Genomic DNA, 121,896 nt, shown 5'->3' on the forward strand with positions numbered 1-121,896 from the left:
GAAAAACAATGATTAATTTTTTATATAAAAATACAGTAAAGTACTAGTAGGGTTAAGAAAAATCATTTTCTAAAATAAGATACTTGCTCTTCTCTTTCTTTCTTTCCGACAAGCATCAAAACCAAAAACCAAACCTGCGGTTAAAACTTATACCTCCTCTGCAACTAAAACAGAGAGAAACAGAGGATCTTTGTCTATATAAGCACAAGTCAAGCAACAAGGGAACATTTCAAAATTCAAACAAATCTCTAAGGATGATAGAACGAAGCTCCGTCGAGGAAAGAGAGGGTGGCCGTACAATTCTTGTCGGCGTGAAGCTAGACGCGCCGAGCAGAGAGTTACTCACATGGGCTTTGGTTAAAGTAGCTGAGCCTGGTGATACTGTGATCGCTCTTCATATCCTTACCAACGGTAAATAAACTTTTTTTTCTCTCTCTTACAGACATAAAAGCCCTGATCTTTTTATATGTTCTGTAATTAAAAAAAAAGGTTTCGTTTCTTTATTTTTTTGTGTGTAGAGATTGTTAAGAACTCTTCGCTTCTCTCTTTGGTGAAAACATTCGACTCTGTTCTCGACGTTTACGAAGGCTTCTGCAACTTAAAACAGGTAAAAAAATTCTGAAAACTCTTTTTGATCCTTTTTTGAAAATGTTGAAAGTTTTGTCCTTTTTCTTTGTTAGGTGGATCTGAAGCTGAAGCTGTGCCGTGGCGACTCTGCTCGGAAGATCATAGCTAGAGAAGCGAGATCGTTGTGTGCTTGGAAAGTTTTAGTTGGGGTTTCGAGAACTCACCATAAGATTCGATCATCAGCTTCTGTGGCTAAGTACTTGGCTAAGAAGCTGCCAAAGGAGTGTTGGGTTCATGCTGTGAACAATGGTAAAGTTGTGTTTCAAAGAGAAGGTTCTCCTCCCTCATTGGCCATGAACAATTCTCAAGGTTTGACCTTTTTTCTTGAATTTATTTTTTATTGTTTAGGTTAAATAGTTAACTATATCTTAGTAGTATTAGTATATTTAATTAATTTAATTTAATTTAACACTTCGATTTTTCGGTTCGATTTATTTTGATAAAATCTTGAACCAAATAGTTTACAGATATATTTTGGTTTGTTATGGATCTTTTTATCCACTCCAGTGTTTAGTGCTTTAAATTGGGTTTTGGTTGTTTGTCATAGGGAAGGAAGATGTTAGGAGGAACACTTTGTTGAATGTGCTTCAGAGATCTGTTACATTGAGCACACCTACCAGAGTTGTCAGCCATTTTGAGGAGGAGGCTTCCAAGGAAGATCAATCTTGTGGCCAGAGTTTGCAGCAGGCCTTGGAAGCTGCTCGTTTGGAGAGTTGTTCAGTTTGTGGTTCTGATTCTCTGTCTCCAAATGGTACAAAAGCTTCACATATCAATGATGAGTGCCACAAAGCTAAGGAGATTGTGCCTGTGAAAGGTCTAGAGGAATTGGTTAGGAAACAAGCTGAACCTATACCAGGTTGGCCTTTGCTTCGTCGTGCTTTATCTTCACCAGGACAACCCATTACTACTCATAAACAGATACCAGTAGCTCAATGGGCTTTAAAGCTTCCTCCAAGGAACAATAAGCAAATTAGTTATGACCCTTCTCATGGTACTAACTCTATCACCACTCCTGACACTAGTCCAAGAAAGCTCCCTCAGGAGCTAGAGAGACTTTACCAGAGATTTTCTTCTACTTGCCAGTTTTTCAAATACAAGGAACTTGTTTCAGTGACATCAGACTTCTCTGCTGGTTTGTTCTTGATGACATGTTCACACTTCTTGAAAATCTTGAAGCCTCTTGTTATGTAACTAAGAAAAAAAGCATTGTGGTTTCAGATAACTTCATAGGCAGAGGAGGCAGCAGCAAGGTTTATAGAGGCTGTTTGTCAAATGGAAGAGAGGTTGCTGTGAAGATCCTCAAGCAAACAGAAGATGTCTTGAATGATTTCGTCGCGGAGATCGAGATTATCACAACTCTACTCCATAAGAACATTATCTCCCTATTAGGCTTTTGCTTTGAAGACAAGAACCTATTGCTTGTATACAATTATCTCTCAAGAGGAAGCCTAGAAGAGAATCTTCATGGTAACAAGAAAGATCTGCTTGCATTCCAGTGGAGAGAGAGGTACAAAGTGGCTGTGGGAGTAGCTGAGGCGTTAGACTATCTGCACAACAGTGCTTCACAACCCGTCATACACAGAGATGTCAAGTCATCAAACATACTGTTGTCTGATGATTTTGAGCCTCAGCTTTCTGATTTTGGGCTTGCGAGGTGGGCGTCTATATCTACAACTCACATAGTCTGCTCAGACGTTGCAGGAACCTTTGGGTATGGAAGAGTCCTGTTCTTTTTTTCAGCTGATGTTTCTTGAAAGTTCTTGGCTAATCTTGTTTTTTTCTTTGTTTGATGCAGCTACTTGGCTCCAGAGTACTTCATGTATGGTAAGGTGAATGATAAGATAGATGTGTATGCATTCGGCGTTGTTCTACTCGAGCTGCTCTCTGGAAGAAGACCTATTAGCAGTGGATGTCCAAAGGGACAAGAGAGTCTTGTCATGTGGGTATGTGTTTTGCATTTGCTGCATAATAGTATGTTCTCTGCTGCTCTTGTTGAAACAAGAATGTGTGTAATGGTCATGTACAGGCCAAACCAATTCTAGAAGATGGGAAGTACTCTCAGTTGTTAGACCCGAGTTTGCAGATTAACAACAATGGTGATCAAATGCAGAGGATGGTGTTAGCTGCTACTCTCTGTATTCGACGTAGCCCTCAAGCTAGACCGAAGATGAGCAGTGTAAGTCATGTTCTTTTTAATCTAATCATAGTACCTATATGCAGTTGTCTTAACGAGTATGGAATGATTCAGGTCTTAAAGCTGCTAAAAGGCGATGAAGACACGCTCAAGTGGGCAATGCAACAATTGAGTAGTAGCTCCTCAGATGAAGCAGAGATGCTTGAGGATGAGCAAAACCAAAGATCTGACTTGCAGTTACACCTCAACCTTGCGCTTCTTGATGTTGAAGATGACTCTGTCTCCATGGGTAGCTTCGAGCAAGGCGTTGTCTCTGTGGAAGAGTATCTTAAAGGCAGGACAAGCCGTTCTTCAAGCTTTGACTAAACCCCCCCCCCCAAAGTTTTACTGAAACTATGTATTATATGTGAGACTGGTGGTGGGATTTGTAGGGTTCTTTCTTTTTAGCCCTCATACCTCACCTGGTTTAGGATTGTGATTGTAGTTTTCAATTGTTGTTTTCACAATTTTTCATTCTTTTGAAGTTTGTTTTTGTGTAAACTTGTGGTAATAAAATAAAAGAGAAAATAGTATCAACAAAGTATTACATATCTTTTCTTTAGACCACTACACTGCAATTAAAGACTTTTAAAATGATAATTAGAGTGGTTTGGAGTCTTAAAACTACTACTACCTAAAAGATAAATAGATAATTGCAATAGTCTTTGAGTTCAGTGAAGAAGACTTAGTGTTGGTGCTGCCTTACTTGATGATGCATACAATGTCTCTGCATTCTCTCATCACACGTGCTTCGTGCAGCCATGGTTTGAATGCACCTTCAAGAACTATGTTCTGCAACAGGATGCAAAATCATACAAGACATTAATACATGAGTTTCATGACACCAATGCACACAGAGACTTGCACATGTTGTATCCAAAAAGATTAGTCCATGCAACAGAAAGCTGTACCTCCAAGTAAAAGAAAAAGCCGCGCAATAGGTTCAAAGCTCTAGATTCATCCTTAGCGTGACGAGAACTACGAAACACACGCTTGAAGTCTGCATATAATCAAACAAAAAAGGCAAAACTGAAAGAGATTGACAAAGATTCATACATACACACCATTCCTTAGCCAGTAGTAATCAAGATTATATTTTACCAGGATACCGGTCAAGATAGGAAGGGCCTAACTGGTGATCAACGTTATATTCAATCTCTCTTCCATCTCGTAGTTGCCTAGACCGAGTCAGATGTTTCTTATGTGATACCTCAAGAAAGCGTTGCTTGAACTCGTTTTTATCATAGGGCTGTCTGAGAATCTCCAGTAGCTTCTTGCTAAAGGTAGAGTTGAACATATCTTCAAGCTCAATACGGTCTTCAAGATCCTTTAGAAAAAAAAATGTCAATAAATCAAGAATGAGAAAGGACATAGAAAGTAAAGAGAGGTTTTCACATACAATCACTTTGCCGTCTTTGTTTGCTTCAAATGGGGAAGGGCCTCCATCAGAAAACGGACAGTTGCTGACTGCAATAATATCAGGATCTGATAAAGGTACTGAGGCTTTCTCAGGCTTCAGTTCAATGACAGTAACAGAGTTTCTCAGATACGCTAGGAAATAGTCATAGCTTTTATCCATTAAGTTCTTGTGAGCTTTGAAGCTGTGAAGCAAGCTGTCTTTCACATGACTTGTAGACTTTGGTTTAGCCTTGTCCTTGTACACTTCTTTCTTTTGTTTGGTGTCTTCTTTGTTAACCCAGTTCTGATCAGTCTTGAGTCTTTTTGAAGCTCTGAAAATCTCATGAGGCTTTGCCTTTCTCCTTTCACTATAACTCTCTTCATTCTCCATCTTGCTGGCTTTGAAATCGATCTTGGTCACACAACCCTTCTTCCCTTGTGGAGCATCTTTGGTGGTGTTAACCACTGGGATGATCTTCTCAGCCTTCAGTCTCTTTGAAGCTCTGAACATTGCATTACTTTCGTTGAGTGTCTTTGGCTTCCTTCCTCGTCTAGTAACTTCTTTCTCTTGATTTGTCTCTTTGACATCACTTGTATGCTCTACTTTGATAGTCTTCTTGTGCAGAAAGACTTCTTTCTCTTTCTTGGTGTCTTTGCCACCATAAGTTCTATGCTCTAACTTGATAGTGCTCTTGGTGGACATATCAGTCTTCTTCTTTCTCTGTAGAGGGGCTTCTTTCTTTTGTTGGATGTCTTTGCTTCTATGCTCTGCTTTGATAGGAATCTTAGTCATAGCAATCTTCCTTCCTCTTAGAACAACATCTTTCCTGAAGACAGTTGACTTATGATCTTCTTTACGAGTCCCACTCTCCAACTTCTTTGAAACGAAAGGAGGAGGCTCTGATCTTATTCTCCTTCCTCTACGCTTCACTTCCTTATCAGTAGTGTACGTAATACGCAGTGGAGAAGCCTCCCTCTCAAGCAAATGAGGATGGTGGTGATTGCTTTCCTTAAAGATCGTCAAGTACTTCATATAGTCTAGATCATACTCCACATCATCAGCGCAAACAATCTGCATATTACTTCTAGCGTCGAGTGGCTTGGGTGGTGAATCCACTTCACCGCCACGAAGAGCCAGCATTCTACCGAGATCTATTAGTTTCCTCTTCACAGCTGTCCTGCCCAGCTTAGAGCTGTTCGGTTTCCTCATCCTGAAAAACAAGCATTGACAACAACAACATAAGAAAAAAAACATGAAACTGATCAGACTCAAACACATCAAACATAAGATAACTAATAAAAAACAGCATACAACAAGTGTTTCACCACACCATAATGTGTAAAGAAAATGAAAAATTTCTAATTTTTTTTTTTTGTAATTCTAGTAGATGAAAGTAAGGTAAACACTAATATAGTAAATCTGAGGCTAGAAACTAATCACAAAGCTCAATTACTTAACCTAATGGTACAACATTGAGCCCAAAACCTCAAGAACAGCACACAATTAATGATGCTTCGCCACACCAAAAGGTGTCAAGAGAATGAGAAAGTTTTAACCTTTTTTGTAATTCTAGCTGATGAAAGCAAAGCTATTACACAAACACAGTTCCCAAGAGAAATTACTATTTTAAGAAACCAAAGACCGAAACTTTCTTTATTGCAAAACAATTTGTGAGCTCTTTCAGAGTGAAATCAAGACACTTTCGGGTGATTAAAGACCAATTCAAAGATGGGTAATGCTTAGAATCGAAAGATAAGCTAAGCTCACAAAAACCCTAGAAGTGAAATTCGTAATCTGTAAGAACAAACAAAGACCCACTCTTGTATGACATCTAAACAAACAGAAATTAGCTTACTTTACTTAAGAATCAAAATGGTGTGGATTTGGTCTCTTCTTCGCCTGGATTCGTCTTCGCTCACTGTAAATGCATGATTCGAAAAAACTCAGAGCCGTTCCGTTCCTTCTGACTCTAAACTATACTTACGCGCTATTTTTGTGTTAAGTACCCTATATGGGCCGATATAGTGGCTTTAAAACATAAGGCCCAATAAAGGTTTTATCTCACAGTCTATCAATATAAGTCCATAATATTTTAATGATTTTATACTATTGAATTTATTTATCTAAGTTTTAAACTGATAAATATGAATAAAACACATGAAAAAAATTATAATTATTCTATTGGTAAATTTATTTTTATCTGATACTATATAAATGTAAATTGCTAGTTTTCACTTGATTTTATTTCTATACAAGTACATATTTTGTGGGGACGAGTTCACCACTGAAAGGCATGTGGTTATGTACGAGATCTCTAAAGTCAGCAAGTCAAAAGAATACATAACTGAGAGTTGTACACTTAGATCATCAAACCATTGCTTCGAAAGGGAAATGTGCTTGTCATGAAAGCTGAGTCGCACGTTTTATGTTTCCGGCTATCTAGAGCTTGACTGTTAGGCTGTAAACATTGTTCCCATAAGTGGACTGAGCACCTTGCCAGTTATATATGAGACTCTCACCAAGATTGCGGGCTTGTAGCTAGGGACTATACGCGACTAAAAACTTATATATATATGTGTATGTATACAAAGTGTATAATATACTCCCTCTGTTTTTTAAAGATCCATGTTTTAGGAAAAAAAATTGTTTTAAAAAGATACTTCCTCTGTTTTTTAAAGATGTATGTTTTGGTGTTTTCACACATATTAAGAAAATACATTAACTATACATCATTTTTAGAAATTATCAAATTCCAATGCATTTTAACCAATAGTCTTTCAATAAATTCAATTAATTTTATTGAAATTTGCAATTTTTGTATAGGAAACATAAAAAATACATCTTTGTGAAACAATTTATTTTCCTAAAACATCTATCTTTAAAAAACAGAGGGAATACATTTTTTACTTTTTCAATGTATTATTTAATGAAAATCTGTTAACTTCGAGAAAATTAATTGTGTTTATTGGATTTTTATTGGTTAAATATTATGGAAAATTGTTATTCACAAAAATCAATGCATTTTTAATGTGATTTCTTAATACTCCCTCTGTTTTTTATTGTAGGTATTTTTGGCAAAAATAGTTTGTTTCACAATGTAAGTAGTTTACATATTTCAATGTAACTTTTCATTTATTGGATATTGTATGACCAATGAAATAATGCTAGGTTTTTAATAATTGGTTGAATTGATTGATTAAATAATTTTGTTTTAAAAAATAACAACTCCTAAATATTTGTGATTTTAACCAAAACTACTTACAATTAAAAACAGAGGGAGTATATGTGAAAAGTAATGTATCTTTAAAAAACAGAAGGAGTATATATTAGGTGTATCATTGAATAAGTAGTGCAATAATTCCTAAATATTAAATATGGCATCACCATATACTCTTCTGGGAAATCTTCATTTTGGAATGATAAATCTATCTTATTAAAACAGAAACATTCTGTTGGACCTAACATTTATTTTGTAAGTTTTTAAATTAAATACACATTTATACTTTATAGTTAAACCTACATTAAATCACTAATGTTACTTTCTTTATACTACTATCCATGTTTCCAAACAATATACATATTTCTTTGTACTACTATCAATGTTTTCAAACAATATATTTTTATACTACTATCAATGTTTCCAGACAATACAATAATTAATCTTAGTTATTTTATATCTATCATTTTCTCTTTAGAATTTTGTAGAAACATCATAATTTCATAAATTGCAAAATAATGAACTTTAAAATTTGGATTATAAGATTACAAATTATGAAACTATTACAATTTAAATCCAATTAGATTACATATCGGTCATCCATCAGTTCAATCGGTTAGTCTCGAGGTTTAGTGATTTTTTTTTTAATATGAATATTTTAAAAACCAAAATTGAATTGTCAGATCTCCAGATTAACGGGTATAATTACAATCGGGTTGAATTTAAAAACACTGATTTAAATGCAAAAATATTTTAAATACACACTCTTTAAAAATAACCAAAATATTTGTTAATTTATTAGTGAATTTTTTTATCGTAAAATATTCCGCGCTTCCAAAGCGCGGATCAAAATCTAGTGGTTGTTGAAAAGGGCTATCATCGCAATAGGGCTGGAATATAAAATTAGAGAGATGAAAGTTTAAGACTTGTCGCCAACCTTTTGATATATAATTTTGGAATTTTGGAATTACGAAATCGCCTTCTTTGATCTTCTAATAATATATTCGATTATATTCACATTAGTTTCCTGGTCTCTATCAACTTTCCATCGTTTCATATTTTATTCCAACATCATATATTGGCACTGCCATGGATTATTACTTTTACTATTTCTTACATTTCGTGTTGAAACGTATACCTATAGTTAGATATACACTATAACTCATTTAACGTTCGAAATATGTTGTGCATCCAAATATAGTATTCTTGGTTTCCCTAGTATATATCCAAATCAGTCTTATAAATTATCTCATTGAAATATCAGTTGTCCGGAAGGAAATCCGATAATTAATAACAGCAATGAAATGCATAGGAATCATGTGTTATCTGTATATGCATGAATGTAGCAATGAAATAACTTGCTATATAAAGTGTATATTCTGTAATGAAAAAATAATATTAATCACCACTCTTTATATAGTAAAATGAGTTGAGCAATGTATTTACTATGACCTAACGTACACGTTTGTAAAAATAAAATTTACCATTACTGAAAATTGAAGTGTGAGCAAAGAATAGTCTGATTTAAGTTTTTGCTCGAATACAAAAGATTAGTTTTTTTTCCCAGAAATTTAGTTAATCAACAGGTCCGGTTACATGTGACTAACGTGGAGATACAAAGATTAGTAGTATTAAATATATTTACAATAACTTAACTTGGTTTGAGCATGGATCACTCCTTGCTACGTGATGTCTAAGCGAAGAACACGTGCTTCCTCTGACTTTTAATTGATTGGCTGATGAGTTTTGGAAGAAGAGTAACGTAGCTTCATCAAGCTACATTGAAGAAGATAAATAGGCTCCAACATGCTACTTGTGATATACTTCATCAGCTTAAAGGATGCATGCAAGCTTATCATCAAGTCAATAGAAGTTCTGAGCCGACACAGTGATAAATAAACAGCTTGTCCCACATGTTACTTGTAGTCATAGTATTAGCTAAACGAAATATTATATTGCAAGATAATGATATATGTTTCACCCTATCACATAGGCCAAAATATATATATGGTGCTTTACTACATAAACAGACACATTTAGTCATAAAGTTAAATATTTAACAATGGAACTTTTACTCCCACATCCTTCAAACTCATCTCCTCTGACTGTTCTCGGTTTCTTAGACCGAGCAGCCTCCGTTTACGGCGACTCTCCTTCCCTCGTCCACGCGACCACCACCCATACTTGGTCTGAAACCCACTCTAGATGTCTTCGTGTCGCTTCGACTCTTTCTTCATCCTCCCTCGGAATCAACCGTGGCCAAGTTGTCTCCGTTATTGGTCACAACGTCCCTTCTGTCTACGAGCTTCAGTTCGCTGTTCCAATGTCTGGCGCGGTCCTCAACAACATCAACCCTCGTTTGGACGCTCATGCACTCTCTGTTGTTCTGCGCCACAGTGAATCCAAGCTCGTTTTCGTTGACCATCAGTCGAGTTCTTTAGTCCTTGAAGCTGTCTCGTTCTTGCCCAAGAATGAGAAACCTCGTCTTGTCCTCCTCCAAGATGACAGCAACACGTAAGGCCGGTTCGGGGTACAACCTGAACAATCGGTTCGGTCCCAAATTATTTTAAAAGCTACATAGATCACATGCTCCAAATTATTAATATTTTTTAGTGTTTTAAAAATCTTTTTATACAGATAACATGTCTAGGAGGTAAATCTAATATAAACGAAATGATTTTTAAGAACAATTTTTTTCTAGTAGTATAGACATTCCAAAAATCAGTGTAGATACCCGCAAAATCAATAATTTTCTATAAAATGTCTAATTACTTTCTTGAACATTGATATATTTTATTAAGATTAATCCTTTATTTTAAACAACTATATATTAAGATTAATCCAAAAATGATGATAAACACCTTAAATTTCAGATCGGACATTGCCAACATGTCAACCTCTTCGTCCGCTGACGTGGATTTTCTCGACACATACGAAGGTGTTATGGAGAGAGGAGACTCGGAGTTCAAGTGGGTCCGTCCTAACAACGAGTGGAACCCAATGGTGCTTAACTACACCTCGGGAACGACGTCGTCTCCCAAGGGTGTGGTACTTAGCCATAGAGCAGTTTTCATGAGCACGGTTAACTCTTTGCTCTACTGGTCTATGCCTAACCGACCAGTCTACCTATGGACACTACCGATGTTCCACGCCAACGGTTGGGGCTACACATGGGCCACAGCCGCTGTGGGGGCCACAAACATATGTGTCAGAAGAGTAGACGCTCCCACCATTTTCGAGTTGATAGACAAACACCAAGTGACTCACATGTGCGCCGCGCCGATGGTTCTCAACATGTTGACTAACTATCCAGCTCGGAAGCAGCTTAACCGACCGGTCCAGGTTATGACAGCCGGAGCTCCTCCTCCGGCCACGGTCATCTCCAGCGCCGAGAATCTAGGTTTTAATGTGAGTCACGGTTACGGGCTGACGGAAACTGGCGGTCTAGTTGTCACGTGCGCGTGGAAGCCCGAGTGGGACGGGCTAGGACAAGACGAGAGAGCAAAGCTCAAGTCAAGGCAAGGGATCAGAACCGCGGTGTTCGCGGAAGCTGACGTGCTGGACACGCTAACGGGAAAGAGCGTGAAGCGCGACGGAGTCACTGTGGGAGAGATCGTCTTCAGAGGCGGTTCAGTCATGTTGGGATACTACAAAGACCCGGAAGGCACCGCGGGGTGTATGAGAGGAGACGGATGGTTCTACACTGGAGACATTGGTGTGATGCACCCGGACGGTTACTTGGAAGTCAAGGATAGGTCAAAGGATGTGATCATATGCGGAGGAGAGAACATCAGCAGCACGGAAGTTGAGACGGTTTTGTACACGAACCAGGCGGTTAAGGAAGCGGCTGTGGTGGCTAAACCGGACAAGATGTGGGGAGAGACTCCGTGTGCGTTTGTGAGCTTGAAGTGTGGTGATGATGGTGGGGCTGTTACTGAGAGAGAGATAAGGGAGTTTTGTAAGAAGAAGCTACCGAAGTATATGGTTCCAAGGAATGTGGTTTTCATGGAGGAGCTTCCGAAGACTTCTACCGGAAAGATTCAGAAGTTTCTTCTTAGACAAATGGCTAAGTCTTTGCCTTGATTGAACTACACAATCTTAAGTACACTGTATGGTTTACCTAAAGTAGAAGTCTCTGGTTCATTAGTTTGTCTCTATTTTCTTGTCGCCAATCATTAAATGTTTGTCCGGTTCTTAGTACCTACTCTCTCTTTTTTACAAAAAGACCAAAAATAATTCTGCATTTCCAAAATAATTTAACATATGTTATAAACCATTGGATGGACGGCCATAACCGAACCGTACCGGACAGTACCGGGCGGACGTACCGGACATACAATACCGAACCGGACCAGACGCATGAGAAAGAAATGAAGACTTAGACTTTACCATATTTATGTTTTGTATTAGGATAATACTATTTCCATGTATTTACTATTTCCTATTGGAAATAGGATCTTTCCATTTATCTATTCCTGGTAACATGTATATATATAGATGCCTATTGGCACATCAATAATAAGAAGAAATACAAGTTTTACAACACGTTATCAGCACGAGAGCTCTGAGAAAACCCTGAGTGAATTTCGAAACCCTTTTTCCCAGCAACCACCATAAACCCTAGAAATCAGACGAAACTTCAAAACACCGTATCTCCTCAACCCGACGGATCCAGACGACGAGCCACCTATCAAATTCAAGATCTCGACGAGACGAATCCAACGCCGTCGACCTCATCGCAATCCGATACCGGACGCGTTCTCACGAGCTATTACAAGAAGCGCCGTCAACTTGATTCAAAACCCTAATTCGGACGCAACTTCGAATCGACGTATCTCTCAAACCATAAGGAGTTAGCCGACGTTACTTATATCAAATTGAAGCTCTCGACGAGAAGAATCCATCACCGGAAACCTCGTCTCAATCCGACTTCAGACGCGTTCTCCACCTCCGTTTCAATCCGCGTTGACAATTTCCTTTTTACTAAAGGAAACCCTAGCTGTCTTTCCATTCTCATCCGACCAGCACACATATTGACCATCCGACGAATTGATCAGCACCCGATAAGCCACCAGACGATCCGACAGTTCATCCAACAGCCGGTAGAGGTTCCGGACGATTCGATCAGCCCGTTCCTTGCTCGCGATAGATGTTCAAGCCGTTCGCGGTTTTCTCTCCTCTCTCTAGGTGGTCCAGTTTCAGATTCTCTCCAATCTAAAGGTAAATAAAATCTGAAACACCCTTTGGAACCATATCAAAACGAATTTGGTTGTTTGTTAAAGGATTGAACATTAAAATTTGATGAACCTAAAAACCTAGGACAATTGAATCCCTAAATAAATTTGAGGAATTAGGATTTGGTTTAGTTCTCCCGTTAAGTTGCTAGATCAAACGGTCATTAGGTTGTTAGAAGCACAAATATTCCTTATTCAATAAGAGATTGATTAAATCAATTAAAACCAAAACACTAAGTGTTCTTGGATCTCGAAAACCTTATGATCTGAATGATCAATCGGAGCCAATAGAAATCGATCACCCCTTAAACCCATCTTGGTCGATTTCACAAACTATAAATTCTATAAACTGAAATCTGAATTATTTTATTGATTGCTTGATTGATTGATTTGTTGAAATTTCCTTTCTGCTAAAATGGAAAATTTCATTTTCTGAAAAAAATAGAAAGTTTCATTTTCTGAAAAAAATAGAAAGTTTCCTTTTCTGAAAAAATAGAAAGTTTCCTTTTATAAAAAATTTCCTTTTCTGAAAAGTTTTCAGCTTATGTTAAATTGCATATTCCATACTGAATTTGAAATAGGAATATTGCTAGAATGCTCACCATTGATCATTGATTGCTTAAAGGGATATTTCATGTTGATTGATTAATACTTGTTAGAAAATTTTGTTTTGGTTGGTGTGAACCATTGATATATTGAGTGATAAAATTTCTAAAAGTATTTTCATGTTTGATTGATTATTTGAATGCATGAATTCTAAGAATTGATTGATTGATTGATATGATTCAGATGTCAACCTTGGATTATGATACCCTAGAAATTTCTGGAGAAAATTATCTAGGATGGGCAATGAATATCTCATATATACTATGGACAGAGGGTCTTGGGAAATGTATCATCAAGGATGATCATGGAACCAAGAACGAAATGGCATTAACAGTAATGAGCCATCATCTCATTGAGGAACTGAGAAATCAGTACCGAGATATAGAGAGCCCCCGATGCCTCTGGACAGAATTAATGTCCAGATACACTAAGGTGTTATTACCAAAGATAAGGCATGAGTGGATGAGCCTCAGATTCCGGGACTATGGGTCCGTGGAAGAATATAATTATACCTTGTCCGAAATAGCTCATAACCTGATATTATGTGGTGAAAAAAAAAGTTAACAGATGAGGAATTATTTGAAAAGACATTCTCTACAGCAGATCCAAGAGATCTATTTTTACATCATAGAGAGAAATGTTTCACCACATACAATGATCTGTTTTCATACTTATTACAAAGAGAGTGGATGAATCAAATAAAGAATGAGATGAGTGGTTATGAAGCAGATTGTGATGAAAGAGATAATAAATCCGAGGAAGCCACATCCAAAGTGACAGTTGGAGTGGCCGGCTTGACCATAGGCTAAAAGGCCATTTGACATCCTGAAATTTTGCTTTGTTTGTTTGTTTTACTTTAAATCTTATTATGTTATATGATTTGGTGTTTTTATGAAAACCCTTATTGAATGATTTTTATTTATCTTAGAATTACAAAGCATAAAAATATCCACGAAAAATAAAAATAAAATTCTCCCAATAAATCTTGTTCTAGAAGGATAGTTAGACCACATCCAAGGCATTGCCTGAAGGGCATTATATACACCCAATTTCGTGGCCCATTGAGTACTAACAATAAATGGTTTCCATATAGAAACAATGGGCAAAAGAGAACAAAAGGTTCCTACATATTATGAAAGAAAAATCGCCTAAGGCCTTATAAGAAAGTGGTCAAGACTATACCTATATACTCTACTGATTAATACTATGCTAAGATCAGTATGATGAGAGGCAAAAGAGCCATGGTAATCAGTTGGTTAACCATACGAAATTACACTTAATGGCATGACCGGATTAGCCATCCGGATCGATCCAAACTTGATGCATATAATTGAAAGGCACAAAAGAGTTATCCCATAGAATCTCACGTTGTGAAACATGTACACAAGGGAAGCTCATGAGGCTTAACTGTCCCAAGTATCATGAAATGGCATAATGGTTTATAGCATGTTCATGAGGGGGAGAATACACACCCGTGTGGTACATGACCATACTATAAAAACATGAACATGATCCGTGGGACATGGTCTATGACCATGGTAAATTAATACAAAGACAAGCCACGTCCATCATGATAAACCATCCGGTCGAGACCGGGATGGATGGACAGGACGTGGACGCGGTCAACAAAGTTCATACGACCGTACCACGGACGATGAAACCGACCGGGTCGAGAACAGAACCATGGACAATCATTTGGCCGATTTCCTATAATACAAAGGCCACGACCTAATGCTTGGGAACACACTGATATACATGTGTAAAGACAATATGCATCAGGCCATATAAGTGAGCATAGATATTCCCATCTCAGATTGAATACGGGTCACGACCAGACATATGAAATCTTAAAGAGATTTAACCACCACATTCATATGTGCTTTCTAAGATAGAAACTGAGATAAGAATTGGGAATATATGTTGGATAGGAGTATGACTTTCTCCCACGAATTTATATGAAACCTTGAGCCAAATATGGGTGATAAGATTAAATGGCCAGGTTCACGGATTGCATGAGTAATCCGACTGTCCAACATCAAAAGTGAGAAAGCTATAAGCTGGATAAAGAGTAAGAGATTGGTATTAACCATCATTGTCTTGGCAAGATCCTCGGACTAGAAATATAATCTAAGACGTCCAAAGAATGTGATCAAATAATGCAAAAGCTAGCAGAACTAGATGCCAGACACATTGACCCGAAAGGAAAGAAAATAATGACTAAATGTCATACCAGCTTATGCACCACGAAATTTGATGTCCTAAGAGACACAATCAAGTTGCTACAGAGTCTATACAAGATAGACCAAAGTGTTCCATAAGATAAAGGAACCTCGGATAGAAAGAAATGAATAGGTGCACAGAATGATATAAATCCGAGTTCAAAAGGGAACCAGTCCGGACATGGAGATAAGGCTGGTCAGCTAACCATCTAAGGTACCAGACCATGTAGTTTGGGACGCCAAACTGCAAGGAAATAAAGGTCCTAGATAATGAAATCTCAAATCGATTTGGACATGTCTGGAACACAATGGAACCATACATAAGAGTGTTAACACCACTGATGTATTTACATATAAGAGAACTCATAAAAGAAAGTAGCACTTGAGTATAAGATATAATGCGAGGATCATAAACCCAAGAGAGTACTCACAAAGAATAAAATGGACGTGGGGTTTAAAGTAAAGAAAGATGGACGTATTGGCCATAAAACGCCATCAAGTGATAAAACCAGTGAATGGGTCATGTGAGGACAGTAAACCGTGAGATAAGGACATGGTCACGTGGTCTAAGACGTGCATGTACCTATTTACAGCATTTGAACATAGCTGATTACACAAGGTTACTCACAGAGACCGAAAAACAGTTTATAAAGAGATATACTCCTATGTGGTGGATGCTACTACTCAGATTCGAAATTGACAAAGGTCTGGTCATAAGTAAGAGATAAAAACGTAGTAAGCAAGCATATGGATCACTGGATCAAATATTATAAAGGTACCACAAAGATGAGAAAAGAAATTCTCAATGAACAGCATTGTTCCTAAGCTGTTCATGGACTGAGTCATTAAGCAGCTGTATAAGTAAAGGATCTGTCTAAGAACAATCCAATTCAGTCCATACATACTTATAAGAAGTACAAAATCCCTTGTGTTTGGAACCAGCCTAAAGAGAGGTTGATACAGTTTATTTCTAGATCTCAAAAGATCAGCTATCATGTAGCAGTCCATAGGCACGCCTAGCAAAGGTCCATACGAACTAAGGACATGGGACTGCATATACAGATATAGCCGTATGAGAGAAGTACCAATCACCATGTGATTGGTCGTGGTCTATGACCCAATGGTCTACGGCAAAGGCTTGATAGCAACACACCAACAACATCTTAGACATCCATCAAAGGTTGTGTGTGTGTATAAACAAGATTGATTCTTAAGACTATGTATATAAGGACTGCAATAACTCATAGCAGAGACCATAGTCGTGGGTATGTGTATGAGATCAGCACGCCCTAAGTAAGATATAAGATGGTCACAGCAAAAAGCGAAGAGAACCATTATGGTTCACGCCAAAGACCATACCAAATCAAAGACTATGTCCGGCTTCTTTCCGGCCGAATCATCCATGAGAGATGACTAATTTTGTTAACCCAAAACGTGGTATGACTTTTGAGGTATCAACTATCAGTATGGATAGTACATATGGCAAGAAAGATTGATTGCCAAGAATAAGGTCCGATGAGTGTACTTGGTTATAGAACCAAAGTCTAATGAGTATGTAAAACTCATTGTAGTAATGATCACTGATCAAGTCATGATCTAAGACACTCATGAGAAAATTATGGACGTGTATAGACAAGGTCTATGACACAATATGGATCGACCAGTTCAGTACATTTTCGATAGTACTTAAGAGAAATATCTCACTGTCCATAAACGACCAGGTCATACTATAGGACGATCCATAAACACTTATGGATGAGATCCGACCAAGTAAAGTGGTTAGTAGTCTAAGAGACATACGTTTTTGGTCAAGGACCATAATGGTCGACCATATTATAAGTTGGACGACATAAGGCACAGTACGTCCAAGTGTTCTTCTGCGAAATTCTAAGAGAAAGAAACACAGACACTCCAAGCTCACTGAATCAATATTTACAAGTCCTTACACGGACATCTTCAGTGATGCATTCATCAGGGGGAGTAGTGTGTGTTGTACTCTTTTTCCTTCACCAAGGTTTTGTCCCATTGGGTTTTCCTGGTAAGGTTTTAATGAGGCAACATGAAGCACACTATGAACTCTGAAACGGTTATGGCGTCCAAGGGGGAGTGTTATAAACCATTGGATGGACGGCCATAACCGAACCGTACCGGACAGTACCGGGCGGACGTACCGGACATACAATACCGAACCGGACCAGACGCATGAGGAAGAAATGAAGACTTAGACTTTACCATATTTATGTTTTGTATTAGGATAATACTATTTCCATGTATTTCCTATTTCCTATTGGAAATAGGATCTTTCCATTTATCTATTCCTGGTAACATGTATATATATAGATGCCTATTGGCACATCAATAATAAGAAGAAATACAAGTTTTACAACAACATAAATATTTTTTTTCTGTCTTCCAGATAACCAATTAATTTGTATATAAATCATTTTATTAATTTAGTATACATTGAATACAGATATACTATTATTTTTACAATTTTTTAATTTGCGTAAAATATATCAAAACACACTCTTTAAAAATGGAGTATTTGCAATTCAGGTTGACTAAAATTCAGTTTCAGCTATAATTTTTATTAATAAGAAAACATATGATTGGATCTAGTCACAAAACATAACATGAGTTGTACACGAATTTTATCATGACACAATTTTCTTTTATTATTCTTTGTGCAAGGATTTGTCATTATGAAATACTGTTGTATAAAGAGTAAGAGAAAACAAGTTAGTAGCAAAGCTGTTGTTACCTCTGTGTGTAGTAACCACAAGAAGATTAGCATCATCTCATAAAAAAAATCTACAACTTCTCTCTGTGTTAGGTGGCTCTGTTAACTTCGCATTCTACTCCACAACCCAGAGACTCTAGACTGGTGATGTCTCTTCCTGCTCCCTCCAAAACCGCTGTCACTCACACTCCCACCTTCATAAAGCTTCTCATGAACCTCTGAGAACTCTTTCGTCCATGTACTCATCGGAATCACATACGAATCATCCTTGGTTGTTCTCTTCTTCTTCTCCTGCTCAAATCTTTTCACGTTTTCAGATATCTGATGGAACGTTCTGTTCACTTTAGCTATCCCTCTTTCGACAGGCTCCACCACGTGAGAAACAGTGAACCTCATGTCATCAGCAATGATCTCCCCGCTCCCCATCACCACATCACGCACGCTCTGCGGGAAACTCAACCGCTTATCACTCTCATCACGCCTACCGTACCTCATCCTAGTCGTTCTCTCGCTGTCTTTAACCTCCTCCGGGTCAGGAGGCGTGTCTATAGAGGCGTAATCCGACATCACCGCCACGTTACGCACGCATCTCTCCCCACGCTTGTAAGGCGCCGCTGGAAAGACGTAGAGATGAACCACAGCAGCAACACCCATCTCAATGCAGATGATGTAGTCTTGTATTCTCGTCTTTAGCTCCTTTGCTAACGACCCTTTGAACAGTCCCATGGAGAAGAGGAACGCAACGATGATACCTTGCCACCAGGTGAGGAATACAATAGACTTGAAGGTTAAGAACTTGGCCAATGGTTTGATTGGTGCTAGCTTATCTTTGATGACACCGTAGAACTGTACAAGGCAGTACAACGCCCATGTCTGACTGAAGTTCAAGACTACAGCTAGATATGGATACCCGTAGTTCCATTGGAACTTTCCTTCTCCGTAAACTCCACAGGCTTCAAGGATCATTGCTAATAGAGCACAGATCAGTTTCAGTATCATCTGAAAGTAGAATTTTAGAGTCAGTTGAGTAAATAGTCGTACCAAAAATCTATGATTAGTAAACATACATATTGAACGATGCCAATTTTGACAGCGTGATAGAACTGAGGACCAAGATTCCAATCTTTTAGGAAGATGTTCATTGGGAAAGGATGCTCCACAACTCCATAAGTACATGTGCCTTCGAGAAGAGGAGTGGTCTGGGTGATAACTGTTTGTTGTTCCATGAATTCAATCGTACGTTCTTCTCCATCTGCAGATAAAAAAAAAAAAATACTATTAAAATAAAGCTAATCCCTTTGTGTGAATTATATTGATGGTTATATGTGAAGAAGCAATTAGTAGTACCAAGGCAAGCAATCAAATATCTCTCAAAGCAGTAGAGAGCAAAAGCTTCATAACAATCACGAATCACCTCGCAGTTGAAAGCTGCTTCTGAATTCAACAAAGACAGAAACTGACGCGAAGAAAAATCATAAGAAAACTAGAAATTACCAAAATAAGAAATTAACGTTATATATCAATCATACCGATTCGAGGGCATAAACAGGGACCATGAGAATAAGTCCAATAAGAAACTTCTGCTCCTGTAATTAAAAAAAAAAAGCTTTCAATTGTATACTGTTCCAAGTATCATTAAGAGCACATGAAAGATGGAGTAACGAACGAACCTCAGGCTGATTGTAAGAAGCAAGGTGTTCAAAGATGAGATACATAGGGAGGAGGATGGCAACAAGGACGAAAACACTGGCACTCAAGATTGGCCAAGTGAAGGTGTTCTCAGCATCAGCAACAATGAGGTCAGGAAGCCACATTAACCGGAATCTACTAGAGGACTCTCCCATGGAGAGGATAAAGAAGAGAGAGCAGAGGATTCCCCTCCACTCCATTTAAAAACAAAACAGTGAAAAGCAATCAAGCAAAGTGATCCTCTGCTCCTGTGTTGGATTCAGGAAGACCTGCATTATGAGTAAACAAGATTTGGGTTACAATCAAAATCAAATCTTTAGCAACTGTTATATATATTATATACCAAAAACCCCCAAACTCACTCATCCTTTCTTCTTCAAGCTAATGACGATACTCGATTTTGATTTTGAATAGAGAAAAGTTGATAAAGCATTACGAGTAAGGAGACGAGAATTGAATTGGGTTACGATCAAAATCGAAACTTTGGGAATCAACAGCCCAGATAATATAAAATCAAACGCAAAAACCCTAAAATCACAGCAGACCTAATAAAGACGATTCGGCATGCGACAAAAGGAGCTTCGGATCGGATCAGTTACGTTGTTTCAAACGGAGAAACAGAGAGTCACGGTGGGTGGGGTTCGAGGTGGGTCGTATCCAAGAAAAGATTTGAGACTTTTTTCTTTTAATTTAATTTCTGATTTTGCGCGTTCGTTGTGGGAAGAGGAAGGGAAACTTAACCAGTTTTTTTTTTCCTTCTGATTTTGCTGATGTGTTACTTTCAACATCTATTTAGATTATCTGACGTGTCGCATTCTCATTTATATACTTCTTTTGATTTTTTTAAACAAACAAACAACAACAGAAAGTTCTACCTTAGAAAAAAAAATTCATTGATTCTTTTGAATTTTAAAAGAGTAACAAGTTCTGAAAAGTATATAGTACCAACAATTTTATTTATTTTTCAACATGTTTTTGATTGGACATACTTAGTATATTATTACAGTTTCACTAAGTACTTTATTAAATGGAATTATTAAAAAGGAATAAATAAATTAAGAGAAATTACTAAAAAAATTCTACCACGTTCCTAATATCATTTTTATGTTTACCTTAACTATGTTTATCATTATTTTTAAAAAGGGTAAATAACAGTTATAATTCTATAGTTAACTAATCTAGACTTATAATTTATAATTAAGAGGTGAGGTTTATGATCGACCCTAACAAGTAACAACAAATAACATATTACTAGATTTTGACTCGCCCGACCGGGCGGATACTTATTTTCTGTTTTTAATTTTTTTGCTTATATTAAATGATAAATTTGTAATATTTACACATAAATCCAGATTGAAAATTAATTTTTGCAGTTATAATAAAATTAAAATTAATAGCTTAATAAAATATTCTAATATAAAATTTAAATTTCTTAATTAAAATAATATAGAAATGCGTCATATTTTTTTCCAATTCCAAAATTTTAGCATTCCAAATAAAATAAATTTATAAATACATAAACTATATAAAAAAATTTGGAACTATAATTTCTATCAAAATAAATTTGTTAAAGAAAAATAATTTAGCGCTGTTGTTGTTTATTTCTAGAGTTTGATCCGTGACTGTATAAATATTTTCTTTCATTTTATTTTTTTTATTTGTATTAATGGTATAATATACATATATATATATATATGTAAATTAAAATGTATTACATAATTATTAATAGAACATTTTAAAACATAACAATTTTATTTATTACGTTGAATAATTATATTTTGTGATTTTGATCGTCTATTATATCATAATGTATCATATAAATAAAACCAATATTCATAACTAATTAGACTGATATTATGAAACATTATACTAATAATATATGAATAAATTATTTTATATTTTATTTATATGTTATATAAATTGATTATGATGTGTGATTTTTTATTTTATTATTTATACTAATAAATATTAAAAAACATTTAATATGTTAAAACGAAGTATATTGGGAAATCTATTTTTGTAAAGATATGATTAACAAAATCTATTATTTCAATTAAGAAAATACATTAAATGCTCAAATCTATTATTTAAATTGGAAAAAGACAAACATACTTAAATATAGGTTCAATAAAGACAACTATAATTAAGGAAAATATATTTATAAATCAGAAAAACAACTATAATTAATGAAAATTAATTTATTACTTCAGTGACATTCTAATGTAAATAACTTTAAAATTTAGGGACATTTCCAAAGTGTACTTCTATTTTAATAATATAGATATGATACAAATACAAGTATCGTTTTGCACGCCGCTTGAAAGGATTAATTTGAGTATCGCTTTGTTCATTTACCCATGTAATTGTTTTTTTTTTGTCAACTTGCCATTATATTGAAGCCCAAAGATAATTCAAGAGTACAAATACTTGACTACCATACACGTGTTACAAATATTACATCAAAAACTACACGCGTAAAAAAAAAAAAAAAAAAAAAAAAAAAAAAAAAAACTACACGCGTAAGATAATCATGAAAGTTCGTACACGTGTTGAAGGAAAGACATGCATCTTGGACAACTTGCTCCGACAGTTTCTCTTGGCCATCTTCACCGGCGATTTCATCATCTACAATCACCGTCGTAGCTTTTATCTTTTTTCATCAACACCTTTAATGGTTAATTTGTACTTCTGAAATTATCACTTCCGCCATAACCATGCTCTTGAATGGAGACTCTTACAAAACTCCAATGATTATAACTGGGAAAGCTCAATCGACTGTTGATGAGATCCTTTATTGGACCATCTTCAAACTTGTAGATGCCAATTCTTCTGAACCTCTCGCAAGTCAATCAAAGTAGATCCAAAAAACTCTTACATCCTTTCCATCTGAGAAACTAAACTCCTTTGATACTAAACGGAGCAAAATTTAATCTCATAGGAAAAGAAGCTTGAGGATGATTGGAGAAGAAGGGAACTCCAAAACAAGTCACACGGGATAAATAATTATTTTCGGAAGGGGCAACTATGAACTATAATCAAACGAAATCAAAGAAAAAAGAAGATATGAAGAACTGCTTCGATCTCGTTTGAAACACAAACACATCAAAAGATCGCCACCGCGAAGATAAGATCGCCAACGGGAAAGAAAGGATTCGCCAAGCGAAGTATATACATCAAAAAACAAAAAGAAAATGGTAACCGGCGGTGATAACCACCGGCCACCGAACACGGAGATTGATTTGTGAAGTTTCTAGTGAGATGTCAGAGAGAATAGAGAGAGAAAAATCAACTAACGTGTATCTTGACCCATGTAGTTGTTATCACAAAGTTTTCTCGAATAAAAGTCTAAAACGAATTTTGTTATATATTGCTACTTGTAGTAAGTTTTAGTTTATTTTACATATGGTGCCATAAAACCGAAGCCTGAACATGTTTTTCTTAAGTTTTGTGTTATTATAATTGTCAACTAAGTTTAAAAAATTTACAAAATATGTAGTTCGCTATTTCTTTAACTTTTATCTTATATGTATCATACAAAAATATATATTACAAACAAATTTGTATCGAAAATTATTTGTACTAATCAAAACATATAAGATATTCGTAAATATCTAAATATCCACAAATATCTAAATATTTTTCAGATATCTATTTTTCCGAATATCCGTATTTCTCTGAAACAAAACAAATCGAAAAATTAAATATCCGTAACATACAAACTAAATCACAAATACCTTTAAAAACTCGGATATCCGATCCGTGTTCATCCCTTGTGTTACGTTTCTACTATCTAGCTTAGATCAATTCAGGTCATGTTTTCCGTTGAAATCAGAGTCTACTAATTGTGATTTATAAATAATTAAGATCATATAATTGAATACTGAAGTATACTATCTAGTTAGGACTCACAAAAGCTAGCATGGAATGTACGTAATATCACAACTGTGTTAAGGCTTGGTGATTTTAGCGCAGCAAGGAATGGATGCATGCTGTTGGATTTTCATAAAATGGCAGTTCACATATTTTTATTTTTTAATATTTATTTTATAAGAGTTTCAAAAAAAAAATATATTTATTTTATAATATAAAAAGAAAAATAAGAAGAATGACTTCATTATGTAATTGATGGCAGCATGGAAACCCTAATCTTACGCACGAGGCACGGGCCTTTAATAACTAGGTTTCATAAAAATTGCCTATCTATACAAATATATTTATTAGAGAGAAAACCCTGAGATTCTTTTATTTCTATTAGTTGTGCGGCGTCCGAAAGAAAGAATGATGATGAAGAAGAGGATATGCGACCTTCCACCGAAACTGGTCGGGGAGAAGATACTGAGCAAGGTTCCGATAACATCTGTGGGAGAAGTGCGATCCACTTGCAAACTATGGGACCGTTTAACCAGAGATTGGATTGTGGGTAAGGAAGAAGCGGCAAAGGCAAGGCGGCAGCATCAGTTTTTGGGGTTCGTTACGGTGGATTTCAAGGTTTGTTCATTGAGATTCCGCAAGGAAGAAGAAGAAGATGTTGATCTATCTATAAAGCAGGTAGGTTACTTAACCAATACGAGGTTAGGGAAGTTTTTCATTGCGAGGGGTTATTGCTATGCGTCCTCAAGGACGACAAGTCGAAGCTCTTGGCGTGGAACCCTTATTTGGGGCAAACAAGGTCGATCAGTCCCAGACCGGGGGATGATTTCAACGATCTAGACACTTATCTCTTTGGTTACGACATGAACCATAACCACAAGATCTTGAGGTTTCACGGTTTAGTGTTTGAGATGTATGAATTAAGCTCTAATTCATGGAGGGTTCTTGATGTCAAACTCCACGACAGCTGGATGGTAAAATACGGAGGTCACCTCATCGTGTCTTTGAAGGGAAATGCTTATTTTCGGGCTGTGGAGATTACGACGGATGATGTTGAGAACGATGTTATCCTACGTTTTGATTTTACAACCGAGACGTTTGGACTACAACCTCTGCTTCTTCCGTTTCTCGCTTCGTGTGGTGAAGCTGTGACCCTCTCATCCGTTAGAGACCAAAAGCTAGCCCTGCTACATCAGATAGGTCATGAAAGAATTGAGGCGTTGGAGATTTGGATCACGACTAAGATTGACGATGAGGCTGTGACCTGGAGCAAGTTCATGAACGTGGATATGAGACCTCTAATTGGTGATCGTTACGTCCGGTTTGACGAGTACTTTGCGAGCTTCTTCATCATTGGCTCCGACAAGGAGGAGGAAGAGAAAGTCGCTGTGGTATTCGATATGGATGGGTATGAGTTCTGTTTTGAACTTGTCAGGACCGATCATTACCACACTGCTTTTATCATCGGAGACGGAGAGGAGGGATACTATAAAACTGTGAATCTTGGACTAGCTCCTAATCTCTGGAAACCCGATCCTCTCCATAGAGGAGGATATGTTCCTAGTGATTATCGGCCTCAGGTTTATGATCCCCCATTTGTCTGCTCATCTTCTTATCTCCCAAGTTTGGTGCAACTCAACAACCAACCCCGCAAAAGGAAAGAAAGAGATTGAATAATACTAGAGGATTCATTCGTTTTCTTTGCAAAAATGGTCAAACATCGTTTAAGTTTTAATAACTTAGGATTTTAAGTTCCATTTGGCTATTATTTTTAAGATTGGCTTTTAAATATATCAGCTTTTTATTAATTTGTTTTTCCAGCTTCTTTGCTTTTCTCTTATCTCTCTATAAACACATCTGCATTGGTTTTGAGTTTCTATATATTCTCTCCACGATCCAAGTACCTGTTATATGCGAACCTTCAATAGTACACATGTAAAACTTGTACGTTGGGAAGGTAGTTAGTGGCAATAGTTAAGCTTTAAGACTAGTTAAGGTTTACCAAACTCTAACATGTGTCAACTGTTTTACTTCCTCGCCAGTCCAAAACAGTTTTATACTTAACAGACCAGACCATCTTGTCACTAGCTATCTTCATGATTTATTGAGTTCAAGAATCTATAAACCGGATGCTTCTTTCGGGTTCTTACATTAGTTAACGACCAACAACAAGGAATCAATGCATGCTGTTGGATTTTCATAAAATGGCAGTTCACATTTTTATTTTTTTAATATTTATTTTATAATATAAAAAGAAAAATAAGAAGAATGACTTCATTACGTAATTGATGGCAGCATGGAAACCCTAATCTTACGCACGAGGCACATCTTATGAAAAATACATAATAATTGCCTATCTATGTAAATATATTTATTAGAGAGAAAGCCCTAGATTCTTTCTACTGTTGAAAAGCCTGGAAGGGATATGATGAAGAGGATATGCGACCTCCCACCGGAACTGGTAGGGGCGAAGATACTGAGCAAGGTTCCGATAACATCTCTGGGACAAGTGCGATCTACTTGCAAACTATGGGACCGTTTAACCAGAGACTGGATTGTGGGTAAAGAAGCGGCGGCAAGGCAGCAGCAGCATCAGTTTTTGGGGTTCATTACGGTGGATTTCAAGGTTTGTTCATTGAGATTCCGCAAGGAAGAAGAAGATGTTGATCTATCTATAAAGGAGGTAGGTTTACTTAACCAGTTCGAGATTAGTAAAGTTTTTCATTGCGACGGGTTATTGGTATGCGTCCTCAAGGAAGACAGATCGAAGCTCTTGGCGTGGAACCCTTATTTGGGGCAAACAAGGTCCATCAGTCCCAGACCGGGGGATGATTTCAACGAACTAGACACTTATCTCTTTGGTTACGACATGAACCGTAACCACAAGATGTTGAGGTTTTACAGTGAGTTTGAGATGTACGAATTTAGCTCTAATTCATGGAGGGTTCTTGAGGGGGTCACACTCCCCGACAGCTTGATATTAAAATTCGGAGGTCACCGCTACGTGTCTTTGAAGGGAAATGCTTATTTTCTGGCTCAGGAGATTACGACTGATGATGTTCTTAGAGATGTTATCCTACGTTTTGATTTTACAACGGAGACGTTTGGACTAGAACCTCTGCTTGTTCCGTTTCTCGCTTTGTGTGATGAAGCTGTGACCCTCTCATCGGTTAGAGACCAAAAGCTAGCCCTGCTACATCAGAAAGGTCAAAGAATGATTGAGGTCTTGGAGATTTGGATTTCGTCTAAGATTGATCAGCCAAATGCTGCTGCTGTGACCTGGAGCAAGTTCATGAACGTTAATATGAGACCTCTGATTGGTGATCGTTACGTCCGGTTTCACGATGAGTTTGCGAGCTTCTTCATCATTGGCGACGACGAGGAGGAAGAGCAAGAGAAAGTCGCTGTGGTATTCGATATGGAGGGGTATGAGTTCTGTTTTGAACTTGTCAGGACCGATCATTACCACACTGCTTTTATCATCGGAGACGGCGACGAGGGATACTATAAAACTATGAATCTTGGACAAGCTCCTAATCTCTGGAAACCCGATCCTCTCCATAGAGGAGGATATGTTCCTAGTGATTATCGGCCTCAGTGGTATGATCCCCCACTTGTGTCCTCATCTTCTTATCTCCCAAGTTTGGTGCAACTCAACAACCAACCCCGCAAAAGGAAAGAAAGAGATTGAACAATACTAGAGGATTCGTTCGTTTTCTTTGCAAAAATAGTCAATCATCGTTTAAGTTTTAATAACTAAGGATTTTAAGTTCCATTTCGCTATTATTTTTTCAGATTGGCTTTTAAATATATCAGCTTTTTATTTAATCGTTTTCCAACTTCTTTGCTTTTCTCTATAAACACATTTGCATTGGTTTTGAGTTTCTATATATTCTCTCCACGATCCAAGTGCCTGTTATATGCGAACCTTCACATACTTAACAGACCAGACCATCTTGTCACTAGCTATCTTCATGATTTATCGAGTTCAAGAATCTATAAACCGGATGCTTCTTGCGGGTTCTTACATTAGTTAACGACCAACAACAATGTGTTCCGGTTCTATTTAAAAACCCCAATTTTGGTCGATTTTTCCGGTTTTATAGGATATAACTCACAAGTCAGCAGATTCAAAAGGTATCTTCAAGTAAACCATAAGCCCTCAACAATGATCTTTCATTTTCTACACAACAAATCCAGCTCAATCACCTACTACATAACGTTCATAATTAAATTGAAATCTCAATCTAGCCACACCATATAACATGGCAACATGTATGTCCATGACTTGATATAAATCATATTAATGGATTCAGAAGGTAGGGGGATACAGATAAAGCGCACCTAGGCAAGCAATCAAATATCTCTCAAAGCAGTAGAGCTAGCGCAGCTTCATAACAATCCCGAATCACCTCGCAGTTGAAAGCTGTTCTGAATTCAACAAAGACAAAAACTGCAGGCAGAAAATCATAAGAAAAAAAATTGAACTACAAAACAAGAAATTAACGTTATATATATATTACCGATTCCAGGGCATAAACGGGGACCATGCGAATAAGTCCAATATGAAATTTCTGTTCCTGTAATAAAAAAATAAAATAAAAGGGAGCTTTACTGGTCGAGTATAATCAATGTAAATGGATCAACCGACTGCAGGCAGAAAATCATAAGAAAAAAAATTGAACTACAAAACAAGAAATTAACGTTATATATCAAAACAAGAAATTAAAATTATATACATATGTTCGGCTATCTTCGGATATCTATTCGGGTTCGGATATTACCTGTTCGGGTTTAGATATCTTATCTTTCCTAAACTAATACCCGTTCGGGTATTTGGCTATTCGGATTTGGATCAGATATTTTTTAGATTTTCGAGTATTTCAGTATAGGGATATAGAACCCGTTCGGGTTTTTATGTACTTCGGGTCGGGTTCATGTATTTTCAATTTAGGTTTAGTTATTTTGGGCCAAGTTCGAATATTTAGGGGGATGTATTCAATTTAACATTTGATGTGATTTGATTTTTAATGAAGTTTTAGATGATTTTAATAAGTTGCAGAGATTTAGTTGAATTTTGTTAAACTACTCTAGAATATCACCTAAAACAATGGGATTTGAGTTTCATTTTTTTAACTAAGAAACTCCACCCAAACACCCTAAAATCACCTCAAAATTTTAAAATTCCACAACTTAAAATATTTTTAATAACAGTGGATTTCATAGTACTTTACGAAATGTCAAGTTCAATAACAGTGGATTTTAAATGAGTTTTCAAAATGCATGTTTGAATAACACTAGATCTGCCATTTTAATACAAATCACCTGAAACTCTCGGTTGAATACACCCCCCTTAGATTTTGAAAAAAAAAATTAGATTTTTCATTTTTAAGTTTTTTTATATTTAAAGATTTAGCTTTCGATTAATTGATTTTTTTATTTTTAATAGATTAAATGGTTAATAGATTTGGAAGTAACATTTCAAAAATAAATAAACGCTAATCTGACTATTTTTTTTTAGAATTTGAATGTAACTTTGTTAATACATGAAACAAAAAACTTGACATGCATTTTAAATGAGTATCAAATCACTTTTCCGTAATTATATTTATAGTATATGATTTTAAAATATGTATAATACTAATATAAATATTTTAAATAAAATGGGAAATGTAAACTAGAAGTATAAAGGTAAATATACATATGTTTGGTTATCTTCGGATATCCATTCGATTTGGATATTATCCGTTAGAGTTTGGATATCCAATCATTTTTAAATCAATATCCATTTTTGGGTATTATACTATTTCGGTTCTAATTTCGATTCAGATTTTTTGGATCGAATTCGGATACGGATTTGGGTATCGGGTAATATGTCCATCCCTACTCGAGGCGATAGAAATTTTAGATGCATCAGATTTTGTTTCTGCAATAACCAAGTGTATCTCCTTAAGCTTTTTTTTTTTTACTCTTCGGGGGGGGGGGGGGGATTCTTTAGGACTTATGCTTTCGATACATAGCAATTTAGATGCATTAGATTTGGTTTCTGCAATAACTAATTCTTTGTGTCATTATTTCATAATGAATATTTACATTCTTAACAAAAAAAAAAACTATTTAAGGCTTGGTGATTTTTAAGTGGTAAGGAATGGTGCTGTCGGATGTCCATAAAATGGCAGTTCAAATATTTTTATTTTAAATTTTTTATTATTTTATGTTTATAATATTAAAAAAGAAGAAGAATGAATTCATTACGTAATTGATGGTAGCATGGAAACCCTAATCTTATGCACGCGGCACGCCATGTTAATTTCTAATTTCAAGGCATCTTAATATATATATGTATATATTTAAAACTATTTAATTTTACTCATAAGAAAAATGCGTTTTTATCTTTACAATGTTTATTTATATATATTAAAGTTTCTGAGTTTCATAAACCAGCTAAGTTAGTCAGAAAATAAACCAGCCACTTATTATATTTTCACATAGGTCAGCCTTCTTTCACCATTTGTTTATTATCAATTCAATATGTATAGTATTTATAAATAAACTGGTTAGTAACGTAAGGTTTAATTAATTCCTTCAACGAAAGGAGATTAGTAGTAAGATTCCAGAATGGAGGGTGCGTGCGGTTAAAAGAGAGGCTAAAAGAGGTGCTTTTTTGATTGCTCGGAGTGTAACAAGGAAAGGAGATTGCAGTCATATGTGGCTCATGGTAGACCTATTTGGCTAAGGGCGTTGCTTGCGGAGGAAGTCTCGCTGAACAGGCTGCTGTAGTGGGACGCTTGTGTTTTAGGCCTTGATCCCTATTTGTTTCTTTTTCGGTTCCGGGGTTATGTTCTTTGGTTTTTTTTCCTTTCAGATACTCTTGTTCTGTTCCTGCAGTTTTCAAACATTCTCAGAGTTAAAAAAAAAACTAATTCCTTCAACACAATTCATTATATATAGGCCTACAACTACAATCCATGAAAGTTAGTTATTGAATATCAACGTTCATACTGCAGCATACAGAAGCAAACACACAAGCAAACACACACAACCTATACACCAATCTTTAGTCAAAAAGCTACCTAAAAATACTACTTCTAACTTCTAAGTTTTTAAAATATAATATAGTTTACACCTGGATTTTTTATCAACTTAACCAATATAAGATTCAATTGAATAAACACATAAACTCACTCAGATATATTTGTCTAAAATGCTATCATATGCCATTTTATGCCACACCCTGTTTTTACGGTTACGTTGGTAAGAAAGCTCACATGACTTTATCTGGCAATCAATATACATTGGATCAGAAGGCTAAGTTCTAGCATTAATATCAAAATACATTACAACGATATTCTCAGGTGCTAAAACGTCACGATCAAATAGTTTACAAAAACGGAAAAAATAGTAGAAAAAACTGTGAAATGTGTTTATAAGTGTGGTAAATGGTCATTAAATAGTGATATGTATGGAAGAATGATAAACAATAAAAAAATAGGGATATTAAAAACAAAGGCATGTGGGAAGAGTCTTGACAGTGGTCAGAAATGCCATGCTGAGATGAGGCAAAGAGCCTTCACTCCTTGTGGGTCTCCTTAATTATCTCTTTTCATCTTCCCTTCCTTCTAATTTGTTTATAATCTAATAGTAAATCATACTATAATATGTTTATTTGCATTTTTATCAAGTTTAAACCTCAAGAAAAAACAGAGTTTCTCGACAGAGGGAATTTATATAACTATCAGATACAGAGAGCTATCATGTGCTAGGAAAGTTGCAAGCAACTAAGCATCAATGACAGAATGAAATAAAAAAGCATGATGATTATATCATATCTAATATATGAGATTTTTACAAAAAAAAAAAATCTAATATATGTGTAGTACTTTTTGACCAAAAACGTGTAGTACTTGTGGTTTACATGTATAAGGTACACATATATATATATATATATATTGTTTTTTTGGTAAAACATATATATATTGTTTATCAACATTATAAGAACAAGTCTAATTCTTAGTGAATTCCAGATGGAATGTTAGCCCATGTTCAAATAATCAAAGAAAGTTCATACATCAACCATGGACCAGGCATAGGTAGGTTATCACGAAAAGATAATTATACATTTTACTATCCGAGTAAAATACTAACATTAAATAAATAGGACATTGTTCAAAAAAAAAAAATAGGACATTTTCAAATATACTATATAATGATGTAATGTGAACTCACTTGTCATCATAAGCGATCCACTGTCCTTTTCTAACTAACTTCACTTCAATACTTCAACTCTCTCTCTCTCTCTAGCCTTTATATAAACCCTATACGTACGTATACTCTCCTCACACTCACAGAGTCAAAAACAAAACCAACATGTCAATAACCGACTCCGCTAAACAATCATCTCCGGTAGAGGAGGAGCATCCTCGAACCAACAACAACAACAAGAAACGAGCTAGACCCGACCCGGTTTACCGAGGCGTCCGGATGCGAGCGTGGGGCAAATGGGTCTCCGAGATCCGTGAGCCCCGCAAGAAGAGCAGGATCTGGCTCGGCACTTTCTCCACGGCGGAGATGGCGGCGCGTGCACACGACGCGGCTGCTCTCACCATCAAAGGAACCTCCGCCGTCCTCAACTTCCCGGAGCTCGCCACTTACCTCCCCCGTCCAGCTTCCTCTTCTCCACGCGACGTTCAAGCCGCAGCCGCCGTGGCCGCCGCCATGGACTTCTCCGATCCAACCACCGTCGTCGTCGTCCCGGAGACGCACTTGTCTCCATCGATTAGCTACTCGACGTCTACGTCGAGCGAAGAAGCAGCGTCTTCAACGGCTGAAGAGCTGAGCGAGATAGTGGAGTTGCCGAGTCTAGAGACGAGTTACGATGAGCCGTGGAGCGAGTTCGTGTACGTTGACTCGGCGTATCCACCTAGTTCGCCTTGGTATTTTAATAACTGTTACAGCTTTTATTACCACAGCGACGAAAATGGCACTTCGATGTCTGAACCTTTTGAGTCTTCCAATTTTGGCCCACTTTTTCCTTTAATTTAATCCCTTTTGTTTTTATATTTTTACATTTTAAATCACATTTGTTTCTCAACAGAGTTTAATATACTACATTAAACCTGCTGATTTTATATTATACTATGCTTTATAGTTATTTTTTTGTCTGATCGGACGATAACTACTTTTTCTGCATATGTTATCTAAACAAACCCTTTCTCTGTTTCTATTTTGTAAGTTTGGCAAAAGCATGCAGTTGCGTAGATGAAGATTTGGAGGATAAAACTATTTGTATATATCAAGGGTTAGGCTAATCTTCGATAAAAAGTCTAGGCTGATATACTATAATTTGAATGTGTAGTTGTATATATAATTAATTAAAAACATGTTCTCATATGGTTTGTTAGCTGGTAGATACGGAATCTTGTCAACTTGGTATTTAATTAGATACCTTTTTTTTGGTAAAATTTTAATTAGAATTAGATACTTATTATCACACTATGAATTTAATTCACAAAATTTCTCTATATAGACTAAATTGACCAATTCTTTAACCGCTATAAATTAATAATGTTTGAACTATACCAAAACTATGATTTTTTATTAATTTATAAATATTATTAATTTACCAAGTTTTTAACTGAACCAAAAAATCAATTTGAAACTATGAAATTATATTAATTTATAGAGATATTAATTTATAAACTATTAATTTAAAGAGGTTATACTGTAATTAGTGTATAGTCCATGAAATAACAAATACAAAACAATACATTTTTGTGCTTAGAGCTCAATTTGTATCCTGTTAAGGAATAAAGATGGATAATTAAAATAACACTAAAACAAAGTGATAAGATTTGCATGTAGGTTAGTCTTTCTTGTGATTTTAGTTTGTTTGACTTTATAATGGGCATTAGTCAGTCATTATTTGTTTAATTACGACTTGATGATTGATCTTTGAACTAACAGATACATCCACCACTAACTCATGCAAATCCAACGATGGAGATTTTTTAGTTTCTTGGACAAAACCAACGATGGAGATTTAACACCTTCATAATTTGTTTTTGTTCTTAGACGAATTTGTTTCAGTTTTATGAATGATTAATCCACTTCTTCATACGGAAATCCAGCCATGGGGAGGGGTCAAATCATTTTAAAACCACTTCTCAAAAGACATTAAAAACATGGGGGAAATACCTTTTTAATTTCATGGAGTATATGTTAAACCAACTAAGCCTTTAGTCAAAAACAAAAAAAACTAAGTATTGCGTGAGTCTCCTCGACGAAAACATCAATCAACACCCGCCTCATGAGGTAAGCTAACCCATTTATTTATTATAATAATAATCGTACACTAAGTTAAACTAAAAAAAAAATCCTTTCACAAAAAAAAGTTAAACTAAAATAAATTGTCACGTTAATTAAACATGCATTTAACTATTCCGCAGGATTAGGCCATTGCCATTGGGATCCGCGGTCAACGGAGGTTCCACCCACGAGTACAGTGTGTGTTTATTTGTGTCCTCAAATCTAGATGATTCTCTAAATTATTTAACATGTACCCATTGTATGTACTATAAATCTTATAATGTAGGATTTTTTATGTAAATTATTCTGCTTCATAGATCGCAGAATCACCCCATGAAATAAATCATTATTTTCTTCATATTTTAAGTGGTGTTAAAAGAAAAAAAATTGTTACAAAATAATTGATGTTCTCATTGTTATTGATAAAATTCAATATCATTTAAATTTTATGACTAATTATAAAATGCTGAGTTTTATTTTTATTAGTTGAATTAAATTTTATCTAATAATAATTTTGTATAACCAAAATAAATTATATAAAAATTTCAATTTTTTAATTCATTTGTAAAAACCTTAAAGCTCATCTTTATTATTAAAAGAGAAGTACACATATAGAATGTCCCTTAGTTTTCAGTGTTATTTACACTTTCATGCCACTGATATTAAATAATATTTCCTATTTTAATGCTGTCTTTTTCACTTTGATTAATGTGTTTTCCAAAATTAAAATTGAATTAAATATACAATTAAATAATACTTCATATTTAAATGCTTTGTTTTTTCCACTTACATTAATGTGTTTTCTAAAATTAAATCCATATTAATTACACTTCATTAACTTCTCAATTAAATCAACGTAAAATTCAAAAATTACTTTTTATTGGACAAACAATTCATGGAAATTACAATATCAACTCTTCATTGAACAAATCTGAACGAAAAAGTATTACCAAATTTAAACTGAAACTAAATACAGTGAAACTTCTATAAATTAATAATATTGGGAATACACCAAAATTATGAAATTTTATTAATTTATAGAGATTATTAATTTATCGAGATACTAATTGAATCAAAAACTCAATTTAGAACTGTGAAATTATATTAATTTATAGAGATACTAATTTATAGATTATTAATTTAAAGAGGTTATACTGTAATATCCAAACGGATTTACCATTTTGGTATCTAGAGAACCATAACTAAACCTTATCTGAACGAAATATTTCGGATATTCGAATGTATTTAAATCATATTTATATACTTCAATATGTTAGCTATTTTTCGAGTTAATATCCAAGATATAAGCTATTTTAAGTTGATTTGAAATATAAAAAATAGTCAAAAGTAAACATCTAAAGTAGATAAACAATAATCAAAACACCAAAAATACTTAATATATATATATTCTTCATCCAAATATTCAAGTTAAATTTATTTTAATTTTTAATTTAGGTACTTTAGCTTACATTACTCAAATTTACATGTTATATTTTTTTAGATTGAAGGATATTAAAGATATATAAGTTTTGAAAATTTAAAAATAATTTAAACGGGTTATCAAACCCGCAAAGATCTAAATCAAACCGGAACCAAAGTTTATAAATACCCGAATAAAGCTAGAATCTTTAAACTCGAAAATCTCAAATCCGAATAAATTTTAACTGAATTCGAGTGGATACCCAAATACTTATCCCTAGCTTAATTATTATAAAACGATCAAATCTTACAAATATACTATTTAGTATAAATAAATAAAAACTAAAACTGAAAATTAATATCCGTGCGGTCGCACGGATCAAGATCTAGTTTATATTAAAATAGATGGAGTACATGTCACATGATAGTATTACCACCACCAAAACACTAAATTTTAAATACTTTACTTTCTTTACTCGCTAGTATTTTCTTATAAGAAATACTAAGGACACTTTATATTTACACTTTCTCTCATACCACAATTCAACTATACCATTAATATGAGGACATTTTTATAAATACACTTTTCATTAATGACCAAATTACCATAATACCCACCATGGTTTCTCTTTCTCTCGTCTCACGTGATTCAACTTCTCCTCTCCGTGTGAGTTCCGGCATCTCTCACACACTACCGGCGACGAAATCGACGACTCCGGCGATGAAATCAATGACTATGGCGATGAAATCGATGACTATGGCGATGAAATCGATGACTCCGGTGACGAAATCGAAGACTCCGGTGACGAAATCGACGAATCCGGTAAGAAAACCTTAGTCTCCAGTTCTCAGTCAAGCACGAGCAAAAGCTTCTCAGTGGTGGCTACATGAAGCTTCTCAGTGGTGATGTTGACCAGAAGAAATATGTATAAATCATTTAATAAAATCTTATAAACCTTTTCGGTTTGGTTTTTCAAAGAGCTGAAAGATGTTTACGGGTTTCGCCACTCAAGGTTCTCCTCATTGTTAGTTTTGCATATCTTAGCTGGTCAGAGACGTTTCAAAGAGCTTCAAGTGGTTCTGTAACAGCTCCTCCAAGACGAAGGCAAGTTGTTCAATTTCCACTTAAAGCTTAGAGCTTTGTCTTACATAGGTGCAGATGAATAGATAAAAGAGGAAATATAGTTATGTAATGTAGAAACCTAATGAGTTACTGCTTTTCTTTTTAAGCTCTGGTTCTGTTATGTGAGCTTCTCTCTAATAGCTTCGGCAACTGGGAGTGTACGAACGTAGTTTGGGATATGTTGTTGTTTCTTTCCTCGAGATTTAACATGGTTGATGATTCACTTTATATCCTGGAGAAGATGAAGGATCTGAACTTGAGCGTGTCTACACAAGCATACAACTCAATCCTGTAAACTTCAGAGAAACAGATAAGATGTGGGACGGGTACAAGGACATCGAGTCTAAGAACGACCACACGTACTTAACAGTTGTAGATCGACTGTGCAGACAACAAAAGCTAGAAGACGCAGTTTCTTTCCTCAGTGATTCCGAATGGAAAGAAGTTGGCGGCCCCTCTGTAGTTTCTTTTCAATAGTATAATGTCAGCTTACTGCAAATTAGGTTTTCTAGATACAGCCAAGTCTTTCCTCTGTAGAGTTTTGAAATGCGGATTGGTCCCTACTGTGTGTAGCCACAACATTAGAAGCATATGCGACCAGCTTTATATTAGATTTAAATGTTCGGCCAATACTTCGAAAGTCCTCTTTAGCTATGATGGTTAAGTAGCTGATAGTTTACTGAGAGGTAGCTGGTTCAAATCCACCGGGCAGCCTTTAAATTCTTTTGTGCTTCCGTCCATAAACTTTTGGAGTTTTTCAGGACTGGGCCTGTGGGTTGTTCAGGGTTTATAAAAAATTCATAAAGTTTATAAAAACAATTTATAAAGTTTATACACCAATTTATGAAGAGTTTATGAGGGGTTTTAAATGGTTTATAAATCAGTTTATGTCACTTTTAAAGCTTATATTATTATAAATAATTAATTTATAAGATTTTATAAAATCAGTTTATGAGGGGTATAATTCATTTATAAGAGTTTATAACATCAGTTTATAAGGATTTATAAGGAATATAAATAATTTATAAAACAATTAATAAGACTTTATAAAATCAGTATATAAGGCTTTCTAAATAAATTATTAAAGTAAAATTCATTTATAAGAGTTTATAAAGTCAGTTTATAAGGCTTTATAAGGAATATAAATAATTTATAAATATTTTTTTTGTCAAAATAATTTATAAATATTTATAAATCATTTTTATAGATTTATAAATCATATAAACCTTTATCAATAGTTTATCTATATATATATATATATATATTCCTATAAATGATTTATAAACCTTTATAAAATCACTTATAAGAATATATCAAATATTTATAAGGTTTTATATAATCATTTATAAGAGTTTATAAAAGAGGTTTCTTTTCTAATGTGAATTGAAAGTTTTGTCCTTTGTGAATAATATGTGTAGTTGTTGTTTGTGCATGTGAAAGTGTTTGTTTATGTTTGCTAGATTCATGTCTTGAAGTGTGTGTTCATTGTGAGATTACTTACCCGTTTATTGATTTTTTTTCATAGGTTAGGGCTTGTTGGAACTATCAAAGTAACGTTCTTCATCTCTTTTTGTTAATTAAACAGACACAATCTTCAAACCCTCTCTCACGTTCAGTCCTCTCTTTTCTGTAATTCAACATTTCACTAACGAGGGCCTTGAAGCTGCTACAGAATAAGGGCAAGCTTACATTGTTCAAAGGAACTTCAGCAGAAGATGAATGCGTCAAGTTTTCTGTCTGATGTTCTTTTTATTTTGACAAGAAGGGGGAAGAGGAAAAATGGATTAACCTATTTTCTTTCTGTGATAACAAACTTTCATTTATAAGGGGTTATAAACATAATTGATAAAGTTTATACACCATTATAAATGATTATAAAATAATTTATAAGAGTATGTAAAATTTCTGAAGCGGTGGAGCCTTGCTTGCTGTCCGTATGTGCCTCAGAATCTGCCAAGTATCATCATCTCTTTACGACGCCTGCACGTGTTCTTTAGTTTTATGAATTTAATATTGTGTATCAAAGTGTTGAGCTTTAAGCCGAAAGAGTTTAAAGATGTTTATAAAGATTTTATATCGAATTTATAAGGGTTTATAAAGGGTTTAAATAAGTTTATAAAATGTTTATATAAGATCTGTAAGAGTTTATAAAAGGTTTTAATGGAGTTTGAAGAGTCTATATAGGGTTTATATAAAAATATAAAGGTTTCTAAAACCATTTAAATATTTATGTCACTATTTATAAATGCTTATAAAACCATTTATGAACCATTTATAAATTTTATAAGAGCTTATAATACCATTTATGAACCATTTATAAATTTTATAAGAGCTCAAATCTTCAGAGCTATCCTCCTCTTCTCTGCTAGCTTCTTTCGGATCCTTTGGTTTGCTCTCTGTTTTCTCATCCTTGGACTTCTTGCCGGACTTGGAAGCAGGAGCAGCTTTAGACTTGCTGGAACCAGCTCCACCACCCCTGAATCAAAAACAATATTTGCTTATCAGTATAAGAACTTTTTAGAGAATTTTCAACAACTTTTTGACATATTTGCTTTTAATTTGAGTTACTTTTTCCCCGACGGTTGCTTGGCAGTCTTAGCTTTCTTTCTCTGGGCCTGCATGCACAAGAAAATACCAAACTCATCTCAAAGAGCATCATATCGATCACATTTAGATATTCTTTCTAGTGCCACATAAACACTGGAACTAGAGTCTAGAGAAGTAACACTTACTCTGTGGAGGCTTCTTTCTCATGACCCGTCTGATCAGCAGTTTCTTCACTCTGCTGACAGAAAATGTAAGTAACATCAGAGCGAAGAACGAAAAAAAATAAGTCAGAGATGAATGAAATACAATGCCCCACCTCTGTTTCTGATTCATCCAGAAAATGCCACTTCTGTGTCTTAAGATTCAAGATTTCTTGATCTCCATCATCGTAGATAACCTGAAAAACGAAGATAGCAACAACGTACAACAAATAAAACATTCCATAAAATGCACTGTATCTAATTAAAAACATGTACAATCAATAGGCTAATGGGTCATTCCAATCAAAAGAAACGGAATAGACAATAGTTATTGAGTAAACTAATAAAACTGGGCTTACCAGATGTTTCTTCTTCGCAGAATCATATGAATCGACCACGAGTCCTCTGTTTAACCCCGAAACCACACTCTGCAACCCACACAACATCATAATCACAAAAGAGATTCTTCAAATTTTAATTGAATCAGCCTCACTCACCAGCAACTTGAGTTTCAGCGATTTGATTCCTTTGCTATCTCCCGATGTCTCCGGTTCGCGAAAGGAGACCTCCCCGACGGTTGATTTCACGATGAGGCTTCTCTTTTCAGGTGTAGTGAAGATTAAACGAGACGATCTCAGAGTGGCGATGAGCACCAGATCTCGTCGGACGTTAGTGTCGCCGATTCTCGTCGTTGGAGTCGTCAATTCTCGTCGTCGGAGTCGCCATAAACTTCAATAACTTGTCCGACAAAGAAGAATAGAGATCGATGATGAGGATATGTTTGATTTAATAAATCAGGGGTAGGATAGTACTTTATCTTATAAAATTTTAATGGTAAAGTTGGTTAGTGTAGTTTTGAAAAGTGGTATCATGAAAGTGGTATTAGTGGCAATTTCCCAAAACTAAGTCCGGAAGCAATATCTATTTATTTTAATATATTCTACGCAACCCCAATTTTCTAGAAATAAGTCCTAACATATGATTATTTTTAATATATGAACTTAATAATCCGAACAACTATTTTGATGGAAAAAACTATTTTTTATGCATATGATTCTCAATTGCATGATATCAAGGGTTTATGTGACCATATATACAAATATGAAGAAGGAAGATGTTGTGTATGGTTCCACTTCTACGACAATTATACTTGGGCAAGTTCCAGAGTTTTGTAATGCAATGAGCTGCAGTTAACAGATCTTTAAGTCACATATAGTCAAAATCATTGTCTTTAAGCTAACCTCAGCTCAAGAAGCACACTACGTTTTCCACCAAACCTTGCAAACTACCATGGCCAAATGGTTCAAAAGAATACAAAAATTAATATCCAAGCGTCCCATTAAGTATAAGTGGGGAAATTGTTTTCCATTCCTACATTTTCATGATCTCATATAAGTTGTTAGCTTTAATTTAGTGAAAGAATATAGAAAAAATTGCCAAAAGAGAACATAAAAACAACTACATTGTCCCTTTGCCATAAATCACTTTTTGGTCTGTTTTGGACTTAGATACCCCTGAATAACTTTAGAAAATCATATCAATTATTTTAACAGTCAGAAAAATATGGAAAAATAATCAAACTGTATATAAACAAGTAACTATCATATGAAAAATAATTTTATAGACTAAATATTATTATATCAAAATATCATACTTTGATCTACGGACAGAAGAAAACTTAATCTACCAACTACGGGCCGTAGATAGTATATTCATTAAATAACTTAGTTATCTACATCTGGTAGAACAATTATATCTACCATTGTACACTTCTCTACCATTGTACACTTCTCTACGATGGTAGAGAAGTGTACAATGGTAGATATAATTGTTCTACCAGATGTAGATAACTAAGTTATTTAATGAATATACTATCTACGGCCCGTAGTTGGTAGATTAAGTTTTCTTCTGTCCGTAGATCAAAGTATGATATTTTGATATAATAATATTTAGTCTATAAAATTATTTTTCATATGATAGTTACTTGTTTATATACAGTTTGATTATTTTTCCATATTTTTCTGACTGTTAAAATAATTGATATGATTTTCTAAAGTTATTCAGGGGTATCTAAGTCCAAAACAGACCAAAAAGTGATTTATGGCAAAGGGACAATGTAGTTGTTTTTATGTTCTCTTTTGGCAATTTTTTCATAATTAATTAGATAAAAAAATGATTTGCAATAAGTCGCTTTGGCCGAGTGGTTAAGGTGTGTGCCTGCTAAGTACATGGGGTTTCCCCGCGAGAGTTCGATCTCTCAGGCGACGTCCATCTTTTTTTTGTTTGTCTGAATCGGACATAACCGGAAAAGAAAAAAACCGAACATTAATCTCTCTCAAAATCGCTCGAAATCAAGTATATTGGTAATAGGTCCCAACTTCAAAACATAGCCCAAAAAAAAGGAAAAGACGGTCATCAAATTTCCTTTTCTGGTCAGTGGTAAGGTTTATAATAGGCCTGGGCGTATTATACTGAACCCGAAGCCCATACCTTAGCCCGAACCGAACTCGTGGGTCGGGATCGGTAACGGATCCGTTCAAAATACCGAATGGGTTTTTAAGGCCCAACATTTTGGACTACGGATCGGGTCGGTACTAAACCGATGTCCAAATTAGGTAACCGTTTGGACCGAGTATTAAAGTCATGTCGCATATACTTACATTCATTATACAGTTTACACATATATTGAGAATCTCTTCGTTACCTGAGTTCTTTACAGCGGTGAGTAGGTTAGCGGTGAGGCGACGAACCCTAGTTTCGAAAAAGCAGCATCGATTGTTGATTTTCATCATTATGAAGCTCAAAATTGCTACTATAAATCATCTACCGTCTCCATCTTGGGCTTCATCCGCCCATTCGAGAATCATTTCACAAGTATTGTCTCTCTCTTAATCTCTTTCTTCGACTTTTGTTCTGATTATACATCTCTAATGGTTTGTCTGTTTGATTATACATCTCTAACGGCTCGTTTATTTTTTATATATTACAGATGGACTCAACATCAACTCTTGGCCAAGGTAACAGTAACATTGACAGTGAAGGAGAGATTCAGACACCGACAAGCGGCGGAAAGAGGAAAGAAACTCCACCAACTATTGAACCATCATCTCAACCGACCAAAGTGAAGCGTCTCCTCCCGACAAGATCAGATGTTTGGGAACATTACACAAGAATAAAAGAAGATCGAGATAGGTGTCAATGCAACCACTGCCAGAACACATTCTCCTGTCTCACATCGTCAGGGACATCAAATTTGAAGCATCATCTTAGAGTATGCAAGAACCATCTTGCTTGGGAATCTGGACAGAAAAACACCCAGCCCGTTATTGATGATGCTGGGAAACTTAAGAAGGCAAAGGTGACTGAGACTCAGTTTAGGGAAGCTACCAATCAGCTGCTGGTGATGGGGCAATTGCCTTTAGCATTTGTTGAGAGTGCAGCATGAAAACATTTCGTAGACAAGGTAAATTCTCTGGTTCTCTAATTTGTATGTATATTTTGTTATCATTTCATAGACAAGGTAACTAATATAATTTGTCTGCTGTTTGTAGACCACTGTGTTCACTCCTCTTTCAAGAAGAACCGCAAGGAAAGACATTGTGAAGATGTATAATGAAAGGAAAGAAGCACTGAAGAAATGGTTCATAAGTAACAAGCAACGAGTATCTATGATTACAGATATTTGGGTGTCACCAACTACAGGTAATCCATGATCTCTGACTACATATAATAGACACCATTTTATTCTTTATCCGAAACTGATCATATGATTTTTTTATAAATTTATATAAGTGCGAGTTATATGGTGGTGACAGTGCACTTCATTGATTCTTCTTGGCGTCTCAAGAAGCTCATCATAGGATTCAAGCACATCACAGATCACAAAGGTCAGACTATATCAACTGTTCTTCTAGACTGTCTGTCCGAATGGGGAATAGATAGGATTTTCTGCATAACGGTAGACAATGCTACGGCCAATACATCTGCTGTGAGGAAGTTTGAGAGTGTTTTCTGTATGGGGTCTGATGAGGCTTTTGTCTTAGATGGAGAGTTCTTACACTTGAGGTGCAGTGCTCATATTATTAACCTGATAGTTAGAGATGGAATGGCTGAAATAGATGAGAATGTTGTGGTTATCCGCAATGCTATCTCCTACGTTAGATCTCACGCTAACAGGTTGAGTTCGTTTGAGCTGAAAGTTGAGGCGGGTAAGATTACAAGAGGAAGTTTGCCACTGGACGTGAAGACAAGGTGGAACTCAACCTATCTAATGTTGACAACAGCTCAGAAGTTCAAAGTGGCTTTCGATAAAATGGAGGCAGAAGACAAGCTCTACAATGATCACTTCTCGGAGCTTGAGAATGGAGTCAAAAGGGTAGGACCTCCTCAGCTAAGGGATTGGAATGCGGTGGACAAGCTGTGTCAGTTTCTTATGATGTTCTACAACTCGACTTTGGTGGTTTCAGCTTCAACTTCACTCAACTTGCACAGATGCTATGGTGAGATAGTGACTATCGCGACCAACCTCAGAGATCTCTCTAGCAGCTATGATCCGGAATTGAAGTCAAAGGCGACAGAGATGATGAAGAAGTTTGACAAATACTGGGGTGGTGTGAAGAACATTAACATGATGCTAATTATGGCTACTGTGTTCGATCCTACAAGTAAGTTGGAGCTTGCGAAGATGTGTTTCGAGGAGATGTACGAGCTGGATACCATTGAGTACAAGGAGATGATGGAGAAGTTGATCACTCTGTTGAGAAGCTTGTTCATGGAGTACAGTGCAAGGTATGGAGGCGGATCAGATCCAAATGACCAGGCATCTCAGTCATCCCAGCAAGTTCAGACTCAGTCTGTTGAGAGGATGCAGCTTGCTGCCGATTATGTGGGGTACAAGAGGATGGATGTTAGGTACAAGCAGAAAGTAAGTGAAATGGGGGTTAGGGAAAAGAAGGATGAGTTGGAGACCTACCTTAGAGAAGCCGTGGAAACTCCTGACCTGATGATAGGAGTGGAGTACGATGTACTCTCATGGTGGAGAAAGCACCAGTCTAAGTTCCCTATTCTGTCTGAGATTGCTATGGATGTGTTAGCAATGCAGGTTTCATCTGTTGTGTCGGAGAGTGCTTTTAGCACCAGTGGAAGGCTTCTTGAACCTCATAGGAGTTGTCTTACACATTACATGGTGGAGGTCCTAATGTGTACCGAGCAGTGGCTGAAGCAAGACATAAAGATGGAGTCAAGAGTGCTTACAAATGCTCAAATACTTGCTGATCTAGAAGAAGTTGACAAGCTTGAAAGAGGTAATATCAATCTTTTCATTCTTCAATTCTTTTAGTACTTTGGCTGTTGTTTACTAAACGTTTTTGCTCTCTTTACAGAGTATGGGAACACAACAATTTCGGAGGAAGACAAAGCTACTTGAGACATGAAGCATTAGAAGAGAAGTTCATGGCTTTTATCGGTTGAAGAATCTTGTTATCTGTTTTCATTTCAATGTGTGTTTGTTTTTTAAGGTTGCTATTTGTGTTCTGGTTTAAAACTTATGCTATCTATTTATATAAAGTACAGTTCAATCCCTTCTGGGCGCGCCACGTCAGATTCCACGTCATAAACATGAGCTCTTTTGTGTCGACACGTCAGATCCGCATTATTTCACTAAAACGTGATTATATGGGTTCGGGCTTCGCGGTGGGCTTCATGCGCTTCTTCTACAGCCCATCGACCACAAGCTTCTACAGAAACCCTAATCAAATACTCTCTTTCATGTTCTTCGTCTCTTCTCGATCGACGGAAACGGTGACGATCCAATATCTGTAACGGAAGGCGTTGTGGAACTCAACCTATTAAAAGGTTAGCCTTCAACCCTTTAGCACCATCCTCACAATTCCTAATATTTCTAACCCATCAATCGTTCTCTCTGATTTGCAGGCTTGCCGCTGTTCTTCAACAATCATGGGTAGGTTCAAGACTCTACACTGAGATGGAAAAAAGGCCAGAGGTATTCAGAAACAAACATTGTCACGGTTAATGAGCTTCTTCTGATTCGTTTCTGTGATGATTAGTCTTTGTTAAGGTTTCTTATTGAAAGTCAGGAACTCCCTTTCTTACTCCTATAAGTCTATCTCATCAAAGGTAATCAGGAAACTCCATTCTTCGATACCATCGACAATAAGACATGTGATTGATTCTCCTCTGTTTTTTTTTTTTTTGCTTTCTCCGCTTCTTTTTCGTCTTTTGAAATTGTGGGTTGTTTTAATTGGTGTTTGATATGCTTAAATTTTGATCCATTTACTCGGCTTTAATCACTTTGGATTCTGTTACTTTGAAATTGCAGGAGATGGGTTCTGCGAGAAAAGAGTACGAGTTTCTGAGTGAGATTGGGTTAAGCTCTCACAACCTTGGAAACCACGTTGGTGGTAAACGGCTAAGAAACGGACCTGTTGTTTCCACATTGAATCCTGCTAAGTTGATGTTCTTTTTCTGTGTGCTGTGATGATTTTTGTTGGCAAACATTACAAGTGGAACAAACACGGGAGATTTGTTTGTGTGTGATGTAGCTACCAAGTCAAAAACAAGAACTTCACTGCTAATATCAATGTTGCCTCTGATTCTTCTGTAAGCAACCATCATCTCATATATTATATTTAGAGATCATACAAGCTTTGCTTTTGACATGTCACTTTATGTTTTTATTTCAGATCCTTACCACTATCACCTATGATTAGGATATCCCTGGATTGAAGGCAATCATTGTTAGCGCCAAGGTGCCTGACTAGAAATCTGCCAAGGTAAAAAACATAACTTTCATTTAAAGTTCATTATATAGTTCTGTTATGTTGTGGAATCTGTTTAACGAACCATTGTTTGTGTTTGTTCTCAGGTTGAGCTACAAAATCTGCACCCACATGCAGGCATCTGCACCAGTGTTGGATTTACATCTAACCCCGTTGTCAACTTATCCAGTGTGATTGGGACCAGTCTGTTGGCTCTTGGTACAGATGTGTCTTTCGACACACAATCTGGCAACTTCAAACATTTCAATGCTGGTGTGATTTTCAGTAAGGATGATTTGGTTGCTTCTTTTACTCTGTAAGTGTCTGAACTTGAATAATTCAATCTATACTTTCTATTTTTGGGGTTTGATCTTTTCTTGAGTTGTGTTTTGTTTAACAGGAATGACAAAGGTGAGAGATTGGATGCACCGTACTACCACGTGGTGAACCCACAGTGGTTGGAGCTGAGGTGAACTACAACTTGAAGAGCCAGGTGAACTCGATAACCGTGAGAGCTCAGCACGCTCTTAGACCCATTGACAGCAGTGAAGGCACGAGTGAACAATGCAGGTATAGCCAACGCGCTGATCCAACACGAGTGGCGTCCAAAGTCGTTCATCACCATCTCCGGAGAGGTTTACTCTAAGGCCATTGAGAAGAGAGTTAAGGTTGGGTTTGCTCTCGCTCTCAAGCCTTGAGAGAAGAAGAAATCCAAATGTCTTCTAATCTTTTCGAACTAATCTTTGTCTATTATTTTTTCTTTTAAAATTGTGAATTTCTTTTCTGTTATGCAAACTAAGAAGTAAAAAAAAAACTATGAAAAGATCGTCTTTGAAAACGAATCATACAAGTCCCTTCACATTAATATAATTTTAAAAACTCCTGCTTAAATGAATGAGTACAACCTTATAAAAGTTTGGATGATATAGTTTATTTGATAAAGGTTTTAACAAAACATGTGTATACTTAAATAATCAATTCTAGATTGTTATGTTATTTTACTAAATTTAGAAAAAAAATTGTAAATAGATTCGTTTTTATTATCTAAATCAATAGGTTTTAAAATGTATAGAAAAGTACCAACACATTCAAAAATAAATATATAAGAATGAGAAATAATTCATAATGTATGTATTGAACTAGGTGTTTTGCCCGCACATGCGGGCTTGATCGTCTTACAAATATTTTATTAGTTTATATTTTATTAGTTCAAAAACCAGCATGATAATTTATTATTTATGTTTTCAAAAAAAAAAAAAAACAAACATCAAGCTATATATATATATATATTACAATAACATTTCATTAAATAATATATGTTTATAATTGTGTTAATATTTTAAAAGAAAACATTCATATGTTAGAAATATTTTACAAAATATATTTATACAAAATGGTTTTAGTTGGTTAATATTTAATTATAAATAGTTTATATGTTATTTAATATTTTTATAATTTTAAATAAATTTTAAGATAACAACACAATATATAAGAACTATCCTATTAAAAAATTCTAATATTATTAATAAAAAATATTTTTTAAATATATAATTAGTTATATATAAAATTCATTAATATTGACTTTAGCCACTTAATTATTATAAATTGTTTATCTTATTTTAAGTTTTATAATTAAAGTTTTTTTTAAGTTAACAACAAAATACATAAGAATTATCTTATTAAAAATTAATAAAATTAAAAAATCAATATTTATTTTAACCACTTAATTATTATAAATTTTTATGTCTAATTTTCAACTTTTTAATCGAAAAATGTTTTTAAGATAACAACACAATATATAATAAATATTTTACTTTTAAAAATAAATAATATTATTAATAAATTTCTTTTTGATTATATAATTAATTATACATATAATACATAATTCATTAAAGATATCATCAATTTTGACCACTCTAACTTTTAACGTGAGAGCTCAATTGCGAAAAATCAATTTTAATTATATAATTAATTATATTTAAAATTCATTAAAGGTAATATTGATTTTAAACACTTATTTTTTATAAATTGTTTTATATCTTATTTTAATTTTTATAATTGAAAAATATTTTAAGATAACAACAAAATACATAAGAATTATCTTATTTTTTTAAATAAATAATATTATTAATAAATTTCGTTTTTGATTATATAATTAATTATATATTTAATCGAACTCGCAAATAATAGGATAGATATCAACTGCAGTGACAAGTATTTTTTATTTTTTAATTTTCTAATAAAAATATAACAAACACTAAAAATATAAAATAGTTACATAAATTAAAAAATAAAATATTTTTATTAGTTTATTAAACCTTTGATTTCTAATAAGAACAACGTAAATAATAGTAAAAATTAAAATTATTTTTAGTTTAGAGCAAACTGCATATTTTTACACGTATATAAAAATACAGTATATCTTTAATTGATCGTCACTTACTTAAAAAAGATTAATATAGACAAATATAAGTTAATAACAACACTAACTACAATAACTGAAGTTAAAACAAATATTTTGTATCGTTTATTAATAACTGTCTCAAACTGATATCATTTATTTTTTTTATACTATTTATATGATGTTATATGATCCTTTTTTTATCATACATCTTTTGCAAATGTAAACCTAAACCACAAACTATAAAATTATACAAAAAGTAATAATATAGATTATAAATAAAATATATCCCGCCCGTAGGGCGGGTTGACCCTAGTCTTATCTATTTTAAGTTTGTGTCGGATTGAGTTTGTTATGGTTTAAAACTTATGCTATTTGCTATTTTTAATGTCTTATGTTTTCAATGGATAACTTCGGATTTGTATGGTTATTTTCGGTTAAATCTGGTTTACTTCGATTATATTTGGTTTGTCTCAGTTCTTTGTTTTTTTTTGGTTAAAATCCGTAACCGAACCGAATCCAATATGTTGTCCGGTTTATGCGGGTTTTGAAAATTAAAACCGGACCGATCCGAATCCGGTTTGTTCCGAACCGACCCCATACCAAAAGTCTCCAAATACCGAATGGTTCTTATTTTCTATGATCCGAAAACCCGAACACCCGATTACACCGAACCGAACCCGATCGGGGGACCGAACAAGGCCCAGGCCTAGTTTATAAATAGAGATTTGGTGGTCGAATCCAATATTCATCCAAGCGTTAAAACCCTAATTTTCGAGAGCCATCTGTGTGTGAGTTCTTGTACGCAGACGTTGCTATACTCACACTACTGTTATGGCGTCTCCTAAATCCCTTCCACCTCCTCCCGCCAAATCAACAACGACGTCTCACGACCATTCCAACGCTCCATGGTTCAAAAACCGTTTCACCGGATCCGAGAATCCCTCCGCGGCTTTCGAAGCAGAAGCTGCGTACCGTAAGCGCCAAGGTTACTACTACCCTGAGGACTTGGGAGACGGTGGTGCTTTCCCTGAGATTCACGTTGTTCAGTATCCTCTTGGTATGGGTAAGAATAATAATAATAAATCTAATAAGCATGAGTCCAACACTCTGCCTGTTACTGTTGATGTTGAAGGAAACGTTGTTTTTGATGCTATTGTGAAGCAGAAGAATAAGATTGTTTACTCTCAGCATAAGGATATTACCCCCAAGGTGCTGAAGAAGAACGAGGAGGAGTTGCAGAAGCAGATACATGAGACCACGGAGGAAACAAAAGCTGCTATTGACAAGGTTGTGAATGGGAGATTGAGTGGGGCACAAGACTCTAAGTGTATTAAGTATGAGCCGTCTTCTTCAGCGTTTAAAGAGAGGGTCATTAGGATGGTGGAGATGGCTGTAGATCCACTTGATCCACCAAAGTTTAAGCACAAGAGAGTCCCTAAGCCTTCTGGTTCTCCTCCCGTTCCTGTCCTGCATTCTCCGCCTAGGCCTGTTACGGTGAAGGACCAGCAAGACTGGAAGATCCCTCCTTGTATATCCGACTGGAAGAATCAGAAAGGTTACGCTATCCCTCTTGATAAACGTGTCGCTGCTGCTGATGGAGGAAGAGGTTTGCAAGACGTTCGGATTAACGATGGCTTTGCGAAACTAGCGGAGTGTATGTATGCAGCTGAGGAGAAGGCTAGAGAGGCGGTTTCGATGCGGTCGAAGGTGCGGAAGGAGATGGTAATGATGGAGAATGAAAGAAGAGAGCAGGAGCTGAAAGCTCTTGCTCAAAAAGCTCGCTCCGAAAGAGAGAGGGACGAGCCAAAGGAAAGGGAAGGACGGATGCGGAGGGAGAAGATACGAGGGGAGAGAAAGCTGGAAGCTACGGGGAAGAAGAGCAAGATCAGTAGAGATAGAGACCGTGATGTCAGCGAGAGAGTCGCACTTGGAATGGCGCGTACGGGAGGAAAAGGCGGGGAGGTTACGTATGACCAAAGACTCTTCAACCAAGAGAAGGGAATGGATTCAGGTTTCTCCACTGACGATCAATACAATGTATATGACAAGGGATTGTTCACTGCACAACAAACTCTTTCGACTCTGTACAAGCCGAAGAAGGATACGGATGAGGAAATGTACGGGAACGTAGCAGACGAGCAGCTGGATAGGCTCAAGAACACTGAGAGGTTCAAACCAGACAAAGGTTTCACCGGTGCTTCCGAGAGGTCGGGGAAGAGAGAACGACCTGTTGAGTTTGAGAAGGAAGATGAACGAGATCCTCTTGGAGAGATGGAAGAAGGCTTTGGATAAGATCGGGTCTGGTGGAACTATTAGAGCAAGTGGCGGTGGTGGCCGTTGAAAAGTCTTTGAACTCCAAGGCAAATGTATGTTGTGGTTTGTCTTGTTATCATGATCTAGTTTTTGCTTTTGATTCAGCATCACGTTGTAGCGAACTTGTTAAATGCAATCTTTCAACTTTCCATATTGGATCTTTCAGAACAGTTTTGACCATAATAACTATTGTACTTTTAAGCTTCATGTTCTTGTATGAAGAACAATCCAATTAAACTGTACCACGATGAGTACACACACAGACCCAAATTTCGATGTCAGTGTAATCTCGTCATATGTAGGAATGATTCGAAGAACCTAACCACAATCTTCTTCTTAACTGTCTCTCCAAAAATGGTCACACAATCATGTTTAGTTCTTCTGTACTCAAAATATTTATCATAAGGACGAATCTTATATATATAGACTACTAATGCACAGTCTCGTTTGTTATATCCCTCTTCACACCATATGGCTACCTGATCTTGATATCCTTTGTGCTTCTTCCAAGTCCATGAGAAACCTGACACAAATATCGTTATCATCATCAAACATTCTTACTGATACAGTCTTGGATAATGAACATTCAACATCAGACAAAACCTTTTATTGAACTCATGCTTACCTCTTCGAATTAAGCACTGCGGTGCCGCCGAGAATAAACCGAATCCCGGAGTTGGTCGAGTTTTGTAGAGCAACGCAGCGTGATTCCTCGTACGTTGTTCCACCCACCATGAATATCACCACCTCTTGTGGCCTGCGATAACCATAAATTATGCAGTTCTTGTAAAAAAAAAGTAGTTTAAAGAACTAAAAGAAAAGAGTATTAATGTGACACACATACCGTCCCTGTTGAAAATGATCTCCAACAAAGGGGTAATCCACATCTCGTAATCTCCCTCTGGTTATGCTCTCCATTGTTTGAAACAGAAGTGGCTGATGTTGGGTGTACACATTCTCAACCCCCTGTTTTTTTATTCCCAACAAATCAGTAACACGACATACATGGAGAGGTATGATGATCAATGTTCATGGAGAGGTATGATGATCTCAGATACAGACCTTAAGTCCACGAGCCATGTTGCGTGCTATATTCAGAAGATCTCTATTCCCAAACAGATCACCAGTTCGCTTCTCTACTCCGGCTTGTTTCAGGAGAAATTGAACAAGCTGCACTTGTGTGACATTCAGAAAGTTATGATATGAAAAAGTCCAGCCGAAGTATACATTGAAAGGTACTTTGCATGTTATTCAGAATTATAAGTTAGAACCACCATGGACGACACTCGAAAAGAACAGGTGAACCGAACCAGTATAGTGGTAGAAGAACTATTAATCATTTTCCAACTTTTAAAGGTGACGCGGAAGAATCTATTCAAAGGTGCAAGAAAGAGATGCAATTCAAAACTGAATGGTGTTAAGTTTTGAACAGTGTACCCCTTGTTTGTACTTGGGAGACCGTGAAGCCAATTTGTTGAACAGTTGCATCAACTGAACGGGATTCTCTTTCTCATAGCGCAAAGCATACAGCATCACCAAACGTAGCCGGTCGATGTCAGACACACTTTCATTGTTTAAGAGATCCGTAACTGCCTGCAAATAAGCATGAAATGAGTGTCAGAGGTTCGTGCTTACACTTTGCATAAACAGCTACAATGATCTAATGTTGGTTAAGATTCTGCATCCCACTAGATATACATATGTACGGGAATTCAGTGCGAGATGTGACAGGTACTGAATGCTAAAATATTCAGTGAGACCTTCTGCATGTTCCTGCTGGCAAACTACTTCTCTGTACGATTATTTTCGATTGATGGCTTGATGCAACATGTGATGTTCGCATGGGACAGAGAAAATGGAAAATTCAATACCTCATATGCAGCTCCTTGGCCACCATTGCAAGCTAAGTCCTGCTCTGTCTGTGAAACCAGCATCAGTTTCCTTGCTTCAACTAGCTTGCTCATTTCAGTAACCAGGGTAACATGCTTTGAGACGTTGCCCTGCATCTTTTTGTACTCAGGGTAGTTGTCAACAAATCTGGCCATGTCCTCTGTAAAACCAACGCATTCACAGATTATGATTGTCACTAGCACCAAAAGCTGGACGTCTTTGCAGGAGTATAGTTTAAGACTAGCGATATTTTTACCTACTGTCTGGATATTTTGGTTACTCTTAGCCACCTGCTGAAAGTCATCTACCATTCGCTTGATGTTCATTCCAATATCCCCGAAATTTTCGTACATGTTAGATTTGAAGAATGCATCTTGTTCTGATGACAAAACCACCTCCTGCCGGGAAAGGAGACATTAGCTAGCTGTAAAGTTTCCAACTAATAAAACACGGTACTGAAGAAGACTCACAACTTGCTGATCTTTTGGAAGACTTCCAATGGCTCTCAAGTCTACTTTATTATCTTGAAGTCCTATGAGTTCGTGCACCATTGCCTACAAAAAGATCTCGTCAATGAGCAAGTGTAATTCAGTACGACATCTGGAGGCAGATCATATAGACCAGAGAGTAGCACAACAATAGCATTTTTAGTCTCAAGTTAACCTGATATGTCCACTGATTCAGCAATGGGGTAACTGGGTCATCTCTTCTGTCAATTACAAGCAGCAACGGAGAGCTTTCAGTGCGTCTGAAGTCAAAAAGACCGCTTTCTTGCTGATACATCAATTTCTGAAACATAAAAGTGTTTTCAAAATGAATACAGGATACACAAAATTTTCAGACTTAAGCAAAAGCTGGTGATGAAGAAATAACATATAGTGAGCTAGCTAGCCCCACAATTTCACTTACAGCTGTTTCCTGTGCAATCCTTTTAGCAGTATCAGAGGTCCTCTGGTATCTAATGACAGGTCTACGTTTCAACGCCAGAAAGACTGCCGCAATTCCATCAACAACCCGGTCGGAGTAGCGTTGCAAACCAGAGGGATCGACAACTGCTGGGAGCATATACAGGTGGTTTGACGCCATATTCAATGTGAAATGATATGGATCACCAGCAACAAAGTCTGCATAAAACTCCTGCAACATAAAAAAGGGACTGTTAAACAAGCCACTAAACAGTACAAGTTTGAATCAGAAAACCTGAGATAAGCAGAAAAGGAAATACTAAGCTCAACAATTATGGCAGTTTTTATCACAAATCAAGAAACATTTTAGAGACAGTGCCCTTATACTGATCCAATAATACGCCAAGAAACATTCTTTTAGCATCAGTCCCCTACTGAAAACATCATGGGAGGAAGAAGCGAACTTGTACAGCCTCTTCCTCAAAAAAAGGACTATGTTAAATACGTCACTACTAGGTCGCGCTTACAAGTGTTAAAAATCAGAAAACCTTCTGTCTTGTGATACTAGCTGGAGTAAAACATGTCTATTCTCAATAAGGCATGTTTTTCAATCAGCAGTTCATGCGATCTGGCGAGAGAGAAACAGGAGAAAACATGGTGAAGAGCCGGTTACTTCCTTGGTTCTGAGTAGAAGGATAGATAAAGAGATGAGGAACAAGTTTACTATTTTGCGAAGGAGGGGTGAAACAGATTATGAAGCAAAGAGTTTTGAAGCAGTTTTAAATTGATTTCTTTTTCTGTTTTCGTTTTCTTTTACAGCAAGTTTAGAAAAGTACACACATAGTTGTAACAAGGTATTTTTCTTTTGAATTAAATTTAACATTCAATTCAAAAAAAAAAAAAAAAAAATCAGAAAACCTGAACTCCACAACAACTATGGCATTTAAAAAAAAAAAAAAACCAAGAAACCTAACTTTTTAGAGACATTGTGCTTAAACTGATCCAATAATAACAATTATTTTATAGCTATCATTCAAAACATTCATGGAGGAAGAAAGCAAGGAATCTACCTGAACTTGCTGTACAACCTCATGCTCATCAGAATCAGCCAAAATATGAATCTGAGTATCCTTCAACAAGTTGGAGAAAACTGAAAAAAAAAAAAGATAATTCATAAAATCATCATCAGTAGTTTTTAAAAACGACCAAAAAAAAAAGATTGAATACATACACAAATGGTATTCTCCAAATCTAGGATTCGCGAGCTGGTACCGGAGCTTCTGAACATTCTCCGACGTCGGACGGACGAGATAAACGGCTTTCAGATGCGACATCGATTCGTTCGACGCCGAGATCGAATCTATCATCTCCACCAGGAAAACCTCTTTCTGGAGAAGCTCCGATTGCGAATACACGATGCTTACGTTGCTAACCTACGGATTCGATGTGAGAAAAAATCAAAATCCCTAGACTACTAGAGTATTGAAATCGGAAGACGAAGAAGAGTTTAGTGTTTACCGTTTCGGGGTCGAGTATGAGAACCTTCATGCCGGAGATATCTTGAAGCATACGGTTTATGTAATCGCGGACGGATGTTACCAGCCCCATCGTCGATTCGATTCGATCGGATCTACGTACGTGCGACTGATCTGTTTTCCCTTACGAGACGAAGAAATGAGTTTTTTTTTTTTTTGCAAAACGAGCCCTGGTGTATTGGAGATTTCTTATTTGTCAACATTAATTTAAGTTTTGAATTTATTGGTTTATTTTTTTTTTGATCAAATTTTATTGGTTTATTTGTATACGGTTTAGTTGTACAAGTCACATTACTACTGTTTTTTTTAACAAGTCACATTACTACTGTTTATTAATACTAAAACGCCCTTTAATAATTTGTATTTAGTTCATAACTTTATGCTTATTATTTTTCCCCCACCTTTATATATAGTTATATAATACTCCTTCTGTTTCTGAATAAGTGTCGTTTGAGATTTTTGCATACAGATTAAAAATCATTTAATTTTACATGTTTTCCATATAAAAACACAATTACCCATACACATACTTCTATTTTAACCAACAGAAAAATAATATGCAGAATAAAATAAATAAATTCTGCATCGAAAAGCTAAAACGACACTTAATATAAAACAGAGGGAGTAATCGATTTTTGTACTGATTACCCAAAATAAAAAAAATGCTGTTCTTGGATGTTTACAAGAAATTCAATGCGATAAGCTTAAGAGTTGATATTTAAGACTATCAATATTATTATTTGTCAATAGTTTCTTTACTGATTTTCCCACTCAACTTTTAAATTTTTTTTGTGTTTCAAAAAAAAGTTTAAGAGTTGGGGTAGGAAAATCAGTAAACCAACGGTCGACAAATAAGAGTATTGATAGTCTTAAATAATATGTTTTCCTTTCAATTAAAATGGACAATCATTTCACAAGTAAGGTCTTGCAAGAGTTTCACCATTTTTGACAAATTACAAAAAAAACAAAAAGAAAAACAATTCGTTTTTGTTTTCCACAAGTAAAGTTTGTCTCGTGGAAGAAATGCCATACATTTGGTAGAATTTTTTTGTTTATTACTCCCTCCGTTTCAAATTAAATGTCATTTTAGAGAAAAAAAAATCGTTTCAAAATAAATGTCGTTTTATGATTTTAAGGCAAAATTTATTGATTTTTTAATCTAATCTATTTTTTTATTAGTTGAAATATGGTTAGATGTATTGGCAATGATGTTTTTATCTAGTAAATATACAAAATTAAATATTTTATTAATCTGTGTGTCGAAGTCTAGAACGACAAGTAAAATGAAACGGAAGGAGTATATTAAATAAAACTTCCATATTGTTCCTTGAAATATTCAAATACTGAAAACTCAAAAATAAAACAACTCAAAATGGACATCAAACATATTCAGTTTTTTTTTTTAACTTCACAAAACAATTACAGTATAACCTCTTTAAATTAATACTCTATAAATTAACATACACTAAAAATCTCTATAAAATAATATCATTTTATAGTCCAAATTGAGTTTTGGTTTATTTAATATATCGATAAATTAAAAAAAATTATAGTTTTGGTGTAATTTCAATATTATTAGTTTATAGAAGTTTTACTGTATATAACTTTCTACTTGCAAAGAGGACACATGTTCTTGACCATTACCATTTCTTGATTCAAAATGAAAGCCATGCCCACATCCGAGTTAAGAAACGACATCACTTGCCTCAAATGTGCCCAGACAGATCACACAATCCTCTGCTTGATCACAGCAAATTTCTTGTTTTCTTCGGTTTAGATTCCCACCAATGGTTTCGCCCACGGAGCTCCTGTAAATCCTCCAAAATTACATTAATAAACCTTTGGATACATAATTACATGTCCATAAGTTTACCACTACCTTATATATATATATACTACTTGCTAACAAAAGAAACCAAAATGGTAAATATTTTTCACATATTGAGAGCTTTCACGTATGATTTAAATCGACCAATCATATTACGACAAATCTTCATTACAATTTATTATTTTTAAAATGTTAATATTTCTAAAACTTTGTTTCTTTAAAAATCAAAATATATATAAAATAATATAAATTACAAAATAGAAAATCATTAAAGTAAATAACTTGATATTCATACTAAAAGTTGGGAAACTAACATAAAAATAAACCTAAAATTTGAAAATCATATTTTAAACTTATTATTTTTAAAATATTAATATTTCAAATTGTTTCCTTTCAAATAAATGTATCAATGCAAAATAATGTACACTTAGGAAAAATCATTAAATGTAATTAAATTAATCTCTATTAAATGTTTTTAAAATCAACATTGAATTTCACTAATAGAAAATAAAATATCTTACTAATTCAAATTGTTTTGCTATACTAATTTTGGACATATATGATTTTCAAATTGAGGTTATATAAAAGTAGAGGCTATAAGCTATGGAGAGTGTTCAAATATAATTTAAAACCACTAACCATATTATGAAAATTAGCATTATTATTTCCTACTTTGAAAAATCTCAATATTTACATTGTTTTTTTTTTCTTTGAATAAATGTTAAATTGTATTCATCCAAAAAACGTTTTTACATAATGAAATGCATCAATTGGCTGAAAATAAGAACCTACTACAATTAATCAAACTCTTGTGCTAAACCACATCCTTAAACTCTTCTCCATTCTCTGATCACCTAGGCGACGGATAGATGACAGTCTATTCCTCACGTTTTTGTCGATGATCTTCTCCAACATGACATGAGGAAGTTGCTTCCCTCCATGACGCCTGCTGTTCCTCTCTCTCCATATTGAGTGAGCTGCTGCCTGGAAAGTGTATCTCAGCAGAAAAAGCTTAACTCGATCATAGCTTTTCTCAAGCATAAGCTCCACTATATCCTCCCATCTTTCTGTGTATCCAGTACATAGCAAACCCCCTATAAGCTTCCTCCATATCGAACTTGAATACGTACAAGAGAAGAACAAGTGATTTCTTGTTTCCACTTCCTGATTACACAAAACGCAAACTGGATCAATTGCAAGATTCCATCTCAACACCCTGTCACAAGTCGACAACCTATCCAGCATTGCAGTCCAAACATGAAACGAATATTTCGGCGTGGCATGCTTGAACCAAATGCACTTGCTCCATCTCTGCGTACAGTATTCTTTACGAATCAACATCCATGTATTATTTGAAGAAAAGATCGACTTGTAACACTCTGCTTTACTCCTCCATACTGCAATATCTTTCCCTTGATGATTCTCTGGTTTAACTTTCTCTATTTCCTCTTCAACCTTGTTCAAAAGCACAACTCGATGCCTTCTCCTTCTATGCTTCTGAACCACCTCTGCCACTGTTGAATTTTCAGGGATGCCAAAATCCATACAGCCTCTTGTACCCAACACATCCCTCAAACGCCCCATTTTGCACCAATGGTCAAACCAAAAAGAAGTATTCTCACCATTTACATTGTTTCTTAAGAAAACGAAATAGATATAAAATTAGATGAATTAAAAAATATAAAATCATTAAAGTAAAATTAACTTGACATACATACTAAAATTTTGCAAACTAACATAAAAATAAAACTAAAAATTATAAATGATTACTTTGAAATTATTACTTTTAAAATATTAATATTCATTTTTTTGTTGAAAATAAACAGAACCAATGGAAAATAAAATAAACTTAGGAAAAAATCATTTAATGTAATTAACTTGATATCTATATTAAATATTTTGAAAATAAACATCGAATTTAACATGTAAAAACGAAAATATATAACTTAAATCATTCAAATTTTTGCTATATTAATTTTGGACATATAGGATTTTCAAGTTTAAGTTGTATGCTATTGTCTATTCATAACATTTACGTAAAATATCAAAGCACCAAACTATAACATCATAAATTAGCATATTATATATATATAATATGAAAAATCATTAGATGTAATTAACTTAATATCTCTATTAAATGTTTTGACAAAGCATTGAATTTAACTAATAAAAACGAAAATATATTAATAAAACATTCAAAGCAAAGGAGGATGCAAATATCTGGTTTCATGTGAACTACCCTGAACCCCATACTCCTAACACTCCGGGTCCTCTGGTTCTTAAAATGCAACACTGCTTCATCATGGTCTCCAGACAGGTTCATCGGTGGCGCTTCCTGGATCCTGAGAAACCATTCAGGTATTCAATAAACGCACAGCCGTAGGTCCTTCTCAAACACACCTTCCGCTCTTCATGCGGATCTCCTTAGTCTTCTCTGGGCAGTTGAAAGAAAGCATGAACCATCTCCACCATGATCAGGTCACTTTTGAGTTCTCTTATGAGATTCTCCAGAATGCTCTCATAATGCCGGTCTCATTCCCCGACCTATCTGCCATCTTTTCCCAGCTACAGAGCTTGCTTGAAGGACAAGTCTCATGGTGTCTGCGCTTTGCCCCTCCCTCGGAAAATTCTGTTGCCTCTACCATTGCAAACAGTATGGTTCGTGACCTCCTACTTCAGTCCTACGTGGCCTCGCAAGGACTCTCCTGGCTTTCGTCACTTATCGACAAAGAATCTTCTCCATGACCCTTCTCCTCCATCTCCTCCTACCTTCTCGATTCCTGTCATCTACTGATGATCAGTTCATTATCTCTTCCTTCTCTACTATCTTATATTTTTATCTTTTTCTTATCTTGCTTTGGATCCTTTTTCTGACCTTTTCACGGTCTGTAATACTCTGAACCCATAGTTCCTTTGTCAATTTAATGAATTTAGTGTTAAAAAAATGTCTCCATCTTTGCGTATAAAAATCTTTGGGAGCCATTAAGAACATTACTAACAAAAAAAAATATCTAGCTGAAACAAACTGTGCACATTGTGACAGTGGTAGCTGCTAAAACAGGAATTTAAACAAAACTCTGTGTGATCAGATAGAACAACACCAAACGAACAAAAAAGTGTCACACTTCATCACCCAACCTCAGTCCTATTACAATACACGTTCACAACCCCGCGCTTGCGCGGGCTACACCCCTAGTAAGAATAATTCCCCTCCTTCCTCTTGGTATCTCTTTCTCCCATTCCATTATGTGTTTTATAAAGAAGATAGAACATTTGATTGTACCATGAAACTAGGGATGATGATTAATTAGTTTTTATTTTTTTGAAAAGCATAAACCACATATGCCAAAACTACTAATTTTAATATAATCATTTTGTTAATCAATGGAAAAAAAAAAACAAAGAAGACACACATATTATCTATCTATGCTAATAAAGTTGAGTTTTTTTATCTCCTTTGGGGGAAAAATGTCATGTGACATTCTCTTTTTAATAATTAAAATCTTTTCTCAACTTTATTTAATGTGTTTTGGTGTTAATTGTGATTAGGTGTTAGTTTATTTTTGTTATTGACAATTTATTACAATATTTTTTTAATTTTGGATTGGAAGTTTAATTTATTATGAATTTTTAGATTTCATAACTCTTTGTTAGGTGTTAGTTTATTTTTGTTATTGACAATTTATTACAATGATGTTTTAGTTTTGGATTGGAAGTTTAATTTATTATGAATTTTATGTCTTGATTTTTTTTAGATTTCATAACTCTTATGTTACATATTTTTTTAAATATTTTAAACTATTTCTTAACATTTTTTATGTCAAATAAAAATACAAAAATGGAAACTAAAGTTAAGTATTTTCAATTTTTTTAAAACATAAAATAGATACATATCCAAACTATTACTTTATGTTTGAAAACATTTAAAATATTAATTAGTTTTTATATATTTATTTTCATAGCTAATATATTATTATATAATAAAACTAATTCATTTACTAAACCGAGGTTCATCTACGGTTGACCCAATGATCCAAAGACCCGGTAAATTGTCCGGTTTAATGGCTGAATCGGATGTCAAAACACTGGTTTATAGAGTTTTTTTGTATTTGATGTTGACGATGGAGAATGGAGCTTCTACGATTCTCCCTCTTTAACGTAATCGACGTAACCGTCATATAATCAATCTAGAGATTCCACTCATCCCACTCTAATAATGTTTAGTAATTGATGGCGATTCAAGTCAAAAAGACTAACATTTGGTCTATTGGTATTGACATATAAACTCTATGGTATCTTCCCATGTTACACTGTGCAAGGAAACCAATAACTTTCCTGATGCATGCTATCCCTGTTTACATTTTAAAAACCGTGAACATGATTAATATACTCTTAAAACTTAACTAAAAAAAGAATCATTACTTCCAATCCGAGAGAAATTTAAAAACATTGTCTGGTTGCTAAAATTATTTAAAATTGATGTAAACCACACCCCACCCTCACTATTAATCATTTGCACCACACTAACTATTTATTGTCAAAACCATTACTAAATGCAATAAGTCAGCAAGCCCGAATGTTACAGATAGTTAGAAAATTGTCTTTCTCATGATCGTTATATATGCTAACATCTCATTTACTAATTATCAAATTGACTTTTTACTAGGAAGATTTGGTGAAATTGTTCCATTCCGGTTAAAATAGAAGTTGTCCATTAAATAGAGGAGTTTAGGAACCATTTATAGTTTTTAGATAAAAAACATATTTAGATTCATATTAAGATTCGTTGATATTCTAAATAAGGGTGGACAAACAAGAATTTCGTTATGAACACACACAAAATCTTCCATTATAACAAAACTAATAAAAAAAATAATATTGTTTTTTTTATTTTAAGATACATCTTTTTGAGAGACCTTGAAACCAAAGTAACACATACAACTCGCACCTCTATATTTTAAAATTCAACATGGTAATTTTAAAAATATATACTAGATACTCACCTATTATTTTACCAAAAATTGACACTTCACCCTTATTTTTTATAGAATTTATAAAATTTGAAACGTATTTCTATCTTTCTATTAGTTGAACTAAATATATTAGTAAAAGTTTTATAGTTCATATATAGTTATTTTAATAATTAATAATATAAATATGTTATCTATATAAAACATCAACTTTGTTTTATGTTTAAATTCAAACTAAATTAATTTTGTTATGACTATCGACTTTTTATTCTATTTTTATTAAATCGATTAGTAACAACTACTTATGCTATTACACTTTGAACTAAACAACTTCAAATGAAGTAATGTATTACGGTCACTAACCACTATCAGAAAATATCATTTTTAATATATTTTTATTTTCATATTTAACATATTTTATTTGTTAAGACCATATAATAATTTATAAATTTATGTAAAAGTATAACATACGAACCCGGCGCGTAGCGCCGGAAAATCACTGGTCTATATATAATACTACCCCTTATTATGCCACAAACCTCACCAAATTTATTAATATTGTTATTATTTTAATTGATAGGGCGTAGAAATATTATTATAAATACTTCTTGGGTTTCAGTGAAGCTAAGAAATCAGAGGGACGACACGGAGAATCACGTTTAACGGGATATCTGCATACACATATTTTTTTCCCATCATCAAAAGAAACGCATTCACCAAACGGACTTTTCATCTTTTTGATACAGTCGGCTTTACATCCATTTAAATTGCAATTTCCAATTTTGTTTATTGGTTGAAAACAAACTTGCTGTGGCACCGGAACTGCACGCGCCATTACTCCTGTTATTATAGTAAATAAAACATAAAATTAATTGTGTTAAAAAACATAAAATTAGTTTTTGTATTTAAAATAGAAATTTAACATTTTGTAAAAATATATGTTTGGAGGGCTTTTTGCATATTTACAGAAAAAGACTGAAAGCCTAAAGATATTCTTTCTTAATCATTTGGAAACTTACAAAATTCAATATTATGGAACTAGACGTACAATTTATAAAGGTAAATATAATACTACGGTATCAGAATAGCTTTATTTAGAATGATTATATTATATACTAATAAAGTTGTGAATGTAAATACAAACCGAGTAGAAGAGTTGTGAGTATAACGAAACCAATAAGCAAAAATCGAAAACCAAATTTCATCTTGGCTAATAAGCTAATGGGTTTTTTAAAATTAGAAAGATAGAAAAGTATATTTATAGATGAATTGCATATTGAAACATGTCTAATTTAGGTTTCCGCTGTTTTAGTAAATCGATCATAACTTCCTAACACTTCCTAACCGTTGAGAATTTCGTGCATACAAGATCACCATTGTGTTCCTCTCGTCGAGACGAATCCGTATAGCCACCAGTTATAATAAAAACGAAATTAATATTCCATATAATAACCTAAACTAATAAAATAAATATTAAAATTTTACATCTCACTTTAAAATGTTAAATGTTATAGTAAAATTGACAATCAAAAGTAAAATCGTAATATTAACAAAACATTATTTTTCTATTAGGTATCGTAAATTTAAAATATATTTTATACAAAAATAAATAGTAATCTAATGTTAAAATATTAAAAGTAACAAAAATCATCTAAAAATTCACAATGAATAAAAAGGATTGCGAAAGATTTTTATTTTTAATTTGTTATTTCTAAAAATGTCCTATAAGTCATTTATTTCAAAATAAAATATAACTCAATATCAAATAAAGTAAATTACAAAAACATAAATGTTAACATATTGTATTATATTTTTCCAATATTAACAAATAAATAAAAAATTATTATTTAGTTTGAAAAAACAAGACTTTCAAACAATTATAACTATATAAATTTATACACATGATTTTCAGGTTTATGTTATATACTATTGAAAATATTCACAAATAACATATACTATATATAATTTGATTTTATTTTAGAGAACAAAAAAAATATGCAAAATCATTTCTTAAATTTGAGGATATATGCCATTAAGAGTGCTCACATATGATTTAAGACCACCAATCATATTATGACAATCATATTTTAATTTGCTATTTTAAAAATATCAATACTACCAGAAATCGCTTATTTCAAAATAAAATATTAGTTAATGTCAAATAAGGCAAACTTACAAATATATATATATATATAAGTTAAAATAATGTTTATAGTTTTCTCTAAAATTTAAAAATATAAAACACAAATAATATTGAATTCAAAAGCAGCACTTTCAAACAATAATAACTAATATAAATTTAAACACATAAATTCAAAGTTTAGATTATATACTGTTGAATGTATCACAAATAAGCAATACTTTATATAAGTGGAAATTAAAAATCATTAGGAATGTCCACATGGTATTTTAAATCACAAAGAAAATCTGCCAAATAGTTTTTAATTTGATATTTCTAAAAATGACAACAATTGAAAAAATTATTTCATAATAAAATATAAATAAGTATAAAATAAGTTAAAGTTACAAAGGTAAAGACATTATGTATAAGTTAACTTAATATACAGTAAAGTTTCAAAATTAACATAAAAATAAAAACAATAATCATAATTAATTAAAATTCAAAATTTTAAACAATTATAATTATATAAATCCAAAACACATGATTTTCTAAGTTTAGTTTATATGCTACCACTTTTCATGTTTACACTAACCACTTTTACCACTATTTTTAATGAAGGGTTTAGATTTAAAGATTTAGGGTTTATAGTTGAGGTTTTAGGGTATATAGTTTAGGGTTTAGGATTTAGAGATAAGGATTTAAGGTTTAGAGTTTAGAATTGGGGGTTTAGGATTTAGAGTTTAGGGTTAGAATTTTGAAAAGCATATAAAAACAAAGATATAGGCTCCGATTGGTGACATGTTGAATTAGAGTTGAGTTACAATAAAAGTTACGATCTGATGTAACTCGCAGTAAAAATTATGTGGTATAAACTGTAGATTTATGTAGTGAGTTCGCAGTAAAAATATGAGTTACTATAATTTTAAAATTTTTGACTGGTAACATTTTTGATGTATAAATTGTAGTATGTATAATTTTAAAATAATGAATACAATAATAATAATGTTTATTATAAATTTGATAAAATAATTTACAAAATATATTATATTAAAAATGAAGGAAATATACTTTGTGTATATTCTAAAAGTACCTATATATTTATATATAATATTTTATGTTTGTAAATTTTTAGCCATTAAACAGAATTAGCAACTAAAATAATATGAACATTTTTGTTTTACTAATTCAAATAGAAATAATTGCTTATAAACATCTTTTGACTAGTGAGTAAATAGGAATTTAGGTTTTTTTGAAAACATTTTATTAATTCCAACATCTTAACATGAGATAGTGGGTGCATTTAAGAAAATTTAAATTGTTAAAAACTAAAATAAACGTAGGATAACTAACTTAACACAAAAAAATTATTAACTAAACTTCTAATACATTGAATTTTGTTTGATGTTGAATTAAGAGTTGAGTTATCATTTTTTTCAAAGGGGTAAGTCAAAATTGTAACTCAATAATAACACATTCTAACTCAAGCATTAAGTCAGAAAATTAAAACTAACTCATGATTGGTAACATTTTTGAGTTATACTCCTAAATCAAACTTAATCAACTCTAACTCATGTCACCAATCAAAGCCATAAGAGTCTTTAACCTTGTAATAAATAAGATATTTTTGAAAATGTGTTTTTAGTGGTGGTAAAGATGAATAATGGTACATTCAAAGTGGTATTTTGAAAATTCCCAAAAAAACAAATATTTCAAAATAAAAAGGCAATCAATATTAAATTTAGAAAAAAAGAAAAATCAGTAAAGGAATCAGTTTGATATATAAACTAAAATCTTTGGAAGATCAACATAAAATAAACTATAAAAAATCTTAAAGAATACATGAATTTTAAATAACTAAAACAATATGAATCTAAAGCACTTTTGTAAAAAACATATGATTTCAAAGCTGAAGCTATTTCTTTCAAAAAAAAAAAAAAGATATCAGTATTACATTTAGGAAACAAAAATGAAAAATCATTAAAGGAATCAGTTTAATATATGATTTAATTGGAAGATCAACATAAAATTAAACAACAAAAATAATCTTAAAATGTAAGGATATCAAATAATAAAGACAATATGAATTTAAAGCAGTTTTTATTCACATATGAATCTAAAGAACATTATGGTTTCAAATTGATTATATAATTTATTTAAGGTGTTCACATAGAATTTAAAATATCACTATAATAATAAACCAAACCAGTATTTTAGTTATATATATATGAATAAATACAAAATTTCAGAAAATTATATCTCTCAAAATATAAAAAAAAAATCAAATAAGATATCAAATAAACAAATTTTATTATAAAAAATTAACTTGATCTATAAACTCAATTTTAAGATGACAAAATACTAAATATTTGAAACTAAACAAAAAAAATTAAATAACAAATGAACATTTAAAAAAAAAGAACTTTTAAAAACCATGTATGTAAATGTTAAAAAAAATATCAACAGAAAATTACAGAAAATAAATTAACAATTTTAAAAAGTTATATTAAGAGTTAAATTAATATTTATAATTAATTATTGGAAACTTAAAATAATAAAGATTACAAAATATAATTATTTACATAACCTTTTTTACAATAAGCTAAGGACTATATGCTATTAAAAATCACATATAATTGAAAATACCAAAAATATTTAGAATCAGCATCGCAGTTTAATATTTTTTTATAAATCTTAATATTTCTAAAAAATATCTATCAAATAAACTTAAAAATATAAACAAAAAAGTGAAAGTAAAAATAATCTAACTTGATATATATGCTAATTCCTTAAAAAAGCATATAAATAAAAATAAAATAAATAATTAAAAGGTTGAATGAAATTTAGTAGTTAAGAATTTTTATTTGTATTGATATCGACTAAAATTTTAATATTAGTTTTTTTAAGTAATGGTTGATTGTGATTATTTTTTACCGAGCCCATTCATTCTGTAGCTTACCATAACTTACAAACCTTTATAAAACATAAGTAATGGTAAGAATAATTCACTTATGCATGACATATATTGTTAACAAGTTGTTTTTCTATGTGTTTTCAAACAAATGAATTAACAAGGTAATTTACTCATCAAGAAACTAATCAAATATGTTTTTATGAAAAAATTCTAAATAGTTTATAATATACAATTTTTTTTTTAAAAATATGGTCATTTAGAATTAGGCAAAGTACATGGTGACTTTCATAAATCCTTAGCGTAATTCACCGATAAAATTTATATGATCTATGCTTTTCAAACTTTATTAAATCAATTGACATAACATATAAAATTAAAAAATGATCTCACATGAGTTCCATCACAGAAATATAAAAGAAAATGTTATTGAAATATACGAAAACATAAAATTTAAAGTTGCTACCAAAATAAATTAATTGAAAGTTTTAGTAATATTTACAAGTAATATTGACATTTTCTGAAACATTAAACATTTGTTAATTTGGAACTATATTATCTAAGTTTATGAAATATGATGTGAACTAATAAAACGTCATAATACCACCCTTAATTATTATTGCAACAGATCAAGTAGAAGTTATATCTAATACTTTAATAAATATTACAAATAAAATATTGATTAACAATATGTTTATTTTAATAAATAAAATATTGATTAACAATATTTTAAAGTTGTATATCTTTATTTCCCTTTTACTTATATCTAAAATTAATATTCACTATTATTTTAATTTCATCAAATCATTTATTATGATAAAAACCTAAATCTTAATACTATCAGATATGCATATAAAAGAATTAAATATGAAAATTTCAAATACATATATGCACAAAATAAATATATAATAATTGTACTTCCATTGTCAAAATTTGTAAATACAAAGCAAAGCTAAATGTTGTGCGTATGCATTAATATTTTATGTCATTAAAATATAGAAAGATATACAAAATTTGTAATAAAAATATTTTTGATGTACTAATAGTTAATATGCATAGAACAATGTATTTAATTTTAAAAATAAGTTTAGTAAACAATATAAACATTTTTATAAATACAATTACACATTTACATACAAAAACAAAGGATATCTCAATGATAGTTATTTAAATGGTATAATTGTATAAATTTTTAAATAGGAAAATAATAAAGTAGAATCTGAATAAAATTTCATATAAAATGCTTATAAACTAATTATAATTTTTATCTTAAAATTAGCATAAAATGAAACTAATTATTAATATAAATTCGCGCTACGCGCGAATTGAATATATATATATAGATGTATGTTAAAAATATAAACAAGGAATAATGATGAGTAAGAAGCCTAATTATGAGGCAGCGCATGAGAACAGAAGTGAGATATATTATGGGTTGGTTATAAAATCAAATCAAGTTCAAGTGCAAAAATGATTTATACGCATATGCACATTCACACTTACACATGATAATTATTTTAATACGTAGAAGGATCAGGTATTTCACAATACAACTTATAAAAGAATCTCTAGGTTCATAGTTTTCTTGATCTGTTTGAGTTGCATTTTTTTTTGATCGAACTAGCATTCATTGATTAAAAGAGAAATTGTTACTCTGCAAAAGGTGCAGATACAGGGAAATAAAGCAAGGCTGATTTCGCAAGAGTATCAGCATCAACATTAGCTAAGCGAGGAATGAACTGAAAAGTGATAGAGTCTAAAGAGAAAGCCAACAATCTGATGTCAAAGAGCACGCCTTGTAGAGTTACATCTTTGCCATGATTCTTCAGGAGAGAAACGAGGTTCTTCGAGTCGGAGTACATGGTGAGGCTTCGAACTTGAGAGGAGACTGCAGCAAGGAGTGCAGCTTTAACCGCCAGAGCTTCGGTTACTAGGGCCGAAAGGTACAGAGCGCCGGTGTGATGAAGAGTTTTTTGCAATGGAGTTGGAGGAGTCGCGGAGTTGCCATCCGATACCGCAGTTTCCGGTCGATGGATCCCAAGCTGCAGCTGAAAATGAGGTCCATGTATAAGAGTTAGGAGCTTGAAAAACAACAACAGTACCATTTGTAACCACATTCTGTGGTAGGGAAGGCATTTTAACATGTGTTTGAGCTGCTTTCCAGGCTCGAGCGTCTTGAATTGCTTTCAATATTGAGGCCTCCTCTGTGATTTTTTTATCTTCATATAAGAGCTTGTTCCTGTTTGTCCAGAGAACCCATAAGATCCAGGGATAGAGTGGTGTTGATCCCAGACCTATAGGAGGAAGGTTTAGTAGTCTGCGACAATGGTGTAGGAGGTCTGAGACAGAGGTGATGTCCTCCGCGGGTTTGAAGAGAGAGGGAGCCAGTTCCCAAACTTTTGCAGAAAAAGGACAATGCAGTAGAACATGGAGCTCTATTTCTCTAGCTCCGCATCGCTTGCAGTTGGAAGCTCCTGTTATGCCTTGAGTTTCTAAAATGTAGCCGACAGGGAGAGCTCTGTTATTTGCCTTCTAAAGAAAATGTTTGAGCTTTAGGGACGTATCCAGTTGCCAAATACATTTTTTTTCAGTTGAAAGGCAGAGGCGTTTGAGTTGCATATACTTTATATTTGCATGAAAAGTCATGTATTTTGTGTACTGTATGATCCTGGTTATATAAATGGTCTTGTGTTTATAAATTTTTTTATCTATTCATAAAATTTAGAATTGTATATTTTGGGTATATATATATATATATATATATATATATATATATATAATATATATATTGTTTTTAATTTAAAAAAAAAATTTCTAAACACAAACGGGTGATGATCCTAATTGACTTCTTATATTTAATGTACTACTCCAATTTTTACTCTAAAAATAGAGAAACAACAAAATAGAATTAGATTTTACTACAATGTATTATTCTATTTTTACCCCCCAAAATAAGTATTCTAAAATAATTATATTTGATTTAATTAATAATTATTATTAATACCTTCTACTTATAAAAACTTAAAATTAAATTAAGTATCTTATGTTTGTAAAATATCCATAAAATATAATTTTTAAAATTAAATATTTATTATAAATATATATAAGATAGTATATTTTGGTTCGTAACGAGTATTATAATATATTTCTCGCACAAATGCTCAACTAATGGATTTCATAATGTATAATGAGCTTCTTTATCCATGATTTTCTTAAATTAAGCAAGAAAATTTCAAACTTAGATATTTTGCTCGTTTGGACAATATTTTATCAATCATGGTGATTTCAGAAATGATTTATCTTATTATTAAATCACTTATTTATATTATATCTGTTTATATTTTTTTTTAGTTTGGTTTTTATTAGTTTATGCATTTTTATGTAATTTTTTTAAAGAGTCTCTTATGGAATATCATATTTATTTTCAGGTTATCGTATTAAATATTATTTAGTATGAAATAAAAACATTCAAAATTTATAGGACAGTTCTATAAATAAAATTAAGTTAAACTTAAAAATAGAATAACGGGTAAGGTTACTCCATAAATGAAGTAACTCTAACTATTGTTTCATTTTAAAGTTGAAAAGTGTATTAGAACATATTTTATACAAAATGATGTTTAGAGTAGAAAATTAAATAGAGTTAGAAATGCCCTCCCAAATAATATATTATTTTTGGCCCTAACCTTTTATAATATCTCCATCACTTGTTTTGTTTTGTTTTGTTTTCTCCCCTTTTTTACATCTTCCATGTCACTTGTTTAGTATTTTGTTAAAAATGTAAACTATAACATTTTCGTTATTAAAAAGGTAAAATGTTCCTGCTGCGAAAACTGTTCTAAAAGATGTAACAAATTTGAAATAATTAGACTGCCTCCCCGTGAATGCGAAACTATTAGCTCCTCATGTGATTAGGTGGTGTGGATCTCTAATTCACACGTAGAACAACCAAACTTGCCTGTTACCGGTGGATAGCTTTCAGGAGGTTAGTCGACTGGATCTCCACCTGCAAGACACCCTTGGTTAATAAAAAAAAAGAGGGAAAACAATTAATGCTAACTGAAAAATGATTAGCAAATTTAGACATGCAACCACCCAAATTAATGTTTCCAGTTCAAAGACTTGTTAATCTTGTGATATAAAACACACAAGATTTACTATCTAACCTAAGTTACAGTCTCCTTAGCTGCTTTTGTCTAATCATATTCATAATTAATTATGATTAGCTGTTATAAATTCGACTTTCACGTGCTGTTATAACAAATATCCTCACGTGACAAAGAGCTTGTTGTGAACAGCCGTCGTTTAGGTTTTAGAAAAAGAATAGAGAAGAAAACGTATTGAGGCAAATACCCGTTTTAGGGTTTCTTATTAATGATGTGATAATAATTTACAAACTCTTAGATCCATATTTATACAGTCTCAAAAAAACTCGATTTTCTTTTCCCAATAGAAATAGTAATTTTCCTAAACCGAAAAGGCATACCGTACCCACGAGTGCTGGGCATTTTACTGGTACATCAGAGATTTAAGACACACAGATGCAACAGAGCTAAACAAGTTAGCTGGAAACTTTCTGTTTCATAGAGAGTCGTCCACATAAGAACAATTCATCGAACTTGTCGCACTTATAAAATTTGTTGCCATGTGCGTTCATTTGGTTGAGCTTCGTGATACTTACATTGACAATTTGCAGAGCAAAACAAAAAAACGTTACGATATATTTCAATATATACCTCTTTAATTGGTTGCCACATGCAGTTTTCTAACGTTAATTCTCGCCACGTTAATAGTTTAGTACTATTTTGTTTAAATGTTACTTAATACTTACTTCTCACAAATCGAATAAAAGTTTTGTCACCTTTCGTAAGCAATTTACGCGGTAACAGCTCTACAAATACAATGAATGACATAAAGTCAAAAAATATGAACGATATGTATCCCCCATGCATATAAATATCGACGAAACAATTACAAAACTTTGCAACTTCATTAAAAAAATGAGACGTGGAGTACGAGAGATTATATCGAATTATTTATTTACTCCAAAAATGATCACTACTGCAACATTTTTAGTTTTGTTTATTGCTAATGGCCAGTTAAGTCTTTCAAAGGCGCAACTTCATGTTGGGTTCTACTCAAAAACATGTCCATCAGCAGAATCAATCGTCCGTAAAGTAGTCCAACAAGCAGTGACCCGTGACCCGGGAAGTGCTGCTGTCTTACTCCGTCTCCACTTCCATGACTGCTTTGTTGAGGTGCGTTTTCTAAGAAAACCCAATGCGAAAAAACCGTATTTTACTATTTGATTAATTACCGACATATATAAACTGGTTTGGTTGTATCATTTGGAGGGTTGTGATGGGTCTATCCTAATCAAACACGTCGTAAATAATGATGAGAGGTTTGCCGCGGGTAACGCCGGTGTAGGCGGTTTCGATGTTATAGACGGTGCTAAATCAGAGCTTGAACGTTTGTGTCCCGGAGTTGTGTCTTGTGCTGACATCGTTGCTCTTGCTGCTAGAGATGCTGTTGTTGCGGTAACACTTAATACTTTCGAATAATAGTGATTGTGTTCGTGTCTCTTTCTTGGGTTATACTTGTAAAACTGAATATTACGTTAACAGGCAAAAGGACCTTTTTACGATGTTCCAACCGGTCGACGAGATGGCCAGACTGCAGAAAAGAGTAACGCTGCAAATTTGCCAGATGTTGAAGATTCCATAAACACTTTGAAATCAAAATTCAGAGAAAAAGGGCTTTCAGATTTAGATCTTGTACTTCTTAGTGCTGGTAATTTAATTATCCTAAATTAATCTCGACAATTTTAATTAAATATAGACATCCCTTGTTAATCAAAACTTTATTTCTTTTTACAGGTGCACATACTATTGGTACAACGGCGTGTTTCTTTGTCGTACCACGTTTAGATGCTAAAGATCCGACTATAAATCCAGAGTTCTTCCAAGTGCTGAGGTCAAAGTGTCCTCAAGGCGGCGATGTTAATGTAAGGATTCCTTTGGATTGGGAAAGCCAGTTTGTGTTCGACGACCAAATATTTAGGAACATCAGAAATGGTAAAGGAGTCATTCTATCGGACTCTGTTTTGTACCAAGACAATAACATGAAACAGATGATTGATTCGTATGTGGTGACTAATGGGAGTTCGAAGGCTAGTTTTGCTACGGATTTCGCTAAAGCCATGGTTAAGATGGGTTCCATTGGGGTGAAGATTGGTATTAAGGGAGAGATCAGACGCATATGCAATGCTACAAATTAGTTTCGAGTAATAAGAGCTCATATTTGATTTATACTATTAAATATCCGAGTATGTTGGATCTAAATAAAATGATGTATAGGATTTTATGACAATGGTCAAAAACGTGTAACAAAAAGATGTTAGAGAATATGAAGGTAGCATTAGCATAACTATCTTGAGTTTGGTAGAATCCATTTCACTTTTGATGGACTTGAATGAAATGGTTTGGGGGTTGTATAACAAAGTAGAGTTCGATTAATTAAAAGGAAAAAAAATATGACATAACCAAGTAATGTAATTCAAGTACTGAGATGACACATTTGATTCAATTATTAGGTTATGTTAGAACTAAATGATGATATTCTGCTAGAGTTCAATGTGTACTAAGGGGGCTTGCAATGTTCACCACCAAAAATATATTTCTATGGGATGAATTAAAAACATGGTTATCCTTTTGTGTGTGTGTGCTTTAACCGCAGTGACACCTTTGAGGCTAGAAAAGAGAAATACTTGGGTTCACCCCTAAAGTGAACCTTTAGGTTCACCCAACCAATAGAATTTCGTTATTTCATATTTAATATCTTTTAAAAAAGGAAACAAAATATTGTCAAGTTTTATTATGTTTTTTAAATAAAAAATAAATATAAAATAATAGTAGTCGCAAAAAAAATTATATTTAAAATACCGTCAACAAAACACTAAACTCTAAACTCTAAACCCTAAATCATAAACTTTAAAACCATGGTAAATCCTTGAATAAATCCTAAATCTTTGGATTTTTTTTTAAATATTTTTAACACAATCAGCAAAACACTAAACCCTAAACCCTAAATACTAAACCCTAAACCCTTGGATAAATCATAAACCATTGGATAAATCTTAAACCGTATGATTTAAAATTTATCCAACCATTTTGGATTTACCAAGGGTTTAGGATTTACCTAAGGGTTTAGGATTTACCCAAGGTTTAGGGTTTAGGATTTAGGGTTTAGTGTTTGGCTGACAGTATTAAAAATATATTTTTCTAAAACGTATTTTTGTTTGCAATTAATATTTATTTTTATTTTTTAGTTTGAAAATATTAATATAATTTAAAATATTTTGTTTCTTTTTTAAAAGATACTGAATATGAAATAACGAAATTCTATTGGTTGGGTGAACCCAAGAATTTTTCGCTAGAAAACTATCTCGCTCTTTTTTTCTCTTTTTTTTTGTTGTGAAAACTGGTTTTCAAATTAAAAGGCAAAACTATTTCTAACTAAAATGTTCTTTCCCTCACCGACCCTTATCTACTGAAACTTTATTGCAACACTATTTCTTATTTTTGTTTTCGTATATTCTTGTGAGAGTATATGAAATTAATTTTTGAGTTATAAAAAGAGCATAAATTGACCCGAAAAGAAAAGAAAATACATTAGTTCTTCCTACAAATGGCGAGTCCATGCCAATTCGTGGTACATATGTTTGTCGGAAAAATAATAACACAATACATTGTGAGACATAAAGGTTCTATGGTGTAGTGGTTAGCACTCTGGACTTTGAATCCAGCGACCTGGGTTCGACTCCCGGTAGGACCTTATGGTTTTTTTTAATTCCCTTAATTATCTTTTCGTTGTGTCCCAACTGAGGATTCTATATTTCTAAGCTAAACCTAGCTGCTGATTCTATTTCGGAAAGGTGTAATGTTCCTTAAGCAAAAAAAAAAAGTTCGTTACGCCTCTATTTCTCCAAATATCCCCTATATATTATTTTGGAGTATTAGAAACAAGTAAGCTTTAATTCATGTGTGATTTACATTAGTGTCATTTCCTACGTGTCATCACCACATGCTCTCTCAAAATCTATATTCAAAACCCCTTAGTTAACTAGACTAATTACACTAATTGCCATTGGTCACTACATTATAATTTATTCCTTATTGACTAACCAAAAATACAATATTTACGATTAATGTTTTGTCTTTATTATTTTCCATGTACTATTACACGGATCATTAATCATGATGCATTTGATTTACTCATCGATAAATCACTGAGATTTGAGTAAGTTTATTATATGTTTTCATCCCTTTTATATTATTTAAGAAGTATTTTTTTTAATAATAACTTTATATTCATGTGTTATTAACAAGAATGTCATTTCATATGTGATAACACCATATTATTTCATGTTGTATATTTAATAACAGAATCAAATCAAACATGCGTCAATAAAATATTAAATTATGCTAAATTATGAATATGATTGCATATAAAACTTTAGTTGATAGTATACCACGTATAAATATGACCACACATTGAATTGTTTTTTACGTTAGACTAATTTGTCACCAATACTATTTTGAGTCTACACTATTAGTTTTTTACCAATCAAATTCGGAAACATGATCAATTAGGAATTCTAGAAATAAATATAACCAGTGGATTAGAATTAATGCAAATTAAATTATCAATTTGAGATTTTTTGAGATTATATACATAAGTAATTCCTCAAAGAAGTTACCCCGCCTATAATTAATTTCAGAAACATGACCAATGAGTGATTAAAATCTTAATTACATAGAGAAATCAACTTGTCTACAATTTAAATTCGCAAACATGATCATTAGGGATTCTAGACATAAATATAAGCGATCAGTAGATTAGAACTTAATGCAAATTAAACTATCAGTTTGAGATTGTAGACATAAATATTTTTCTATAAAATTTACCTCGCCTACAAATAGTTTTGGAAAATGATCAATCAGTGATTAAAATATTAATTACATAGAGAAATTCACTCGCCTACAATCTATATTCGGAAACATGATCAATTGCAAAGTCCTAGACATAAATATTATCAATCAGGAGATTAGAACTTAATGCAAATTAGACAATTAATTTGGGATTATAGACAAATAATTCATATATAAGTTACGTTGCCTACAATTAGAAGCCAAAACATGATCAATCAACTATTAAAATCTTGATACATAGAGATTCTTTCTCGCCTACAATTTATATTCGGAATACTATATATATCTTGCCTATCTTATGCCCACACCTCCATCACAACCCAAACAATTTAAAAGCATCATTCAAAAATGCATAATAATAAAAATTTTGCTTATTTTCATTTCTTATTCATAATAAATTTATATATTTCTTTGCTTATTCTTAAAGTTTTTTTTCGTACAATATAATTCAATGCATCTCTCTAATTACACAAACTTTTATATAAAACTATAAATAAGCTTACATTATATTAATATGTACATTATAGTTAAATATTTTATTATATCTAATATTTGTGACTACTTTTAGCTTTCTATTATCTATAAATTAAAAGTAATAATCTCTTTAATATATTTATCCTGCGTAGGACGCAGGTTATCACCTAGTTTAAATATTATTATACATCCTACTAGAGTAAAAATAACTATAACCATATGTCAAAAATAACTATAACAACATGTTTGCTCAAAAAAAAAAAACAATATGTCAAAAATAATTCGAAATAATGTATATGATAACATTGCAGCCGGATCTGACTGAGGAAAATATACTAAGTTTGCTATATACATGACAATAAGCTTGACGTGGTGATCAATACCCACGATACTACAATGCATACAATGAACTCAGGGTTTGTTAACTTGAAAGATAATGGGTCGCTCTGAGTCTTTTTTTTTTCTCAGTGGCAGATGATATCAAAGTTTGCCTCGTTGTCAAATACATTTTGTGTTAAAGTCATTCACGTTCAAGACATTTTCACTATGCAACAAAACAAAAGAAAGAACTAATAATATTAGGATGAAGATATTGAACAACTCAATCGTTTGTTTTGTAAATAATATAGAATCAGCATCATTTCCTTCTTTATAGAAATTGATTTTTCATGTATCGTAGGAACCACTGATTCCAGTTTCCAGTTTCTTTCTAAAGAACATAAAACAAAACCAAGAAAACAGATGATTCCTACATATTCAATAAATTCATCTTGTGTTTTAATTGTAAAGTTGACCAGCTACTATAATGACGATCATTCCATTGGTTCCCATTGCCTTCATCATTCATTCTCTTGTCATCATTTTAAGCTCTGATTAAAATCGTTGAAGCAAGGGTGGGGAAACTCCAAACCAATGCCGAGACGTGTCTCCGAGTTGATTATTCCAACCTTTAAACTCGCAACCATGGGAGAAAAACTACTGTTTTTTTTTTTTTTTTTTTTAGAAAAACTACTGTTGTAATAGGGTGTTTAGCCACGACTGTTTTCAACCGACTGTTTTCTACGTCATCTGTTTCTATGGAACAAAAATCTTAACATAATCCCAACGGTATATCTGGGTATTTAATTTTGGGATATCTAATTTCCCAATTTTTTTTGGTTATTGGGCAAATAAGCCCTTTAATTTTTTCTAGGAATAAAAAATAAAAATAAGAAAAAGGTGGAGAGAGGAGAACAAAAAATTTGGTGCAGACAACCCCAAGACAAAATATAGATATCCTCTGGACAGATGTTACTCGAAGAGTGGCTTAGATTTTCTTTTTTAATTTAAAATTTTAATTATTAATTAAATTATATTAAAATTAAGTATACTTTTTTAAATACTAGCGGTAATATACTCACCGATGGGAATGCTTATATATCCATTGAAGTTGTAAATGTGAATGTAGTCGTAATCTTTTCATTTTTTTCGTGCGTCAATCAATCAGATGTTCTTCTAAAGTTTGGAGATAGTCAGACAGAGAAAACGTTCTTGATACACCTTTCGATTTGGTTCAGACTGAGAAGACCTTAAGGCAGCCCTTAGAAAAAAAGGGAGAGAACCGAAAAAGAAAATGAAAAAAAATTCCTATATAAAAACTACCCTTATGCTTTTCATGACAAAAAAAAAAAAAAAAGCTAATTAAGGGATTTTGTTTACTGCCCACCAATAATGATGCCCTAACGCCTTTTTTTGTCATCTTCATGCAAGATCGTTTCTAGGAAAAATCAAACCAGATTTGGCCATAAAAGTGGTACGAGGCTTCCTTTTTAATCTGCATTGTGATTTCTTCGTGTTGCTCATTCTTTTTTACTTTTGATCACACGTCTAGCTAGAAAATATAGATGAACAATGAAGAGAAGTAGTTTGAAGCTAACGATGAAGAGATCAAAGTAAAACTGCCAAACCAAGACGGTTTGTCTTGCCTTTAAAAAAATAAAGTGACAATCTTTTAGAAAAATGATTTGCTTGGCTCTTAATCTAGATAAGGATAACATAAAGTGCTCATAATTGTTATGTAGGTTTTGGCAAAAAGTAAATGTTATATAACCCCCAAAGAACCTGAGTTTACTCAACGTGACAAAGCTTGCGTATTTGCATGAACCAAGGGTTCTTCTCAATCAATATATAGTCCCGGTACAATGCAAACGAAATATATAAGTAAGCATATAGCAATATTTTTTCTTTCATTTGTCACGCTTTCTTACTATCATTCATTTGATGTTTACTGAAATGGTTTCATGCATATACAAGGAATATCAAGACCTCGGGGGACCCTGCAGCCTGAACCTGCCTAGAATTGTATTCCAGCAATACCAACAGTAAGAGCAGTAAAAAAATAGGTGAGACCTAGCTTCATCATGTGAACCACACAGCAGACAAGTAATGTCAATGTCCTGGTTCCACGCGTTCACACTAGAAAGGGTGGGGTTTCTGTCTACCAAGAATAGTCAAGCAGTAACAAAATGCTTAGAAACAATTACAGAGTTCCAAAGAAAATGTGCCCAAGGAACCGATGACCTCCCATGTGCGCTCTGAGCTAAAGCGGTTGCAGATTGTAGAACCAACCCACCACAAACTATTATCTGGAGATTGAGAAGGGATGATTGAAGAGATAGCCGACATAGCTGAAACTTGGCGGCAGAGCCGGTCCTAGAGTTAAGGAGACTAGAAGCAAAAACAAAAAAAGTGGCCACTTGGGGAGAATTGAACCCGGGTTTATCCACTATGTACACCTTGCACTTGATGATATACCACTAGAATAAAGCAATTTTTTTTGAAAAAAATGTGGCCTGAATTTTGTTGATAAAAATGTCTGCTGGAAGCCATTGCTTTTTTTGCTTGGCCCACGAGCCGGCTCTGCTTGGCGATCAGAGCGAGCATGAGCTAGTGACAGTGACCAGGACCCGTTAGTTATGTAGTCAGAAACTAAAGATCCCGAAGGAATGCCAATTTGAGATGGGAGCATTTGGACCCAAATAATGAATCAGAGGACCTATGCTGGTCCAAGGATCCCACCAGAAAAAAAGTCTCATTACCTCTTCCAACAACAACCTGAAGGAAAGTAATGGCCAGTGATCTCTGCTTAAGCAAGCGGCAGAAAATCAATATACTGAGTAGTTTTGATCATCGAGAAACGCAAGATACTTGTTAGTTTTACAGATTCGATATGCAAACTTTATAATAAAAACTTTAGTATTTGCTCTAGATATATTTTACACATGGAATGTTATCCAAATTCATTTAAACTCTTTCTAAATGTTTAGCACATGGATTGTGAAAATCTACCAAACATGAATCGCACTACATTCTAAATGTTGTATTCAGATATTCATGAATTAAATAACAATCAATTTCTAATTCCCTTAATGCAGAAGTTGTAAATACAATAACCAATACCCCTAGACTTCAAAATCTTTTACTAAGAATATTTAAATAGAATAACCAGTAACACTAGATTTAATAAATAATTTTAAATAATTTTAAATAACTCTAAATTATAAAATCTAAATAGATAACTTTAAATTCACTATCCAATAGCATCTCCTATAAGAATAGAATGGAGATATTGAACAAGTCAAGATTTTTTTTTTAAAGACCATAATTAGCATCCTTCCCTTCTTTGTATGAAGCGATTTCCACTTTTCAATTTTTCATGTATTTTAAGAGCACTAATTATAGTTTTTTTTGTGTAAATGTTAAAAAGCACTACTTATAGTTTCCAATTTCTTACATAAAGGACATAAAACAAAACGAAGAAAACATATGTTATTTTTTTTTTTTTTTTTTTTTTTAAAACATATGTTATTTCCGCACATGCATACATTTTTGTTGGAAATTTGACAAGCTACTATAATGAAGATCACTCCACTGATTCCCACTGCCCTCATCATTCTCTTGTCATCCTTTCCAGCTCTGATTAAAATCGTTGAAGCGAGGGTGGAAATTCCAAACCAATGCGGAGCCGTGATGCCAAGTTGCATATTTAATCCTTTAAACAAACAACCATGGGGTGCAAAACCATGGGACGGAGAAGCCTGTTGTAAGAGGGTGTTTGGCGACAATAATGCGGCTGTTTGCTTACAACATCTTTTTATATCGAACAATGATCCTAACCTAATAGGAGCGGCTGAAAGAATTTTTAAACAGTGTATGAGTTTCTGGACTTGTGCCAAATAATAACAATGTATCAAACATATTTTGAAACATTGTATACCAACATAGCTGGTTTTGATATGGTTAAATAAATCAATAATATTGTTATTGATATTTCCATACGCATGTCAATATATGTGCCGTTTGTAGCAGTAGATTTGTCTTATCTTTCAGAATTAAATTTATTGGTTATCTTATACCAAAGAAAAATGATAACATTCAAACGAAAAATGAACAAAAATAGTATAAGATATGCACATTCAAACTTAAATATTTCCGTCTTTCTTAATGCCTACATAAAATAAACCAAACAGTTTTAACCCAAACCGCAACAGATTAAAGCTTTTTCAAAGTCAAAAATCTTTAAAAAGTATCTAAATACTACACTTTAAATTATAAATTAAACTAGAATTCTACAAAATTAATTCTTTACTTTGGTGATATAGTGAAATTTGAAGCTTTCCACTGCACCAATATATAACAAAAATGGGGATGTTACATAAACTATGCAACATTTTTTGTATATCATATTCTGAAAATACGTGCAATCTATAATGAGTATAGAGTAAAGCTTGAACGTTTCGGCAAGTAGATGGTTATCAACACTTGAGATCCAATTCAATGATGCTACATATTCCACAGGCTCAGGAACATGCTCACCCTTAACCAAAAAAGACAGATGGCTCACTAGTCACTCCCCCCACCCCTCCATTTTGAATAGAAATTTGACTCTGAATTTCACAAGATTGGCTTCTCTGTTTATTATGGAGATGCATGAAAACGATGAAACAAAGGCACAACTGAAACCATACAGAAACGTATTGTAGCATCCATCAGACCGGTTTATTTCAACGAAATGAAATAAAAACTAAACCAGCTTGAAATCGTGTCGTTACACCTACTTTTAGTTATTTACAAAACAAAAGTTTGACTTGTTCAATATCTTCATCCTACTTCCAGTTATTTCTTTGGATTTGTTGCATAATGCAAAATGTGTCTTCAACGTGATTGGGTTTAACACAAATGTATTTGACAACTAGGCAAAGATCAGTTTCAATGGAGGAGAAATTGCTTAATGACATCAATGACCTCCGTTTTTTCTTTTTGCTTAATGATGATCTTGATCCACAAAAAATTATAGAAAAGCTTGAAAGCTTCATTCAACGTAAAATATTTGATCCACAGCAAATATGAGAAAGCTTGACGCAACGTAACCTTCAAATCAGGACCAACAAATGAACATGATGATCGTTTGTATTGCTGCACACTTATAAGACAGTATGAAAGGGATATAATTCATGTAAGCACAGACTTGGATTCAAGAACAACACAAAGAAAAACACAATGACAAGAGATAAAACAGCTTAAGAAACACAAACAAATCATAAAACATAAACATCACAATATTTTTTTCTTCATTGCATCATCGTAAGCTTAGCTTCAAACACAAACCCACGACACAACCCATCTCCATAACCAGAAACACCATCAACCCATCTCCATCCTCCCCAAAGATCCCACATTGCAAGCTTCCCCATCCTTTTAGCAGAGAAGTAAACCCTATCACCACCTCCAAAAACCTTAAACTTACTCGATTCTTGAAACCCTCTGTACATATCAAGAGGCATCCTCCCCGCTTCTTCCCACTCCAAGCTCTCTAAATCAAGCCTAAGTATAAGGATCGTCGAACAGGCCGGGTTCAACGAGAACGTTGACTTTAACCCACCAATCATCAACAGCTTAGAATCACCTTCCCCTCTCAGTAAACGCGGTCGTTTTATGATATCGAAAATATCTCCCCACTCGTGTCTCTCCAAGCAAGTCCAGTTCGTGTGAGTTACTGTCAGGTTCGTTAGCTTACACGAGAAGAGCTTCCACTGGCTTCTCCATGGTGACCCCACGTCGCACAAGGCGAAAACAGAACATGACATTAACACAGGGCTTCTAGGTTTCGACGGTAAGTTCGATGAGAATTTGAGCCACTGGTTAGCTACCACCCGTCCTGGACATAACGAAATGAATCATTTAGATCAATATTTTAAGAAATTAATATGCTTAAATTTTAGAAAAAAATTCTAATCTCCAGCATTTTCAACCCCACTCTATTATCATAAAATGAATTTTGAAGTAAAAATGATTGATCAAAAATAATATTATAAAAAGCTTAATATTATATTTTCATTTTATATAAGTTTACTTCGTAAAAAGGAGTAATTCATTTGTATTCTTTTCATCATTCTCTTTTTAGAATCACTCTACTTTGGAAGGAATTTTAGAAAAAAATTATAGAATTCAGCATCTTCAAACGCACTCTATTTTTCATAAAAAAAAGTTTAACAAAAACAAAATGAAAAATCTTTAAATATTCTATTCTTCATTTTATTCAATAAATAGAGTAATTCATTTGTTTTTTTTTGTTCAAGAAAATGAAAAAAATTCTAAACTTCAGCATCTTCAAAGTAAAATTTTTTTGATAAAAATGTTTAAATATTCTATTTTTTCATTCTATAAATTAAAAAATAGATCTACTCAATAGATAGAATAGTTCACTTCTATTTTTTTTGTTCATCACTCTCTTTCAGAATTACTCTACTTGGAAAAAATAGAATGATCCATTGAAATGTGTCTTCTAACCATGAAGAAATACACAAAAAGTGACATATTTCTGAACCTAGACTCATTAAAGATTCATTTCAAAGTTGAACCATCATAATGGAATTCATATGAAGATTTTTAATCCAATTTTTTTTCTAAAGAGGCCCACTAAATCACTAATCAAACCACTAATAGAGTTCTTAATTTACCACCTAAGGGTTTCTCAAAACAAGGGCCTAACCTAACCTAACCTAACCACCGTACCTGAGAAATACAGAGCAGCTAGCTCCGTGAGGACCATGACTCTATTAGCCGAGTCGACAAGAACAGAGCCGTGACGTGACCAAGCCGAGCCGAGCTGAGGCAACACCTTGAACTGACGAGTCAACGGGTTACACGCGACGAGCGACTTGCTCGAGTCAGCCGAGCCAACCGAGTCACCCCACAGGTAGATCAACCCGCTCGAGGACGCCACAGGCTGCGGCGACCGGAAAGGGAGGAAATCGAGACTGAATCTGAACCACTGGTCCTCGTCCGGATCGTACACGTGGATGTAGGGATGAGCGTTCGCCACGTGGCGGTGGTGGTGAGGAGGGCGGAGAGCGAGGAGGTTCAGAGGAGGACGGGAGGAGATGATCTCGGTGAAGCACTGCGAGGTCAAGAGCTGGTTAAAGAACTTGCAGACGGATCTGCAGATCATGATCTGACGGAGAGGGAGAGATGAGAAGATCTGGTGGAGTGAGTCCGGTGAGAGACGGTTGATTGGGGACGACTCCATGGTGGTGACTCGGCGGCGGCGGCGGCGGCGGCGGAGGATGGACCGAGGTCGTTTGTTTTTTTTTTTGGGGAAAGAGGGTTAAAAGGGTAAAATGGGAACTTGGTTGAGAAGTCGAGTTCTCTGCGTTGTCATTGGTTGTGGTTTTTGAGTTTGAGTTACCCTTGTCTTAATGGGCTGACTCACCTACTTGTCTGGTTATCATCGAAAAGTATTCATAGACTATTATTTCTTTATTAATTTTTATTGAAAGTGTATAAAAGACTATAGAGAATTATTAGCAAGAAAGACTCGTTTTGTTCTTATTTTATCAATCAATAATTAACAGAATGGTATGGGCAAATACATTATTGAAACTCTTGTTTGATGCCTGTTTATTGGAAAAAATAATATATTAATTACTAAAACTATATACCGAATTTTTAGTTTAGTAAAATAAAAATTGTGTTTATAGATATTTAGAACATAAGAGATACTAAAATGTACTTCCTCCGTTCCTGAAAGTAAGATTTTCTAGAGTTTTCACGTTTATTAAGACTACAATAAATATTTGCCAACTTTAGTTTACTATTTATGTTTTATACAATTTCCAATAACTATCAACCAATAAAATTTAATCAACTCAAATATTCATAATTAATGATCCTCAAAAGTATACAAAAATACTTCAAAAGTAGACAAAAATACCTTAAAAATATAGAAAATATTTCTTTGTGGAATAAAAATAAAATCCAGAAAATTCTATTTTTAGGAACGGAGGGAGTATTTCATGAATAGTTCTATTACTATTTAATTGTGTATTTAATATTTTACAAGAAAAGAAATCTAGAAGCAACTAGAAAAGTAAATAAGTCTTTTCTTATTTTGAGATATTTTCAAATGAGAATAATCTCTCTCTCATGTTTCTTTCTTTTATATTTTCAAAATTTAATGTTGATATATCTTATGAGATAATTGTTGATTCTTATGTTCTTATATCATCATCATAGGCGTTTATCCAAGAGAGTCAAAATGTTTCATGCCCTAGGACTTACCTCAACAAGGTCATGTATGATTGTAATTAAAATGGAAGATATAGTTTGTAAGAAGAGGATATAAGAGCATCCCCATGAGTGAATCCCCTTCACAGTTTTTATTTTTTATTTTTTTTCATTTAAAAAAGAAAACCGACCATTAGAGAGCCGTCATGTGGCGAATTCGTGACGATCCAGGTTCACCCAGACGACCTCCAACGAACCGAATTCGTCACTGTTCATTATTATATTTTTGAAATGTGTGAACTCCCCCATGAACCTTCTGGTTGGCCAAATTCATCGGTATACAGTAACGTGTGCTTCCAAGTGGAGGCAATTTGGTGGTAATTTAGACATGTTTCGCTGGGTTAAGATTGGGCCTATACTGGGCTGTTTAATGATGGTTATGGTGGATCCAGATGTACCGAGTCTAAGCAACCTTCACCATTAACTCCATTGTTTGTTTGTTTTTTTGTCGCTGAGCACTTTTATCAAGTGTTCAAGTCAAACCGACTTGTAATGGAAAAACAATTGAGTTCAAAAACATAGTACCTAAGGAGGATAAAAACATTAGTAAATGCCTTATGTTAAAGAAGAATCATCCTAAAGAGGATAAAAAGAAGGGTCTGCCCCAACCTCCTTACACCATGAGCCTGCATGGGATAAAGATGTATATTAAGCCTGAGAATTTCTCATAGTTTGTGACCTGAGAGATGACAAAAAGCCACAGAGTAACACCACTTGATAACAGCAATCCCTGGTAACACTTGAAGCAATTTCAGTAGTGATCATATTGACCTCACCGGAAACCAAAAACATTTAGAAGAGATCAAAATTGTTCCTTGATCGCAAGATTCTTGATTATTCCATTAACTCCATTGTTTGTATCATCTCTCCAATCATTTTATCAAATTTACTTAAGAAATATATTTTGATATGATTTACACACTACTCATCTTTGGATATATAGTCAAATGGGCTGGCACGGTCAGGTTTAAAACCCTCAAAGTCTATTGATATTTATTTGAGTTGGTTCTTAATGTTTTCGGCTTATATTTCAAAATTTGGTTCGTCCTGAAAGAACTATAGATTTTGTTTACAAATTTTAAAATTTTCAGAATAATTAATTATAATAGTATATATATCTCATTTTCACCATTTTAAAAAATTGAAACTTTCAAATTGACTTTAACTTCTTATTTCTTAATATAAAATCAGTTTAAACTTTTCTTCTTTAACAGAAGTATTTATTATGCTTTAAATTACAATATAAATAAATAAAATTTAACTAGATAGAAATACGAATATAAATTAAAACTAACTATATAAGAAAACAAAATTTGTTTTATACACAATGAAACATGTTATACATGAAGAAGAAGAAGACATGGTTGTCAAATTATAATATGATTTTTGGAATAACCTAATAGTAAAATACATTGGCATCTTCGTATTTGATTTATTATAGTTGGGATTTGAAATATTAAAATATCTAGTATCAAAAATGATTTTAGTTACAAAAATGATTAGAATTTCAATACAAAATTTATTAACAAGATTTTCAATTCTATTTTTTATTGGTTGAAATGTGGTTAGATGTATAGATAATTGTGTTTTTATTTTGAAAATATACAAAATCATATGTTTTATTAATTTGTGTTTATAAACCTAGAACAAAAACTAAAAAGAAATGGATGGAATAAATAATAGTTTCGGGTTTTAGACCAGTTTAATCTCAAATAGATTTAAGTCCAAACCGTCGAAATAAAATTGATTTTTATAGGATTAGCTGGATTACTATAAAAGCCCAAACCACCTGTATAATCGTTTGATTTATTCCAGACTTCATCTTCAATTAACATGGATATTTAAAATCCACTATATTAAAGCCTCTATAAATTGATATTCGATAAATTAATAATATTTATAAATTAATAGATTTTACTGATTCCAATTAATATATTTTTAGAAATTTGTGTAACTATATGGTCCTATTAAAATTATAAATTAATAATTTATATTTATAAAAAATTATATAAATAAGAAACTATTATTATATTTTTATTTTATATTCACATGGAATTATATTAATATTTTCTTAACACTTAATATATTTTTGATGAGATTTAGTAATATTATATCTAAAACCAAATTTAAGATCTATGCAGTATATATTATATACCCAAAATAATATAATATAAATAATATAAATATCAAATTTCAAAAAAATGCAATTAATGATATACACTACTAAAATCAAATATTTTCTCATCTTAGAATAAATATATCTTAAAATAAAATTTAAATAAAAGTTTTTGTAAATTAATATATTTATAAATTAATAAAATTTCAAAATTCTAACATTACTAATTTATAGAGGTTCTACTATAGTTTCTTAAGTGATACAGAAATCTATAGTTTACTAATAACAGAAGGGAACATATAGAATCAGAGTTTTTGGAGAAAAAGATGTCACTTCTTCTGTGCAACATTCAATTAATGTACTTTGAAATGAACAACACACAGAGATTAAACAAGTGAAGGACCTGACTTATAGACTTTCTCCCTTTAAATAAAAAACAAACTATAAATGAAATTTAGGGTATGACCGTATATTCTAGTATATTCTATCTTTGTTTAAAAAAGATGTATATTTTATAATTTTTACACATATTGAAAAACAAATGAAATTTTAATTACCAACAGTGATGGAGGCACCCAAAAAGTTCACCAGTGACAAATATAAAGTTTGAACTTAAAATTATGGGAGGAGTTAGAAGATATTTTAATATTTATTCATAAGATCAAAATCTCAGTGAAAATAAATTTTGTCCAATAATTCATATGGAGCAACTGCCCCCTTTCCCACCTCTCTTCCTTTGCCATTGATTGCCATTACATTATTTTTTGTAATTAACTGCCTCCATAATTTTAACTAATATAATTTCAATAATCAGTTTTTTGAAGTTTATAGTTTACCATGACAATGTAGAAAATGTATTTTTTTCTGAACATATAGATATTTTTAGAACGGAAGGGATATCCATTTGAGTAAATATTTGTTCTATTTTTCCAATCAATTGAAATAAGTTTTCCACCAGTTTATTCTAAAAATGAAGGTAACTAGATTAAAGTATTCCTTCACTTTAAACAAATGAAATTTTTTATTCGACTTTGAAAAGTTTATTTCCTCCCTTTCCCACTTCATTTTTTCACACCATTTTACTTTGCCATTAATCAATCACACTCTTAATAGATGCGGTGAACTTGACTTATAGACTTGTGTCAAATTTAGTTTTAACTTGAAACTGTCATGTTAATTATATACCATAGCTGCAACGTTTCCTTTGTTAGTCTCACCTCTATATATATATATATATGCATGACTGGAAACTATCAAAGACTTTGTGGATGAAAATTTTAAGAAGAAAACGTTGGTTAATTTCGTCTGCTCCATATGTCTACAACTTAGATCAGCCTATTATGCTTCCTATGTCCGTCTTATAACCATTCGAAGTTTTAACTTAATGTGTTCATTGATTGTTTTTCGGGCAATTATAGATGGTTTATATATATGCACCCGAGTGGCGGAAGCAGTTCAGACATTCGTGATTGGTGATCACGCTGTATCTACATTAGTGATTTATGTTGGTCTCTCCGTCGAACCTAGCCGTTATCATGTCGTGGAGGACGAAGAACCTAAATGTCTCCTATCTCTAACTAATATTATTGTACGCTATAATTAGATATCAAAGCATTAAGGTACTGTTGTAATAAGACTTCAGTGATACGAGTAAAAAGAAGGTGGTGCTTGCTGACATCTACATATAATTAAAGAATATACTTCTATTAATAATTGTAAGGGAGGAAAGAAATAGGACAGTGTTCTTGCTTGTATATATGATACTATGTGATGCGACATTATATGTCATTCTAAATGAATGTATGCAAAGTAATCTATAGCAACAGTGCATTGTATTCCTCGGCTTTATTTTCGACGGACCACCTCTTAATATCTCAATTTCAGAAAAGAGGGCGTTAGAATCAACTTTACACTTCTACTACTAATGGGGTAAATAAACTTTTCTAATAGAAAAGGTTGGAAAAATAGATATTTGTTTTAAGCAAAAAAAAAAAAAATTGGTTAGTTTAAGAAATTAATTAGTATATCCAAACTACACACTTTGCCTAAAGGTATTTCCAACCATGACACCAAATCTGGTGTTGAAATTACACCAAATTTGATATTTTGTTGTTTTTGTGTTAATTTTATTTTGTTATCTCCGACCATGACACCAAATATAATATAATATATTATTTGATATGTTTATTTTTAATAATTTTTATTTTTTATTATTTGAAATTGATTAATAATTGTTTTATTTATGTTTATAAAAGTTATTTACATTTATGTTTTTGGTTTAAAAATATTATACCTTTATGTATTTATTTTATATAAAATATTATATTAAAATTAAAAGATAGTAATTACGAAAAGCACCTAACAAAATAATATATTTATTTTAATAAAATTTGTATTAGATAGTATTAAATTTTTAACTATATTATAAAATAAAATAAAAATGTTATTTTAATGTTTGGTGAACTTAATAGTACTACATAAATTTTTATTATTTACTATTAAATCTAACTTTACAATAATGTAATTTTATTAATTGTTCATTGCTAATTAAATATAAATTAAATAAAAATTATAAAAATATTTCAAAATAAAAATACATTACAAGATAAGTAAATGATAACAATCATTTAGTGGTTTCTTACCTGGAAATAAAATAAAATATAAAAATTTATGATATTTTATTTGTTACAATATAAAATGAAAATAATCATTTAGTGATTTATTACTTGAAAATAAAATAAAATACTTTAGTTATGTAAAATAATTTAAAAATACAAATAATACAATATATTTATGTTTAGTTACAAATTTGAACTGATTAATGATAATAATTAAACTATATTATCAAGTGAAATATAATAAAATATGTATATTAAATATTTGGTACGATGAATAGTTTACACCAAATTTGGTGTAACACTATTCACTCTACACCAAATTTGGTGGGATAGTGTTATTTTTAGTGTTCTATTGGAGATAAAATTACACCAAATCTAGTGTTTTAAGAGGCTATGTTGAATCTGAAATTTTAAGTGATTTGATTTTTAGTAAGTTTTTATATGGTTGCAAGAAAATCTAAAATTGGTGTGATTTTTTAAACAACTTTAGAATCTCATCTAAAAATACAAGATTTAGATTTTAATTTTCATAACTAAGAAATTCTTTTCAAACATTCTAAAAACACTTAAAACACTATAAACTCTTTAACTTAAATTTTGTTTAATAACAGTAGATTTTAGAATGTTTTATGAAATGACAAATTTAATAATACTAAATTTTAAAATATTTTTAAAATTTATATATGAATTATAGTGAATTTGTCAGATTAATACAAATCACTTCAAACTCTTAATTGAATACACCTTCTTTAGTGTCCTATTGGAAGACAATAAGACATAAAGCTTGCCTACAAGATGTAAAGCCGCTTCTCAAACCAACATAACCCAAAACAGTTTGCTAGTGTTACATGTGTTAATGACATGAAAAAATGTGTTAATGACATGAACAACCCATGCATATTTGCTCGACTAACAACACCATACTATTCCAAAAGTTGGGCGGTTTAATTTACAAATGAAATGCCCAACAATCGTATCATTTTTATATTCATTGACATCGATAAGTCAAGTATTAAAGGGATAAAAAGCTATATGTATTTTTTAATTATTTAAGTAACAGATCCGTACATACCAAAAAAATCTAAGAACATGATTATCCCATAAACCTATTTAGGGTTCTTAAATTTTTTTTCTTTTTGTCTGATTAGAAAAAATAAAAAAAAAGCGAATCAATCGCGGATCACCACGTGTCAGTGGAGTCTGCGAACAGTGCAAAGAACTAGACACAATCGGCTTTTATTTGACCAACTTTATAACCAGTTTTTTAATAGTATACTTTTATATACATACATCAATATAATTTTAGAACTTTTTTTTTTGCAAATATATAATTTTAGAACTTCATGGTAAGAAACTACCATTGAGATTGCTCTTGCAAAATATAAAATTTATATCAATTTATTATAAACAACTTTCAAGGAGAATGAATCTTTTAAAGAAAATGAATCATAAATCCAGAAGGCAAAAAAAACAAGGGAGGACTCCTGCATGATGTCTCACATGGTTTACCACGTGATCAACAGCCATTACTTTAAATTAAACTAGATCTCGACGGGTATTTATTTTTTATATAATTAGTATATATTTTTAAGGTTACTTACTTATTTAAATGTATATATCCTTTAAATACAATAATTTTATTTTTTCATACTGTAAATTAATTAATTATTTCAAATCATCATCTATATATTGCTTTTAGAATATATTTATCCTATTGAATTTGTGTTTAACAATAAAACCAATTTTTTAATTTATTTTTTTAAAATATCACACATGAAATAAATCATGACTTCTATTTTAATATATAAGATAAGAAATAAAATATTGGTTTGTTAAAAGATACAGTTTTGTAGGAGTTGATGGTTAATTTAGGCTTGATATATTATTAAACATATTTTTAGTTAGGATCTATTTTTTAAAAAAAATCACATATGAATCAAGTTGTGACTTCTGTTTTAATAGTATAGATTATTCCAAGAGCATGTAATCAGATCTCAGATTATTTAGCTAGGACAGCTAGATCCTTCCATAGGAAGTTACATTTTGTTGGTTGTTCTATTCCGGTCTGGTTACCCAGACCACCTCAAATTTGAGTAATAGAATAGCCGTTTGCCGTAAAAAAAAATAGTATAGATTATAAAAATATAAATTTGACATATGTACATATTTTAAATATATGATTTACATTTTGTTGTTATATATAATGTAGTTCTATAATTTTACTTTAACTTTTTTTTATTTGACGTTATTAACATATAAGTATTTATTTTACACATTTTACTTTGTAGTTATATAAACTATAATCTGAAATAATCAAATAGATAAACCCCTTAATATATATATATATATATATATTTTTAGTTACTACTATTTGCATACAAAATGTCTCTTAAAATTTATTTAGTTATACTGTGGAATAGATATTTGTTTAGTAAAATTTATATTTTCTTGCTGTGTTTAAAAAATATACTTTAGCATGTATAGTTTTAGTATATATCAGGAATTAATAAGTAAATGTATTGTTATGTTTAAGTAATTGAGAATTATTATTTTATTAAATTTTATATGTGGTTCACGAATTTAAATACCTTTTAATGGTGAATGATATTTTAAATGATTTTTAAAAAAAAAATAAGTTAATTTATTAGTTTAATATAATTTTCTATTTAGTTCATATAGTACTTATATTTAATATAGTATAGACTATGATTAGAAATTTTATGAAAATAGCATACAAATTTTTAAGTTTTGTTTTATAATAAAATCTTAATTAAAACTGATTTGAATAATATTATGCTGTTAATTACGAAATTAATGATGCATTATTATATAAAAATATTTAAATTTTTTGTAGGATTTTGTTAGATTTTTGTCAATAAATTTGGTATAATTAAAAATAAAATTAAAACAGTTTTATAGGTGAAGTTGTTATATTTGTTGAGTATATAAGATTTAATATTTTAGTGATGCTAAAATATTAGTTATAAATAAATGAAATATGATTTTCTAAGGAATGTCCATTTTTTAAAAAAAATTACATATGAAATGAAGTCATGATTTCTTTTGTAATATAATAGATTTTTACGAGCTGAACACATCAGAAATAACGAATGTGTGACATCACACACGAATGTATGTGCAAGTAACCTTTTGTTTGCCCCAAACACTAAAGTTGCTTTATTACATTCTAAAACAGAACAAGTTTAATTGAAAAACACCAATAAAGATAAACCAAATAAATTGAAAATATCAGTAAAGAAGAATAATATAGCTTCGCAGAAGATATATAAATATTCAATTTTGAGGTTGTAACTTGTCAAACGAATTACCTTTTAATGAAAAAAAAACTACCTTTTAATGTGATTCAAACCAAGCTTTGTCTACATGATATTCGATAAACAATAAAATTACCTGAGATGTTTACAGAATCGGTATAATTGAAACCCACATTTAAGATATTTCTTTTTGTCTTAGAGATTGACTGGTTTCCCTTCTACCACCTGCAAACGCAGCTTTTAAAGTTGATAGAAGTTAACAGCATTTCAAAATAATCAAACAAACCGCTACAAATCTTTTTAAACCGTTCCAAACCTTTTAAAATTAAAAGCTGGTACCAGTTAGCGTTTACGATTACGGTTGAATAAATAAATATAAAATATTTTTTAAAAAATATTTTAAAATTTAAATTTTAAATTAAAAATGTAAATATGATAAATAAAATGTATACATATTTTATATATTAATTTAAATTCACAAACAGGGTCATAGTTTTTTTTATAAAAATTTTAAACTAGCTATTCATTAGAATTTTTAAAAAATAATATACATACAAATATAAAGATATACACATATAAAGCGAAGCAAAATATTCTTTTAAAAGTTTTAGTATAAATATTCAAAAATAAATTATTAAAATTATCTTTCAACTAATTAAAAATAATAATAAACAAAATATTATTATTAATCATATTATATTAATAATTATTATATTTTATCACAATAGTATGTTTTTATATTTTTATAATGTTATAATATGTTTATATTGGTCATTTATTATTAAACAATTGTAATATCTCATAATCAATCAGTCACAAATATTTCGCAAACGCAACAATTTTCAAACATTGTGATAGTCATACAAAACACTAAATAACTTTTGAAACTATAATCACCCAGATCTGTAAATTTTCATAATCGCAATCACTGCATTTGAAGTAGTTGGACCCTTAGTCTTTGACCTATATACCTATGTTTAACGTAAAAGCGATTTTTATCTCTAGTATGAGAGAAAGGAGTTATTAACTATCATCAAATACTATTTTTAACACAAACAAACTTTTAGATGAATATTTATGTTTTGAATTTTTATCATTTATTTCTTTGTATTTTAATACTAGCTTTTAATCTTAGGGTTTGATAAAAAAAAGATCCTCATCTTAGGGATGAAGGTGCAAATAAAAGATGTGGACCAGTAAAGCCTGCGCGAAACAAGCAAATTGACCGGGGGAACAAACTAAAGTTATGTTCTGTACAAAAATAACTTTTCATTCCAGAGCAATATAATACTTGTAATGATAATAGTTTCTTTAACACAAGAACAAACTAGATAATAGTTTTTTTCTTTTCTTTTATTAATCTGGAGATATTACAGATCTATAGAAATGTCCAGATTAACTTATATAAGGGAAAATACAGTCTATAAATAAATCATCTTTCTGGATGTGTAAATAGATCCTAAAGCACATATATCCATATATAGATTCATATCCGTATATGTGTTCAAAATAATATGATTTAATTTTACACAGCAGATGTATCAAACCTGAAATGTATTACCGTTTCAACTCCGTTTTCTTACCATCCAACCACATTATCCTGGACGTAATGATAATAGTTTAATAATATTTATGCGGTTGTTTATAAATAGAGAAGAGTAATATGTGAGAAATAAATGAGAGTTTGAATGAGAAGAAAATATGGATCTAATGGTGGTATACGCACTAATTATTGCATGGTTCTAATTGTAAGAAAAATATATAAAAACACATATAAAAAAAATTTGTTGTAAATCATAATCATTTGAAACTTATGACTCTTAAATATACATTTTTACGTAAACTGTGTTTTTTTATTAGATTTGACAAAGCTAGTCGTTCAGTTTTTTTTGTCACTCTTTTTTGTCATCAGTTAAATTTATATTATCTAAAATAGAGAATTTCAATCAGTGAACCAAAGAACAACTCCTAAATACAACCAGGAGCATTTACCAAAAAAAAATACCAGGAGCTCAAGCCAAAGAGCCATCGAACTTACACAAGTCGGACCCAAAAAAAACCGCCAATAAAGCCAGTAAACCCAAAAGAATACACGGTACAAATGTAAGTCAAAAGAATACACGGCACAAATGCAATAATATCTAAAAGTTCCTTCAACCACTTAGGAGGTCCTGTAGCAGCATATCAATTGAGAGAAAAAGATATTTAGCTACACTCTGAGAAATTATGAAGGCTTTTCTGTTACTTCTCCTGTCTTCAAGTTCCAATCTCCACCACTCTAGTCTAATGTACTTTTTAAAAAATTAAATTTTCAGTATTGTGGTATCTGAAAGAAGGCCACGCCTTCGGTCTCAAAATCCTTCAAAATACTAAAACATAAATTGGTTGCTCTGTCATAGTATATACTCCATATGTATGATTTTCAAGGTTTTTGTACATAGATAAAGAAAATACAAATTTCTATGTAATTTATCTTAATTACATAAAAATATCATTAATAAAACTAATTTAATTAATAAGAAAAAATGTAATATTTTATAGTCGATCACAAAATTCAAATGATATTAAATTTTACCTAAAATAATAAAAACATCAATTATTTTGAAATAAACTTTTTCTTTAAACATCATTTAAAATGATATGAAAATAGTAATATCTAGGGCCGGCCACGAAGTCAAGAAAAAATGAGATTTGTAGCATTAATTTATATGTATATAGATATATATTAGCTGTTGACAGAAATATATATTTTAGCTTTAATAATTTAATTATATTTTCTGATTAAGTGACTTTTCCATATTCATGGTAAGATATGACTATTTATAAAATTATTTAACTATAATATCAATTTGATATTTCATTTTGATTTGCTTATGAGTTTTAAATTATCTTATAAATGTATTTAAAATAATTTAAAAATAATTTAAATAGAAAATTTTAGTAATATTGTATAATATTTTAATTCATTTAATATATATTATTAATTACTATTAAACAAATTATGAAAGCGTAGAAATTTATCTTCTTAAATAATATTACTGAAACATTTTTCATTAATGAATCCGCCCTAACTATCTTTTAGAGGGGTGTATTGAATCATGGATTTTAAAGTGTTTTGGTTTTATTTTAAAATTTCCTGTTATTCAACTAATGATTTCTAATTTTGTTTTCAAATTTTGTGTTATTGAATATGACATTTATCTAAAGTCACTAAAAATCATTTGTAATCCACTGTTATTCAATTAATAATTTATAAAAACTGAATCAAATCCACTGTTATTGAAAGATAAACAATTTTAAAAAGAAAAAACTATGAAAAGGATTTGAAGCAAACTTTTCTATTATTCCAAGGCAAAACTATCGTAACTCAAATCCCACCTCTATGCATGTTATTTGGAGAGACCCAAAATCAATATTAAAAAATAACCAAAGGAAAAGACGATCTATGAAGCTCACACCTCTGTATATGTTGACTCGTTTCCGAAACTTTCTCTCGCAAGCTTGACGGTAACGATGAAGCTTCTGCAGCGTTCATCGATATGCGCAAAGCGCGTCGTGGTCGACGCAAGGCACCACATGCTAGGCCGTCTTGCTTCGATCATCGCCAAGGAGCTGCTCAACAGACAGAGAGTCGTTGTCGTCAGATGCGAGGAGATATGCCTGTCAGGTGGATTGGTTCGACAGAAGATGAAGAACATGAGGTTTCTCTGGAAACACATGAACACTAAACCTTCTCACGGTCCCATTGACTTCAGGGCTCCCTGTAAGATCTTCTGGCGTACCGTTCGTGGGTTCGTTGTCTAATCCCTCCACTTTAGAACTTGTACACGTGTTGTTTTTGCGTTTGTTGCGGATCTTGTGATTGAAGATTCAAATTGGAGTGTTGGGTGTTTGTATCAATGGCTTAGGTTACAGAAAGTGTCGGCCTTTTCATCATTATGTGAACTTTTTCTTGAAAATGAAAATTAGACTGTAGGGTGTTTGTATCAGTAGCTGCAATTACATGGGGTCATTAGTGAACGTATTAGGTTACAGAAAGTGTCTGGCTTTTATATTGTGTAGTTTGTATTTGTCAGACATTTTTTTTTTTGGAAATGTATTGCTGTAGTTTGGAAGTTTTATGAGATGTTTTTGAAAATGTTTGTTTGTTATGGCAGGATGATTCCACACAAGACCAAGCGTGGAGCACTCGAAGCTGCTGCTTTTGGACATTCCACTGGAGCTGCTGCTTTTGCACGCTTGAAGGTCTTTGAAGGAGTCCCACCACCTTACAACAAGGTCAAGAGAATGGTTATTCCTGATGCTCTCAAGTAAACATCCTTTTCAACCCTTTCTTTTGTTTGCTCATAGCTATTGAAAGTGTCCAGTGTCTTCCAACTGGTTTTCTAAATTATGCCCCTTTTGTTCGTGCATAGGGTTTTTGAGACTCCAGGCTGATCACAAGTACTGCTTGTTGGGCCGTCTGTCTTTTGAGGTTGGCTGAAACCATTACGATACCATTAAGATAGAATCAGAATTGGCATCAATTACATGGGGTCATTAGTGAACGATACCATTGAGCTCAGATCCCAGCTCGATGTTCTTGCACCCATCAAGTACTGAGAATTAGCATCTATTATTTGGTTTAATACTTGCTTTGGTGCTCGTCTCGGTTCTACCTTTTGAATTTTGTTTGTGCTTTTGGTAGCTTGTAAATTTCACGTTCTTGCTCTGTTGAAAAGAGTGATTACTTCACGTTTAAAAATAATTAGACTTTGACAAGTACTCTGAAATTTAAAGATCAAATGATCTCAAGTACTCTGAAATTTAAGAAAAAATTACACCCAAATCTATTTCCTTTTTTAAAATACCATCCATATAAATGAGATTTAGCTCAAGTCTCTTCAAACTCCAATATTTTTTCAAATCTACCCAAAGTTTTAAAATCCATGATTCAATACACCCCCCTTAGTCTTGAAACTTTAGCAGATTGTGGTCCAGTCTTAGTATCCATGTCGGCAATTAGAAGTATTCAGTTTCAAAACTTCAACAATCTATCAAAATGGTTGGGCAAGAAATATACTAATTAAGTCAGAATTAGGATCCAAATGGTAATATGTAAAACAATTGCGGAATAATTACGGTGCAATCTTAATTATAACAAAAACATATAAATATATAATATCTTTTTTGAACAAAAATATATAATATCTATATGTAGGTTCTGAATGTTACAAACTGCACCGTACAATTAATAGTCATAAAAATGTTTACATAAATATATGTATTTATATGTTTTTGTAATTATTAAGACTTCATTGTAGTTGTCTCAAATATTGTCGTTTGGATCCATAGAAATTTTTGTTACTATTAACTGCCGTGCCGTACGGTTCGTGAATTTAAGATAATGCAAATCGAATGATGATTCATGTAGCATGGTTGAGAGCTGTAGATTGGAGGAAGCAAATCAATCAAATCAGATATTTTAGCCGAAAGTAGATAAGCCAGATATTACTGGCTAGCGAGTCGCAAGTGGACGAATATAATTTGCAAAATTTAAATTTATAGTTTAGAGCGGTGGAATGAAATACAACATTACAACCAACAGAACAATAAAATGAAAAGTATGAATAAGAAGACGATAATAACTCGATAAGTGATGTACGTACGTCGAACCAGTTTTAGATTCTTGAAGATAACGAGACACGAATAAGACAGTTGTAATGGTTTCATTTCAACGACTCGAGTCAGTCAATGCCATTCACTAAACACTATAAATATAGAGGATGGAAATGTAGGATTTATACGAAGAAACAAAAAACAAGCATTTGTTGAGACTTGAGATCAAAGATCATGTCTTTAAGTCCGAGAGATCCACTTGTGCTTGCAAGAGTTGTGGGTGATGTTGTTGATCCTTTCATGAGATTGATCTCTCTTAGGGTCAATTATGGCCAAAGACAGGTTACTAATGGTTTGGATCTAAGGACTTCTCAAGTTCTTAATAAACCAACGGTCGAGATCGGAGGAGATGACCTCAGAAATTTCTACACTTTGGTTCGTCTTCTATCATCTAATTAATTTTGTCAATTCCTTCCTTAAATGTTGGGCTTGGGAATATTAACTCAAGTGTTATATTATACTTAACTCTTTTCTTCTTATCTACCTAGTTTACTAGTTACGTGATGTTTTCCGAGTGTCTTGCATGCATAATTGCTTTGGGTTTTTAGTGATTTTGATTTTCCGGGAATTTTCTTGATTATTATGTTAACTAATTTTTAAAAAATTTCTTCAAGATTTCTATAAAAAATCATAAGTTCTTATAAATTAATTAATAATATTGGAACTATAATATTTTAAATTTATAGAGATTTATAGAGATTTATAGAGAACTTGATTACATCAATAAACCAATTTGGTATAAGATAAGATAATTAATTTATTAAATAGTGGTTTAATATGTTTAAATGTACGTACTTTTCGAAATCATAAATATCTGAGACAAAATATAATGAACTAGCAATTGACATATATGAATTGAATACATATTTTGGACATCAGGACATGTAACTAGTACTACCTTAATTCTATTAATTAGCTTCAGCTTTTTGTTAAGATAAGTTAAGCCTTTCATTAATTCTTGTGTTATCATCTGCCAGCTTTAAAAATATGGAACACAAAAATATGTGTTTGTTCATGTTTTCTTGATCTTTTGATCTTTCATCATCTTCTTATTCGGTTCGTGTTGACGGGGTATAAATGAGAAGGTTATGGTGGATCCAGATGTGCCAAGTCCAAGCAACCCTTACCTCCGAGAATATCTCCATTGGTTAGTGTCATCTCTCTAATCATTTCATTCAAATTTACATGAGAGAAATACAACCCCACACTCACAGAGATTCTGTACAAGTACAGAACATGACTTATAGTCAGGTTAGTTTTGTTTCCATTTAAGAATTAAGAGTGTGCATGTTATATCATAACTTATCTACGCAACATATGTTTTTCGTCTCACCTTTATAAAAATACATATGATTGGAAACTTTGAAAGACTATGATGTATCAAACATCAAGAGCATTTAAGTATGCGGCTAAACAATATCTTAAATCTCTAGCAAAAAAAAAACAATATCTTAAATCTAAATGGATGCTCTCATTACAGGTTGGTGACTGATATACCTGCCACAACTGGAACCGCTTTTGGTGAGTTTATTTAACTCTGTATATTCACTAAGCCATACATGCAAATATGCAATTAGTCAAGTGTTTGCCATGAAGTGGACAGTAAAGAGAGCTTTTATAGGATTTTTAATGTTAAAATCCTTCAACTAAATTTGTTTTGGGTAAAAACCCCTAAACTAAGTATTTAATGAATAAACCCCCAAATTAACTTTATTTAATGAATTAAACCCTTTTCGGTCATAATTACAAGTACTACCGGTAATTTTTTAGTTTAGAGGTTTTTATATTAAACAAAACATAAGTGGGGGGTTTTACCACTACAAATTAAAAAATCAAAATATAATAACATTTATCTAAAAATTAATAACTTTAATATTCCAAAATTAGCATTTTTAAAAACTTTCTGTAAAATATATGAGTAGTGTTTTTTAAATCAACATTATATATGTAGAAATTAAAAATGTATAAACCCATAAAATATAACAAAATTATCTAAAGATTTATCTATTTTCTTGTGTTTTACATTTTTAACTTTTAGATAGTTTTTATTACGGGTAAATCTTAAGATAATTTTTATTATATTTTCTTGTTTTTTACAATTTTAATTTATACATATATAATGTTGACTTTTTTAAAAAAAACTAGACTCATATATTTTACATATTTTTTTAAAAAATTAATTTTGGAATATTAAAATTATTAATTTTAGGATAATGTTATTATATTTTGAATTTTTTTATTTCTAATGGTAAAATCCCTCACTTATATTTTTTTAATGTAGAAACCCCTAGACCAAAAATTTACCGGTAGTACTGGTAATTATGATCGAAAAGAGTTTAATTCATTAAATAAAGTTAATTTGGGGGTTTATTCATTAAATACTTAGTTTGAAGTTTTTTACCCAAAACAAACTTAATTGAGGGGTTTTAACGTTAAAATCCGCTTTTATATGCTGCAAACAATTTTAAGTGGAAAATATTATAGCCCGTTTCATATATTATAGGACAAGACTTGGGTTCACCCCCTCGGATGAACCTTTATATTCACCACTTGATTTATGACCAATCAATATGACATGTAGATAATTAAATAAAAATTATTAAATATATTTAAAAATAGCTAAAAAAAGAATAATACCAATTTTAAATTATAAATCTTAATTCTAAACCCTAAAGTTTAATTCCTAAATCCAAACTCTATACCCTAAACCCAAATCATATACCCTAAACCCAAATCATATACCCTAAACTCAAACTGTATACGCTAAACCCAAATCCTATACCCTAAACCCAAATCTTATACCCTAAACCCAAATTCTATATCCAAATGCTATACCCTAAACCCAAACCGCATACTCTAAACTCAAATTCTAAATCCTAAACCCAAACAGTAAACCTTAAATCTAAACTCTATACCCTAAACCCAAATCATAGACCCTAAACCCAAACCGTATACTCTAAACCCAAATCCTAAACCCTAAATCCAAACCGTAAACTCATAGGGTTTAGGGTTTAGAATTTGATTTTGGGGTATACGGTTTGGGTTTAGGGTATAGCATTTGGATCTAGGGTTTAGATTTAAGGTTTACAGTTTGGGTTTAAAATCTAGGATTTGGGTTTAGGGTTTAGAATTTGGTTTTAGGGTATACGGTTTGGGTTTAGGGTATAGCATTTGGATCTAGGGTTTAGATTTAAGGTTTACAGTTTGGGTTTAAGGTCTAGGATTTGGGTTTAGGGTTTAGGATTTGAGCTTAGGGTTTAGAATTTGAGTTTAGGGTATAGAATTTGGATTTAAGAATTAATGTTTAGGGCATAGAAATTAAGATTTAGGGTTTAGAATTGACATTATTCTTTTTTAGCTATTTTTAAATATATTTAATACTTTTTATTTAATTATCCACATATTACATTGATTGGTCATAAATCAAGTGGTGAATATAAAGGTTCACCCCAGGGGATGAACCCAAGTCATGTACTATATTATATATGTCCATGCAACAATTCGTAGCAATAACCAAAATATATGTTTGATGATTATTTGTTAAGGCAATGAGTTGGTGCACTATGAGAACCCATGTCCCACTTCAGGAATTCACCGAGTAGCCTTGATGTTGTTCCGGCAACTTGGAAGACAAACGGTTTATGCACCTGAGTGGCGCCAACGCTTCAATACTCGTGAGTTCGCTGAGAACTATAATCTTGGTTTACCCGTTGCTGCCGTTTTCTTCAACTGTCAGAGAGAGAATGGCTGCGGAGGAAGAAGAACATAGATATCCATGCCTCCGTCCTCTTAAGTAATCCATTTGTGTACTGTATAACCTTATATTTACGCATCTAGATCAGGTTGTTGAAATAAGAATATGATGATATGACTAAACAGAAGGTGATGCATGCTGACATCTATGATCTATGTAAGGTACTTTATATGTAATAATTGAGAGGGAGGAATGAATATGGATGTTTTACTTCTATGGTGTATGATGTGACTTTTCATTTCATAGACAAACTTTATATCAGCGTTGCATATGTTTTCATTGGCATCTGCTCTGGGACAATTCTTAATACTTGACTTTCTGAAAAGAATGACTATAGAAGCTTGCCGGCATTTGGAAAGGGTAAAGAATAATGCTTTTCCTAAACATAGAAAAAGTTGAAAGAAAATAGGGAACTATTCTTTTTTTGATGCAAAAATATCCAAACTACACATTTTGCATCAAAATACATAAAGCCACTTTTCTACAAAAATACAAATGTAATTTAATAGTTCAATAATGTGTTAAAGGCTTGAAAAAAATTGTGCGTATACGTTTGATATTTAACATTGACAGGGAGAAGATAATATATATATACTTGTATTACATCTTTTGCACAGTTATACTTTTCAGTTTAGAATCTTTCCAAAACTGAAAATGTAGTCTAGTGATTTGTGTTAGTGTTAATATTTGAAAAGGAAAAAGAAAGAAAGAAGAAAATATGTTTTTTCAAAAAGAAAAGAAAAGAATACAATATGGATATATAGAAAAGCACAAACACAAAGGAAGCAGGAAAAGGAGAGGATGCTCTTACATGAGGTCTCACTTGGTGTAACGTCATACGCAGCCAGCCACATCTTTGATTAAGTGCGTACATCAGAATAACGAATGTGCTGCAAAAAACATGAGATGAATATAAACGTCATATTATTATATATATAGTTGTAATCAATAATCATAGTTGTAATCGTAGTTGAAGTACAAAATCAAATCATACAAATTGGTTTAAAAGTCGAGAACATGCAAGCACTTTTCGTTCACTTTATTCAGGTAACGATCATGTCAAACTCCAACGTTACACACCGGAGCCATTTAACCGCGAGCCATAGTGGATTTTGGATTCTTAACCGGTTAAGCTGACCCAAAGAAAAACACGGTTGTGCTTATAAAGAAAGGATAAGTTATATGCTAAATAAAAAGGATTATTTGAAAAATACCTTACTTGTTTTTCTAAATTTGAAGAATACATCTTATTGAAAACAAAACAAAACCCGATGCATTGAAACAGTAAATGGCGAATCCCTGGTTCCCACACAACAGTGCTTCCGCCCCGTCTCCTCCGTGCTTCACTTCTGGTGATAGTCCCCTCCCTCCCCCCATCCCCCTGACCCTCCTGACCCTGATGACCCTTTCCCTCCTCTCGGTTCCTCCTCACCCAAACCTAACCGCTTCTCGTTACAAACTGCTAGATCTAATCGGCCTGTAGCGAAGCTCCCTGTCCCCAAAACTGTTGCTGTATCTGCTCTTGGAGCCTCAGCTTCTAAACCTACTGTGTCTTCTAGCTCTGTAAATCTCAGATCTGGAAACACTGTTCCCCTTAACCATGAAAACTTTAAGATACTGCCTCCAAAGAGCTCCTCTCCTATCCAAACTAATAAAGCGTCTGGAGCTTTTCCTAATACCTCTGCTCCCTCTCTGTTCCCATCTACTGCTCCCTCCCTGAACCCTAATCCCAAAACTGTTCCTGTTACCACTATCCCCCCTTCGCCCTCTCCTAGCCAATCCGACCCTCCGCCTCCTGTTCCCCTTCTCCTAAACCCTCATCTACCCTCCCTGATGAAACCACTCATGTAAATAACTCAACTGCTAAACCGCAGGCCTCCTCAACTCCCCCTCTTGTCCAGAGAATCAGGCAGAAAGAAGACAAGTCTTTGAAGCGCCTTGCTCCGGTCTCTTTGTCGGATAAGGGTATTCCTCGAGTCTTGATTCCTGACAGTGTCTTTCAGAAGGGTGCTGAAATACACAAAGATTTTATTATATGCTACTTCAATGGCAGACCCCCTGCATTTACTCATATTCAAAGTGTGCTCAATCACATGTGGGGAAAAGGGAAAAGAGTTGAAATACACACTAACCCTTTGTCCCGCTCTATGCTGGTCCGCATTCCCTCTGATTACTTGCGGCAGAAAATATTGGAGAAGAGTGTTTGGTATGTTGGAGAATCCATGTTCCATGCTGTGCAGTGGTCTTCCTCAGCTGCCTCTCAAGCTCCACCTTTGGAATCTATCCAGATATGGGCTCATTTAACAGGCGTTCCCCTTGACTTAAGGCACACACAAGGTCTCAGTCTTGTAGCTGGTTTAGTGGGAGACCCTAAAGAGACAGATGAATTCACTCTAAACTTGGTCAGTCTCACCCTCTCGCATGTGAAAGTTGCGGTTGATCTAACGAAACCTCTCCCTAACGTAGTGGAGTTTATGCGAGAGAATGGTGAGGTCGTTGAAGTTCAGGTCTCTTATCCTTGGGTCCCTCCCACCTGCTCTCATTGCAAAGAACTGGGCCATGTCTCCCGCAATTGCCTGCTTCTTCCTCCTCCGTCTAAAACAGATTTACCTGCAAAAAAGAGTGCAAAGTCAGCTCCACAATCAACTGCCAAAGATAAACAAAAAATTAACCCTGAAGCAACTGCTAAAGATAAACAGAAAATGTATCTTGAACCTGCTGTCAGTGTTTCTGATCCTTCCCCCCCTGCAGCCCCTCCTCCTCCTCTCCCTCTCCCTCTTCCCACCCTCAACCTAAACTACCAAAATCCTCTGTTTTGTCCTTATCCCCGCTTGCTCCTTCCTCCTCTAAACACCTTTTGGCCACCCCTGTTCTAAAGCCCCCTATTGCTGATCCTATCCTAAATCCCATTGGTTCCCCCTTGAGCCCTCCTGACTCTTTTTATGCCCCCTCTCTCAAAAGACCCCGCCCTGATCCTAACCCACAGTTGTTCCCCTCTTTTTTGGCCCAACTATCCTTTTTCTCTGCCTCTTCCTCCTCCCCAGCCTTGACTCTTCCTCCTTCTGACCCTGCTCCCGCTTTAACCCTTTCTAATCCTTACTCTGTTTTGGTTCCTGATGGTTCTCTACGCCATGAAGAGACCATTGACTAAACTCCCCTATGTATAGTAAACTATTTTTTTGGAATGTCCGTGGTCTAAATGACCCGGTTAAACATAAGCCCTTTTGTGATTGGTTAGCCACCCATCAGCCCCTTTTTGGTACTCTATTGGAGACACATATTAAGGATCAATCTCTGAGTTACTTGATGAATAAACTTTGTAGAGGATGGAAATATACCTCAAATCATGCCGATGATGCTGATGGTAGGATTGTGGTAATTTGGAGGGAAACGATAGGAGTGCAGGTGCTCCAACAGTCTCGGCAAGCTATCACATGTGAAGTTCGGATTCCAGGAAACGCTCCCTTCCTTTACACGGCCATATATGCCTCTAATGAGAGGGCTGAGCGCACTGATCTGTGGGTGGAGCTACTGAGCATGGCCCACTCGTTCTCTCTTGACACTACCCCCTGGGTTTTAGCTGGAGATTTTAACCAAATCATCCACTCTGAAGAGCACTCCCTGTCACATGTAAACGCCCTAAGCCATGATATGATAGAGCTCAAGGACTGCTTAACTCAGTTGGGAGTATATGATCTGCGCTTCTCTGGCCCTCGGTTCACCTGGACAAACCGTCAACCAGAAGGTCCTATTGCAAAAAAGCTTGACCGTCTTCTAATAAACAACCCGATCCTAAGCCTTTTTCCACACTGTTCTGCCACCTTTCACCCTCCTTCCTCCTCTGACCATAGCCCCTGCACTCTTGACCTAGCCACTAAAGTCCCTTCCTCCGGTAACCGCCCTTACAAGTTCTATAACTACCTCACAAAGCACCCAGACTTTCACTCAGTCGTGTTTGCTGCGTGGACTCGAGCCGGAAGTGCTGTTGGGAACCTTACTGACCTTTACTGGAAACAAAAACAAATAAAGAGCGAGTTGAAACACTTAAACAGAGAGAATTTTTCACAAATTCAAGTGAGGGTGAGTGAAGCTAACCGTTTACTCTTAGATGTGCAGGTACAGGTCCTTACCTCCCCTACTGCCCAACTTTTTGCGATGGAGAAACAAGCTCTGCAAGTTTGGAACTTTCTGAGGGACATTGAAGAAAGCTACTTCAAGCAGAGGTCAAGAGTTAATTGGCTGAAGGAGGGGGATCAAAACACTGTCTTCTTCTTCAGGACTGTGCAGGCAAGACTAAACTACAACTTTATCCGCTCCTTCATGCTCCCTTCAGGCGTTCTCATCACGGACCCGATCCAGATGAGTGTCTACGCAGTATCTCACTTTCAGAAAATTCTTGGGCCTCAACCGGCGCCCCCGCTTGCCATCATTTCCTCAAGGCTATGGTTCCAGTCCCACACTGACTTCTTCTGCTCTGAGACTCTGTGTATCCAAATGACCAAAGTTCCATTAGCAGAGGAAATCACTGAAGTGCTATTCAAGCTAAATCAGAACAAGGCTCCTGGGCCTGATGGCCTCACCTCTGGGTTCTATAAAGCATCTTGGAGCATTCTTGGCCCTGAAGTAATCCAGTCTGTGCGCCAATTCTTCTTGTCTTCGTTCTTGCCAGCTTCTGCAAATGCTACTATACTGTCTATGGTGCCGAAGCATCCAGGAGCATCTCTGATCACTGAGTACCGTCCTATAGCTTGCCTAAACACACTCTATAAGGTGATCTCCAGAATTCTTGTGAGGCGGCTGAAGCCTATTCTCCCATTACTGATAGTTCCCAATCAGACTGCATTTGTCAAAGGAAGACTTTTAGTCGAGAACACCTCATTGGCTGGCGAGTTAGTTCAGGGCTATCATAAGCATACGAGTGCAAAAAGGATCACCATAAAGGTGGATATAGCGAAAGCTTTTGATACCTTGTCATGGACCTTCCTCTTCTCTTGCCTCCAGAGCCTAAACGTCCCTGCGAAGTTTCTCTCATGGCTCCGTGCATGCATCTGTACCACAAATTTCACAGTAAGTTATAATGGCTATGTGAATGGATACTTCAAAGGTACTCGCGGCCTAAGACAAGGAGACCCGTTATCTCCCTATCTCTTTGTCATTGCAATGAATGCTCTCTCGCTTATGCTAAATAAGGCTGCGCAGGAAATGAGGTTTAATTATCATGAAAAATGTCAGGGATCAAAACTTACCCATTTGTGCTTTGCAGACGACTTGTTAATCTTTATGGATGGGTCCCTGGATTCGGTTCAAGCTGTGTTGCAGGTACTTCGTCAATTTGAGCAAAGGTCGGGCCTTGCTGTGAGTGTCCAAAAGTCCTCCTTCTTCGCGTCTGGACTGTCGCAGAGAGAAACAGAATTAATTCAGTTTACTACAGGAATGCCTTTGGGTTCGCTACCTGTACGTTACCTTGGCGTGCCCCTTTGCACCAAGAAGCTGTCTCTCCTGAACTGTGAGGTCTTGCTCCGCCAGATAAAAACCAGACTCTCTTCTTGGAGTGCGAAGGCCCTGTCCTTTGCGGGGAGACTATTGCTCATAAAAACAGTCATACAAGGTATCACAACCTTCTGGTGCTCCACTTTCATTCTCCCACAAGCCTGTGTCAAGCGCATCAACTCGCTCTGTGGTGTTTTCCTGTGGCAAGGGGATATAGAAAAGCATCACTCAGCAAGAGTATCATGGGAAATAGTAACTAAGCCAAAGAGAGAAGGGGGACTTGGGATAAAAAACCTTGCGGTCTGGAACAAAGCTTGCTGTCTCAAACTGATATGGTTATTGTTCTTCCAAGCGGGATCTGTGTGGGTGGCATGGTTTGTGGATGAAGTTTTGGATGGCTCTCTAAGCAACCTTTGGACAACATTACCAAACCAGCGGTACTCTTGGCAGGTTAACAAGCTCCTGAAGCTAAGCACCTCCATCTACGACTGGATCAAACTCAGAGTGCAGAACGGTGTCTCTTGTCAATTTTGGAGTGATAATTGGTCTCCTTTTGGCCCTCTTAGAACCTTTCTAGGCCTAAGAAATAACCAAAACTTGGGGATTGCGGATGATGCTTCCTTAGCGTCTCTTTGCATTAATGGGAACTGGCTCCTCCCTCCTGCACGATCAGATCAACTCGTAAACCTTCATGTGCATCTTACCACTACTCAGCTCAATGACAATGCCGACTATTACGAATGGGAGATAGATGGCAGAATCAGTGATCGCTACAGCACGGGTACTATCTATGCGAAGCTATGTGAGGAAGGAGCAACTGTACCTTGGTTCAACACGGTCTGGAATAAGAGCGGCATTCCGAGACACAACTTCCTTGCTTGGTTGTTTGTCTTGAACCGCTGCCCTACTAAGGACAGGACAATGCGATGGGGGCATCAGACGAGTCCCTTGTGCCTCCTTTGCAACTTGTCTAACGAAAATCGTGATCATCTGTTCTTCTCCTGTCACTACTCCTGGAGTGTGTGGGGTTTGCTATCCCGACGCTGTGGAATTCTCCCGGAGAGGAATTGGGATCGAGTGCTGTCACAGATTCAGTCAACCAGCCCACAGACTACTCAAGGAATACTGCTTCGCATCTGCTGGCAAGGATGTATCTATTGGATTTGGCAGGAACGAAACGCTAGGCTTCATCGGCAGAGCTTCCGTTCGGCTGAGTTGGTCGCAAGGCACTTGGAAAGGCAGGTTAGAGACAGGATCTCCTCTCTACGCTCCAAAAATCCGCTGGCCTCTTCAAAATTGATGCAACAGTGGCTTGCATGATCTATCGCTCTCTGTTCTCCGTCGATTCAACTTTTCTCCTCCTCCATCGTTATCATCAAACCATCCTTCTCTTTTCATCTTTAACTCTTGGGCCTGCTGACCCATTTGATCTAAAATATGTGTTCCTTCTAATTGGGCTTTTGGGCTCTACAAAACAAAACCTTGGCTTATGGGCTTGTATATTTTTCTTTCTTTCTGCATTTTAATTTGAAAGCTTAAGTTCAAAAAAAAAAAAAAAAAGAATACATCTTATTTTTTATTTTTTGAAAACTAACTCTTTTTATATGTGATAAGACAACTTTGTCTTGATCTAAATTAGATATTATGTTTTTAAAAATAAAATTCATTATTGCTATTGCGATTATTTTCGAATTAAAGTTGGATAAAATATCTTCAAATATACATTTTTTTTTAAAAAAAATAAAGCTTTATTTATCATAAACCTTACGATTCATAAAACATTTTCAAACTAATCGCTGTAATCAATATTTTGATTGGCTCAGTCGAACAAAATATTTTGATTGGTTGTGTTTAATTAATAATATGATTACATATCTAATACAATAAAGTTAACAGATCTGTTTTTTCAAGCTATCCACGACATCTTAGGTGAGAGGGGCAAATGGAGACACCTGTCACAACCAGAGTGGATTGTGGGTATCACGCACTTCGCCTACTCTCGCCGTCATTATCTTTGCGTTAACTTCACGCGCGTCAGTGTATTTGATTTGTGGCCCACAGAAAGTTTCGCGTCTGTGGCCCATAACTGTTACGACTCTTTCTTCTTCCCATTGACGCCGTCTCGGTGACCTCTTCGCCGGCGCAAGAGAAACGGCTCACCTCGCCTTCAATCCGGCATTTATTCTGAGCTTCTCTGTTAGTGTAATCAACCCTTTTCTTTAAGAGTGCTATCAGCCTCTTCGTTTCCATTAAAACCGACGCCCTCTCTCACTATAAATATGACCCTTTCTGCCATCCGCAGACCTTCTCGCACCAAATTTCAAACCAAGCCAATTTCGATTAAGAGATTCCGATGGCCAATTCATACACTGTTCTTGCTAACCTCAGAGCCGGTAGATGCTCTAACAAGGTGGAGGTCCGTCTGCTGCGGTTCTGGGATGCGAAAAACATCAAAGGTGGAAAACTGATCAGCCTCGAGATGTTGTTGATTGACGAAGAAGTAGGTTACTTTTTCACTACTCTGAGCCCGCTTTCGATTTTCCTTGTCTCCCCTCTCAATCCTGTTCTGATTGCAATTATTTTTCTTTTTTAATTAGTTTCTTTCAGTATCTTCGATTTCTATCTCCTTATGTTTATTGTTTAAGTGGTCGGACTCCGACTTCACCCGGAGCAATTTCGGTTTTCGTCTGTCCTATGCCCATGTTTCCGTTCGCTTCAATGATGGCACGTCTTTCACTGAAAGAACCGATTCAGTTAAGTCAATACCAATTGAAATGTTCCGGAATCATACGAGCTATTGTCATTTTTAAATACCTTGACGAGAGTTTAATGTAAGTTGTGTCCATTTTTAACCTATACTTATATTGATTATGCTTTTTATGTGGATTGATTTCGATTGTAAGATCTCAGTTTAGATCCTTGGATTGGTTTCATTGATCCAGGTTCTATCAGGTTTACTTTTGAGTGGATTGTCTTCCTCTGAGCACAGTTTTCGATTTGGATCAATGTTACTCCATCCCAGCATATCTGTTAACCTCCATCACCTTGGGTTATTCATCTGCTAATTCTGAAAGATAATTTACATTTTACTAATTCAGCCCCTTCTTTTTGCTGTTGATGATACTGTGATCATGCAGTTTATGAATGGTACTGGGAGACACGTAGGAATCAGAGTGGACTACTCAGCTGCTTCCTGGTTAAACACTTAAGTTTATTTCAATGAGGTAACATTATATTGTCTGATAGAACATCAAGCCAAATGTGGCTGTTAGGGATAGAGCGTACATAGTCGATTCAGCAAATTATCTAACCAAACCATTTTTTTCTATGTACTTCGGTGTAGCCTATTTGCTTTGGTTATCTGAATATGAAAGGCGGTAAGCCTTCCACTTTTAAAAATATATCAATCTTATTCAGTGGTCTCATGCATTTGTATAATTGTATTTGTTCAAGCTATGCTCAGGGAGAGAAGTAATCAGTTCATTGTCGAAGCTTATATCAAAGGTCTTGACCACGTCGATCTTGAGGCATCATCATGTCCACTTTGGCTCAAGTTTGAGCAAGCACTGAGTTCTATGGAGAACCCAAGCGGTATCAACGTTGATAACCGCAACAAATTTGTTTTGGTTTTCATTTTCTTTTCCTTACTGATTTTATTTCATCATTGATATAGGAAGCTGATTTATTCTATGATACCATTGCCTATACGTACTTACACTCTGGTGAAGAATAAAGGGTTTAGCTTGGATTCGTGTGTTTGTGACTCATTTTTTATTCAAAGCGCAAACCTATGCAAGTGTTTGATCCTAATACAATTGACCTAGGATAGGTTACTACTTCCGGTAGACAAATCTGATAAAGTGACCTGCACAAAGCTACAATCATTCATAGAAGAACTCAAGCAGCCTCTCTACTTCACCACTCCTATGGCGATTGTGGTCATTACCAAGTTAACCTTTCAGAACATCTCAATGGTGATGGTGGATCATCTTGGAAACCTCGCTGTTACCATCGCCTCTCTCAGCTCCTCCTTTTGCAATATCATTGGCTTCAGTTTTATTGTAAATATTTTTATCTTTCCTTTTATCTAAGTTACAAGAACCTTGGAAACTGCACCTCCATTCACTTGATTTTTTTTTAAATGTATACAAGTGGTTTTTCTTCTACGTGCAATCTTTGATTGGCATTCTTTTTATTAGTTAAACTAATCACTTGCAACATTTGGTTTTGGTAAGGTTAACGTTCTATATCAAACCTTCACCGAAATGGGTAAGAGTGTCTAACAGAGGTTACGTAGTTTTATATATGTGATACATCCTTCAACAATCCCTTGACGGATGATACACTTAATTGCCCCACAGGCATACACTTACGGTTTACAACCATATGTCTAAAACATGATGGTGGATTCTCTGGCTCACCCACTTTCTTGCATATCAAGTAAGTGCTCCTTTTTATATTAATTCAAACCATATATTAAGGTTTTTTTTTTTGAAACACTTTTTTTAAACACTCCATATATTAAAGTTTATGTCATACATATTCTTATAATTAATATTCATTATTTGTTCATATTTGTCAATAAACAATAGTTCAAGTTTTGAGTACTCATTTTCGGAGTTCATATCAACACTCTCCGACTAGCGGTTTCAAATCAGTCACTGATTTTTTTTAGTTAGTCCTACTTATTTCAGCATGATTGGATAAAAACAGCAACGTAAAATCCTTACAATGGTCATACAACCTACTAGGGATTTTTCAAAAATTATACAATAAACCAGCGAAAATTTAACAAATTTCTAGAATTCAAATGTCAAACAATCCGCGCGAAGCGCGGACATACCACTAGTTGGATATAAAGCACGGATAGGCCTCTTGACGGATGTCTCACGTATGGAAGATGCTTCAGAATGGCTTGAAAATGTCTTGGGTATGTTTCTGTTGCAGTTTGACTTCAAATTGGTGTCTCTTGATGCTTTATAAAACATCCTCAGGTGATAGGCAACCATGTTTTTTTTTTTAACACTGACTATTTTCATTGATGAAGAAACAGAGTAATACACAAGGAAAGACACCAAAGCTAGCGAGTAAACAACACCCCTAGAAACTAAGCCAGTAGGATACAAGATCATCCTCTGGAAACAAAGGCCAGCAGATTTAACTGAAATCTCTGGAAGCTAAAACAGAACATAAGTAACAGAGTTCAAAGTACAAACTGAAAATAAATCTAGATCATAAAAGTAAAACACCCAAGCAAATGGACCACTAAGGCAAGAAGGAAGAAGTAAACGCACATTCATCGACGAGATTTATTAAGGGAGACCTGCCTCTCATTATACTGCTCCGAAACCATCTGACGAGCCATGAGTAAGCAAAGGTACAATAATCCCAGGAGGAGGAGGACCATTTTTTCACTCCAAACTCCACGCCAAGATGCAGAAAGGCCGAAGCCCCATATCCTTAAAGACGAGCCGGATCCGTGAAGATTGCAAACTGAATCTGACCCGTCGCAAACGAAATCAAGGATAAGCACAACCTTACAAGCCTTAGTAAATCCACCAGAAGAGGCATCCATCAACATGCAAACAGATCGGAGAGACAAATCTCACAACAGAAATCAGATCCTATAGAGTAAGATACAGGATACTGAAGACCACGAGAGAAAGCCAAGAGATAAGAGAAGAACGGAACAAGCGAAGATCTCAGAAACACCGAGAAGCCACCACCGTCAAACTATCTTCAACAAAACCGATCTGATAATCTAGATCTAGATCTACACAGGAAACTTTGAACCGACCGAAAGATATACAAACGGAGAAACGAAAATCAAGACCGGACCGACGGTGTCTATGGGAGCCCACCCGTCGGCCGGTAAAACGGTGATTAAAGATGTAAACTTTTAGATAGAAGCGAGAAAGAAATTGAGGAGAGAGTGATAGGCAACCATGTAAAATTTAGAAACCAAATACAATCTCTAATCCTAAAGGATAAGATGACGACATGTCTTGTTTGGCTTTGGCGGGAAAACGGCCATTTCATACCCAACATATCGCAATATGTTCAATTCATACCCGACTTATATGACCGTGCCAAAACATACCTAAACATATATGGATGTGCCAAAACATACCCAACTTATATTTTTTTTGCAAAATCATACAACAGTCGCCACATCAGCTGCCTTTTCATCTATTTTTACTTGCGTGGATGCAACGTCAGCTAATTTTGCTGGCAAATGTGTCATGTATATAAATTATTAAAAAACTAAATAATTTTGTTATAAAAATAATTTTTTATTATTTAGTAAAATTAACAAAAATTAATTAATTAATTAAATTTAAATCTTATATAAGAGATATATTCGTAAATATTCTGATCCTATCAAAAAACATCCTAATAAGAGTTATATATGTATTGTAATGATTCAAATCTAATGCTAGTTTGCAGACGTGTTACTCTTGATTAATTATGATTGTGTTAATCTAAAATTTATAATGTAAATAACATACCCATAATTAATAAAGCATAATATGATTTATTTTTACCCTTGATTAATAAAACGTAACATAATTTATTTTTACGTTTTTTTAATCATGGGTATGTTATTTACATTTAAAAAAATTAGATTAAATGTAAATAACATACCCATGATTAATAAAGCGTAACATGATTCATTTTTACGCTTTATTAATCATGGATATATTATTTAAATTTAAAAATTTAGATTAACACAACTATGATTAATCAAGAATAACATGTCTTCAACACTTGCATTGGATTTAAATCATTAAAATACATATATAACTCTTATAAGAACGGTTTTTTGATATAATCGAAATATCTTATATAAGATTTGAATTTAATTAATTAATTATTTTTTTGTTAATTTTACTAAATAATATAAAATAAAAATTTTATATTTTCTAAAAATTTATTTTTGTAACAAAATTATTTAGTTTTAAAAAAAATTATATACATGGCATATTTGTCAGCAAAATTAGCTGACGTTACATCCACGCGAGCAAAAATAGATGACATGGCAGCTGATGTGGCGACTGGTGTATGATTTTGCCAAAAAAAAAATAAGTTGGGTATGTTTTGGCACATCCATATAAATTAAGGTATGTTTTGGCACGACCATATAAGTCGGGTATGAATTGAACATATCACCATATGTTGGATATGAAATGGCTGTTTTCCCCTTGTTTGGCTAACTTTCGTGAATGGCCTTCTCAATTCATTCATTACATTTGTCAACTGTTATGTTTAAAATCGTAATCATTTAGAGATCCTATTTTTTTTTTTTTGAGATCCTAATATTTTACAATATTTATAATACTTATTTTTTTGCTAAGAATTTATAATACTTGTTTATTATAAAGTGTGATCTGAAAAAAGCTACGAGGTCATTTCCTTTTCATTCGTTTCTAAACCTATTATTAACTTTTCATAATATAAGCTAAAGCGAATTTTAATTTTTTTTGTATCTTAAATTTTTTAGCCTAGTTGAATCCTGGGAAGTCGCAAGTCCGCGGATAGACTCCTTCTTCATAACATTCAAATGGGTCCTAAAGCATGGATTCATATCCGCGTTAGGTGAATAGAACAATGTGACTTAGTTTCGCATAACAGGAAGATCGAACTTGAAATGTATTAGCGTTGTAGGCCCGTCCACTTCCACTTGACCACAAAGTCCGTTCAACGAATTTTGATCTTTGTGGTAAAGCTTGTTGTAATAGGAGAATAACACTGACGCATTCGAGTTTTGTAAGTTGTTTCTTTTGTGTTTACTCAGATTTCAACAATTCAAACTTTTTTCCTATTCGTTAAGAAATCAAATGCTTAAATCATTAATGTATTACATTTTTATGATATTTAAAAACATTTAATATGAATAATTTGGCCAATTTATATGGTAGAAATGTAGTTTCAAAGAAAAAAAATAATTGTGTAATTCTTAAAATAAAATCTTGTTGTGAAGTATTTATCCAAATTTTCCAAAAGGGGGAAAAACTTACCATCTCCCTCGTTTTACCAATTCATTTTTATACTTTGTTTAACAAAAATTAGAAAAGAGTAATTTGTTTCACAAAATATATTTTATATATATATTCGATTTTTTAATAATAATAATAATAATAATATTTAAGAATTACTTTTGATTTAATTTTATTAAGAATAATATTTACATACAAAACAACTAATTTGTTTCTTAATAATGTGCAAATAGTTCAGAAATATTAACTTTGTTAAACAGTGTTTGCAAACATGTTTGAACAGAGGGAACGTTTTAAGTTGGTTTCGTATAACTTCAAAATTGACTAAAATCCTTATACAAAACAAACAAGTCCTGAGAATTCAAAATGAAAGCACTGGTGAAACAAACCATGATATTGATGTAACAACTATACACTACACATTTCGATCTCATATCTTTCACTTTTTTTAGCACATTTGCCCATTTCAATCTCTAATAGCTATTGATGTTGGCATTGCATCCCATAAGCGCACATACAAAACCTCCAACCTTCAAAATTCGTTCCCAAAGTAAGTAAGAGCAGAAATTTAATTTTTGTTCAGCCAAAATCAGCCATTCAGACAAACTTTTCAGTCCTGCAAAACAGAAGAGGACAACAACTACAGAAGATGATCATCACATTGCAATTAAAATATTAAAAACATTAATTCCTAAATAAATTTACAATATTTTCGTAACAAACAAGAAAAAAGGTCCACGAATAAACAAAAAGCCCTCAGTAATCAAACAAAATCTGTCACTAGTGGCGCATAAATCTCCGGTTTTTCAAAATGATCAGTAGCTACCATCGCAACAAAGTAGTAGCAGTAGCAGCAGCAGCAAAACAACAAAAGAAGAAGAAGAGAGTGTTAACAATGACGATGATGATGATGATGATGATGATAGGGAAGAAGAAGAAGAGCTGCAATGATAACTACATGAACAAGCGATTAAAAAAACCAGGGCACCACTCAGAAAGTATCGAACTTTTACATCAACGGGCTAAGAAAAAAACAAAACCCTTAAAAATCAAAACTTTATCAAGAAAAGCCCTCAGATATCATAGCTATTAAAATCTGATCATTCAAGGCTTTTAAGTAAATGGATAAAACCCAGCAAAAATCCAAAAAGACCCAGAAACACCACTACTTCGAATCCGACGCACGTGTGTAAGAGATGGTGCTCGTGCGTGTGAAACGACGTCGGCCACGAAGAAGCGATGTTTCCAAGGCTTAAAAAGAAACAACACACAACACGCCGGAGATATTCACACAGATACAACCGCTCTACTACATAAAGTTACAACGCTAATCGACAGAAAAAAGAAAGTAAAGACAAATCTGAGCAGTTTTGTCCGAAGGAGTGAACTTGGGACATTATTCTTATATAACACATAACCCTTATAGCTTATTCTATGGTAACCCACATTATTCTACATGACACACTTTATATGAAATATCTATTTCACCCTTAATGAATTTGTTCTTTTTGTTTTATCTTTTTCATTTCCAGTAATTAATTTAAAAAAAAACAAAAAACAGAAAAAGAAATTGGTCTTCTTTAACATTGACGTCGTATCTCCTCCGGTAGCACGCGACGTCTCCGATCTTCAACTTCAACGACAGCATGCGGTGTATCTAGTACTCTCTGTAATCGTGACCATCTTCTCCTCTTCAAACTTCAAACGCACGATGGTTTATTGCTCCAACCTCCAATCAAAGTTGTGTTCGATAACTCGTAGGCAACATTTGTCGACTCCACCAAGTCGCCATCATCGCTGTGATCTTAGACCCTTACCGCCGACTCCGCCAAGCTTTGATTTCAGTCAACCATGGATGACGATGGATTGAGAAAATCTCAATCAACCATGGATGAGCGATTGATTGAATCTGGTGGGAGAAGCAACTTTTCACTATTTATATTTTTGGTCCTCATAATTTTTGTTTCTCTTCATTTTGATCCCAAACTTTCTAATTGACTAGATTTTTTTCTGATTTCAGCTTGAACTTTTCAATTACGCACTTTAACCCTTATTAGCTCTACAAATAGACAAATAAATACAATATATATACCTAAATACAATTTAGAAAGATTAAAATAGCCTAAAACTAACTGCATAATAAGTAAAATCATGAAATTGCTAAAGGAGTGGATTATAGAAGATGGTACAAAAAGTACAACTCATATAACTAGACATATAACTCATATACTATACATGTAATATTGATTTCATTGGTACAACTTCATATTATATATCAGATATGTAATATTGGTACTACTGGTAAAACTTCTTCATTGTAGAAATTTTAAAATTACATTTGATTTTTCATATGAAGAAAACAATCAACTAACCAAATTGGTGTGTTTATAATGGTCTCTCCTAACTATTGTAATTTTTTAAAAAATGTTTTTGAAATTATTACACTATCTCATAAGTATTCATGTTCCACCTTATACTTAAAGGTTTGTTTACTTGTTTGTCCACTATATTTTTGAAAAACATACACCGAATGCATTTTAAAGAAATTAATGATTCAATTATATGTGATATCAAATGGATAAACATATAGAAGTAATAAAACTGGGTTATATTTATTTTTTATGTGGTACAACTAACTTTTTCAATTTGACTGCCAAAATACAACTATGTACAAACTTGTACAACTCAAAAGTTGGTACAACTATGTATTATTACAAGAACATAGTTGTACGAGTTAAACCAATATTACATATTCTTCTCGTAGTTACATTAGTTGTACTATTTATACTGATCATATTAAACTACTTTTCTCTTAATTTTGTGTTTTTTAGGCTTTCATTTTCTCGATGGAAGTGTATTTCTATTCATAACATTAAAAATATTTCCCAAGTATGTGTAAGACCTATAGAAAATCATATATAAAATTATTGGTATACTAAAACAACACAAATTAAGTGTTGCCAGTACAATACTACCATAGTCAAACCAGTTATACTATTATTGTTGTAGTCCAAACATAAAACATAATGCTTATGTATTTTTTGTACTTGTGATGCCATGTGCATCATCTTTTGTTCTCTTGGTGAAGGTATATTGCTATTGATAACATTAACATCCCACAGAAAAACATATATATCATCATCATCACCATCCATTGCTATTTATGCAAATATATTTTCGTTAATCAAAGGTGTTATGATAATCTGAGATGGTTTTGCTAATTTGCAAAACATAAGAATAAAAAGCTATTTGAAGTCAAATACGAAACTACAACTAACATTGGTATGCCATTTTTAATATGGAAACATTGCTACTATTACCATAGTTAAAATAGGTGCACAAGTTGGACTATTATTGTCATAGTACAACTAGCATAACTACTCTATATATACCAGACATAAAATACTGGTGCAACTTGTACAACTTCTTCAATCAAAAAATTTTAAAATTTCATTTGGCTTTTAATAAGAAAATAACATAAGACTAAACAAGTCGAAAGACCCTTAGAATGGTCTATCCTAATTATTTGAAGTTTAACCAATTTTTTCCGAAATAATTACACAGTCACATAAGTTTCTATGATCTACCTTATACTTTAAAGGTTTTTTTACTTGTTTGATCACTATATTTTTGAAAAACATACAACGACAATGTTTTAACAAATATAACGATTTCATAGTATATGATTCTAAGTATGTAAATACTTGTTATACACGTTCTAGTTGTACTAGTTATATTCAACCTAGTTGAACGAGTTATACTGGTTATACTTAATCTAGTTGTACTAGTTAGAGTGGTACTAGTTGTACTAGTTCGAGTTGTACCAGTTGTACTAGTAATACTCTATGTTCTTCAATGTCGCGAATTTTTCACAGTGAAGCTGAAGTTCGATCCAGATAAGAGGAAATCGGTTAAGGATGATAATAAGTTAATCGATTTGGGATAAGAACAAAAAAACAAGTAAAAATCTGGGTTAAAAACAAGAACAACAAAATTGGATTGTGTGAGGTGAAGGAGAGATTGTGCTTGATTTGGGGATTTAGGGTTACAAATGAGTTGGATTCTGGAGAAAACGGGTCGGATCTTGGGTGGATATTAGTGGCACGGGTTGTAAATAAGTTAATGTCTTCTGGTTTTTTAGTTATTTACCTTTATTTTGTCTTTAAATTTAAATGTAAAATAAATTTAAATCATGGTTGTGTCATTTTAGAATTTTTGAACTCCCTTTGGGTCATGAGAGAATTTGATCCGTGAACTTGGGGGATGAAACTAGACCTTCGGCATCCAGAAATGACGATTTTACCCTTATACTTCGGTTCATGGGCTTTGTGATTTAGTCAAGCCCATTATAAGCAAACGAATTTATATGTACTTGTTGATGAGTTATGGAAAGTGTTTTTTTTTTTTTGTTAACCCGGGTGTCCGGATTCCCGTAGGAATTTGACTAGCGTCGACCACCGCCCTCACAATCTGAACCACTAAGGGTCCGGAGGGTTTTACGACAGCGGCGGATTCCCAGAGGGACCATGTGAAAACCCCGTTGACTAACGCGAATCGAACCTATATATGAAAAGTGTATTGTTACTATATTTTCAACAATGCTTCAAATAGTCAATTAAATCATCATATAAATTCCATAGTATACGATAACTAGAACAACATATATGAAGCGTATTGTTACTATATTTTCAACAATGCTTCAAATAGTCAATTAAATCATCATATGATATTGATGAACAACTTCAAAGACGATCATTTTATGATATAGCTAATTTCCACAAATTGATGGACGATTTTGCTCTCACAAGAAACGGCTGCAACATTCTAGAATTTTTGCTAAGTTTTGCATCATATAATCCAAAAGAAATTACATTTTTAGAAAAAAAATGAATTTCAAATTTGGTATAGAAAACTTCCAACCTCAACCACTAAATCACGGTGTCTCCGTAATTGTATAGTCACTACTATGATGCTCGTCGTCTAAGCATGTATTGTATAGTGGAATTTTATAGTAAAGACAAGAAGATTTACCAGGATCGAAAGCTAGTTGCAGATAATATTTAATAATTTAAATTATGAGAGTAATCACAATTTTTGGTGGTGTTATTTCGTGCTCCACCACTTCTTGCAACTGGCAATATTTAAACGCAAAGACATAACCTCATGATACCGTAATCAATTTTAAAGTTCAATATGGAAGTGATTTGCAAACGTATATTTCAGTTTTCAAGTTAAGCTGCTTTGTAGAAGAAACTGATAAGCTGGTTTCTCTTAAAGTATGTTCTACAAAAATAGTAAACGAATCGTAATCTTGTGATTTTGCTAGCCTGTTTATTTTTTAAGGAAATAAAATCAAAACCATAACGAATGTTTTTTGTTAATCAAAAGCGGCAAACGAGAAATGAGTCGCATTGACCTGTGAGAAGCGATGGCCCTTCGAGTACACTTTTGGATCATCAAGCTGATATGAAATTATATTTCAGGAAACTGGATTACATCACGTAACTTGGGTAATTAAACTATAACTATCGATGTTTGGTCAATTCTTATTTTAGTTTCCAATGATTTTATTCTCCTCGCAAAAATCTACACATAGTGGTTGGTTTGTTCCTTTGATTGGTCCACGCCGCAAAACAAGATCACCAACAAGTTTCTGAATTTTAGACCCATGAATAAATGATTAACGGAGACATTAGAATTTTCAACGGCTCTTTCTCTCTCCTAAAGGCGAAAAATCGACGATCTAGTGCTACAGTGCCTCCCTCGGCGTCTCAACGTCGTCTCATCCGACGACGGCTCCTCTCCCAGTGCTCCACCCCTCCGCCGGCGAGCACGATGAAGAAGAAGAAACCCAAGATCCCTCCGTCCAAATCCCCACCAGCGAAGACCCCACCGAAA

General features: G+C 33.5%; 13 protein-coding genes, 3 long non-coding RNA genes, 2 other non-coding genes and 2 pseudogenes across 31 annotated transcripts; 13 read left to right on the forward strand and 7 right to left on the reverse strand.

The window, feature by feature from the left end:
- Positions 1 to 73: 73 nt before the first annotated feature.
- On the forward strand, positions 74 to 3,344 carry LOC108843147 (protein kinase STUNTED). The gene is made up of 8 exons (XM_056994205.1): positions 74 to 411; positions 519 to 607; positions 681 to 936; positions 1,175 to 1,759; positions 1,846 to 2,338; positions 2,423 to 2,570; positions 2,654 to 2,803; positions 2,876 to 3,344. Exons 1-8 carry the CDS (start codon positions 255 to 257, stop codon positions 3,125 to 3,127), a joined length of 2,130 nt encoding a protein of 709 aa, XP_056850185.1. The 5' UTR covers positions 74 to 254; the 3' UTR covers positions 3,128 to 3,344.
- LOC108843148 (uncharacterized) lies at positions 3,329 to 6,161 on the reverse strand. Its single transcript, XM_056994207.1, has 5 exons — positions 6,055 to 6,161; positions 4,200 to 5,409; positions 3,902 to 4,127; positions 3,712 to 3,800; positions 3,329 to 3,592 (listed from the first exon to the last, which is right to left on the reverse strand). Exons 2-5 carry the CDS (start codon positions 5,406 to 5,408, stop codon positions 3,503 to 3,505), a joined length of 1,614 nt encoding a protein of 537 aa, XP_056850187.1. The 5' UTR covers position 5,409; positions 6,055 to 6,161; the 3' UTR covers positions 3,329 to 3,502.
- Positions 6,162 to 9,432: 3,271 nt separating this feature from the next.
- Positions 9,433 to 11,616, forward strand: LOC108843108 (probable acyl-activating enzyme 4). The gene is made up of 2 exons (XM_018616206.2): positions 9,433 to 9,930; positions 10,290 to 11,616. The coding sequence occupies exons 1-2, from the start codon at positions 9,479 to 9,481 to the stop codon at positions 11,497 to 11,499; spliced, it is 1,662 nt and encodes a 553-aa protein (XP_018471708.1). The 5' UTR covers positions 9,433 to 9,478; the 3' UTR covers positions 11,500 to 11,616.
- A 6,431-nt stretch (positions 11,617 to 18,047) lies between these two features.
- LOC108843109 (protein LAZ1 homolog 1) lies at positions 18,048 to 20,634 on the reverse strand. 3 transcript variants are annotated; one of them, XM_056994221.1, is made up of 6 exons: positions 20,450 to 20,634; positions 19,886 to 20,173; positions 19,745 to 19,801; positions 19,563 to 19,671; positions 19,283 to 19,467; positions 18,048 to 19,214 (listed from the first exon to the last, which is right to left on the reverse strand). In XM_056994221.1, exons 2-6 carry the CDS (start codon positions 20,102 to 20,104, stop codon positions 18,318 to 18,320), a joined length of 1,467 nt encoding a protein of 488 aa, XP_056850201.1. In that variant the 5' UTR covers positions 20,105 to 20,173; positions 20,450 to 20,634; the 3' UTR covers positions 18,048 to 18,317. The 3 variants fall into 3 exon arrangements, with proteins under 3 accessions (XP_056850201.1, XP_056850205.1, XP_056850210.1); XM_056994225.1 differs by having other exon boundaries at positions 20,504 to 20,625; XM_056994230.1 differs by lacking the exon at positions 20,450 to 20,634 and adding an exon at positions 20,267 to 20,430.
- A 3,435-nt stretch (positions 20,635 to 24,069) lies between these two features.
- On the forward strand, positions 24,070 to 25,509 carry LOC108836554 (F-box/kelch-repeat protein At1g24800-like; annotated as a pseudogene).
- A 562-nt stretch (positions 25,510 to 26,071) lies between these two features.
- Positions 26,072 to 27,572, forward strand: LOC108830906 (F-box/kelch-repeat protein At1g24800-like). Its single transcript, XM_056994234.1, has one exon. It carries the CDS (start codon positions 26,200 to 26,202, stop codon positions 27,463 to 27,465), a length of 1,266 nt encoding a protein of 421 aa, XP_056850214.1. The 5' UTR covers positions 26,072 to 26,199; the 3' UTR covers positions 27,466 to 27,572.
- Positions 27,573 to 32,053: 4,481 nt separating this feature from the next.
- LOC108830913 (ethylene-responsive transcription factor ERF037-like) lies at positions 32,054 to 32,816 on the forward strand. Its single transcript, XM_018604485.2, has one exon. It carries the CDS (start codon positions 32,142 to 32,144, stop codon positions 32,814 to 32,816), a length of 675 nt encoding a protein of 224 aa, XP_018459987.2. The 5' UTR covers positions 32,054 to 32,141.
- A 6,668-nt stretch (positions 32,817 to 39,484) lies between these two features.
- On the reverse strand, positions 39,485 to 40,260 carry LOC130508258 (uncharacterized). The gene is made up of 3 exons (XR_008942776.1): positions 39,866 to 40,260; positions 39,728 to 39,796; positions 39,485 to 39,565 (listed from the first exon to the last, which is right to left on the reverse strand). It is a non-coding gene; the product is annotated as an uncharacterized LOC130508258 (long non-coding RNA).
- A 1,294-nt stretch (positions 40,261 to 41,554) lies between these two features.
- Positions 41,555 to 41,635, forward strand: TRNAS-GCU (transfer RNA serine (anticodon GCU)). The gene has a single exon. It is a non-coding gene; the product is annotated as a tRNA-Ser (tRNA).
- Positions 41,636 to 49,266: 7,631 nt separating this feature from the next.
- On the forward strand, positions 49,267 to 51,153 carry LOC108817996 (SNW/SKI-interacting protein-like; annotated as a pseudogene).
- Positions 51,154 to 51,175: 22 nt separating this feature from the next.
- On the reverse strand, positions 51,176 to 55,361 carry LOC108817985 (vacuolar protein sorting-associated protein 45 homolog). The gene is made up of 13 exons (XM_018590831.2): positions 55,175 to 55,361; positions 54,888 to 55,089; positions 54,727 to 54,806; positions 53,661 to 53,888; positions 53,415 to 53,540; positions 53,222 to 53,305; positions 53,008 to 53,149; positions 52,733 to 52,911; positions 52,299 to 52,454; positions 51,924 to 52,031; positions 51,706 to 51,827; positions 51,487 to 51,618; positions 51,176 to 51,384 (listed from the first exon to the last, which is right to left on the reverse strand). The coding sequence occupies exons 1-13, from the start codon at positions 55,262 to 55,264 to the stop codon at positions 51,324 to 51,326; spliced, it is 1,710 nt and encodes a 569-aa protein (XP_018446333.1). The 5' UTR covers positions 55,265 to 55,361; the 3' UTR covers positions 51,176 to 51,323.
- A 2,459-nt stretch (positions 55,362 to 57,820) lies between these two features.
- On the reverse strand, positions 57,821 to 58,603 carry LOC108830924 (uncharacterized). The gene has a single exon (XM_056998533.1). It carries the CDS (start codon positions 58,601 to 58,603, stop codon positions 57,821 to 57,823), a length of 783 nt encoding a protein of 260 aa, XP_056854513.1.
- A 13,452-nt stretch (positions 58,604 to 72,055) lies between these two features.
- LOC108840934 (peroxidase 13-like) lies at positions 72,056 to 73,350 on the forward strand. The gene is made up of 4 exons (XM_057000583.1): positions 72,056 to 72,277; positions 72,374 to 72,559; positions 72,647 to 72,812; positions 72,899 to 73,350. Exons 1-4 carry the CDS (start codon positions 72,071 to 72,073, stop codon positions 73,297 to 73,299), a joined length of 960 nt encoding a protein of 319 aa, XP_056856563.1. The 5' UTR covers positions 72,056 to 72,070; the 3' UTR covers positions 73,300 to 73,350.
- A 1,433-nt stretch (positions 73,351 to 74,783) lies between these two features.
- Positions 74,784 to 74,855, forward strand: TRNAQ-UUG (transfer RNA glutamine (anticodon UUG)). The gene has a single exon. It is a non-coding gene; the product is annotated as a tRNA-Gln (tRNA).
- A 7,014-nt stretch (positions 74,856 to 81,869) lies between these two features.
- Positions 81,870 to 84,228, reverse strand: LOC108818918 (SKP1-interacting partner 15). The gene is made up of 2 exons (XM_018591875.2): positions 83,540 to 84,228; positions 81,870 to 82,682 (listed from the first exon to the last, which is right to left on the reverse strand). The coding sequence occupies exons 1-2, from the start codon at positions 84,051 to 84,053 to the stop codon at positions 82,096 to 82,098; spliced, it is 1,101 nt and encodes a 366-aa protein (XP_018447377.2). The 5' UTR covers positions 84,054 to 84,228; the 3' UTR covers positions 81,870 to 82,095.
- Positions 84,229 to 96,436: 12,208 nt separating this feature from the next.
- On the forward strand, positions 96,437 to 97,797 carry LOC108840692 (60S ribosomal protein L13a-2-like). Its single transcript, XM_018613523.2, has 3 exons — positions 96,437 to 96,890; positions 97,257 to 97,409; positions 97,515 to 97,797. Exons 1-3 carry the CDS (start codon positions 96,613 to 96,615, stop codon positions 97,534 to 97,536), a joined length of 453 nt encoding a protein of 150 aa, XP_018469025.1. The 5' UTR covers positions 96,437 to 96,612; the 3' UTR covers positions 97,537 to 97,797.
- Positions 97,798 to 98,899: 1,102 nt separating this feature from the next.
- Positions 98,900 to 102,569, forward strand: LOC108830934 (protein FLOWERING LOCUS T-like). The gene is made up of 4 exons (XM_057003558.1): positions 98,900 to 99,132; positions 99,843 to 99,904; positions 100,238 to 100,278; positions 102,303 to 102,569. Exons 1-4 carry the CDS (start codon positions 98,932 to 98,934, stop codon positions 102,524 to 102,526), a joined length of 528 nt encoding a protein of 175 aa, XP_056859538.1. The 5' UTR covers positions 98,900 to 98,931; the 3' UTR covers positions 102,527 to 102,569.
- Positions 102,570 to 103,528: 959 nt separating this feature from the next.
- Positions 103,529 to 105,662, forward strand: LOC108837510 (uncharacterized). The gene is made up of 4 exons (XM_056998566.1): positions 103,529 to 103,558; positions 103,871 to 104,308; positions 104,386 to 105,215; positions 105,263 to 105,662. Exons 1-4 carry the CDS (start codon positions 103,529 to 103,531, stop codon positions 105,660 to 105,662), a joined length of 1,698 nt encoding a protein of 565 aa, XP_056854546.1.
- A 4,394-nt stretch (positions 105,663 to 110,056) lies between these two features.
- Positions 110,057 to 112,575, forward strand: LOC108837044 (uncharacterized). 12 transcript variants are annotated; one of them, XR_008938692.1, is made up of 5 exons: positions 110,065 to 110,832; positions 110,944 to 111,225; positions 111,345 to 111,378; positions 111,465 to 111,592; positions 111,675 to 112,167. It is a non-coding gene; the product is annotated as an uncharacterized LOC108837044 (long non-coding RNA). The 12 variants fall into 12 exon arrangements; XR_001947258.2 differs by having other exon boundaries at positions 110,066 to 110,832; positions 111,455 to 112,167; XR_001947262.2 differs by having other exon boundaries at positions 110,066 to 110,832; positions 111,465 to 112,167.
- A 3,712-nt stretch (positions 112,576 to 116,287) lies between these two features.
- On the reverse strand, positions 116,288 to 117,387 carry LOC108852051 (uncharacterized). Its single transcript, XR_001949431.2, has 2 exons — positions 116,825 to 117,387; positions 116,288 to 116,614 (listed from the first exon to the last, which is right to left on the reverse strand). It is a non-coding gene; the product is annotated as an uncharacterized LOC108852051 (long non-coding RNA).
- Between the last annotated feature and the right edge of the window lie 4,509 nt (positions 117,388 to 121,896).

The sequence above is a fragment of the Raphanus sativus genome, chromosome 2 (assembly GCF_000801105.2).
Source record: "Raphanus sativus cultivar WK10039 chromosome 2, ASM80110v3, whole genome shotgun sequence".
NCBI classification, from domain to species: Eukaryota; Viridiplantae; Streptophyta; class Magnoliopsida; order Brassicales; family Brassicaceae; genus Raphanus; species Raphanus sativus.

What these genes read in the sequence shown, in the direction of transcription:
- LOC108843148 (XM_056994207.1), bottom strand. Translation starts at nt 5,408, where the DNA reads ATGAGGAAACCGAACAGCTCTAAGCTGGGCAGGACAGCTGTGAAGAGG. An exon ending in ACAAAGACGGCAAAGTGATT is followed by an intron (nt 4,128 to 4,199) that starts GTATGTGAAAAC and finishes TTTTTTCTAAAG; the next exon opens with GATCTTGAAGACCGTATTGA. An exon ending in GCTTTTTCTTTTACTTGGAG is followed by an intron (nt 3,593 to 3,711) that starts GTACAGCTTTCT and finishes ATCCTGTTGCAG; the next exon opens with AACATAGTTCTTGAAGGTGC.
- LOC108837510 (XM_056998566.1), top strand. Translation starts at nt 103,529, where the DNA reads ATGCAAGCACTTTTCGTTCACTTTATTCAG. An exon ending in AATCCGACCCTCCGCCTCCT is followed by an intron (nt 104,309 to 104,385) that starts GTTCCCCTTCTC and finishes GCTAAACCGCAG; the next exon opens with GCCTCCTCAACTCCCCCTCT. An exon ending in GCTAAAGATAAACAGAAAAT is followed by an intron (nt 105,216 to 105,262) that starts GTATCTTGAACC and finishes CCCCCCCTGCAG; the next exon opens with CCCCTCCTCCTCCTCTCCCT.
- LOC108830924 (XM_056998533.1), bottom strand. Translation starts at nt 58,603, where the DNA reads ATGGGGCGTTTGAGGGATGTGTTGGGTACAAGAGGCTGTATGGATTTT.
- LOC108818918 (XM_018591875.2), bottom strand. Translation starts at nt 84,053, where the DNA reads ATGGAGTCGTCCCCAATCAACCGTCTCTCACCGGACTCACTCCACCAG. An exon ending in AGCTGCTCTGTATTTCTCAG is followed by an intron (nt 82,683 to 83,539) that starts GTACGGTGGTTA and finishes CGTTATGTCCAG; the next exon opens with GACGGGTGGTAGCTAACCAG.
- LOC108830913 (XM_018604485.2), top strand. Translation starts at nt 32,142, where the DNA reads ATGTCAATAACCGACTCCGCTAAACAATCATCTCCGGTAGAGGAGGAG.
- LOC108817985 (XM_018590831.2), bottom strand. Translation starts at nt 55,264, where the DNA reads ATGGGGCTGGTAACATCCGTCCGCGATTACATAAACCGTATGCTTCAA. An exon ending in TCATACTCGACCCCGAAACG is followed by an intron (nt 55,090 to 55,174) that starts GTAAACACTAAA and finishes TCGAATCCGTAG; the next exon opens with GTTAGCAACGTAAGCATCGT. An exon ending in CCAAAATATCCAGACAGTAG is followed by an intron (nt 52,912 to 53,007) that starts GTAAAAATATCG and finishes TTGGTTTTACAG; the next exon opens with AGGACATGGCCAGATTTGTT.
- LOC108840692 (XM_018613523.2), top strand. Translation starts at nt 96,613, where the DNA reads ATGAAGCTTCTGCAGCGTTCATCGATATGCGCAAAGCGCGTCGTGGTC. An exon ending in TTCTGGCGTACCGTTCGTGG is followed by an intron (nt 96,891 to 97,256) that starts GTTCGTTGTCTA and finishes TTGTTATGGCAG; the next exon opens with GATGATTCCACACAAGACCA. An exon ending in GTTATTCCTGATGCTCTCAA is followed by an intron (nt 97,410 to 97,514) that starts GTAAACATCCTT and finishes GTTCGTGCATAG; the next exon opens with GGTTTTTGAGACTCCAGGCT.
- LOC108843108 (XM_018616206.2), top strand. Translation starts at nt 9,479, where the DNA reads ATGGAACTTTTACTCCCACATCCTTCAAACTCATCTCCTCTGACTGTT. An exon ending in CTCCAAGATGACAGCAACAC is followed by an intron (nt 9,931 to 10,289) that starts GTAAGGCCGGTT and finishes CTTAAATTTCAG; the next exon opens with ATCGGACATTGCCAACATGT.
- LOC108843109 (XM_056994221.1), bottom strand. Translation starts at nt 20,104, where the DNA reads ATGGAGTGGAGGGGAATCCTCTGCTCTCTCTTCTTTATCCTCTCCATG. An exon ending in CTGTTTATGCCCTCGAATCG is followed by an intron (nt 19,672 to 19,744) that starts GTATGATTGATA and finishes TCTTCGCGTCAG; the next exon opens with TTTCTGTCTTTGTTGAATTC. An exon ending in ATATTTGATTGCTTGCCTTG is followed by an intron (nt 19,468 to 19,562) that starts GTACTACTAATT and finishes TTTTATCTGCAG; the next exon opens with ATGGAGAAGAACGTACGATT.
- LOC108830906 (XM_056994234.1), top strand. Translation starts at nt 26,200, where the DNA reads ATGATGAAGAGGATATGCGACCTCCCACCGGAACTGGTAGGGGCGAAG.
- LOC108840934 (XM_057000583.1), top strand. Translation starts at nt 72,071, where the DNA reads ATGATCACTACTGCAACATTTTTAGTTTTGTTTATTGCTAATGGCCAG. An exon ending in CTAGAGATGCTGTTGTTGCG is followed by an intron (nt 72,560 to 72,646) that starts GTAACACTTAAT and finishes TTACGTTAACAG; the next exon opens with GCAAAAGGACCTTTTTACGA. An exon ending in TCTTGTACTTCTTAGTGCTG is followed by an intron (nt 72,813 to 72,898) that starts GTAATTTAATTA and finishes TTCTTTTTACAG; the next exon opens with GTGCACATACTATTGGTACA.
- LOC108843147 (XM_056994205.1), top strand. Translation starts at nt 255, where the DNA reads ATGATAGAACGAAGCTCCGTCGAGGAAAGAGAGGGTGGCCGTACAATT. An exon ending in AAGAGAGTCTTGTCATGTGG is followed by an intron (nt 2,571 to 2,653) that starts GTATGTGTTTTG and finishes GGTCATGTACAG; the next exon opens with GCCAAACCAATTCTAGAAGA. An exon ending in CTAGACCGAAGATGAGCAGT is followed by an intron (nt 2,804 to 2,875) that starts GTAAGTCATGTT and finishes GGAATGATTCAG; the next exon opens with GTCTTAAAGCTGCTAAAAGG.
- LOC108830934 (XM_057003558.1), top strand. Translation starts at nt 98,932, where the DNA reads ATGTCTTTAAGTCCGAGAGATCCACTTGTGCTTGCAAGAGTTGTGGGT. An exon ending in CTCCGAGAATATCTCCATTG is followed by an intron (nt 99,905 to 100,237) that starts GTTAGTGTCATC and finishes CTCTCATTACAG; the next exon opens with GTTGGTGACTGATATACCTG. An exon ending in CACAACTGGAACCGCTTTTG is followed by an intron (nt 100,279 to 102,302) that starts GTGAGTTTATTT and finishes TTATTTGTTAAG; the next exon opens with GCAATGAGTTGGTGCACTAT.